We start from the raw sequence: 141184 nt of genomic DNA on the forward strand, positions 1-141184 counted from the left end.
TGCACTATAATTTCGTTCCCCCGGAGGAGGAGGTGTGGTCTTTGGACGAAGATGCTGACTCAGAATGTTCTTTACAAGATATCTCACAGTCTCCGGCGAAGGCTTTCATTGTCGAGTCGGAAACAGAGGACGGTGAAGGAAACGATTCGGTTACTAAAAAAAACGGCGTCTCGGAACTCGAGAGGAAGGTGGTGGAAACTAATGGCCCGTTCTTACATTACTCTGACACAGATAAAGGAAGCCAAGTCCACCGGGTTTCCTCCGAAGGGACTGATAAATCGCCTTTAAATGAGCCAGAGACTAGAGGTAGAGAGATCAATGAAGGGAGTAGAAACGAGAAAGAGAAGGAATTTCAAAATGAACTTGAGGGGGAGGAGTGCGAATCCTCGAGGGTACCAGATTCTCTCACTGCGGGGGTTGTTTCTAAGAAAGGAACGGCGAACAGACGAGGAGGAGTTTCGAGGAAGAAAATTCAGAAATCAAAAGCAACCGAAAATCAGCATCAAGTTTGGGGCAATTTCATTGCTGATATTGAATCAGAGGGTGAGATGGGCAAGAATGGAAGCGGCTCGCGATCTACTGAGGCGGATTGGGAGAATTCGGAGAGAGATGAAGATACAAGAACATGGCTCTTTGCCAAGAAGTTGGGTTTGTCGAGCAATCACCAAGACGCAGTCATGATCGAGCAATTGAAGGAGCAAAGAGCAAAGGCAGGACATCCAAAGGTCGTGGGTGATATGGAAACAGGTTTTTAATGAATATTTTATCTTACAACATTAGAGGCTTGGGGAGTTCCATTAAACAGAGTGATATCGGAGAATTGGTTAGGAAAAATGCTTTAGATTTTTGTTTTGTTCAGGAAACCAAAATGGAAATTTTCTGTTCCTCAATGTGTGATAAGTGGTGGGGGAGGAGTAATTTTGATTGGGCTGTGAGGGAGTCAGAAGGCAGATCGGGTGGAATACTATCGGTCTGGAGTAAGGATAAGTTTGTGGCAACTAGTAAATGGAACGTGACGGGGGCTGTTATTGTTAATGGGATTTGGCTACAAGGAGGCCTGCATTGTTGTTTTGTTAATGTGTATGCGCCCATGGGAACCACCGAAAAGGAATCTTTGTGGGATACATTACAGCTCATTGCTCTTCAAAACAAAGACTCTTGCCTGTGTTTTCTTGGCGATTTCAACGCAGTGCGTGATCCGGGAGAAAGGGTGGGGAAAGGTGCTGTCTTTAATCAAGCAGATGCAAGGTCTTTTGACACTTTTATTAGGCAAAGTAATCTGCTGGAAATCAGAACACAGGGGAGAAAGTTTACGTGGTATCAACCTGGTGGAGGATGTAAGAGCAAACTAGACAGATTTATGGTCAACGAGAAATGGATGCAGGAATGGCCGGACACAGTCGGAAGGGGGCTTCAGAGATCAGTGTCGGATCATTGTCCGATCTTCCTGACTACAAAAACCAAGAACTGGGGACCCAAACCTTTTAGGTTCCTCAATTCTTGGCTCTCCCACCCAGATTTTTACGCGTTGGTAAGAAAATCTTGGGATGAAGCTAAAATTGAAGGATGGAGCTGCTTTGTGTTCAAAGAGAAATTGAAATTGGTGAAGAGTGCGTTGAAAGAGTGGAATCTGAGGATTTATGGCAACATTGAGCACGGATTGACAGATCTTAAGGATGAACTTCAGGAGCTGGACATTTTTGATGACACCTTTGGTCTTGAGGAGAGTGAGACAATCAGGAGAAATGAATTACGAGCAAAGATTTTCCTTAAATCCAAAGAAAAATGTAGTCTTCTCCAACAAAAGGCGAAAGTCAAATGGGTCAAGGAGGGCGATCTGAATACTAGTTTTTATCACAAAGCAATTGTTGGGAGAAGAAAGAAGAATGAAATTGCAGGGCTTGATGTTGGGGGCTACTGGATCGAAGATCCAAAGAACATTAAGGAGAACGTCAAAACGTTCTTCGAGAATCACTTCAAGAAGACGCCGCGCGTCCTACCTATGATACCGGGAGATTTCACTGCTCGGCGAGTTTCTGCAGAGAATAATGCGGAGCTGATCAAAAATTTTTCAGAATCAGAAATTAAAGAGGCCATTTGGAGCTGTGACGGTGACAAGAGCCCAGGACCGGATGGTTTTAACCTCAAGTTCTGGAAAACGTCATGGGAGATTATCAAGAAAGATTTTTTAAAGGTGATGACTGAATTTCACACCAATGGCAAAATCCCTCGGGGATGTAACTCTTCATTCATCGTTCTCATTCCTAAAAAAGAAGGAGCTTGCTCACTTGAGGAGTTTAGGCCTATTTCACTTATTTGTAGCCTCTACAAAGTCATTGCGAAGGTTTTGGCGAATAGGATGAAACAGGTCATGGATTCAGTTATTTCGGATAATCAGAGTGCTTTCATTGGCGGCCGTTACATCCTTGATGGGGTCGTGGTTCTAAATGAAGCAATCGCGGAGGCTACTAAGAAGAGAAAAGGGAGGATTATCTTCAAGGTGGATTTCGCGAAAGCATATGACTCCGTCGAGTGGGATTTCTTGGATTTAATGCTTGAAAGAATGGATTTTGTACCATTATGGAGGAAATGGATCCGAGGTTGTATCTCCTCGGCGACGACGAATATTTTGGTGAATGGATCTCCATCTGGTGAGGTGTGTTTAAAAAGAGGATTACGGCAGGGGGATCCGCTTTCCCCATTTCTCTTTCTTATTGCAGCGGAGGGGCTCCACTCTTTGATCACGAGAGCTGTTGAGAAGGAGCTGATTAACCCGGTAAAGGTAGGAAATGATTTCATTTCAATTCCGCACCTCCAATACGCCGATGATACGGTCTTCTTAATGGAGGATGATGAAAGAAATGCAGTGGCAGTTAAAAGGATTCTCAGAGTGTTCCAGCTACTGTCAGGGCTTGCTGTGAATTTCAAAAAATGTTGTCTCTTCGGAGTTGGGGTCGAGGAGGATAAGATCGAGAGGATGGCGGCTGTTTTGGGTTGTGATGTAGGCTCCTTACCTTTCAATTACCTCGGTATTAAAGTGGGTAGCAAGGGCAAAAAGGTTGCTGATTGGAAATACTTGGTTGAAAAGGTGAGAAAGAAAATCGATTCGTGGAAAAATGGGAAGTTCTCTCTCGCGGGCCGAGTGACCTTGGTGAAGGCTGTGCTTCAATCTATACCGATTTACCAGCTCTCTTTTACCTGTTTACCAAAATCAATTGTGAGTTCTCTAAATGCTTTACTTGGTAATTTTCTGTGGGGAGGGGGTTCTAGTAAAAGTGCGATTGCTTGGGTGAAATGGAAGGTGCTTTGTGCTTCAAAAGATGAAGGAGGCTTGGGGCTTAAAAATATTGAGTGGTTTAATCAGGCACTTGTCGTTAAATGGTTGTGGCGGTACCTTACTGGAAGGGACATGCTTTGGGCTAAAATTGTTAGGTCCATTTATGGTGAGGTTGAGTGGGGAGAGACAGGTCTGGAAAACGCGGGGAAAGGTAGATTTAGAGATGGGTGGTGGCCGAAGATCGTTTCGGCGGCGGGTGGGGCGAGCAATTTTTGGTTTGTTCAAAATTTGAAGCCAAAGGTGGGGGATGGGAAGACCTTTAAATTCTGGAGTCAGTGGTGGGTTGGACAAAAGCCGTTGAAGTTTACTTTTCCTAGACTTTTTCAGTTGAGTGCGAATAAAGAAGCTGCAATCTGTGAAGTTGGGGAATGGACTGATAATGGATGGTGTTGGGATTTAAGGTGGAGAAGAGAGCTATTTGACAGAGAGAGGGAAGGAGTTTCGGAGTTGCTTAGCCTTGTTTCTGGTACTAATCTGTGTGCAGGTAACAAGGACGGATGGACATGGAGTGGCGACATTGAGAGAGGCTTTACAACCAAGTCCGCTTATGAAGCTATTAAAGATCAAGCAAATGAGACTACGGAGACGGTGGAGGAAACTGATATGAGTACGAAGGTGTGGAAGATCCCTATTCCAAACAAAGTCAAGCTTACCGCATGGAGAATTTTGAAGAACAGAATTCCGACGTGTGACAATCTCTCGAGAAGAAATGTGATGTTGTGTGAAGTTGAGGTGGGATGTAACGCCTGTTTTCATCGGCAGGAATCCACGAACCACTTGTTGATCCACTGTCCAAAGACCTCAAAGGTATGGGAAGCAATCTTTCAATGGCTCGGAGTTAGCATGGCGCAGCCATATGACGTGTCCTCGCACTTTCAGTTCTTTACTAGTTTGAGTGGCCGGAAAAGAAATAAGAAGCTCTTGATGGCTCTTTGGTGTTGTACTACTTGGCTTATTTGGAAAATGCGTAATGAGAGTAGATTTGAGAACAAAAGATGGGAGAGTGCAAACTTGTTTGGAGAAATCAAAGCTAGAGTGTGGAGTTGGGGTAGAATTTTTGGATTTGTTAACGATGGAGTTGGGATTCATAGGTGGATGTCGAATGATGAACCACCGATGATTTTGTAATCTTCTTGGTACTACTGGTGCCTTTTCGTTCTATAATATTTACTTTCCTTATCAAAAAAAAAAAGCTAAACCTCAAAATAATACCAAAGCCCAAGTATCCCAACACTTCATACCCAAACCTCAAAATAATACGCCAAAGATAGGCTGTAAACAAGCCACTTACAAATTATTCGGAGTTCGCCTCGAAAAAAGTTCGTATAAGTTCGTTTACAGAAGTTCGATAAATAAACAAACCAAATTTGAGCTTGGTAGTATTCTGCTTATTAGCTCGTGAACACGTTCGTTAAGTGATTCAAGTTGAAAAATATAAATTATTAGTAGGTACAATTTATATTTATCTGTTAAAATTAATAATAATTGTATTAAATCTCTAATTATCTCTGCTTGTTATAAGAAAATAATTAATATATTTATTATTTTTAATGAAATAATTTATTTTTAAAATAAAATAATTAATATTTTGAATATAAATATAAATTTAGAAAGTTCATATAGGCTCGATTAAGTTCGTGAGCCTCACAATATTCGATAAACAAAGTTCGAGATTCGACTCGATTCGGCGCGGTTCAATTACACCCCTAGCCAAAGGGACTTGAAAACAATACCTAACAAATCTTCATCATTAAACAATACCAAAGGCACGATATAACTCTGGAGGCGCTGAGAGAAACCCAATAATGCTTATAACTTTAAGAATACCGGAATTGCCCACTAACAGCCTAGGTAAATATTTTTATATGTCTAATACCAGATTTAATAAGACTTTATTTTCGTCAAGATTTAATAAGACTTCGAAAACAAAAATAACAAACATAAATTCAACAATAACACATGTATGGTTATTAACTGCATATGTTAGTGCAAGTTGAAATCTATAGAAATGCATGTACGAAAAAATTAAAATGCAATTCAATTGTCTTTCGAAGATAGAATTATATGTATGAAAAAGAAAGATTTAAATTTATAGAAGTGTATATATGAAAATATTGAAAAGATGAAATGCAATTCATTTTCCTTTTCAAGAATACAAGTGCATATACTTGAAAAAAAAAAACAATTGGTGCAAATTAAAATCTAAAACAATTGGTGCAAATTAAAATCTACAAAAGTGCATTTATGAAAAGATAAATACATTTTAATTGTCTTTCAAAAATAGAAGTGCATGTAATTAAAAAAATAAATTCAAGACAAATTAATTAAAATCTATAATAGTACATGTTGACCAACATTAAACAAAAATCTAGTATTCTTAATTTGAGGTCGTCATCGACCAGATGCTGCACATTTGTGATTTTTAAATACGTTTGGTACTTTTTCATTGTAGACATTTTTGATACACGTGATTTTTTCAAAATGTTTGATGCTTTTTTGCAATTATCCTTACACAGGTGAAAATCTAATATTTATCCTTGTGTCATACTCATATTAAACGGCAGGGAAGAGAATAGTTATACACGCACCAAAACTGGAATTGCTATACTATTTACTGCATGTTAGTATCTTGCCTTGGATTTTTACAGTATGCGATAACAATAACATGATTCTCTTTCCCCTTTCCCACATTTTTAAATCCACTTCTACTATGTGGATCAATGAATAAGCCTGTAAATGAAAAGAATGTCAACAATCAAATTGTCAAACAACACCATGTTGAATTGCCTTTCACTGCAATCTACATCCTTGCTCTTCCGCCTTCATAAAAAGAAGACATCTTGTAATCCTCTGCAACAACCCAACCAACGCAATTTAGATGAGACATTGGGAAGCAATAAATAAAGAAAATAATCGTCCTGGGTACCTCCCGAGTATCTCTAAGCCGAAGGAGCTCTAATCTCTCTGACGGCCTACGATTTGTCAATGTAGCAAGCTGCATAATCGGGCAGGCCAACAGTTATGATTCGACTAAGATGTGGATTAAGAAGCATAGCTTACCCAAAAACTGAAGCGCTCAGGATCACGTGTGAGGGGCATCAACCCTTCGGCTTTAAAAAGCTCTGCAAGCCTTATTCTATCTGGAGGGGAGGGGGGCATTTTTTCAGAAGTTGAAGAAAAACATTGGATTTAGGAAACACGACCAAACATCATATAAAAACTATCACACAATTACCCCCTTGTGCTGCTTCTTGTGCCTCCTTAATCCATTGGCGAGCAAAAACTGCTGCCTTATGTGTCATCTCCAGCAACTGTAAGATGAGACGAACTAACTTCTTTTGAGGAAATGCAGAAGCAGAGAAAACGACGACAATTGAAGCATAGTGTAGCACTCAATTTTCTACTCGAAGAATGAGGATAATAATGTTTGTTCTTCTGCGTGTGGTTGTATTTATTTTAGGTAATTATGAAAAATAGGAAATACAAATGTCAGTAAGTACTCACATCATTTCTCTCAGTTCCCTCTGGCGGATATATGTCATCTACCCATTCAACCTCGGCTATGCGGTACCTTCAGATCCAATGATAAATTAAAGAGTGAATCAGCAGCTATGCTGACGTACGAAATGATCGCTAGAAAGTAGTGAAAATTTTTACCCATCTTGATCCCAATTTCGAATGATGCGACATCTCCGCCGGCTTTCAACCTGCATCCATTAACTGTTTCTTATACCAAATTTATTTAGAAACAAATGCACATAATTAAGCTTACTCATAATTTTACCTCTAAAAAGAAACGCCCATCTGGAAGAGGCTCGCAGCTGCATTAATAATAGAACAAGTGATCATACGTATTAAGGAAGTTTAGTGTCAATGAAAGCAACCCATATTCCCCAGGAAAAAGTAAAAGGAAAGGGGGGAGGGGGGATCAAACAAAACAAAATACCCAAATAAAAGAATACAAAATTGTAGAAGCATGGTCCAACAATTAGCAATCACCTACTCCGTAATCTCCACCTCACATGCATAATCAACAACTGAACCAGTTGATGAGTCAATCACAACCTGCACCATATATCATAAACAACAGGCAGGAAAAAAAATGAGCATATACATTGGACCCTAACAGTTGTTATAACATAAGAATGAAGAAACAAATCAAATAACATCATACCATTCCCATCCGGCGATTTCCTTCCATTATCCTCCTCACCTGTTGTGACACAAAACGTGGGACTTAAAATCAGCCAGCAACAAGATAGTTATTAAACCTATACGCACTTAAATCAGACCAACTTGCTGCCCAAACTACCACAGACCGCCGTTATATTGAATTGACAAAAATTCTAGGATCAGATAATTATTCATTTATATTCTTTCAGATATAACCAGCAGAAGTCTCTTTTTTAGCTAGGCTAAGGATATCACATTTTCATATTAGGGTGGCAGAAGAAGCTGATCTGACAGTTAAATAGGATTTAAAGGTCAATTACAAACGACATCCATGTGGTTTGACCTATTTAAAAGGGTAAAAGCAATCATCTCTTGGATTGGAAAAACTCCCTAGATATACTATAAATATCCCCTTGAAACTTTTAGTTCTCTAACATCCTTAATCACTGCCTTTATAGATAGGACAAAATGTAAAGAGGGAGTTCAGATCTTCAGAGCTAAAAATCGTCTGAAATAATGGCATCCAGGGGCAATTTGATCAGCTCACCATAAGTCTATAACGCGGTTCAAAAATGTTAAGCTGTAATTTCTGGCACGGTAGGATAACATCCATAGCAAAAAGAGGCAACAAATCAGGACCAGGGTTTGTTAAACTGAGTTGCTCCAATTTCCTCTCTGCATATTCCTCTGGAAAGCTCTTCTCTATATGTTGTTCAATGTGACACTGCAAATGCCAAGCAACTGATAAGTTATATATGTCATATCGGTAATGTGCTTCTGTGTGCTTGCCGATAGTACGGATCTGTAAAAATCTAAAATCAAGATCCAAATAACACTTAACTCTAAGAACAGCCATGCCATGCATAAACCTCAATTTAATCTCTATATTAATATTCTAAATTCCTGGGGTTAACTGGGGATTTAAAAAAATGAAGTTCCTGATGAGCCATGCTAGTCGTAGATCAATTTTTTAGAAGTTTGTTCAAGCTCGTGTAGTAACTAGTAACATAAGAATATTTTTGGGGGTAGAATATATATCTAAAAGACTCAATTAAGCCTTAAATAAGCTTATTGATAATAAATGAGCCACATTCAAACTTTCTAATACTCAGCAGCAAGTATAACAGTAGAAAACTAACCTGATTGCACATGTCCTGGGACTAATAAACAAAACAGTACGACACAAAGGACATCTGTTACCTGAAAATAAGTATGCAAGATATGAATAAAAAGTGCATCATTGAAACAATAAACAGAATCATAGATGTTACTGAAACAATATCGATGTAGAAAATGGAGAAAGGTAAACAAAGAGGAGACAGGAAATAGCACCTCGGTCCATAGTCTGAAACATGCAAGACCGACAGAAAGAATGCCCACAAGGAGTTGTGATTGGTTCGTACAGTAACTTCAAACATAGAGTGCAATCATAATCATCTGTGTGCTGAGGATTTTCATGGCTTCTCCTTGAAAAAGTATTGGCTATTTTCTTCTCTAAATTTGAAAGTGCATTACTACAGACAGATACAATTAAGTGATTAATCACAAGTTTATAAATAGGAAAAATATAGCCAGTATGATATCAAATACAAGTTGAGAAGGACCCCTCTAATTACCTTTGAGGATCAATCTGAAGGCCCGAACGAATAACATCTTGAGCCAGCTCATACTTTTCCAACTGACAGAAAGAGAAATAAGGGATGACATTACACCACACAGCAAGATGCAGCACCAAGAAAACCCATAAATGCATATATGAGAATAACAATAAAAGGCAGTAGAAAGCAAATTGCCTATTCTATAAGATTGTACATACACAACTTTAGATGCAGAGATATATCAATTGTTAACTGTGGTAAACCTAATCATGAAAGAAATTTTCGTGAGTATGATGTCATTTTCCAGTTGCTACTAAGCTGATAAATGTCTGTCAATTGTGAATTGTTGAGGAATATGTGAACTTAAACATGAAAGAAATTTTCCTGAGTATCATGTATTTTTCAGTTAGTCTTAAGCTGATAAAAGTCGATACCAACCACAACTTGTCGGGTTGGAAGCAAACTAAAGCAAAAAGGCATTCTTACCAGGATAAGAGCATTAGCCTTAAGAATGTAGGAGGTTGCTAGGTTACTTTGCAGATTCATCACCTTCTCTGCATCATTCAGTGCAAGCTAAAACATTTTAAACGTGAAATTAATAGGACATCTCAGGAAAAGATGGAGAAAGAATAATTACAAGGAACACTAAGATATGAGAACACACCCCAGCATGAGTTGTTGGATCCAACCCATTCAATGGCCTGTATTCTGAAGCAGAAGGAGGCCTGCTTCTGAGGAACTGGCTAATCCTGGGGAATGATTCAGATGAAAAAACAAGAAAACAAAAACCTAATTGTACCAATCAAATTGATTAGACAGATAGCTCATAAACACTGTCATGATAAATTATTGTTAAGCACCACATACCGGAGATAGGCAGCACATCGGTTGCTCAGAATAATAGAATCACCAGGCTTAATGTGGTTAGCTCTTGAATATAACTCAATTGCCTGATAAAATTGAACATTAAGATGATAAGTTGACAGCAAGTTCGTGTGTACTATCCAGAAAGACATACCCATTTACTATGCCTAGCACTAAACAAATATATAAACTACAAGTGTTGATATGTGGTCCGACCATTTTCTGTAGACTAAATGCACAGCACTAAATAAATTTACTAGGCTAGCACCAACTAGCATTACTCACCTGATAGAGCTTAAACCTAAGAAATTCAATGTAAAAATGATTATGATGTTACTTAAGTTAACCTGCAATAACTTCACAAGTAACAACTACCAATGGATGTCATTTGACTCATTTCCAATACCCAGAATGTTCTGAGGACCCAATTACAAAAAAAAAAAAAAAATGAAACCTCAACAACTTATTTATGTATTACTCCTTTAAAAAATGTAGGGTAGATAGGTAAAGAAAATCAGAGACTTGGTGCAATTAGAGATGTTCTCTCACAACAATCCATACCAGTGTACCCTGAATCTCCAGAGTACATGAAAATAGCTTTATGTGTGATGAAAACTAGTGGATGATCAACATTTTCAGAGTGGGGAATTCTGTTGATCAAATGGCTGATAATATTTAAGCAAAACCTACTACTCTGGCGTTTAATATATGAAACCTATAATTGGATGAAATGAAAAAAAAAATAAAAAAAATTGCATGAATTGGAATTAGCGGTGCTTTCTCAGCATCATAAGAAACAATGATTATCAAGTGAACATGATTAGGCTCCTACTGTATCAACCATCATTCCCCAACTTATATTGTTCCAATCATCTTAATAAAAGTGCAATCTTGCAGCATCAAAATAGAATATAAAGCACCCATGTGATCCAAATACATCTTCAACAAGCAGCAAGAATTGAATAATATTTCTGAAGTCCTAAAGGACTACTTTGTTCATGTTTCACCAATACCAGACCATAGCCAATAAACAGATTTTGAGCCACCAATGTCAATGAACCTTCAAAGACATGCCAATGTCTTATGTTCCCAAGGCTAACACCTAATTCTCCAAATACAGTGTTGCTTATTCCCTAGGAGTGAAATGTTTATCATCTACTGCTTTATATATGTAACCTTTCTAAGGCTTTAGCTTGCCATGGAATGTTCTTCACATTAGCTTCTGATTGGAGTCAAACAGATTCAAGAAGTATGGAGCATCATCCCACAAAGATTTCCAGCATTACTTCAAAATACAAATCAATCAGTGTCTGAACAAAATTATGCTTCTTGCATTATTGAGATTATTCTGGCACTCGTCTTCCAAAATCTCAATAGACATGACTTGCATGATAACGGACAAGAGCGGGTAAATGCTTCGACTTCAACCAGTAATAAAAACACCATTTAAGAACTCCTCCATGGAAACACCGCAACAGCCTAAAGCATAAGGCCAAGCCCTCTGAATGCCAATGCAAGTGACCTCATAGGATAGAGAACAGAAAATCCAACTAAACCACCAACTAAGTAACACTTATCCAATTCCACACAATAAGACCGATGTGTTCCACAAAGAAGTCCAAATTTTCAAAGAAAACCATACATATAGACCTTACCCAATTAAAGAAAAAATTGGAATAAAATAAAGGGCTCAGCAAGAAGGACGGCAGATAACCTGATCCAATCGGTCTTCACGAAATGCCGTGTTTCCCCTGTGCATGAGGTCGTAGAGATGGCTATACCGCTCCCATGACATTGATGATCCTTCCCCATTCTGCTACACCAATGAATACCATCCAGTTATACATACAAACATCAAGTCACACACAGAGAGACAGAATAAAGAAGCAGCATATTCAGACCCATGGAAAATCCTGGACATGATCGATCCCTTCCAAGCTGAATCCGGTAGCTGGAGAAGTCGCCATTTTGGGAATAAGGGTGCGGCAGCAATTGTAAATCTCCAACAGAGCATGAATCAATTATAGAGTCCAATAATGAACAAAACTGGTCGTCTATCCAAATGAAAGAGGGCGACGTATAACCAATGGAAAACTAGTTTAATTGGCGAATGGGAAAGGAAACTGTGGCGGTGGTGGTGAGTGGAAGCGTCGTGTTCACCCCTGTATCCTTCGTTGTACGCTTGGACTGTATTCGTTTACGTGTTTCTCTCTCACTACACTATAATCTACTCTCTCTCTCTACGCCTACATATAAAAATGTAGGCTGGACTATGAATCAATTATGCATGTAAAACCTTGGAAAATTCTCACGCACTGTGTGGATTCGATCGAGAGCTTTCGTTCTCAATAAATAATTTGCCCTAATCTTTCACCGCCGTTTATAAATCGTTTTACAGTCTCTCGTTTAGGGTGTGCCGCGGCGCCGGTGAAAGTGACACGCGGCCAAATATTAGAGGCCCGATCTTGTGAGTGAGTATGCGCCACGTCATCGGTCCTGCCCACCATATGTAAATGGAAATTAACCAATCATACAAATCTATCCCCATTTAAGCAATACATACAATTAACCTACTATATATACTTTAAATTTTATATTCATGACCAATCTTCTAATATAATCTAATTAAAGTGAAGATTAGATTAAAACTTCTCTGTATGTTATGAATAATTTGAACCGTTAATCTTTATAATTTTTGTGGCTACCAATGCATTATCATAATCTATACATTATTGCAATACTATTATTTATGTAAGTATTTAGATAGTTCACTTGATTCCTAATAATTATACACGTGTAAGAGATAAGAATGGCATATTTATGTTTTAGACCTAGTTTGCTTTATGGTAATTCTTTTTCACTTACAAGAGAAGAGATACTAAAACTGTTTGCATTCAAATTAAAATTAACCTAAAAATAAACATTTTTATTTTACATGATCTGTCTCATTATTTCCTGAAATATATATATATGTATTAGTATTTGTTTGAGGAGCTTGATGAACTGGATCTAGTTAAGCCGACCAATTAACTCGATAGAGATTAAACAAATTGGAGGTCCGTTAATACTTAGGGCCTATAACTAACACATTCCAACAAAAACCATACGACAAAACATCAAGATTTGATCCAAAACAAGAGGCAAGTCTATGGGAACTTTACATGTTTGTTTTACATTAATACTTTCAACCAGGTATAAATGTTTTACCAACATTCCAAAATATTAAAAGACATCAAAACTCCTTGTAATTCTTGAGAAACTAATCGTGAATCATCAACACATTGAAATAATCTTAATAAATTCCTTATTAACCAGTTTGTTGGTTTTAGTAATAGTAGTTTTCGTATAACATGAATTCCAATATACTCGGCTTTTTTAGCCTCACAATGTTAGTTATAAATCTTAATTCTCTATTTACTCCAATGTTAACACATGTCGAGTATAGTAGTTTTATGATGTGGTAGATGATAGTACTTTAATTTCTTCTACTATTTTATCCTAAATGATGACAACTTATATTTGGTACATTTCTTGGCAAATTATAAAATAATTAGAAATTTCAAAGGGCATTTATAATACTTTAAGGAATGAGGAGGTACCGAATTCAAGGATAATAAAGAGGTAGGACTAAGTATAGAAAGTGACATATGGGATATGGGTCGTCTCGGCTGCCTAAAAATTGTGACTTGAGAAAATACAAACAAAAAGATGAAGGTATAAACAAATTTAGATGAATTTAGCCAATGAAACCTAGCTCAAGTGATAAAGTTGAGGCACTCAAAGACTCTCTTTTGTGAAAGGTCTTGAATTCAATTTCGTCTGCCTGCGATAAAAATTAGTAGATCTTTTGTGAGAGGCCTTAGGTTCAATCTCGTCTTTTTTTTTTTTTTTTTTTTTTTTTTTTTTTTTTGATCGGGCAAAGTCATGTTAGATGTTAGTAATTAGTTCCCCATCCACTCCAAGAACCACCTTATCTCTCCATTCACCAAATCCACCTTATATCTCCAATCTCCAATTCGCTCCCAAGAGGTTCAATCTCGTCTACCTGTGATAAAAATTAGATGAATTTAATTAATTAATCATATAATAATTTATTCGCGCGGTATAAGGTAATTCGAATTCGTTCAGTGAGACTCCTTATTAAGATAAATAAATAAAGTTTCAACTAACTTCGGGAATAAACTCGTTAATCATTAGTTAGAGCATCCGCATCGATTACACGATAGCAGCCTACTCGTGTAAGGCTGCTATCGTGTAAGTCGATGCAACCCTCACTTACACGAGGGCTACACGTTCTATCGTGTAGCCCGATCGACCGTTTATGATAGGCACGTGTTTTACACGCGCCTTTAAAAAAAATCGAATTTTGAAAATGATGACCTCGATTTGCGGGATTTTTGACCGTTTTTTCTTTTCTTTTCTTCTCTTTTTTTTTTCTTCTTCTTCCTCGTTTTTTTCCCTTCACCTTCTTCATCTTCCTTACTTCCTCTCTCTACACCCTTCATGGATCCACACAACCCAAATTACTATGACCTAAATTGGTGCCCCGATCTATCCGACGACTATCATCTCGATTTGTCGAGATTTAACTTAGGGGATGCTCCTCCATCCGGCGAGGGGATGCCTTCGGCAGCCTATAGTGCCGTCAAACCGAAGAAAGGCAGCCGGATGAATGAAGTCGCCCACAAGATCCGGCATGACAGGCAGGCGCCGGTGGCGGAGGAGGAGAAGGCGAAGGATGACGGAGGAAAGACTGTCCGTCATACCTACACCCTTGAGGAGACGGACATCATCGTCCAAATTTGGATGGAGGAGACAAACGACGCCACCTGTGGGATAAATCAAAAGGGGTACGAATACTGGAAGAGGATTGTCGCCCGTGTCAACCCCCTCATCGGCGCCAACCTCAAGCACCGCCAGATTCAAGGGCACTGGACCCGAATGGCCCAAGAGGTGCGGCTCTGGAAGAGTATTTGGGTGGAGACGCGCACCCGGTGGCCTTCCGGCCATTCTGACGATATGCTCCGGGACAAGGTCCAAATCCTCTTCAAAAGTCGGAGCGCAACTAACGCCTCCTTCAACTACTGGAACGCGTGAAAAATTCTCCGGCACAATCACAAGTTCAAGTCGATGTATCTCGAGGGAGACGTGCATTCCTCCTAGAGGACAAAGACTACAGAGGAGGGCGCCTTCACCACCTCGGCGTCGGGCAAGGAGATCTCGTCTGCCCGACCGATTGGGAATAAGGCGGCGAAGGCGGCGGCGAGGGCGGCGAAAGCGAAGGAGAAGGGGAAGGCGGCAAGCTCCGAGCAATCATCGGACTACAAAGAGGCATTGGAGCGGTCCGACCAGAACTTGAAAAAAATCACCGCCGAGTATGCCAAAAAGAACGAGCCCAAGGAGAGGGAGCTCGATATGCAACTCCTCAGTCTGGATACATCGCATATGAGCGATGCACAAAGGATGGCCCACGAGCACATGGTCCAAGAAATGCTCAAGCGTCGTGGGCTTATCTAGACTAGGATTTTAATTTATGTAATTTTAATTATGTTTTTAATTTTATTTTATGTAATTTTTAGGTTTTTTATTTTAATGGAATTTTAATTATTAGTAAAATGTGTTATTTAAATTTGAGCAATTAAATTTAAGTGAAAAGCATAAAAATCAAAACTAAAAAAATCATGTAGGTTATCATGTAACCTTAATGCAGCCTCTTTACACCATGTGGTCCCCCCTCATAAACTAAACTATCATGTAAGATCAATGCGGATGCTCTTATATGGTCAATACATATCAATTTTAGCAAACTTGGTAATTTACTACTAAAAGATCAATTCATGGGTGTTAGTAAAAACCTAAAATTTAAAACAAAAATCTGTGTCATTCAAGGGATTCTTAAAATATATTACTATTAAGTACAACTATATATGATTTCCGTATTATTCTTTTTTTACGAGGAGAAAATTCACAATTAGTACTATATGTGTTGTGAATAAATCATATTCCTATATACCCTACTAATTATACGAGGGGGCATTTTACTTTGACTTTTATGAGACATCAATAAATATCCGATTGACTATTTAAAGGATAATATGGTCAAAAGTTTAATATTAAATAATACATTAAAATAAAATGGTAAATTAACTAGTATATTAAAAAAATTACTTTTAGAAAAAATAATAAATTTTAATTTTTAAAATCTGAATCATATTATTTTTATTTATCTGATTATTTTTATTTATTCTTCCTATCACTCAAAAATAAATTACTTTGGCATGATTTTCAACTTTTTATTAGTGCCTTATGAGTCGATATATATATTTTCTTGTTCTTTTCTTTAGTTGTTGAAATATATATTCCCTCCATCCCATGAAGCATGACCTAGTTCTTTTGGACACGAAAATTAAGAAATTAGTATTTTATGTGTTAAGTGTGGTAGGTGAAAAAGTGAAAAGGTGAATAAAGAGTAAATTTTTTGCCATTTTTAGAAACAGATCAAATTTCGTGGGATAAACCAAAAAGGAAACTGAGTCATGCTTCGTGGGACGGAGGGAATATTTTATAAATTTTTAAAAACATCCAATGGAGATATAGGAAATTAAATTGTGGATGCAAATTGCAGAAAAACGAGTTTGCCCATAAACATTGAGATGCTTGTTATCGTGAGAATATAATTGTATCAGAAATTGTGGCTGCGACTGCGACACCCCTAATTTTCGATAACGTCAAATATGGCTGTATTTGTAGATTGTCTGTCTTGTCGCCTCAACTACCATTTGCCTCAAGTATGAACACGTCTAATAATTATCTTTCTTTTTTTTTTTTTTCCTCTTTTTACAAAATGTCTGCTTCCAAACTTTATAAATTGTGACATTGTATGTGCTTTGTAGAGTGTTTTACGTGATTGAATAGAACAATATAGTCATATAGATATATTTAAAATATATTGAGTCGATATTCTGATTTTTTTTCGCGGTCGTGATACACTCATGTGTATACAATAAGAAAATTTATTTAATAATTTATTATTAAAAAATTCACTTATTTTATACTCCTTATTGAGTTGTTTAGATACTTAATCATGTAATTCTGTGTTTATCGCATTGTGTGGCGCCGATATTCCATATATTTGTATTTGTGTTGGCTAAAGCATATTATCATGTTCATGATCTGAGTTATGGTCGTTGTGTAATAAGCATTATCAACTGATTATACAAATTGATATATCTACTTTAGCAATTAATTAGCATAGGAATATATAGCACATATCTATATTATGTGTACGTGTTTGCGGCTGATGCAGTTGGTTAATTTCACCAAATTCCTTGTAGGGCATATCGAAGTTTATCAAGTGTAACTTGTCTCTTTTGTGTGATTTGCAAGTTAGCTGTTATATTTAATTTAAATAATATTTAAATCTCATACAAATGATGATGTGACAAAACAAATAAGGTCCTAAGTAGTTCAAAATTTTGAATTATACCCTTTACAAAGTATATACATTTCAAATTCCCTCAAAAAAAAGTATATACATCCCAAATCAAACTTATTTCTAGTGGGATATTTATAAATTTTTAATGTATGATTTTTTTTTTGTTGCATCTTTTCCAATAGAGGTAATGTAACACAAGACTCCCTATATAAATATATTATTTACGAATTTTATAATATAAAATTTAAAAGTTCATTTATGATTGTAATCACTGTGTTGTAAATTTAGAATCCGAAAATTTTATATTAAAAGCTCCATTTTTTTATATTGATATAAACAATTAACATGTGACAACTAATATTTTTTAGACTCTCACACAATGACGAGGACTAAAATATATACCAGCGTTGTGCGTAACAGAGTTGGAATATTTCTCTCAATTATTATTATTAATGCTATTGTTATTAATGCTATTATTATTGTTATTTAAACAATTTGTGCGACGTTGACTTCTACAGGGCTGGTCTTATGTGGTGTGGGGATTCGAATATTATTTCGAATGAAAGGGAATTCAGCATTGGCTTCCAGCCTCGACAACTCAGCTATGCTTCGACTTTGATAGTCCGGCCTCCATGATTCAGCTCAAAGACAAAGACTAATGTAAAAGGGCTTAGGCCAACTTTGATGCTTATATATAGGAGTTTTATTATTAGTTTAGGATATACTTCTTTCATTATTAGTTTAGGATATACTTTGATGCTTGTAAATAGAAGCTTTAGGGTCAAATGGGTTAAGTTTACTTTGATGCTTATAAATAGGATTTTTATTATTAGTTTAGGATATACTTCTTTCATTTTGGCTCTCCATGTAAAATGTAAACTCTCCAAGTATAGTGAAAAACCTCGAAAACCTCCCGTGGATGTAGATCTTCATGATCGAACCACATAAATCCTCGTGTCTTTTATCGTTTTCATTTATGGTGTTATTTTTTGCTTCACCACATAGGATTATCCGATTATGTATACTGAAAAACATGTTTTAGTTGCTAGTATACTTGTACTAATCTTATTTATTTATAAACGAGAATAAACATTTTTGTCTCATTGTTTATATATTAGTATTTTTTTGTGATTATACTGCAATATGTCCAGATTTTATATAAAGATCATGTGGTGATCGACGATAAGGTCACATAGATAATCTAATATAGAATAAACTAAGTTTGCAATCTATATAGATTTAAGCAATCTATTAGTAACGATATATACTTGTGTGTGGTATAACACTGAAATTAGGGCTGGCAAATCGTGCAGGTCGGATCGTTATCGGATCGACCTGATATCGACCCGACCTGATAAGGTCAAACCTGAACATGACCTGTTAAGGAATTGCTCGACACGAACACGAATCCGACACGATTTACTCAAACCCGATCACGACACGAACCCGATAACAACACGATTTGAATCGTGTTGACACGACACGATTTGATTACAACCTGATAACAATACGAATTTGATTTTGTTTGTTCACGACAATTAAAAAAAATACAAGAGCCTGAAAGTGTGTGGCGCTGGGGGCTGGGAACGAAAGTGTCAAAGACTCAAAAGTCAAAACCCTAAAAGCTGAAAAATATTTAGAATAATTATTTAATAAAAATAATAATATTAAAATTATTAATTCTATCAGGTTACCTGAACTCGACCCGAACCCGACACGAAATTATCAGGTCCTTATCAAATCGATCCGATAAGAACATGAACCTTATCGTGCGGGTCACTAACCCATTAATTTCGTGCGATTTCGTATCGTGTCGTGTCGAAAATTACCAGCCCTAACTGAAATTGATTCACAATGAAATATGTTCTGAATGACTTACATGATTTTGAACGAGGTCTCATAAAATTGTTACGCTGATAATTATTGATAATCCAATATATATGTATCTTTGGCACTGATAATTTAATATTGAGAATTATTATTATATTATTATATAAAATTGTATCTTGATGCGTCGAGTTGATAATATCCCCTTGAGGTACTCATAAGGTTTATTGTATTGATAATATCCTCTTGAGGTGTTCATAAAGTTTATTGTACTATAAACTCGACCAGTTGAAATTTATTATAAGTGCAATAATAATGTTAGAGCATTTTAACTATTGGATAATATGTGAATTAATTAAAGCTGACGGAAAAGCTTAAATTAATTAATGAATATGGATTGTTTTACACACATTAAATAATTAAATGAAAATGAGTTATATTCGTAATATGGATGAACATAGACAATGCAATAATATTAATATTTTAATGAAATTAATGAATATTGATTGACTTTGAATTTAAGTTCCAATGAAGTTATAGTTATTCAAGTGAGGGGAGAACACAATTTCTGCACCATATATAACATAAGCAATTTTTGTTTCCCCTATTATAGGGTTCTCAAAAATTGTGCCATTCGATTTTGTGTTTTTTCTTCCAATTAATTAATCTTGTAAGATCGTTATCCATGCATCCAACGTTTAAACCATAGGAAAAAAAAATAAGTTGAATCAATGCTGCTAAAGTATTAAAAAGGCCATGAGTTATAAGATTCTCATGTCGAATTAATTGGTGCTAAAGTATTTAAAGGACATTAAATTACAATAATATAAAATTCAGATCTCTAGTATTTTGCTTTATCTAGCTGTAGATTTATTTTGAGAGATATGTAAATAATTTATATATATATATATATATAAGTATTTAATTTTATCATTTTATAAAATTATTGACAGAAAAATGAACTCATCCCGAATCCGATTACATCAATATGTAAAATTTAATATGTGGTCTCGTGCCATATATAAATTATAAGAATAAGATATTATATTAATATCTTAATTATAGGGTTTAAATAAATATTACTTGTTGGATAAGTTTGGTCAATTAGGGTTTCTGATAACTACCACGTTGATAGAACGTGTATAAATATATCTACATCAGAAACTGGTCCTCTCACCACCGATAAAAGAATTCACAGAATTATATTCTCTATCACCTCACGGACGGTTCTGTGCTAAGGAAACGGTCAGGGGAGAGAAACCAATTTCTTCATCATCGATTGCTATGGCTTATCAAGGTTAGTATTCCTATTCACATGAATGTGAAAATCATGAAGTTCTAGATCTGTGCTTAAGTTATGTTTACATGTGGTATCAGAGCATGGTTTAAGAAATTCATGATTTTTCATTCCTTTATGAACCGTGAATATTAAAAGCTCTCACAATACTCACGAACACACTCTTCAGATAATTCGAATACACACTCTTTAAGTGACTCGTATTGATTAATTTGAAAGAAAATATGTTATCATTGAAGTTGGTCTTCATAATTAACATAAAAAAGGGTTACACGGTTGGAAAGGCTCCAAAAATCAATCATATCTCCAATCACCCTTAATCTAAATTCAACTATTTCTGTCCCAAGTTGAGTAATATCACAGCCGCACTAGCCTATAATTTGTTCCGTGACAAACAGAAATCTACCGATTGACTGAGAAATTTTATGAAAATTAAAAAATTGTAATCTTCATCTAAAATAAAAATTAATTAATTGAAGTAGCCGGTTTACTTGGCCTAATCGACAGCGTGGTGACCATCTCGTATTTTAAGAATTTTAAAGCATTTGAATTATCATGTACCAACAAAAGGCCGAATTGGAATCTCTCCAATTTGATTAAAATATTCGTGGACAACACATATTTTAATTTTTAAGTAATAACTAACACAATCACACGTTTTATTTAAAAAATAAATAAAAGTATCACGCGTAGTAGCCGTATCCAAAAGTTGTACCCTCAAACGAAGAGGCGTAGTTTGGCCGTATTCTTAGTTTATTTAATGGAAAGTTGGTATTAGACTATTAGTTAGGTTTTTAGATGGTATGCAGATAATGTTAGGTTTTTAGTGCCATGACCAAACATGTATTATGTGCTGCCTAAAACTAAAATTATTACAACGATTTTAGACGGTTATTAAAAGAATATAATTACTTACATCAATTTCCAAGTGCTTTTTGAGTAGTTCATTTGTTATTGTATAAGTGAGACATAGTAATTCTTATGATGTTTCTTCGTTGTTTTTACTCCACGTGAAATTATAAATTTTGTTCGATTGAGTTGTTGGAAATATGGTTTTATGCCATATCTGAAAATTATTATTTAATTAAATATTTATTATTTAATTAAAATAATAATTGGATGTTAATCTACATCTCGAGTAGATCAACGTGATATACTTGAAGTCTCAAAACCGATTTCCGGTGAGTGAGATATTGTATGTCAAAGTTTGGATGTTGAAGAGGGAAAATCAGTTTCAACTTCTGCGTTCAACGATTGCGGCCACCTACCGCAGCCGCCGGAGTTGACTGCCTTCCGTTCACACCGGCCGTTCACACCGGCCGTTCACACTTGGTTTAACACCTATAAATATGGGTGTGTTGTGAGCTTCATAACTCACAACTTACGAATCATAATACACAACTCACAACTCACAACATATTCTGCATTCTGAATTCCACCTCATCCTAGAGGTTCTAGCTCAGTTCTTGATTCTTATTCAGTTCGCCGGAGCTCGCCGGATTGTGGTGCTACATCCGACGAGACGAAGTCGTTTTACCTTTGGGGGAGATACGCCAAACCGAAGAGCACTACCGGGGCGATAATCTTCTTGCGGGAAGAGATTCATCTCGACTCGACTTAGTTTATACGTATAATTTATTTATACAGTATATTTCAGTTGTATACATTTATTTGAGTTGTAATTTCTCAAATTATTTTCTTTGTAATATTTTCAATTATTTTGAATTGTAATATCTCAAAATATTTATTTTGTAATATCTCGATCGTGTACCCGGTTCTAACAATCGCAAGAAGATTATTTCTCTGCCGTTGATACACGTTCGAGAAATGGCTCACACCGACGTCAATATGGACGGCTCCACCACCTCTGCAACCATCGGTTCAACCACGTCGTCAATATTTTCCTCGTTTGCATCAACGGGGGCTTCATCGTCAACATCTAGAACTATTGGTCTTGCCGAGAAACCATCAACGTTCTCAGGCAAGAACTTCAAATATTGGCAAGAGAAGATGCTATTCTACCTCACAACCGTGGGGTTTGCCGGATTCTTAATGGAGGATAAACCTCCAACCCCGAGTGAAGGGGAAGGGGAGACAAGCCAAGAAATTCGTGCCGGATATTTGAATTGGTGTCGCGGCGACTACTTGTGCCGTAACACCGTTCTCATGTCTCTGGACGAACGGCTCTACCGTGTTTTCAAGGTTCATGAAACCGCGAAACAATTGTGGGAGGCCCTTGATCTAAAGTATCAAGTGGACAAGGCGAATACTACCAAGTATGTCGTTGCCAAATGGTTGGAATATAAAATGGTTGACTCCCGACCATTGATGGACCAAGTGGAAGAGTTCCAAAATCTTTCACATGAGGTTCAAGCCGAAGGGATGCCCTTGGCGGATGCATTGCTCGTTGCAATCATCATAGAGAAATTACCTCCTAGTTGGAGGAAATTTCAAAACCTTTTGAAGCATGAGCGCTCGGAGATGTCCGTGCCGATATTAATATCCAAGCTTCAAATGGAGGATCACGTGAGAAGTCGTGATCAAAAGGGAAAAGCTCCAATGGAGGCAAAGGCCAATCTCACCGAGAAAGGCGGTCCCTCCAACAAACGTGGTCGCCCTAACCCTAATAATAAGGGTAAAGGGAAGCAAGGCGGACATCAACCATCAAAGTTTGATGGTGTGTGTTTTAATTGTGACAAACAAGGTCACATGGCTAAGGATTGCCGCAAGCCAAAGCGGAAGAAGGCAAAGAGCAACGTGAACAACGTCGAGAAGGACTTCGACGATTGGAACCATGATGACTTTGCTGCCATGATCTTCGAGGTGAATCATGTGGATAATCCTAACGCTTGGTTCGTGGATACCGGCGCTACCGTCCATATATGCATAAATCGTGAGTTGTTCCACAACTACAATGAAGTGGAAAACAAAACGATAATGGAGGCTAGCGAGCGGACATCCCAAGTCCTTGGCATGGGAGATGTGATTCTTCAACTCACGTCGGGCGTGGAGATCACATTGAAAGACGTATTACACGTTCCAACTGTCCGAAAGAATTTAATTTCGGGCTTTAGGCTTACGAATAAGGATTTTGAATTGTTTTTCAAATCTGACTATGTTGTAATACGCAAGTGGGGAAAGTTCCTAGGGAAAAGGCTATGCCTCCGAAGGACTTTTCAAACTTGGAGTAAGAGCTTGTAAGCCTGCCAAGGCTAAAATCAATACAGATGCATCAACTTCTTCTGTTTACTTGATTGAGTGTTTTGATTTATGGCATTGTAGACTTGGACATGTTAATCTAAATGCTATAAAGAGATTAGTAAAAATGAATTTACTAAAAGTTGATGAATACAACTCACAAGAAAAATGTGAAGTTTGTGTTGAAGCCAAAATGGCTAAGTTACTGTTTAAATCGGTAGAAAGGAGCACTCAACCATTGGAACTTATTCACACAGATGTTTGTGATTTAAAGTTCGTGCAAACTAGAGGTGGCAAGAAGTACTTTATCACCTTTATAGACGATTGCACAAAGTATTGTTACCTTTACTTATTGAAAAGTAAAGATGAGGCTATTGAAGCTTTTAGAAACTTCAAAAATGAAGCCGAGAATCAACTTGGATGTCGAATTAAGATGGTTCGAAGTGATAGAGGTGGAGAATATGTAGCTCCGTTTGCTGAATTATGCAACGAAAGTGGTATAATACATCAAACTACGGCACCTTATTCACCACAATCTAACGGCGTTGCTGAACGCAAGAACCGAACTCTTAAGGAGATGATGAATGCCTTGTTGATTAGTTCAGGATTGACCCAGAACATGTGGGGGGGAAGCTGTCTTAACGGCCAACTATATCTTGAACAAGATTCCACTCAAAGGGAAAGATGTAACTTCCTATGAGCTATGGAAAGGAAGGAAACCTTCGTATAAATACCTCAAAGTGTGGGGGTGTTTAGCCAAGGTAGAAGTGCCTTTACCAAAGCAAGTTACAATAGGACCTAAAACGGTGGATTGTATCTTCATTGGTTATGCACTTAATAGCAGTGCTTATCGTTTTATAGTGCACAGGTCGGAGATACCTGATATACATGTTGGGACAACGATAGAATCAAGGAATGCTATATTCTTTGAAAATATATATCCTAACAAGGATATAGTTACATCGAACTCTAATGATGGAGTTGATGATGTTGCTACAGGTTCTAAACCTATGGAAGTAGCTAGTAATTCTACTCAAGTAGATGATGCCACGGGTTCTAATCTTGTACCACCTAATAGGAAAAGACCAAGGTCTAAACCTATGGATGTAGAATCGAGACGTGGGGAACGAGTTAGAAAAGCTAATGTCTATGGACCGGATTATGTTGTCTTGATGCTAGATGGCGAACCGGTGACGATTAAAGAAGCTATGTCTGGCTCAGATGCAGCTCTCTGGAAAGAAGCCATCGATATTGAGATTGATTCCATTACGCAGAATCATACTTGGGTGCTAGTAGATCTACCACCTGGTGCTAAAGCTTTAGGATGCAAATGGATCCTAAAGAAGAAGTACAAATCTGATGGTACTATAGATAAGTACAAAGCCCGACTTGTCGTTCAAGGTTTCAGGCAGAAAGAAGGGTACGATTTCTTCGATACCTATTCACCTGTGACTAGACTAACATCTATTCGGATGCTTCTCGCTATTGCTGCCTTGCATAATCTCGAGATTCACCAAATGGATGTGAAAACTGCGTTCTTGTATGGTGAGTTGGAAGATGAAATATATATGAAGCAACCTGTAGGGTTTGTAGTACCTGGGCAAGAGCACAAAGTATGCAAACTTCAAAGGTCTTTATATGGGTTGAAGCAAGCACCGCTTCAATGGCATTTAAAATTTGACAGTGTAATGTTGTCAAATGGATTCAGAATCAATGAGTGCGATAAATGTGTCTACATTAAGAATTCTAATAACGGATATGTTATTGTTTGTCTTTATGTAGATGACATGCTCATCATGGGAAGTAATTCCCGAGTGATTCAAGAAACCAAAGGCATGCTAAGTAAAAATTTTAGCATGAAAGATATGGGCTTAGCTGATGTTATCCTTGGAATTAAAATTCTAAGAAGACCTGATGGTATTACTATAACACAATCTCACTACGTTGAGAAAGCGTTAAAGAAATTCAACGCTTTTGACAAGCCAATAGCTAAGACACCATGGGAACCTAGTGTGCATTTGAGTGTACACAAGGGAGAACCTGTTGACGCGTTAGAATATGCGAAGATTATTGGGAGCCTGATGTATCTAACAAATTGCACTCGTCCCGATATAGCATGCTCGGTCAACAAGTTGAGCAGCTTTACAGCTAACCCTAGTAATGAACATTGGAAAGCTCTTGAAAGGGTTTTGAGATATTTGAAATATACTCAAAACTATGCGATTCATTATACTAGGGAACCCTCTGTACTTGAAGGGTACTGTGATGCAAATTGGATATCTGATGCCAAAGACTCGTTTTCAACGAGCGGTTATGTATTCACTGTGGGGGGTGGTGCTGTGTCTTGGAAATCCAAGAAGCAAACATGTATTGCTAGATCGACCATGGAATCAGAATTCATAGCTTTGGATAAAGCTGGTGAAGAAGCCGAGTGGCTTAAAAAATTTCCTCGAGGATATTCCATGTTGGTCGAAACCTGTGTCGTCCGTAATAATTCATTGTGATAGTCAAGCTGCTATCAGACGAGCACAAAATCATTTGTATAACGGTAAGTCGAGACATATTCGTCGACGTCATAATACCGTGAGACATTTGATCACTAGTAGAGTTATCTCAATTGATTATATAAGATCAATTGATAACATAGCGGATCCTTTGACAAAAAGTATCCATCGAGATCAGATGTATAAACTGTTAGGGGGAATGGGTTTGAAGTCCACAAATTAAGGATAATCATAGTGGAAACCCAACCATGATGACTGGAGGATCCCAAGAACTTGGTTCAATGGGACAACTAAGCTATGAAAATCCGTGTGTTGAACACTCGAATTGCCTATTCCTTGTAGAACAGTGAGCGTTCGGAAACCTGCACGTGGTGAGGTTAAGTCTTTGACTTTTAATGACTCTAGAACTCCTCGAAGAGGACAAGTATAGCAGGATACTTGAGTTAAGAGTCACCTATGTAAGTGTGAAGTGGGGCCGCTTCGATTGAAACACTTATGAATCCAAAGGGGTGTTCCAAGGCCTGTAATGGACACAAACGTGAGAACGAATAAGGATTGAAGCAATATTGTGTCAATATTGTTGACTCAGTATACACCGAGGAGGACTAGTTCAAGGAACACAATCCACTAGGCCGCCGGTATACTCGATAATATTGACTATGGCAGGTTCAAAGCCACAAGCTACCTTTCCAAATGCAATGTTGTTTCTTAAGAGAACTGAGCTAATTGTCTGCATACATTCGCATACTGATTTCTCACTCATGTGGGGGATTGTTGGAAATATGGTTTTATGCCATATCTGAAAATTATTATTTAATTAAATATTTATTATTTAATTAAAATAATAATTGGATGTTAATCTACATCTCGAGTAGATCAACGTGATATACTTGAAGTCTCAAAACCGATTTCCGGTGAGTGAGATATTGTATGTCAAAGTTTGGATGTTGAAGAGGGAAAATCAGTTTCAACTTCTGCGTTCAACGATTGCGGCCACCTACCGCAGCCGCCGGAGTTGACTGCCTTCCGTTCACACCGGCCGTTCACACCGGCCGTTCACACTTGGTTTAACACCTATAAATATGGGTGTGTTGTGAGCTTCATAACTCACAACTTACGAATCATAATACACAACTCACAACTCACAACATATTCTGCATTCTGAATTCCACCTCATCCTAGAGGTTCTAGCTCAGTTCTTGATTCTTATTCAGTTCGCCGGAGCTCGCCGGATTGTGGTGCTACATCCGACGAGACGAAGTCGTTTTACCTTTGGGGGAGATACGCCAAACCGAAGAGCACTACCGGGGCGATAATCTTCTTGCGGGAAGAGATTCATCTCGACTCGACTTAGTTTATACGTATAATTTATTTATACAGTATATTTCAGTTGTATACATTTATTTGAGTTGTAATTTCTCAAATTATTTTCTTTGTAATATTTTCAATTATTTTGAATTGTAATATCTCAAAATATTTATTTTGTAATATCTCGATCGTGTACCCGGTTCTAACATGAGTCGAATCAGATCATTAATATTGTACATAGTGGAACATATTTTTTTTATTAGTATTGATTTTAGGGTTAATTACGCCAAAACTCATGAACTATACCCTAATTTTTAAAATTTTCATGAACTTTTTTTTTATCAACAATTCCTTGAATTTATGAGGTTGAACAATTTTTCCATACTTTTTTCTCTGATGAATCTCCGAGTTGACATGTCGCCTACGTGGTAATACTAAGCTGACATGGCGCCTACTTGAACTGAAAAATTGACACTTAGAAAAAAAAAACAAAAAAATAGACAAAAAATCATTCCATTTCTCGCTGGCAGCCATGGCTCGCTCCAGCCATTACAGCCGCCACCACATGTGGCTGCTCCTCCACTGCCGCCTCTCTCCCCCCCCCCACCACACCTCTCTCTCTGCCGCCTCTGAAGAGCTTCCCCATGGTTGTTTTCCTTTCACAATTCTGCATTATATAACTACAACTCATGAAAATTCCTAAATGGCGTGCTTTCATACTAACACAGACTATATAGGCCCATTAAATCCTACTGGATATCATAAGCCCATATAATTAGTTAGGTCCAATACATGTTAGATTTAAGCCCATCAACGATCAATTAATGAAAATTGGTTTTGTACCGTAATTTATCATTCTATGAAATCCATGTTTGAATAGGAATTCCTCACCCGAATTCTATCAAATGTACTCCACGCTAAGTAAACAGTACGTATGTAGCGATGAATGAGTTTTGTTATAATGAGAGGCATATCCATTACTCCATCTCTCTCAATTCAATAGGCCAGTCTTGACAAGACATAGACACAAATATTAAAAATCAAATACTATATATGTCCCATCACAAATGTCCCACTTTTCATAATGGGACGTCTCATTACAAATGTCTTATTTATTTTTTGGCAATATATTCACTCTCTCTATCTAATACTCCCTCCGTCCCATTAATAAAGACATAGGTCTTTTGGGCACGGAGATTAAGGAGAGGTAGATTAGTTGTTAAAGTGTTGTGGCCCACCACTATTAGTGTAGTTGATTAGTTTTAATTTAGTGTATTTATTTATTTCTATTTAATGTTTTAGTTGAATTTTAAATTTTTTTAATTTCATTAATTTTGAAAATTTTAATTAATTTAAATGAATTAAATAAAAAATATTGTCCAACCACCACCTCCGACAACCACCACCGCCGCCTTCGACAACCACCACCGCCACCTCCGACACCACCGCCACCTCACAAATTCAACCCCCAATTCATACCCAAAATCGAAACCCAAATTCAACCCCCAAATCAAACCCAGAAATCAAACCCAGAAATTCAACCCCCAAATCCAACCACCACCTCCGACAACCACCACCGCCGCCTACGACAACCACCACCACCACCTCAGAAATTCAACCCCCAAATCAAACCCAAAATCGAACCTGCAAAATCGAATCGCGGCAAACCCTAGCCCCTAACCCAAAAATCGAATCGCGGTAGACACAGAGTCTAGGGAGAGAGAGATGAGCGAGAGAGATGAGGGAGAACCGAGAGGGGAAGAGAGAGGAGTCGGACAGAGAGAGATGCGAGGGGAAGAAGGAAGGCGGTCGCGGCGCGGCCCCAGAGCCACCGTCGGCTGGAGAAGAAGAAGCAGGCGGCGGCGGAGAAGGAGAAGAGAGAGGGATGGGCGCCGCGCTGCAAACCCTAGTCCACCGGCGAGGAGAGAGAAAACAAAGGAGAGGAGGCAAATGATTCCGTCGGAGGAAGCAAAGCCACCGCTGCTGTGCAGTCGAAAGGAAAAGAGAGGGGGGTGGGTGACGGCTGTTCGGCCGGAGAAGAAGCAGCAGGCGGCGGCTGCACCACTGAGGCGACGTCTTCGTCGGGCGAGAGAGAGAGAGAGAGAGAGAGGGCGAGATGGGGATGGATACCGCCGGCCTTCGTCGGGAGGTGTTGTGGTCAGGGCGGCGCCGGCGGCGAGAGAGCCGAGAGAGAGAGAGGGGGTCGATTCTGGGAGAGAGAGGCCGAGTTATAAAATTAGTTTAGGGTTTTTTTGTCTTATTTATACTTTAATTAAGGTGCAATTAATTAGTGTATATTAAAGCCTAATTCTTTCCTTATTTGGAAGTGTGTCTTTATTATTGGGACACCCCAATAAGGAAAGTGTGTCTTCAATAATGGGACGGATGGAGTATTTAAATAATTTTCATCAACCCACTTGATCTACTTTATACTCATTTTTTAATTTTCGTGTCCAAAAGTATTGGAACGGAGGGAGTAGTTATAAAATAGGAGTGATAAAGTAGCTTTTTTTAGGGTAAATTTGTGAAGAAAATAGGAGAGCGAAATGAATATTATTTTTTAATTGAAAAAAGAGATGATTTTGTGGGAGCAACAATGATATTTGGTGTAAATAATAAGTTGTATGAGGATGTTTGTTATGTACTATAATTTTTTTATTTTAGAAAATGACTTAATAAATTGGGACGTCTAAATAAAGAAACATGATCAATTAAATTGGAATGGGGGAAGTATGATTCTCGTGTGCTACCAATCCTAGCTAATGAAAATTTTAAAAAGAATTTCGAGAATAGTGGCAATAATTTTAATTTTTGATGACAAGTTGCGAAGACAAGTACGCAATAACAACAACAATAATATATAGTGAAATAATTTGGCAAATATGCGTTTCATTGACTACAGCGATTGCGAAATAATTTGGCAAAAAATGTGTTTCAATAACGCATCGATTTTTTAATTTTTTGAATTTATTCTTTTCATTTCATTTCATTTAATTTGACATGATCTATTTTCATTTTCGATAATCATTACATTAAATATGAACTGAAATAATTGTACCAAAAAGGAGGAGGTGAAGAGGGAGGTGGAACGTAGAGAGTATTATAATTGAAAATTTGATCTCAAAAAACAAGTAAAAGAAAAAGAAACTAATCTAAAAGATGAAGTGAAAAACAAAACTGATCTCAAAATAACTCTATTTTTGATATAGGAGTAAAAGATTTTAGATGTGTGAAAACAAATCAAAAGAGCACACTCAAAGCGGTCCAGTTCCGGCGTTCAGCTGAAATGGTAGTCGAAGGAGATGCAACGGAGCCGCTACCACTACTCGAGTGGGACGAATTCCGCCGCGTTGCCGCCGTATCACCGCAGCCACCATGGTCAATTGTCGCCATCAGAAACCTCCCAAAACACGAGCTCGACAATCCCCCAATCGTTTTCCCTCCCATCGACCATGAAAATCTTCACATTTCTCCCCAATCACCTCCTTCTCCATACCAGAGCTACAACATTCACGCCGGAAATCGCCAGATTTCGTTTTCGGATTCCGATTCGGACTCCGATTTGAACTCGTCGTCCACATTTTCACCGTCGGATTCGAGTCCGCCGCCGCGCTCCCCAATTTCTTCGGCGAGGCCGGCGGATGCGGCCGGATGGTTCGGTTTGTGGGCGGAGCTATTGAATTCCAAGGTGAATATCACGGTGCGGTTCCTCCGCAGTGCGTTGACCGCATCGAAAGGGGCGCTGTTGACTTATCGGTCCGTGGCGTTCGCGGCCGTTCTGGCGGCGGTTTTGTATTTCCGGCGACGGAGGAGACTACGCGGCGGAGAAGAGAGCAGGGACCGGCTCGTTGGCATGATCAGAAAAAGAGATGAGGTATGCGAACGCGTTAGGATTTGGGTAGTGAACCGCTTGCTCCTCCAACTGTTCGTGATAATGTCTTGTGTCAACAGAAATTTGCAATTTGGAAGATAATTTAATTTGAAAAATTTGTTTTGCAGAAAATCAATGAGCTGTTGGATCAAATATCGCGGATGAATCAGATGCTGATTGCAATTAAAAAAACTCCAACTTCTTAGGTGGTTGCAGAAATTTGAAGGAATGATTTAGTGGAAGTGCTATAAACATTGTACAAATTGTGTTCTTGCTTCTTATCCCTAGTTAATCTGGGGATTATATGTAACACGGTATATGGGAAGTTGCTTCTTTGCAACAATAGGAATAGGAAAGATCAATTGTGATGATATACTAATGTTTTTGGTCTTGGCATGAAAATTAGGGCCAAAGATTACTCTTTTGAAGGGTAATTGTAGCACTTGATATTTACCATCATTTTAGCCCTTTTCGTTACTTGGCAACATGTGAGAAGCTTTTAGTTTTATCCAACCCAAGAAAAACAAGGATGAAACTTTATTTTCAAGTCATTGTCATTCCCTTCGTCGCTGGTAATCAACTAATAAAATCTGCGAATAATGTAACAAACACGGCAGTCAAATGATATATGGAGTATTATCTTTGAATTTGTAGCACTAGCAACTTCTGCCAGTTAAATAAATGTTGTATCAAATAGGAGTATTTCATAATGTGTAATAGTACATTGTGCTCGCATTCGAAGCCAGTGAAAGCTAAGCGACCATCTTTCCCCCCTTTAACTTTTGACTTGCACTATACCTAAACGAATGAAAAAGGTTAAAACAACAGCTATTTTTAAAGAACCACCAAAAACAAAAAATTTCACAAACGGTTTTTCTCCATGTTTTATGGCTTTACAGAACAGACAATCCAGATGAGGTCCAACAACCCCTTCGTATGGTTATCAACTGACAAGTGACGATGTCTTTGATCCACCCCGTATTCATGGAAGCGGTAAACTACAACAAGACAATATGCAACTCAGTCGTTACGCAAGTTCATACACAACAAAAATCATCAAGAATTCAGCAGCGTAAAGTCATTCAATAAAATTTCCAGTTACAGACACATTTACCACAAGGCGGAGCATTAAGCAAATTTAAAACCATACACAAGCTCAATGGATCCTAGTATCATTTTCAAAAGGCATTATTTTCCTTGGCAATGAGAATGTGGATGCATTAACAGTAAGCGATGTTGACTTACATGATGAAAATAAATAGATATAATGAGGCTGAGACAAATAAATAAATATAATGAAGACTCGCACGAAAATAATAAATACATGATGAAAACACTAAATATAATATGGAGTTCTTTGTAATATTAGTAAAATCAGGTTTCAACAAGATATATAATTCCCACATATGTACTTTTTTGGGTCACCTTACTTTCTGTATGTTCCTTCAGTCTGACTTAAGTTAGGATGCAAAATATTACTGAATATGTTGAGGGTTTCAGTTAGTTTCCTGCTTTGGATAGAAAGAAAAAAAAAATAGAAGCAATCAATTTTATTTACTTTTTTTTAGAGAAATCTTATTTACTTTTTTTAAGTCAATGTATATTGAACATTAGTGACATTATTGTACTTTGTCTAATAGACTGTGATTGCAAAGGATGACTCTAGGTTTGAAACAAAAGCGAGTAGAGTTATGGAGTAGTTTAAATTGTAGGAAAGCTGAAAATCGGTAAGGAAAATGAAAGTCTTCCGTTTACATGTAAACAGTAAAAACAAAATCATGGGAATATATTGAAGCCAGAATATATAAGTTATTAGCAGCTAAACGAACCACTTGACTTCTCACTGTCATTGTGATCAATTAAATCATCTTAGGTTGGTGGAGCAAAGTTTATCAGTATAGCCTAAGCAAACGTATTAAGACAAAAGATCACAGTTGAAACTTGAAAGTGGACAGTAACTAATGCTTCGAACCAATTCACACTTGAGGAAAAAATGATTTTAACATTAAGGTAATGGATGGATAGAACTAAAGAGATATTGCAATCATTAGTAGTGAGCAACATATTCTTAAAATACCTTGATCTGGTAGCCATAAATAGCAGCACAAGAAGCAAGCAACAAACTCAGTATAAATTCAATATGAATAAATAGTTTGAATGAAATCCAGATCAAGTACCCCAAAACAACACTTCCAAGATCAGTAAATATAGCCAAATCAAGTAAGTAAACAATGATCTAAAGGAAAATTCAAAACAGAGACTGTCACAAACTCAAAAGCCAAGTAGATATTTACCTGCAAGATGTTCTCAAAGGTGACGGCAGGGTAGCTAGCTCTGAGGTTCAGTGGTGTGGTGAGCTGCATGCCGAATATCAAACTGATCTACATTCACCAAAGGAGCAACAGTTTCATTCCTGATCCTCTTAATGTTTGGGCTAACCAACCCCCTATGCCTAAACCCATACAAGTTCAAAACTTGATTATCTGCAAAGTTGAAAGCTCTCTCCATACTCTTCAAACACCTCTCCACTGGATAATCCCCATAGCTACCACAGGGCTTGCAGCCCACAAAATGCGTCACAAACGGCCACCTCTCATCGCCCAATCCCGGGTGGTACTTCTCAATCATCTCCTCGTACCGATCCACCAAACCTTCCCAAAACCCATGCAAGTAAAAGGAGTTCTCCACAAACACCTTGCTCATCCACTGCTCCTGCGAAAGCAGCAAGTATATCAAAGCAGACTGATCATCTGCCTCAAATGCCGGCCGGCCCTTCAGATTGGCCGTCAAGATCTTTCCAGCCTCCTCACGTAATGGACCCTTGGGCCCCATCGGGGACCAAGAATCCAACAAATCCAACGACCACTGGCAGTTCCGGAACAGGAAACTGCCCGTGTTCAACGCAATCCACGACTTCTGCTCGAACAACAAATCAGGATATCCATGGATCACCATGTTATGATCCTTATACTTAGAAACAGGAATCTCAAACACCATGTCTGTAAACAAAGCATCACTATCCATCCACCAAATCCACTCCACCTCCGGATGCGACAACATCAAGCGCCGGAGCAACGGCAGTTTGGCCCAATACCCTGCCAATTCCTTATCTAAATGAGCCATGTTATACACGATCTCAATCCCATGAAGCCTACAATAATCAATCTTGTTTTTCAGAGCCTTCAACAAATAATGATCACCAATTGCATTGTCACAAGGAGTCGGCTGCGAACCAGTCACTAGCAGAAACCTAGGTTTTCCATTAACATAACTCGGAAATTGAGGGTTTTTCTCAAGCCATACCTTACGATCTTGGTCCCACGTGCTGATTCTCGGTCCCAAACTGAAAGTATCATTCAGGCCGAGAAACTGCTCGGGCCCGTCGTCCGGGTCAGTCGGATCCTTGTCGGATCGGATCTCCGCGAGAATCCGATTCGTTTCTTCAATCAGATGCTGATTCTCCGCGTCAGCTTCCGAAGAAACGAGGTTCCCGAGCCCGATTGTGCCGCGAAGCACCAGAATCGTGACGAAGCCGCAAAGGATAGTGATCTTAATGTTGTTGAACGTCTTGTGGATCTGCCGCCCCCGCGGCAGCAGAGACGCGGCACGGCTGCGCGCTCCTCCGTTCACGGCGGCGTTGGCCGTCGGAAGCCCGCCGGAGCCCCGTTTCTGAGCGGAGAACGCTCCCTCCGATCCCATCTACTCGGATTCAAGCCCCCGAGTAAGAAAAAGGTAGGGTTTATGAACAGTACGAATGTGGGTTTAGTAAGTCTTCTTCGCTTCAGAAAATCAGCATGCACACACTCCACCCCAGTCTTCCTTTCACTCTATCTCTCCCCCCTCTCTCTCTAGGAAAAATGGGATGAATGTGGAGAAGAGGAAGTGGAGATGAAGAAGGAAGCAGCACCGACTGCGTTTCGGTTTTTCTTTCTTCTTTTCTTTTTCTAATGGCTTCTTAGATTAATTTAATTGGGGGATTTGAATTTTTTAATCAATTTTTGAGGGGGTCAGTTTGGAAATTGAATAATATAATACGACGACGGCGATGAATGGGGGCGACAAAGCCGCTGTTTATGGGCTGGATTTCACGCGTCTGTGTGAAGCATTTTTTTTTAGTTTGTTTCTTTTTTGACTCTTTGTCTCAATTTCTTGCTTGCTTCCGTGGATTTTCTTTTCCAACCATTTTTGGCAAAATAGTACTCGTAATTAATTAATTCCTAACATTTGATTCATTTATGTTTGGCAAAATAGCATCAAAATCTTTGTGGTTTTGCGAAATTCGCATATTTCCCTTGATTTTCAAAAGGTAGTGATAAAATCTTTAACCGTTGCTCCGATTCTCATTTTTTACGTTTTCCGGCCATTAATTGGATGACGTGTCACCAACGTGGCACACTAATGCTGAGTAGATTAATTAGAAGCTAAACGACGTCGTTTTGCATCTAACATAATAGCGTCAAAATCCCTGAAATTTGGCGCGATTCTCATTTTTCCCTATTAACACTTTTTCCCTTGACCTTAAAATGATGCTTTCTCGTCGTTTTGCTGAGCTTCTTGTCGAGGGCGTTGGTTTGGTTGAGGGAACAAGGCAGTCGGGGGTTGTGTGCCGTCGTTTGACTTAGGGGCAGAGTTGAGAGAGATGAGGGAGGCTGGGGTCGGCGGTGGCGGTGTCGCTGCACTGCCCAGCCAAGGGCGGATGGGAGAGGACAGAGAGGGAGATTCAGAGGGTGTTTCAGTTTGAGGGAGTACAGACGAAGGACGAGACCGACGCTCCTCGCCGGAGTTACAGCGGTGGCCGCCTCGTGCTTGTGTGTCCGCGGCTGCCGGAGGAGAAAAGAGGAGAGGTGATCTGTAAAGAGATGAGAGAGGGGTTAGCGGGAGAGAGACGACTGGTGGCCTGATCGCGGCGGCCGGAGGAGAAGAGAGGAGATGAGCAGATCATCTCTGAAGAACCCTAATTTTATTTAAAACGACGACGTTTAATGTTCTCACTTAAACACAGTCAGCGATTCGCCGGAAATTTAATCCTACATGGATTTCTGACAGCCATGTCAGCATAAGTTTAGGGGCCGATCAATTTTATGGGCAAAATAAAAATCGGATTTAAGTTCAAGGATTTAATCACTATCTTTTGAAGGTCAAGGGAAATATGCAAATTTCGCAAAACCACAAGGATTTTGGTGCTATTTCCCCTTTATGTTTTATACGTCACTTTTGGATATTATTTCCTTTGATTTTGTGATTTCGTAACTTGTAGAGTTAATGTCGAACAAATTAAGTACTACATAGTATTTATTAAGTGTCCACCCTAAATGATCATTGTAAATTTATTATTCATATGGTGTATAATACTAGTATTCTTTAAATTTGTTATTTAATCACGATGGTGATTTAGCAAAGAAACACTACATCATTTTGAAGAAAAAAACACAAATTTTGGCCACGTATTTAACAAAAACAAAATTTGGTCATTTTTTATATATATTTTAGGGCTATTTTGCTCTTAATTAGGAGCAGACCGGATTCGAGTTTGTGCGCATTATGTATATTTTGCACTATTAGTGCCAAAAATACCAATTGCCAACGATTACACCTGAATAGCACAATTGGCACTAATAGTGACAAGCATATGACACGACTGACACTATTAGTGCTATTTATACCAACTACCAGCGATCGCGGGAAAGTCAACGACCGCGCCTGAATGACACAATTGGCATTATTAGTGCCATTTGTACCAATTGCCAGTGATTGCGGAAAAGTTAGTGGTCGCGCCTGAATGACACAATTGATATTATCTGTGTTATTTGTATTATCCTAACCCGCGAGCCCAATTTGACCCTAAGCTCAATCCACGTGTGCATAACCCTAACTCAATCTATTTAATTAAGGGCAAAATAGTCTTACAACATAAAAAATGATTAAAATTTGTGTTTTTCAGATGAGTGATCAAATATTATGTTTGATTATTCAGTATGGCTTATCTCAAATAACCAATAATCAAGCATCTCGTGCGTTGCAAACTATGCGCAACATTGGACATTCTTAAATAACTCATCTTCTTCAAATGGCAATTGATATTTGAAGAAATTTTAAAAGAGTGGATTTGAAAGTCCTTGTTTGAATTTAGAGCGTTTTTTTTTTTTTTGCAATTCTTTGGATCTATAAAATTTAGATAAATATGGTACTAAACTCTAAACTAAACTATATCGATTTTATAAAAAAAAATATTCTAAATTATACTCCAAAATTATTAGATTTGTATCAAAAATATATTGCATTCATTTTCCGGTCTCCAAAATCATGATGTGGTTCGTCATATACTGCCGTATAATTTATATTTTATTTTTGTAAATGACATAGTACAAAATCACGTGTTTTACTGTCATATCATTTAAAAAAATTAAGTCGATATTGGATAAACTGACATTCAACGCGCATCAATTGACGTGATACAAAATAACATTATTTTTTAAATGATATTACAAAATAACATCGTTTTGTGTCATGTCATTTAAAATAATAAAATATAAATTATACGATGATATTTAGCGAGCTATGTCGTAATTTCGAAGATCAAAAAATGAATGCGAGATAATTTTAATACAAATCTAATAATTTGAAGTTTTTAAAACTATTTTTTATAATTCGAGATATTTTTAGTAAAGCGAATATAGTTTGAAAATTTATCCTAAAATTTATTTAGGTTGGAATATTGAAGGTAGAGAGCATAAAATTCAATTGACATTTGACATGTGATCGTGATTCGTGAAATGTATATATTAGTGTTGGGTGAGCGAATTGCGTGGGGATCCTCCCATGTGTTTCCATTTACTCTTCTCACGTTTGGTGCGCCACTCTCCAAATCTATATAAATATAAATAATTTATGTTTTTTCTTAACTAAATTATTAGTTCTTCCGTCGCACTATAAATAAGACCTTTTTTTAAACATGAAAATTTAAAAATTATATTTTATGTGTAGGTGAAAAAATGAAAAAATATTTAAAGGATAAAACTTTTATTCAAAAAGAAAAGAGTTTTACTTATAGTGAGACACCCAAAATATAAAGAATCTCACTTATAGTAGGACGAATGGAGTATTTCCAATACATATTTCATTAAAGCCCCTGTCCAAATCTATATATACACATTTTTTTAATATATATTTGACATTTCATTTGGAGTATATATTTTTCTGGAAAAAAATTATTATTTTGACACATTAAACAGGACAGGCATGCACGCATTGCTCGGTTTGCATGAATTCATAGTTTCTTCATTTATTCATTTTTCTATAGGTATCTGGCCGCCCAATTATTGCTGTACAATTCAATGTAAAATGTAAAATTGAGTAAACCATTAACAAATCAAACAAATTATTTAAGAAAGATTGGTGGTTGTGATTTGTGAATAGTTCCCTTTTTGACTTTTTCGGACGAAGACAAAGAATTTGGGTGCTTCAAACTTTAGTGTTGTATTACTATATAACATATCAAAATAAAAGTATTTTTTTTTAATTCTCTCTATTTTCTCTTCTTTTTTATCTATGTTTTGATTCTTTTCTAAAAATCTATCAACATAAATTTATAAAAAAAATAATATATGGAAATTAAATTAAAGATCATGACAATAAATTGTTCAATAAATTATCTTTTCTATAACGTTTTTCCCGAAATAACATAAAACACATTTGCTGGGAATTTAGGACGTGCTTCATAGTTCATACATGACACAACGCAAATTGATGTTGACCCCCCACCCCCTAATTTACTGAAGCAGTGTCAATGATAATTAACTTTAATTCTCGCCTAAAAAAAAGAAAAAAACTTTAATTCTCTTAAGCAGATTTACTAAACCTATCATTTATTTAGAGAGGTAAACATATCAAATTTTTGATTAAGTGAAAGAAATCCCGTGTCAAATATCAGTTGGTATGAATTCAGATTTAAATTCAAATGAGATTATTTTTGAATCTGCGATTGAAAATACAATCGAAAATTGCGTAATGCCAATTCTAGTTGAATCCGACAATGATACGAAAGTTGAATCAGTAATGGCGTGAATTCAAGAGTATTGTAGATTCCAAAATGATAGTCAAAGTCTGGTTTACTCATCGAACTTTTGTGTGTATTCGTCGTTTGTAGAGATTTATTGTAATCAATAATAAAAAAAATATTTACATCTTCACATGAAAAGTATTCCAATCATCTCTTCAAAGGACATTCCGACTACACCTAAAGGCCTTTTTAGCGCAGTGGTTGTTCGATCAAATCAGATCATTCTCGGCATCCCGATCAGCCTTTGGCTACTTTTCGGCGCCGATCCGCTCAATTTCAAGGTGCGTGGAATTGTTTCTCTGATCCTTTCAAAATTTCATCTATTGCATTCTGCTTTGTGGTTGTTTGTAAATTCCTTCGTGTAGTAGTACTTAATCGATCGAAGTTCTAACGAACTAGCGTTAATTCGATTGATCTTGATTTGAATTTGTCGTTATTTGGTGCGGAATCGCAGGTCTCATTTCCTTGCAGAATTGGGGGAAAAGATGAGTCAAGTGTTCGAAGGTTACGAACGGCAGTACTGCGAGCTGTCTGCTAACTTATCCAAAAAGATTACTTCAGCTAGTCTCCTTGATGGAGGTGAGGCGGATGCGCTATTTTACGCAATTTTTTTATGCAATGATGATTAACTTTATGATTAATTTTCTCGTATATTCGACTGCAGTAGCTGAAATAAGTTCAGTCAACAAATTATATGTGCTTGACATAAAGTTTCTGAATTATGCTTCCCCATTGTAAGAGAATTTGGGATGTGATTTTGACATTGGTGCTAAAATTTGATCACGAACAGAGACTTGGCTTCTTACTACCATTGCAGTAAACTGTAAACTGGTACTGCAAGCAAGTTTGATACTGTTATATGTTTTCAATAATTTTCCATTTCTAAATGAGGTTAAGTTTGTAGAAAAAGACTTATTTACCATGAATACCATAACTCTGGGCTTTTATGTACTTAAGCAGCAGATAGAATTTAACTGATAGCTCATGAGAGAATTCTATAAGCAGAGCTCTCCATATATATATGTAGTATATGCTTTTGTGCATTGCTGGTTTTGCTGAATACACAACCTGTTGTTGCTGCAGAACAGAAAAAACAGAAAGTATCTGAAGTACAAGGACGATTGGAGGATGCTGAGGCATTGGTATTCTATATTATATCAATGACATATAATATAATGAATTCTAAAAATGTAAACTTACACTTTTAGCTTAATATCTAGATACGTAAAATGGATCTTGAAGCTAGGAGCTTGCCACCAAGTGTGAAGGCCATGCTTCTTGCCAAACTGAGAGAATATAAAACTGATTTGAACAATTTGAAATCGGAAGTGAAGAGAATCACATCAGCTAATGCCAATCAAGCTGCAAGAGATGAGTTGTTGGAATCTGGACTGACAGATACAATGGCGGTATTATCTTTTTTCCCTTTCTTGTTGCAGAAATGATACTTTATGCGGGATGATTGTTGTTTCACTATTTGAAACATCTGGTTAAATAGAAATGATCAACAAAGCCTTTAGTTCAGTTCCTTTTATCACTTTGCACCCTTTCTATATGTTCCACATTTCGTACTTTGAATATGATATTTTTCTGTACTTCTACTGTACTACACCATGTCCTTAAAATGTTTCTGCACATATAAAATTGTCTGAATAATTGAAACAATTGTATTGGCAATAGGACACTGTTTTCGGTCAGTTGCATTTGCATTTGGCTTTCCAAGAGTAAAACCTAATAATTGGAAACTTAGATTTGAATTGAATTTGCATATTGGGAAGTTTCTTTTGATGCCCCTCATGGGGTAACTGAGTTGGTGGGGCAAGTGAAGGCGGCAGTTGTAGGACTCGAATTCTAGTCCCTTGCTAACACCGCTTTATTTAATCTTTGTAGTATACTTGCCTAATGCAGTTTGCTCTTCTCGTGTGGTTTGTGGACATGGGATGCACTCCTTCTTAGTGGCTGAGTTCTTGTCAATCCGGGATAAAAAAAAACATCAGGAAAATCAAGATTTTAAAATAAAATAAAAAAGGATAAGCAAGATCTGGTGAAATTTCAAATCCTTAAGATTGAGAACATAACGATTGGAACATCTGCTTTAAATTATTTGCTTATGCCGTTTATGTTAAACAACAGAAGAAAACTTTTGAATGTACCTCTATCTTGATCTTAGACTCGCCAGATCAATTCTCAGCACTTGAGCAAAATTCAGTACCCTTCAGAGAACTGTTGAATCTTACTTGTTCTTCAGCTTGAAGAGAGCTAGATGGACAATTGAGTACAGTTAGTCCAGTGTGCCTGTCATATGTTTTCGACTGTCAATCTATAATAGAGATCATAGAATGTTGCAGGTATTACTTTCAAATGTTGACGCATGTTACCACTTATTCGATTCTCTAGTATGGCGGTTTCAATGTGGTTTTGACAGACTGTTTTATGTTTCCCCAGTATTGTTCCCTTTTTTTCTGCAAGAGATGCTTATGTTATTATTGCATCACATATGATATGTTACTGCCGGCCAAATTTCGCAGAACATTATTTCTTGAAAAGATTTAAAGTATATCCTACTGTGCAGGTATCAGCTGATCAAAAAGCAAGGTTGTTGATGTCAACTGAAAGACTAAATAAGACGGGTGAAAGGGTCAGGGATAGTAGAAAAACAATGCTCGAAACTGAGGAGCTTGGGGTCTCAATTCTTCACGATCTGCATCAACAACGCCAATCGCTTCTGCATGCACATGGCACAGTGAGTCTCATTCTCTCTAGCTTCTATTGTTGTGGTTTAAATTCTTACGCTTTCCCATCATTTTGGTTTTGTTTTGCTGAACCAAAATCTTCACGGAAGGTTCGCTTGTGCTACTAACATGAATAGTTAGTATAAGAATCAATCTCGTTACATACCTTCAGCAGTAAGCAATGAAGCATGAGACTGCTTGAGTTCAAAAGATTGATTTATTGATGGAATTATGGTCTGCAGCTTCATGGGGTGGATGACAACATAGGTCGGAGCAAAAAGATTCTCACTAATATTTCGAGAAGGATGAGCAGAAATAAGTGGATGATTGGAACAGTTATTGCAGTCTTGGTTATTGCAATTATTCTAATTCTTTACTTCAAGCTGACCCATTAGATCATCAGCTTTGATGATTGAAAATCCTATTTTGTTTTTCCACCGCAAGTGTGGATGTCTTAAAATACATCGTCTATTTATGATGTTGTGTGATTGTCGCTTTCCTGATTTTGTTGGACTTGATTTTTGTTAGTATTTTGTACCCAAGATATTATGGTAACTGTAACATGTTAAGGGTACATATTTTTTGTTTGATTTCTTTTTCTCCTAGCTCTACAACTTATACTCAATCTATCCATGAATTAAAAAAAAGTAGAGAGTTACTGAGAGAAAGGGCCTTACAAATTAAAAAGTGATGGGCATGTTTTCATGAACACATAAAATGATAAATTATGACTTATTTTTGTGGATGGAGGGAGTAATATATATAATAACACAAGCGTGACTCGACGTAGTATTTACAGTGATGCAAGCTTGTGACTCGATACTGTGTTTCAAGATGCAAACTTTGTCACTTTTTTCTTTGAAAGCGACGCAAACTTTGTGTTGATATAAATTTATAGATACACAAAATTGTGTCTCAACTCTCAATAAAGCATATAGAGCCACAAACTTGTCTCTCAATGTAAAGTCTATAGAGACGCGAACTACGAACATGTCTCAAAAATAAAAAAGGCTGTTCTTGATATTGACATTATAGAGACACAAGCTTGTGTGTTGATATAAAATTTAACATTAGGTTCTGAGTGGAGAGTGAAACTTGTGTCTTTTTATTGAGACAACTGGTTGGGTGTGGGTTACTGTTTATAAAAGTCTTGGAGATTTGTGTCTCCATATAGGATGTTAAAGGCATAAGTTTGAGTCTCAATAATAGTCTAGGAGACGATGATTTCCTACAGCGTCACTAAACTATTTCTACAGAGACACTAATAATGTCTTGATACACAAGCTGTTCTCGATAATTACTTCATAGAGAGACAAACTTGTTTCTGTGATACATATGCTTATGTCTCGATATCACCCAAATAGTTTTGGAGACTTGTGATGCTCTATAGCCTTTGTAGGCACAATACTGTGTCTCCAAGACTAATTGAGACACTAGCCTTTTTCTATAAACTGTATATTGAGACACAATCTGATGTCTTTAGTCAGACATGTTATTGTTTATATCATATAGCGAGACAAGCAATACATAATTCCAAAAATCTCTTATAGTACATTGTTTTTATCCTATGGAAATGTCTCGCAAGACCATTTACTGACATAAATAAATCATCTTTGTACTAAAGATGGTTTACCCGGAACCCTTCTATGTTCATTGCTTCAATCATTTGTGAGACACAACACTCGAAATTCAAAATCACAAAGCATTGAAGGGAAGTCCTTTTATTCCTGATGGATAAACACAACAAAGGCTACTCCTCAGATCTACTTCTTTAACATCTATACAAAGTGTAAGCTGTAATCTTGATTTCCAATAAACAATTTGTAAGAGAAGTTCATAAATATCAAATGTCTTGATTTCAGCATCAGTACTGAATTCCTACATGACTATCCGAAGGGTTAGCCTATCCAACAGTTGGGGTGACATTATCATCAGTTTGGATGAACAATCAGTTTCTTTGCCACTAAGCGGATGCCGGCATTTTGCTGAAAATCATAGGCAACCAAAGAGAAATAGGCATCAATAACATTCCCCGGAGTGAACAACGAATCCAGTTCAGCAACATCGAATCTACTAAACATAAGCTTCTGCATGGTTGAACTCTCCTTCTGGTATATCTCTGTTGTCCATCGGTTGATTCCACCGTCTGCTAAAGTTGGTAGGCTGTGTATTTACATAAAATAAATGTAAATATTCAATTATATCCAGCATCAATCACAAGCAACAACATTCAGCTATTTCTTGTTTGACAGTATCATATCATTCTTTTCTTGGTCCAGAAAGAAAGCAAATAGCAGTGCAATTAAAGTATAACCAAAAAAAAGGTTGCCAAAGGGCTTCACGTTTTTCATTCAGATTGTAGAACAAGTTAAAACAAAGAATAAAGGTAAAGAAGTTATATAAATGCCGATTAAATAAAGAAGAACTTACTGCAATCGGACAGTGGGAGAGTTGAAGAAGCCTTGCTTCCTGGTTACTACATGATGCCACTCAGAGGAGCTACCAGAATCAGTGGACAGCTTCTGGGCTAGCCTATCAGCTCCATCCAAAATATTGCACAAATTTGGTGATGCATCCACAACGAAATTCAAACGTGGCCGACCAGCATGATCTACAAACTTCGTGCTGATTCCAAAACGAACTTTCAGGCTTGCACATTTAAGTTGCAATGGGAAATTTTGGTGTAATATTTGTATTCTTTGAGTTCCACCGTAAAAGGGTGCAAGAGTAACAGATATTAAAGGTATTGAAACACCATCAGGCTCCAAGAAGTCATTACAGCTATAGGAACATCCATCCCCTACTGAAGTTGAAGACTCTTGAGATATTAAGGCATTTTTCTCTTCTTCCATACTGTCTTCAGGGAGAGGCTCCTCCATTCCAGCACGCATCCCACCCAAGTCAAATGGGCCAACACTTGCTGCATTGGGGTCAAGCGGCACATTCGCTTCACCAGCAGTACGTTCCACAAGCATATTCACTGAAGATGGAGATAATGTTGATGGAAATTCAATCTTCATTGGAGATGGCAACGGCGTTGATGGACATGCAAACTTGTCTCTAGATAATTGGATAATTTCATCCTTCCCAATTTGTTCAGTGGAATTTTTTCCATTAGTTCGACTTCTTGTGATTGCATTGGGAGAAACCCAGCTGTTATCAGTAAATATGTCTGGAAGGCTGGATTCCTGCAGTAAAGAAGAACCAATATATAGTTGATTCAACACTTCAATTGAACATTTGATAAGACTCAATTCACTGAGCTCGTGAATCCCATAAAAGCTACTCCTACAAGTTTGAGAAATTACCAAAAAAAGAACTGTTGCACAGTACTTAAGGACTTCAAGATTCATGCGTACATCATCCAGACTCCTGGAGAATAGCATCAAATAGTCAGTAAAGTAAAATTCCATATGCAGAAAGACAAAATCACAAGTCTCTTGGATCTTGAAATTTCAACAAACAATGTCTTCAAAGTTTGGAAAATAAACTCCAACTAGTTGGCTTCCTTAATAAAAATGTATTTATTCATACTCAAATGAGTAGGTAGTTATCAAATATCAAGCATGCCACAAGTTTTAGTTAGGCAAATAAAAAGCATTTGTGACTCAGGACATCCAGATTAGATAAAACTATAGATCTTTAAATCAAAAGATAGGACCTGACAGCGAAAATAAAGAGATCGCACTCACCTGTGTGTTTGCTTCCCAAGCCCAAAATAAGTTGCAAGAGTTGCCATCTGAAAGAAAATCTCAGCATCATTACTTAAAAACATATCAAGCATGCTCATAAATTAATTTTAATTAGTTATGTATGATGTACGAGGTCAACTTGTTCAGAATCAAAATCAATATGGGATTCTTGCTAAAATATTGACTAACAATCCTTGCCTTTCCTCTCTTCATCAAGCAGAGCAATGGAAAAGGGAAAAATGAATTTGATAAGCATCAATGCTTGATTTTTTGATAAATAAAAATTGCTCTGATGTGTATTTTAGAACTAGAGTTGAATCTTAAAAAATACAAACAGTTCTGACTACAGAAAAACTCTACCTTCATATCACCAGCTCTTCTTCCAAACTTTTGTGTTAACAGTGCTAGCGAATCAATAGTTCCTTTAGGCTCTGGAGCTGGCCTGTTAATCTCGGCAAATGCCTCTCGTATGCGAGCACAATCAAAACGCAATATGTTATGGCCAGCCCATATTCTTCCTGGTGTGTAAAACATGGAATAGTAATATCATATTAGAACTCAAAAATCTGAAACAACCGTACGAGGAAATCGAAAGAGTGGAGAAAAAACAATCTATAGTAAATCAACTTAAACACTGAAACTTTCTCTAGACTCGGTCACAACCCTAAATCATCACGAACCAAACATGAATTCCAAGCAAATGAATTAAGACACGGTGTTTCCTGTTTGAGATTATTTCATCTAATATCCAACACCCAATTATACCTAAATCACGTACTCGAAAACGTATGCTCCAAATGAATAAACGTAAACCCTACTTCTCAAATAGAGCTACAACTACAACAAACGACAATAGCAAATGCAATAAACACGCGAAAAACTGAATGACCAGCTCGTGGAATACAACTTGTCATTCTCAAAACACATGAACACACAGCTCAATCCCTAATTCACTATAAAACGAGAGATTACCGTGCAGCAGATCGTATACGAGATCTGCAATATCAGCAAAAGCCGGAGCAGAAACGACGGCGTCCTTGGTAATCCCGTTGCAGCGGACGGAGAGAGAAGTAATATGCGAGAGGTCAGCGGGGCGGATGAGGGTGGAGTAGCTCCGAAGCTCCACCAGCTTCCTGGGGCAAACCAGAATGGCTCCGAATTCCAGAATGGCGAAGCCCTGGCCGGTTCGGGTGGGAACAGTTGTCTCCACGTCGAAGAAGGCTATCTCGGATCTTTCTTCGGCCATTGTTTTGCAGTAATATTAGTTCGTTGGGAAAATTGGGCGCGAAATTGAAGATGATATATCTACGAGTACGGGCTATATATACTGTAGCTGTAGGTTTATAAAATACGGAGTGATGGAAATGGTAGCTTAGAGATGAAGAAGGATTGTGAGAATACGTGTGAAATGGGCACACGAAAAAAGGATGCGTGCGGTGTTACTGTTTTGCCCCTACACAACGAATTATCCTTTACTTGTACCCATATGGATGGGAGTTTCTATGTTCAAATTCATTTTATTCATCTATTAATCACTTCGACCTTCAATTTTAAATTTTTTATTTTATAAAGGAAACGAGGTGTAATTGGAGTTGATACGATATTATTGGGAGATACCGAGATTGGCTCTCACAAAAATTATCTTGAAATAGTCTTTTTATCTTTGTCGGTCAAAGTTTATATGAACATTTGATTTGGCATTTGAGTTCGAATCAAATATAAAATACTAATAGTTTGATTATCGCCTCAATGGTATGTATCCAAATTTAACAATTTTTTAGCTGCAAACAATTTAACATTATTTATTATTGTGTATATATTTGAGCATTGTCTTTATTATTTAAGGATAAAATAATAATTCTATCATGAAATAATATACAATATAAATTAACCCATAAAATACTGAACTTTCATCCATTTCTGGTTTTGCACACAAACTTTGAATTGTGGCGTGATAATTACTAAACTTTTGATTTTATCTGATTTTGCTACTAATCCAAATTCCGGCCAAATACCAAGCTAATATATAATATGGTGTGCCAATTTTGACGTGACGTATTTATTCTTGCGTGACAATTAGTTGGCAAAATAATATTTTTTATTTAATTTCTTATCAATAGAAAAAGAACGCAAAGCAAATAACTTAAATTGTCAATAATTTAATATATCAAATCAAATAATAGTATTTTTTTCAGTTGAATTAATTAATTGAATAAATTCAATAATAGTAAGGGGATTCTTAGAATTTAGGTATGTCAACTAAAGAACATTTTAATTATCAATAACTTAATATATAAAAAAAATTATTTAGCTAAGTAATAAAGTTTATTAAATTTTCATTATCTAAGGATTATTTTTTTATAAACTATATATATTTATACTATTTGAATGACTTCTATTTTATATATTGGAGAAATCAGTTGTGTAATAGTGAACTAGAAAAAAATTGATTTAAACTTGAGAATTAAAAAATATTATTATTTGATTTTATATATTAGTATTCTTTAAAAAAAAAGAAATTAACAATAAATACGTCTCGTCAAATATTGGCACGTCATATTAGCATGATATTTGACCGGAATTTCGATTAGTTGCAAAATCATATAAAATCTAAAGTTTAGTAATTTTCACGCTACAATTCAAAGTTTGTGTGCAAAACTAGAATTAGACGAAAATTCAGTATTTTATTGGCAATTAACCCTATAAATTATAGCTCATAAAATTTAGTAATTTACAAGACATAAAAAGTAATAAAGAGAAAACATAGAAAATATTCCTCTCCTCGCCCATCGTTCAAGGACATAGAATGGGGCAAAATGGAAGAATTTAGATCATTATTATTAACTATCATTGTCTCTATTATTATTATCTTATCATGCAGGTCACATGCATGATAATATTATCTTTATTTACTATCGATTAAAAAAGTAAATTATATTGTCTATCATCACTAATTAATTAAAAAACAAATACTCATATATATAACAAATACTCATATAATATTATATGACATTATTATTGTTGTCCGTCATTAATTAAAAAACAAATACTCATATATATAACATAACCTTAAATTTATGTAGATATGAATTAAAAAAAGGGCAAATTGCATGAAAATACCCCACTTTATACCAAAATCTGGTTTTTTGACAATTTTTTCAATTGTAGCAAAAATTTGAACTACCTTTCAATTTGTTGCAATTGACTTCCAGAGTAATTTTCCGGCCAACTTAATGCTGATGTGGATTCCCGTAAAGTTGATGTGGCACGTCTCGCCGGCTAATCAAACGACAAATTGCATGAAAATACCCCACTTTATACCAAAATCTGGTTTTTTGACTATCTTTTCAATTGTAGCAAAAATTTGAACTACCTTACAATTTGTTGCAATTGACTTCCGGAGTAATTTTTCGGCCAACTTAATGCTGATGTAGATTCTCGTAAAGTTGATGTGGCATGCCTCGCCGGCTAATTACAATTTTCTCATATCAGTTGAAATTCTTGTTCCATATGTTTAAGCAAATTACAATTTCTAGTTTTATATATTTGTCGATTAGGGCTTCAAATGTCCTCATTTCTTCTCCCAAATTTTCTCATATCAGTTGAAATTCTTGTTCCATAAATTTTCTAAAGAAAAAAAAAACATATGAATTAAATAAAAGTATATTTTAAAGAGTACAAGATACTTGATGTGGGTGTTTTTGTACATGATGAGAAGTAGCGCCTCTCCGGATTAGTCACACTATTTGAAGCCTGCAAGATGCACGGCTCTGGTTCTTCGCATCTGCAGAATTTTGGAGGTAAGGGGAAATTGTATGAGCTCAGTCGTCCCGCTTGAGAAGAAGAATCCATCGGTTCAAAGATTTTTGCTGCAAATGAGAATTTTTGGAACAAGAATTTCAACTGAGATGAGAAAATTTGGGAGAAGAAATGAGGACATTTGAAGCCCTAATCGACAAATATATAAAACTAGAAATTGTAATTTGCTTAAAATCGTGGAAAACGACATCGTTTAAGGTAATTAGAGACGTTGTCGTTTGATTAGCCGGCGAGGCGTGCCACATCAACTTTACGGCAATCCACATCAGCATTAAGTTGGCCGGAAAATTACTCTAGAAGTCAATTGCAACAAATTGAAAGGTAGTTCAAATTTTTGCTACAATTAAAAAGATTGTCAAAAAATCAGATTTTGGTATAAAGTGGGGTATTTTCATGCAATTTGTCGTCCGACGAGGCATGCCACATCAACTTTACGGGAATCCACATCAGCATTTTGTTGGCCGGAAAATTACTCCGGAAGTCAATTGCAACAAATTGAAAGGTAGTTCAAATTTTTGCTACAATTGAAAAGATTGTCAAAAAACCAAATTTTGGTATAAAGTGAGGTATTTTCATGCAATTTGACCTTAAAAAAACATGTCATATGCATATAGACATATTAGGCTCATAGCTAATAATAATGAAATTACAGAATATGTTAGTAGTAAATAGTACTCTAAGATATGATAAGAATTTTATAGTCTAGAATCCCGAAAATTGCCACGTATTATAAATATATACTTTAATATATTTCTTTTTTCTAATTTAAAATTATTGTTTGTTTGATTCGCTCAATTAAAAACGTAATTATGCTAAGCAGCCCCCTTTTTAGTCTTTAAGCGATTTATGACTTGCTCGAGGTCGAGGCTAGTCTTTTTTTTTTTTTTTTTTTTTTTGATCGGGAAAAAGGCGAAATTTTATTACTCAAGGTACCAGAGGTACCCAAAAGCGAGAGGAAACAAAAGTACAAACCGATACAAGAAAGAGGAGAAGGAGACACCATGGTCGTCCATCAGCCGTGAAGCAAGGCTGAATGGAGCCATCTTCTAAAATCAGGCAGGACAGTCGGCGTGCCAAACACCTGCAACCAACCCCAAACTCTCGTCTTGATCTCACCGGTCATTTTATCTTTATTCCAGATGCCGTTGTTGAATTTGCATTCATTCCGCCCTTTCCATATGCACCAGATCGTGCACATCCAGCTTCCAAGAAGAAAACGCAAATCTTCTTTGCTCCCAAGGTTGATGAAGGCAAGAAAATGGTCTTTCATCTTGATGCTGAGTGCTGTCTGCTTACCAATCCAAAGCAGTAAGAACTTCCAGATTTCTTCGGTTTTTGAGCAGGAGAAAAAGATGTGCTCTGAAGTTTCGATCTCCGTCTTGCAGAAAGCACACTTAGCCTCAGAATTTTGCGTGATCACAAGTCTTTTCATCAGATTTTCGCAGGTCGCCAATCTTCCTCGAAGTGCTTTCCAAGCTGTGGTTATGACTTTGGGAGGAGTTGGAGCTTTCCAGATCATTTGCCAGATGAGTTTGTCGTCGAGGTCCACCGGAGGGCCAGACTGTGAGCTCAGTTCTTTATAGGCTGAATTTACTGTGAAACATCCGTAAGGGGTGGATTTCCATCTCCACCCATCCATTTTGCCTGCCTCCGGTCTGATGTTATTGATAGTCATGGCGAGGTTATGATTCAAAGTCTCTTCTCTTTCTCTTAGCGGCCGTTTCCACTCCAGATTCCACACCCATTCGCCGTCCTCCCACTCGCCCATACTGTTGATGGTACCGTCTTGATTATTGCTCAGGCGAAAAAGTCTCGGAAATTGATCCTTAAGAGGTTTTTCTCCCACCCACAGTTGATGCCAGAAAAGGATGGAGTTTCCTTCCCCCACATGAGCTTCAAGATTATCTCTAATCCACCTACCTCTTTCCCCCCAACTCAGACCAATGACGTTTTTCCACCATCCCGGGGAAATAACTCTCCTCCCCACAGGACGTAAGCCACTGCCATCCCACCAGGCTTCTCCATGTCTTTCTTTAATAACCCGTGTCCATAAGGCTTCTTTTTTCGTGAGGAATCGCCAAATCCACTTAGACAAAAGAGCGATATTAAACCATTCCAAATTTTTCAGACCAAGACCCCCTTCGCTTCGATCTGCACACAAATCCTCCCATTTAACCCAATGAATCTTTCTCGTCTCTCCTTCTCCACCCCACAAGAAATTACTCAAAAAAGATCGAATTTCGGTGAGCACACATTTGGGGATTTTAGAGTAGGAAAAATGGTAGATTGGTAAAGACAAAAGAACAGAACGCAGCAAGACTAACCTTCCTGCAAAAGAGAGCTTACTGGTCTTCCATCCCTTAATCTTTTTCTTCACTCTCTCCAGCAGGTAATTCCAGTCCGATGCACGAGAGAGGCGCATCCCAATCTTAATACCAAGGTATTTTGTTGGGAGATCTCCCAGACTACAATTGAGAACAGTCGCCATATTCTCCAATATGAGTCTCTCAATGCCAACACCCATAATGCAGCTTTTGTCAAAATTCACCGAAAGACCGGATAGCAATTCGAAAAGTTTAAGAACACACTTGAAAGCCCACGCGTTGCCTGGTTTGTTAGAGGCCACAAACATAGTGTCGTCCGCGTATTGTAAATGGGAGACACCAATCTCACCTTTCCCAAGTTTGAAAGGTTCCAGAAGATCCCTTTGTACAGCCCTCCGAATAAGTAAATTGAGACCTTCCGCTACAATCAAAAAAAGGAAGGGTGAGAGCGGGTCTCCTTGTCTAAGACCTCTTTCTAACTGAAATTCACCCGACGGACTCCCATTGACTAAAACATTAGTTGTAGCGGATCTAAGACAGCCGGAGATCCATTTTCTCCAATTCGGACCAAAGTTCATTCTCTCAAGCATTTCCTCAAGGAAATCCCATTCCACCGTAGGTCGAGGCTAGTCTAAATGTAGTTATCACTGAATGTTGAGCTTAATCAGTGGACCTCTACGACATTAATGGAGATGAATTCCCACTCCCCTCACACATTTCTGTAAAATTCGACCCACATTTATTCAAATTCATTCCGTAGCTGCTCGGAATTGTTTGACCTCTCACTCTTCTCGTTAATGGGAAACAACAACTCACAGCTACCGCCGGAGCAATGTTGAAAATTTTCCCTCCAAAAATCAAGCCTTTCTTCAACCAGAAGCCGTCAGCAGCGCTCCTATCCTCTTCCGCAACGCCGTCTTTAGCCGCAGAATCATCACCACCATCACCATATCTCGCAAATTTGGTCGCTACGATTCTCAGTTCCTCGACCCCAGAACAGGCGCTGAGGATCTTCAACTCGGCTTCGCGAAGCATAAACCCCGCGAAGACTCTGAAACTGCATTCGGCCATCGTGCATTTCCTAACCAGGAAGAGATTGTACGTGAAGGCAAGGTGTTTGACAGAAGGCCTCATCGAAACCTTGAGAAAAACTCGAAAACCCCACAAGGTGTGTTGGTCGATTTTCAACGCGCTGAGTCAGATTGAGCCTGCGGGATGCGACGGCAATGTGTTTGGGGTGTTGATCAACGCTCTATGCGAGAAGGGTCTCCCCGATGAGGGGCATTGGGTGTACCGGAAGATGGGGAGATTGCCGCCGGTGCAGCCCTGCAATGCGCTTCTCAACGGCATTTTGAAGACGGGCCGCATTGAGTTTATGTGGGAAGTTTTTGATGACATGGTTTCCAATGGTTTATCGCCTAGTGAGGTCACTTATGGGATACTCATCGATGCTTGCTGTCATAGCGGAGATACAGAGAAAGCAAGATTGTTATTTGAAGAGATGGTTAAAAGGGGATTGAAACCGACGGTTGTGATTTACACGACCCTCATACGGGGCTTATGCGCGGAGAGTAAGATGCCGGAAGCTGAGACCATTTTTATGAGAATGGTGGAGTGTGATGTGGCCCCTAACCTCTACACATACAATGTGCTAATGGATGGATATGCTAAGATGGTATGTGTTGAGAAAGTGAGGAAGTTGTACTATGCAATGTTGGATAGTGGACTGTTGCCAAATGTTGTTACCTATAGTATTTTGATATATTTGCTTTGCAAGATTGGGGAGCTTGTAGCTTTTAGGAGCTATTTTGTGCATATGGTGAAGTTTAATGTTATTCCCAATATCTATATTTATAATTGTTTAATGGATGGTTTTTGTGATGCTGGTGACTTAACTGCTGCTATGGCTATGCATGTGGAGATGGAGAAGTTTGGTATTTCTCCGGATGTTGTCACATATGGCATCCTTATGAAAGGGTATTCTAGAATCGGTAGAGTTGAAGATGCAGAGATTTTGTTCTGTAAGATGAATGAAGCAGGATTAGCGGTGAACTCAGTGGTGTGTAATACTCTGATTGATGGATACTGCAAGAAAGGAAACATGGAGAAGGCTGTGGGGATTTGTTCACAGATGATGGAGATGGGCTTACAGCCCAATATAGTTACTTTCTGCACACTGATAAACGGCTACTGCAAAGCAGGGAAGCTGGAGGCTGCCATGGGGCTTTACTATGAAATGGCAATCAAAGGCTACAGGCCTGATGTGGTTGCTTATACTTGTTTGATCGATGGGCACTTCAAGAATGGCTATACCGATGCAGCTCTTCAGCTGCACAAAGAAATGATGGATGCTGGCATTGCACCCAACGCTTTCACTCTTAGTTGTGTGGTTGATGGGCTGTGCAAGGATGGAAGGATCAATAATGCAACTAATTTTTTCTTGGAACAAACTAAAGCGTCTCGAGCTGAAGAAGATGGGCAGTGTTGCCCTTCTAGGGTTACATATTCGATCCTGATCAGCAGTTTGTGCAGAAATGGTCGGGCGTTTCAAGCCAGCAAGTTTTTGTTGGACATGAGGAAGAGTGGATTGCAACCAGAAGTTGTTGATTATGCTGCGGTTGTGGAAGGGCATTTTCAAGCCAAGCGGGTCTTTCCGGTGATGATGCTGCAAGCAGATATGCTAAAGATGGGCATATTACCTAATGAGTTCATGTATGACATATTGGAAAGAGGTTATCAGGAGACTGCATACTTGGCCTCTGCTCGAAAGTGTCGTCTTGATTTCAGGATTTGAGGGCCGTTTCTTCGACTCATTGCAGTTTGATTCGTATAAAGAAAGTGTATACTTAAGATCAGAATCGTATTTATCATCATCACCAAGCTCAGGTTCAAGTGTTTCTCAAGAAACTTGTGAAGTATTTGAATTTGTTTTGAGCCTTTGAAAGAATGTGATGTATTTGAGAAGGAATTTGTTACTTGTTAGAGAATATGTGTATTTGGTTTTTATCTCAAGAGAATAAACTGAAGCAAATATTTGAAACCTCCACTTAGAAACTACTAAAATCTTGTCTGAAATCATCCAATGGCAGAATGAAGCTATTCTTGATTGTGCTTACTGTAATTTAAGGGATCAAATCCAACTACACACACATACATATCTTTCCATTTCAGCAACTCAAACTGAGACAAAGCTTGATGGATGATTATGAAACACTAGAGCTCATTTTTAATCAATGGCGTCATATACATTTTGTGAAGAAAAAAACACAGTAGGTGTTGTAGCATGTTTTTCTATAAGTCCAAATAATATGAGGAATTGAAATTCCCATGAAAGTTATACTACAAACAACACTCCCAGGACAGTTGTAGATCGCTCTTCTTGTTGCACTTATTTTGTTCTGTAACAAGGTTTTGAATGTCTCAACCCTCCAACTGCTTCCGCATGTCATCTGCAAATGATTAACTAGTGTAATTAAGAGTAACTAAAGCAAATTACCCAAGTTTATCATTAGTAAGGGAACTAGCTCCAAATATGACTAATGGTCTAATACAATCTCGAGATATATAAAGCAAAAAATATAACAAGATCCTACATTCAGCATTAGTAAGGAGACTACTCAGAAATAGAGAGTGTGGAACCTAAAATAAAAATCCGGAATGCAAAGTTTATGCTGCAACTGCTACAGGCCTTTTGCTGGTTTTGATCCCTTTGATAGCTGCGAAAACAAAATTACAAAAGACAAAAATTAGATGAATCAACATGTGCCGATACTTTCTATAAACCCCGAATGAAGCAGTTTTAATCCTTGCCTTCAGCATAATCAGGAGCTCCGAAAACAGCAGAGCCAGCAACCAATGCATTGGCTCCGGCCTCAATTACCTGTGCAAGTATATTATAAAACTGACTTTTAGCACAGACAAATATGGAAGAACTCCAATAAAAGTTAAAAGAAATGAATAAAAATGAAAAGATAGGCGAAGACAGTGATTCTGGGATAATCAAAGAGCAGGATTTCCTCATAAGAATCTATGCTTCATTTCTCTCAGTAGACCGACATTTCTGGTCGAAGAATTGCACACTTATTCATTCTTACTTTTGTAATATGACCTCAAGCAAAAACATAGCTTCAATTGGAAGGCCAAATTGGGAAAAACCAGAAGCAGATCACTTCTCTTCCAATTTCTATCCACCCTTAGGCCCAATACCAAAGAATAATATGGCATAAGATACACCATAGGCACGACAGAATTTACTCAAACTAACATCCCAAAGCAAACTTACATAACCGATTTCCCTAAATCGTCCGCACACATGCAGCAAGTTTTACTGGTTTATACAACCCTACCTTAAAGATCATTAAACCCTTTAAGATAGTCTATCAAGGATCAACGAGCCACAGGGAGAAACAATTGTAAACTGAAATCTTCAAAAGCAAGGTTTCAAGATTGTATGCTTTTTATTCTTATCCTCCTCAAAGATGAGAAGATTAAGTGAGGATGTTTATGGAAGTTGGGTTTAAGTGAGATTCTAATATGTCTGAACCATAAGTCATGCAGAATTAGTCACTATTCTTTAGTAATTGATAAAGATTAAAGAGAAGAGGGACTAGGTAGTGGACCTTGTATGCATTACTCGGACCAACTCCACCATCTACCTCAATCCATGGGTTCACTCCCTGTACGAATTTTTTTCAAACAGTAAGGGAAATCTACAAGCAGTCAAGTGTTGCATGCAAGAAAGCAAGCGACAAAGCAGAAAGACATATTCACGCTACCTTCTCGGCGCACAATCTTCTCAACTCCACTATTTTCTTTACTTGGCTTTCTATGAAGCTTTGCCCACCAAACCCGGGATTTACAGACATAATCAATACCAAATCAACCACTGTAAATAAGAAAAAGAGAATGCGCTAGGAAATGTTAATTAACTGAACCAAACACACTGTGGGAGACAGAAACATGAGTTTGAGAGACATAACCCCCCCCCCCCCCCCCTCCAAAATATAAATCAGAAAAAAGGCATAAGCATTTGGTTTAGTGGCCCCAGAAACTCTGCTTCAAATTCACTAACTCAAATATTTGTCCTTTGGCTTGGCAATTATGCAATAATATATTATCATAATTCGTGATCAAATATTTCGTTCTTTCTACTCTAAGTTAGCTCTTGTCTGGTGGTCGTTTAAGCTGCTACGCCTTCTATACTATGAGAAGCAGGCCTCAGCCCGTTAAGAAAGAAATCACTGACATCATCTCCTCTTTGAATCTTGCCATAATACATTCTCAATTTAAGATCATACCGAACCTTACCATCAAGAACATACTCTATGGTACTCAATGGAGTCCCGGGGTTCAGGACAACTCCGGCTTTAGCGCCCAAGCTCTTAATCTAGAAAAAGACGCCAAGAGAGTGAGAATTATTAGTTTATCTGGAATAAAATATACAGGTTATAAACAGAAGCGTACAAACTTCATTAACACAATAGACAAACAACTACTAGTAAACATATCAAAAATCTTACTTGATTCACTGTACGGTGCAAATGAATGGTTGAAGCTAGTTCGCAATGAACACTAACTATGTCAGCTCCAGCCTTTATGAAGTCCGGGACTCGTTGCTCAGGCTCCACAATCATCTGCCGTGCTTTAATAGTGTTAAGAAAAGGTTGATTCAAGGCATTGACTAGTTTAAGGACTAGAAGTATCGGTTTACCAAATGCACATCCAATGGGAGATCAGTGACAGGGCGCAAAGCATCTACTATGAGGGGGCCGATTGTAATGTTTGGCACAAACCGGCCGTCCATCACATCAACGTGAATCCAATCACAACCTGCCACCTCCACTGCTTTGACCTAGTTGTATGATAAAAAGAGTAAGAGGAAGCAGTACCTCTATATAAAGAGCCAAAGCGGTGCTTACATTGTTTGGAACAGATGCCATTTGAATAGTCTGTAAGATCTAATAACAGTTTATTAAAATTCAGGCTTCAGAAATGAAGATATACCTGCTCTCCTAATTTGGCGAAATTAGCAGAAAGAATTGATGGAGACACAATGATGTCGCTTTTGGAGAACTTATCAACTCGAGCAGTTGCCTTAACTACAGCTCTAGATCTTCTCCTGTATCAAAATGTAAGAAAAACATGAAGGCACCTAAACATTTCAGTCCTAATAGCTCATAATTGGAATTACCCCCCACCCCACAAAAAAAAAGACAGATAAATACAAACAAAACGTCCACTGTCTTGCAAAACTTAGAAATAAGTGGAACAGATTGTTGATGAGTATCAAGTGACAGACTTATTAGAACTCAAAAGTACTTTGGTGACGAATGAGTATATGTCTCATCTCCGAGCAAAAAAACGCAAACGCTGATAACAGCATTTACCCACCTCCCAACATCACATAGTAACTATGATATGCAAAATTGCCATGATCTGAAGCAATATGAGCAAATATGACTTTGGACATAATAATAAGATAAACGGATTCTGAACACATACAAAATTGTTCATTTGTCATAGGAAGAAAGTCATACTCCAAAACAAAGATACCAACATATTTCTTTTTTCCTAACAAGATGTTACACTATAAATTTCTCCACAAAAAAAATAAGAAAAGGAAAAAGAAAAAGAAAAAGGGTCAAAGAAGCATATTCACAAACAGATTATGCTAACACGGGAGCAACCAATTGAGTTACTACAAAGCAGCAACTAATGCTTAGTAAACTTCCTTGAAACAGACTTCATAATGTAAGCAAAGAGGAACAGATAATCATGGCTATGGATTCCCAAAATTCAAGTTCTTCAACAAATGGTTTTTATTACTTTTCAAAATCATAAGCATATAATGAGGTAAATGAGCCATTCTGATTTATACATACCCCCGACCACATTAATCATCAATCCAGTCGAAACATCGGAAAGCAAGTCAACTACCACTTGTAAGAATTCAAGAAATTTAACCAATAAACCATCAAAATTGAGTAGTAAAACTCGAGATTCGCGGACAACAAAATGGTGCTCAATCAGAATCTAATGGAATATCAGGTACCTTGTAGAAGTGAGAGAAGTGGGGATTGCAAGAGAGAGCTTTTGACCTGTAAGCCCACCAGAAACTGACTGAATTAAAGCTGAAGAACCCAAAGAAGCAGCTGCTGACGCCATATTCTTCAACACTAATCTTCTTTCTTTGTTTCAAGATTCTTCCTTTTTGGGCAATCAGTCAGAATTCTTGAAAAGGAAAAGGGGAAAACAGTTGATTTTTCCCTCCTTGGTTTGGGTTTTGGAGAAATAAGCAAGAATTTGGAAGGGGTTGTTGAGGACGGGAGATTGGGGCGACACGTGGCGGGAGGGATTTTGGGCAGAAGGGGAGGTGGGGTATTTTGTTATCGGCAATGGTTGGCCACTCTTGGCTGCTGAGTTTTGCGGAGGAGTTGGTGTGTGTAACACACACACACACACACTGCTTTGGCCTTTGGGTTTGGATTGTTTGTTGTGGTCCATCATTGCTTCAGTGGTAGATACAAAAGGAAGTCTTACACGCTGGAATTGGATGAAGCAAGCACCCCAACAATCCAATCGGATCATTCATATATTTATAAATTATAATCATTTGTATTCATGTTGAGTCGATATTTTCATCGTAATATGGAATACTACTATATTGTGAATTTTTTAGTTGTCGATTATCTAGATATTAATAGACCTTAAAAGCTGAATTCCAAAAAAATAAATAAAAAATAAGCGCTTAAAAACTACTTGCAAAGTGAATGAACTTGGAGTTTAAAGTCCTAATCAAATCTATATCGTATATTCCCTCCCTCCCAAGTTCCAATTACGATTTACATGATTAACTTCTTCGTGTATAATAATAAAATGATTAACTTCTTTTTGACACAAAATTTAAGGAATGAAGTGTTTAGTGTTTTAAGTATGTATAATAATAAAATGAAGGGTTAAGTAACAATTACACTCATAATATAGACATCTTTATAACTCTCTATAGTGAATGTGGGATATTGGCCCAATGTTCTTTATTTTTTGTGTCTGGGCCAACTTTAGGGCCCAGACCATCCCTAAGCCCATTAACCCCATACCCTAGCCCCCTTCCCTACCCACTGATATACTCCCTCCTTCTCTCGGTCTCTCCTCCATTTCAACCCCCACCGCTCTCACCCATTCTCCTCCCAAACCCTAACTCTCCCCCGACCTCTGGTTTCCCTCTCCCTCGAGCTCCTCCACCATTAATGGCTTCCTCCTTCTTCTCGATGATACTTACTCCTCTAAACCCCCTATATTATCTGGCCATAAAGCATATCGATAGGGGGAAGTTCTGTAAAAAATAAGCACCATCGTGAAGCTCTGCTATTCCTTCTAGGTTTCGTTGTGATTCCTGTCTTGTGCCTGTTAGTGAGAGCTTCCTCCTGTCGAGAGCCTTATCACCAGATTCCTGACCCTTGGTTTCCTGATTGGTGATAAGAGTGAGTGTTGTTGAGCCGCCGAAATCCTGATCACCGGATTCCTGACTTTGGTGGCTGTGCATGTGAGATCTGAGCGTCGATCTACCCTTTCCACCTCCCCCAAGCCTTGGTCTTTGAGCTGCCGGAAGTGCTGCGCCGCCGTGGGAAAATCTGAGCCAACCGTGTCCCGAGGACACATTTTCCCACCATCTTCTTCTCTTGCCTTTCTTTCCTTCTGGTTTGCTTTTCTTGGTTCTTTTTACTTGCTTTTGTCTTGTGTTTGTGCAGGTAATAAGAGGAGAAGAAGGAGAAGGACATAACGGGGCTGCACTTGAGGAGTCTGAGTTGCTTGAGCAACTGTGAAGGCGGCAGGACGGTCGGGAAACAAGAGGTGAACCTCCGGCTAGGCGAAGATACCCAACACTCAATATTGGATCAATCAATTCTGTTCCAAATTCGATGCAATTAAACCCTTCAAACGATTGTTTGACGCCCTTAGTTTTTTTTTTTATTATTTTGTAAGCGATGGGACACACCATATTTAATATGAAAATTTCATCATTTCTTCTTCATCAAGGTAATGTTTTTAACACATTCTTTTTATCACATGTTTTCTAACTCTTCAACTTCACACACATAGTGTGTAACCGTGTGAGGCACCCACAAATATCTAAACCCTCTTTGACAAAGTTCGTGGAAAAAAACACAATAAGTAAAAGTTTATGTATTTTTTGATAACTTTGAAATTTCGTGGAAAAAATAAAAATGGACCCAAAGTTTATGTATTTAATCACCAATAACTCTATATTTAAAATACATAAGTTTTGAAGGGAAATGAAAATGATGAATTAGATTTATCTAGATAAATAGAGGAAAAGAAAAAGGACCACGATCGAAAGCTATAATAAAATTTGAAATTTAATTTAATTGTAAAAATAAATCATCCTTAATTTGGAGTTTATATGATATTTTTTATTATAATAAAAAAAAATGAAAGCTACGAATAAAATCAATTCCCATGGAAAGCTCTTTTCATCTCGATTGTGGGCTGCCATAATTAATGGTAAATATAACGGGCCAACTGCCGACGTCCCAATATAGTAACATCACAAAATTCGGTTCAATTTTAATATTCTTTATATATGATTACTAGTACGTTCATCCGTGCGATGCACGACGAGCATCGAAATCGAGTAATATTTTAAATAAATAAATATGAATATTAAATATAATTAAATTATAAATAAATGCAAGTTATTTTAAAAAAAATAAAATAATTGATATCGATTACTCAATAAAGAACCTAAATTTAAAAACATACTCCTTTCGTCCTTCAAACAACTTCATAATTTTCATTTTTGTATTCTTCAATTTTTTTTTTCTATTTTTGTACTATACACCACTAATAATATCCACTTACATTACTTTTGGAATTTTCACCACTCTCAATATCTCATTTGTCCTTACTTTTCATATTTTCACATATTCGTCTTAAAACTCATACCTTTCCCTCTGAAGTTATTCAGAGAACGAAGAAAGTATAAAATTTTTATTTTTTATTTTTAATAGTTGAAATACTAATAAAAAAATTAGATACATTAATTGATTTTAATTGATAATGGATATAGATATATAATTTTTTCAAAAAAACAAAAGGAAGTATACATATATAGTATAATTCATTCAAGCTACACATTAATTTTTTTTGAAAGCATTCCAGCCATTATTATTATTATTATTATTATTATTATCATCATCTTCAAAATAAAATTTTAATCATTATCACGTTTGATAAAACCTTTGTTTTCCTTTTTAGATAAGTAAAAATGGATAGTTTTTAAATACTTGATTTATCTAAGATCATCATATCTCATGGGCCATGACCCAAACAAATAGCCCAATAATAATAATATAAAAATATGTTAACAACTTTTATTTTCTTTATCACCTAAGCGGCCGCAGCCCTTTGCAGAGAACAAATCAAATGTGTATCACTTTTCTTCTTCTTCCAAGAATCAATGGAAATGGAGTAGTTCTTTATTTTCCTTTCCAAAACTCAATGCCTTCTTCGTTAGTTTTCTGCTTCTCCTAATTACTTACATATTTTAATCATATTCCTGTAATTTCTAGGCTTCACTTTGAATCTGCTCTGTTTTTTCACTCTACTACTTCTTCTTCCAATTTCTTCTTCTGATTACTCTACATTGTGTAATATAATTTCTATAATATTTAGGGCTTCATTTTGAAGATAGAAATTTAAATAGAAGATAACTCCAACGAAATAAGAGAAGAAGAATAAGTGACGCTATGCTTCTAAAATGATTCTTCTCATCTCGCTTCAACTTCAAGCATATTCAAGAAAAAGTCTTTAGGTAATATATCTATATAGACAGTATTTTTCAAAAAAAAAATGTTTTTTTACATAGCTTTTCTTTGGTTGGAGATTTCAACCTTCTCGTGTACCCCATATGAATTTCCAATGTTGGACACATTATGAGAAGTGACAAAAACAGGATAATATTTGGAGTAAACCCTTTCAAAAAATTTGCCTACTGTTTTTATTCAATTGTTTAAAAAAATTCGAAATTCTGATGAACATTGACCGCCTCTTTTTTTGTTGTTGTCGTTGTTCATGTTAGAAGAGTCTAAACTCAGCAATTAAGTGAAAACTAAACTGCACACATGTTTATTTAAACTCCTTAAATTTTGGAAAAAAAAAACTGTCAAAAATTTCTGGGGAAAATATTACTGTCATTAGAAAACTATTACCATTAATTACACCAAATATCATCAACCTTGCCCGAATTTCATTTTTCCCATAATTTTAAAAAATTTTATTTTTTTATTACAGATTGAATTAGTTGTTCATTTTTTTCACGATTTTTTGTTCCCCTCAGATCGGAGATGACGTGGCGCTGATGTGGCTCGCCAGCACACGCCACACACGTCTCACTCCGGCAATTGAAAAAGTTGCATTTTTTTATTACACCAAATATCACGAACTTTGTCTGAATTCCACTTTTTCCATAATTTTTTTTTTTATTCTTCCCAGAATTTCTTTCTACCTTACTAAGTGTATTTTTTATTCTTCAACCACCCACACACCCAAAATCCCATAAATTCATTCTTCAAAGTAAAATTATAAAGGAGCAATCATCCATAAGCAATAAAATATAAGCTCAATCACAGAAAATAGCTCAACCGATAAATAGCTCAAGATTTGAGTTGTCTTTTTCATCACGTTTTGCTTTCTTCCATTTCATGATAGAATTCGGCATACACGAAATTATAAAAATTTAAAATTTAAAAAAAATCAAATGTTTCTGTTCAATGTGGACAATTACACTTTGTTTGTTACTTATTTTTGGGCAAATATTGGTTGACGAATGACTAAAAACTGTTAATCGGACCAGAAAAAATCAGGCCTTGGAAGGATCACTCATGTTGGGAAGCAATTATAATCTAAGAATCTAGCAAAAGTTGGGATAAAGATTCTGTGATATGAAATAAAGCTTCAGAATTACGCTCCTATAGGATTTGGTCCGTCCACTATGGGGGGTGGCAGCGCTCCGGCAATGGCGGACTGGAGGTCTCAGGTGGCGGAGTTCGCGAGGGGAGCCGCGGAGAAGAGGGGTGGCGTGGAGAAGAGGGGTGCCGATTTTTGGTGTAGAAGGAACACAACAATTTTTTTCTAATTCAAGTGAAATTAGGGTTTTTTTGTCTGATTTTGCTATTTGAGTAATTTTAAATTAATATATATTCCACATCAACGCCACATCAACTTTTCGATCACCGAAGCAAAAAATCGTGGGAAAAATGAACTACTAATTCAATCTATGATAAAAAAATAATTTTTTTAAAATTTATGAGAAAAATAGAATTTGGGTAAAATTTGTGATATTAATTTGGTGCAATTAAACCTATATAATTACTATATTCATACCTTTTAGGAACTAGTTAATGTGATCAATTTGTGAATTTCGCCACAATCAAGCAACTATGTTCAGTCGTATTTACACTGTTATACATAATCAACATACAGCCCACTTTTATTTTTTGGCAGTAATATATAGCACACCTTAATTAGTACTATCATGAGTAACTTTCTCATTTATCTAACAGAGAGGAAAATATATCTCTCATTCGTCCACGATATCATTTTTATTTTTATCATTTTAATCCGTTCATGATATCATTTGCACTTTATTTATAATAATAAGATTCATAAATTTTCACTCACAACAATATGGGAGATTCAAACTTCATTCACAATAATATCACTATTATCAATTATTATTTACCATTTTCTTAAAATCTGTGCAGTCCACAAAGCGAAAACGGTATCATGAACGAAAGGAGTATTAAGTTTTTTTTTTTTTTTTTAATCTTTTGGTACATTTGAAAAATATGTTTATTAATGTTTGTTCCAAGCATTTGGATTTTACATCTTTAAATTCTTATAAAATATGAAAATTCAGAGGGAGTTCGATTTTTGACATCTATTCTTTATTTCGGAAGTACACCATAGTGTCACCTATCAATTGAGATGTACATCTATTGGATATTTTTATTTTGGGTTAAGTATGAAATAAGCCCCTAACATAGAGGCCCTTATCACGTATATATCCCTATAGTCGATGTTGGTCCAACTAAACCCCTGAAGTCCTTAATTTCGTACAATTAGCCCCTTCTGCACTAACGGCCATTTAACACCGTTAACTATTTTTTTTTTCGCCAAGGTAGCCGGAAACAAGCTCGGTGGAGACTTCGACACCACCACCACTGGCATCGTCGAGTACGCCAAAAACTACACCCCTCCGGCCACGCCGGCCCTGCCTTCCTTCCTGTCGAGTTCACCGAAAAAAATATTCATTAATTGTAGCTCCTCAACACCGGGCAGGACGACTTGAAGGGAGTGTTGAGGAAACTGGTGAGGATTTCGGCGGCGACTTCCGGCGCCATTGTCATGCCGGAGACGGCGAGGACGTCGTAGTTGTTGATGGATAGAGCGTTTTGGGCTTCGGTGGGGGTAAGGCAAGTGGCGGCTTAGACTCTAGGAAATTTGTTGGCGAATATGGCGACGCCGGTGCCGCACGCCACCAGGCCCCGGGTTTCGATGGGGAAGTTGGTCTTGGCGGTTTCGCTGACGCGGCGGCGATGATTTTCATAGGGCCGTTGGTAGCAATCGGATCGATCTACGACATGGTTGGAGCTTTAGTCACTAGTCACTAAATTGTGAGATGCGGTCGTGCTGTTGAACGGCGGGAAGAAAGGCAGGGCCAGCGTGGCCGGAGGGGTGTAGTTTCCAGCATACTCGACGATGCCAGTGGTGGTGGTGTTGTCGAAGTCGCTGCCGAGCTTGTTTCCGGCGACCTTGGCAATTTTTTTTTTAATAATTAACAGTGTTAAATGGCCGTTAGGGCAAATGAGCTAATTGCACGATATTAAAGACTTCAGGGGTTTAGTTGGACCAACCTCGACTATATGGATCTATACGTGATAAGTACCTCTATGTTAGGGGCTTATTTGATACTTAATCCTTTTATTTTTAAGACTTCTTTTATCTTGTTTTGTTACCATTTTGCCATATTTGCAAATTAATATTTTCCCCTAAGGAGAATTTTTATACGTTATTTTATTATCGATAAAGTGGAAGGACATAAGTAGATGTATTATAGGTGCTTTCCATATATTCCAATTCCATTGTGGCAGTTGTAGTAAAAAATTAATTTTTATATAAAAATATAAAATTTAACATTTAATTTCTAAAATAATGATAAATAATCTATAAAGTAAATTGTATCATTCATAAAATTCAAACTCAGAACTATGAGTCCAGTGCAACTAATTCATGAATTAAGTGAAGTTACTTTATATATTAAATACAAATAATTCGTAGCTTTTACGTTAAATGAGATTTTTTTGATCCAATTCTATAGGAGATGGTTCAAAAGATAACTAATTCGGCGCAACATCTATATTTGCATTTTTACATTTTCCACATTGTTAGAACTTCATTCACAGTCTACAGTTTTAAATTGTATACTATGTGCATTCCACATCGTAGTAGAGAAATCATAGTGTATATGATGGGAAATATAAGAATGGAAATGCACCTGTTATAAAATACAACAAGAATTATGCTAATGTGCATTTACAAAATTTGCCGATAAGGCCTTGCTCTAATGGCAAAGCTGAGGCCCCCAAATACTCTCCATTGTGAGAGGTCTTGGGTTCGATCCCACTTGACGGCGATGTTTTCCCACTTTAAGGTGGTGATGTATTATTGTTTGTTTGATTGTTTGTTGGTCCTACACGCAGGGCGGTCTCGTCTGCGTGCAGTGATGTTTTCTCACCGTTGTGTGGTGTTGAGGTCCCGTCTGCGTATGAGTTGCATAAATGATTGTATTCAGATACTTCTTGTAACTTAAAAAAAAATGTGCATTTACAAAATTTGGTTCTCATTTCTTTTAACAATTTTGATTTTTATTAGAACTCCCCTATATGTGTGTATATAACATTCTCTATTATCTCAATAGATAATATTCTCAATTGAACCTTTTTCTCTCACATATATTTCAAACGTTTAATGGGAGATTCTAAACACAACCTCTATTTTTTTTCATCATAGCCCTTACACAAAGAAAATAAAAATGATGTTTGTACTATTTTTATCCCTATAGCTCCATTTTAAATTTCTACTATATATAACTCTGCATCGTAAGTTCCCTTGGGCACAAACTTTTAAAAATGCAAGCCCATATCCGATATGTCTTCAAATCCCACAGCTACATTCGAAAAATAATTAACAACCATTTTATCGATCTTATATATGTCTATTTTCTTGACAAAGGCATGATGCAATACTTCACACATGACGCCAAAAACCTTAATTTGTGGAGTTTGGGAGGTGAGTAAGCACATTTATCCCTCTATGTAAGACAATAAATTTCCCATACATGGATGACGGGTAAACAATGAATTTCGAGTAATAAGAATTTCCTTGAAAGAATATAGTATTTTCTACTTAAGGGCTATAAGGGTAGATTAGTACAATATTATTAATTAATGAGAAAATTAAGAGTTGTATTTAAAAGGGTTAATAGCCAGAAAATACACGAACTATCACCAGATTTACATATTGCACATCACCTTTAAAATTAGCTCCAGAATACATCACCTTTTAATTTGGTTGTAAATTGCACACACGTTGACCATCACCTTGATCGGTGTTGACGTGGCGTTCGGAATTTTCAGACATAGACTCACCGGCATTCAAAACGGCGTCGTTTTGAGTGAGTATAAATTTAAAAAAAAAGTGAAAAATATGCAAATCTCTCTCTCTCTCTCTCTCCCACCCACGACACACCTCACCTCTCTCTCTACTTTGACGCCGCCGCTGTTTCCTTAATTTCCGGCGATGTTGCTCTCTCTCCCCATAATCCTATCTTCCTCCATCACTGATACACGCACGACAGACACACACACACACACACACGACTGTGTAGAGGATCTCCAATAGAGAAGAATTGAAGTCCAAAATCATTTTGGATGTACGCCATTGAAGACATCTTCGACGGTGCCGCCCCGTTCTTCCTCACCGGCGCTGATGCCGAGCACCACCGCCATCGAGCACCACCGCCACCTTTTTCAGACAAACCACCGGCACCTTCTTTCCACACAACATCAACGTCTCCTCCCCAAAAAAAAACCTAATTATTTGGAAATCTGCAAAACTAAAAAAAAAACCTAGATCTGTGTGCTTGTTAGGGAAGGCGTTGGATTGCTACTATCACCGCGGACCCAATCGATTTGATAAGTTTTGGTCTTTGATTTTCTTTGGCAAAACGATGGTGGTGGAGATTTTTGTGGTGGTGGTTATGATGGAGGTGAGGGAAAACGGTGGTTAAAAGGGGAAACCCCCAGATCTGCTCCGACGACTAGTGCGCTAGATTTTTACTTGCAAATTCGGTTGGTTTGGTTGGTGGAGGCGGCGCGAACTGGGTGGTGAGGTCGGCGTCGGAGAGGGGCAGTTGGTGGAGGCGGCGCGAACTGGGTGGTGAGGACGGCCCCGTCCTTGGAAGTGCATTGCCTACCACCGGCGCGAGGAGGTGACGCCTTGGTGTTTCGACTGAAAGGGAAGGCTAAAGCTCAGCCTTTGAATCGGAAGAGGAAGCCGGTGATGGCTTGCCGGATTCTGGAAATGGTGACGGCGGCACGACTGACCGCCTAGAGCAGGAAGAAGGCAGTAGAATGCTCGCCGGATTTCAGGTTTTTTTTTTTTTTAATTTCAAAATATCAAAACGACGTCGTTTTGCCCACATGGCTTGCCAGCGTGTAAAAAAAACCACGTGGTTGTCCATGTCATCGCCGGTCAAACTTAAGAGTTGTCAGAATCTTCGCCGTGTGCAATTTACAATCAAATTAAAAGGTAATGTATTTTGAAGCTAATTTTAAAGGTGATGTGCAATATACAAATCTCGTGTTCGTTCGTGTATTTTCTGACTATTAACCCTATTTAAAATTATCCTTTCAAAATATATCGAGAAGTAGTTGGTCTTTGATGAGATTGGGGGCCCATTTATTGGTGAGCTTATATTGGTAGATGGAACCACAAATAAATAGCTAAGACAGCGACAACAATAGTTATGAGCCCAACCCCACTCCTTAATTCATATTGCATGCTATGTTATAGTGAATCTTTCAAAATTGACTTCCATTCAATGCATGTTTGTTAACGTATTTATGGGCTGTACTGTATCTACGTAACATCACATAGTATTTAATAGCATTAAGAAAAAAAAATCCTTTTTACTTGTACAAGTATATATGACCACTCATGGATAGGAGAATTTAGATAGGTAATGAAGTGTAAAATGGTAAAAAAATAAATACTCGAAAGCTTCCACGTTTTGAATAATCCCTTTGGAGATTAACTGAACAAATGATTTTATAGTATTAAACTTAACGAATAATTGTCTATGCTAGTGTCGTGAGATTAACATTATATTATATCGAATTCCGTGTAGATTAGCATTTGCCATACCATTTAATGTTCATCGAACTGCACAACTTAATAAGATTTGTTTAAACACGAAAAATGTGAAAACAGAAAAAGATGATTAAACTACGGAACTGGCTAACTGCTGTTTTTGTTCTTTTCGTTTTGTTTCACAATTTAAAAATCTAAAACTAAAAAAATACAACCCTTTTTTCTTTTTTTCTAAATATAAAAGCCTAACCGACAGCAGACGTTTAAATACAGCAGCAAAGCAGAGTCAAAACCTAAAAACCCCCCACACACACTCACACACACCAATACATGAAGTGCAGCAAAACTCATTCAAGATCATCGTACAAACTATGGTGATTGGTCTCCATACCAACATCCCTGAAATTTCTATGTGACAAAATACCTCATTTTTCGTATTAAACTGCGGAAATGAAGAGGCTGAACGGCAAAGCCATGGCCGCTAACTTCGGCGGCCAACCCGAGCCGGGCAGCGATCACGGCGCCGACGCAGTCAGCTGGGGCCCAGAGCGGAAATGTGGGTTGAATCTCATGAAATTGATGGGTGTATTTCTCGTTTTGGTGATGGGTTTCTCCGTTTTGTTCTCGGTCTCCGTCGTGCTGAGGGACCCGCCGTCGGATGCGTTTTGGACCGTGGTTGAAGCCCGGAATCTTGATTTTAACCTTCAAAAAGGTATCTTTTTTTGTGGGATCCTTTGCTCCCGGTGTGATCTTTGAGTGTGTACTGTTCTTGTTTTGTTTCTCTCTTTTTTTTTTAAAGCCGTTTCTTTTTTTGGATGTTGGTTGCTTTGAGCAGTGAAGATTATGCAAATTTGTTCTTGATGGTGTTTGCTTTAGTGTGTAAGAGTTGGAGATAGTCAAATTGTTTGATTTTGGTGATGTTGAGGAAGTAGAATCGAGTGTACGAGGTATTTAAGATTTTAGGATATATGGTTGATGGATTGTTTAATGTTGTTAGAAATCGAGTTGTTTTATTTTCCAACTATGTGGTCCTTGCAATGTGATTTGGCTGCTTTAGCGTTCAAGTTCCTTCCCTTATTCAAATGTGTGGGCAGTGGGCCACATCACTTTTTTTTCTTTTTTTCTTTTCTTTTTTGTCATGTGTTGTTTTTTAATTCAGCATCACAGTCAAAGGGAAAGAACGATGAACTGGATTCTGTAAATTTATATATTTCGAATTAATTTCACACAATACCTAATTGCTCAGATGAGTTAATGGCAGAGCAGTGAAGGTTCAAGTTTCAAGACTTTTTTTTGGAATTGGGATGGATTTTCAACAAAATCATAGAACAAATTTGTTTGTTTTAGATTTTATTTTATTTCTTGAGTTACCTTAATAACGGTGAACTTTGAGGATTTGATCAACTAGTTCTAGTTGCATTGAAACATCTTATGCTCTTCACTGATTAGGAGATCTCTAGAAGGTCATAACCTGACATATTATTAGAAAAAAATGGAGAAACTGAAACTAAAGCTGCAAAGTTGCTACATAGAATTGCAACGATTGTTTTAGTTATGACCTTGTGTGATCATGATTTTAGTGTAGTATGAAACAATTTGATTACAAGGATAACTTTTTTCTGAGATTATTTTGAGAAGCAGTCGAAATTTGGATTATGCTATATAATATCCCTTTCCGAGTTGAATGATGAATTTAGTTCATTACTTAGTTTGCAAGAACTGTTTTACAGCAAGAGTTGAGCTTGGCTTGATTTTTTTTTAAGACTAGAGGTTTTAGGATTTTTTTTGAAAATATTTATATTAACTGAAGCTAGGCTGCTTAAAGGTAAGTTTGAGCATCAAGTAGAAGGTGGCTTAATTGTGTTTTTTCCTTGTTGATTAAGAATTAAGAAAAATGGCATTGAGATTTCATCTTTACAAAAGTTGCTATTAGACAAGATATTCATCAAATGAAAAAAAGTAAACATATCATATTCAAGTTATGAATTTTATTACAACATCATTGATTCATTATAAATCAGTACGTTTGGGGTTGTGAATCATATAAATTATTTATCCTTTTATTTTTATCTTGGAGAGTGAATGTTCTAAACAAGAAGTGTTTTGCTGTAATCTAGCTTGTAATTCTGAGTTCCTCTTTTTGGCAGCCATAATAGAGGAAAACAATCATGCTCAGCCTGTTGAGGTGCCCAAGGATAAGCTTCTCGGCGACCTTCTCCCCGCCGGATTTGATGAAAAATCTTGCCTGAGTCAGTATCAGTCCCTCCTGTATCGTCGGGGAGTGCCTCAGAAAGCGTCTTCTTACCTCATATCCAAGCTACGAAGCTATGAAGCCCGACACAAGAAATGCGGACCCTACACGAACTCATACAACAAAACAGTTGAGGATCTCAAATCTGGCAGACACTCGAGCACACCGGAATGCAGCTACCTCGTCTGGATATCCTTCAGTGGTTTGGGGAACAGGATGTTGACGCTCACCTCTGCTTTCCTCTACGCTCTCCTGACCGACAGAGTCCTCCTCGTTGACAGGGGAGTCGACATTCACGATCTCTTCTGCGAGCCGTTCCCAGAGGCTTCCTGGCTACTTCCCCTGGACTTCCCCTTGACCAATGAGTTCAGTAGCTTCAACCAGAGCTCGCATCAGAGTTACGGGAACGTGGTGAAGAGCAACTCCACTGCATCAGTGCCACAGCCGTATATGTATCTCCATCTGGTTCATGACTACGACGACCAAGACAAGCTTTTCTTCTGCGATCAAGATCAAGCACATCTACAGAAGATCCCGTGGTTGGTAATGAAGTCCGATAACTACTTTGTTCCATCCCTTTTCTTGATGCCCTCGTTCGAGCAGGAGCTCCACAGCCTCTTCCCGGACAAGGAGACCGTGTTCCACTTATTGGGCCGGTATCTCTTCCACCCAACAAACTCGGTGTGGGGGCTTATAAGCCGATACCACGAAGCTTATCTATCAAACGCTGATGTGACAGTAGGAATTCAGATAAGGGTGTTTGATATTTCACCTGGTCCATTCAAGTACATATTAGATCAGATTCTGTCTTGCACGACGAGGGAGAATATACTCCCGGGAATCAGCCAGCAGGAAGGAGGCGTCGTCGGCTCATCCACGAAGCAGAAGAGGGTATCCGTGCTGATCACCTCTCTGAGCTCCGGCTACTTTGAGCAAGTAAGAGACCTGTACTGGGAGAATTCAACTGCGACGGGGGAGGTGGTTGCGGTCTTCCAACCGAGCCACGAAGGGTATCAGCAGTCGGAGAAGCAGAATCACAACCGGAAGGCGTGGGCGGAGATGTATTTGCTCAGCCTAACAGACAAACTGGTGACCAGTTCTTGGTCAACTTTTGGTTATGTGGCTCAAGGGCTTGGAGGGATGAAGCCATGGATACTTTACAAGCCTGAAAACCAGACGGCGCCGGATCCACCGTGTCAACGAGCCATGTCGATGGAGCCGTGCTTCCATGCTCCGCCCTTCTACGACTGCAAAGCCAGAAGAGGAATCGATACGGGCGCTCTTGTGCCTCATGTTAGGCATTGTGAGGATATGAGCTGGGGTTTGAAGCTGGTTCAACATAACAGATGATTCATTTATTGTAAATTGATAATGCATTTGTGTTTTGGTGATGATGGTGTATATTTTGTGGAAGGGAGAAGGCTGTTTTTGTCAACTTGATAGGTTTGTTTCATTGTTGAGGAACTTGAAAGTTTTGTAAACCTTTTCATTGGCAAGAGGTCTTTTCTCAGAGGAAAAAAATGTCCTTGTCTTCTTGATGAAGAGGAAGGAGACGAGTAGAGTATGATATTATGTATTATTGAGAAGTGGGTGCTGATTGATGAAATTGGCGGGTCCACTTATAAATGAATTTGTATTGGTAGATATAGAGTCACGAGTAAATATTTAATCTTGCATGCATGATCAATATTTCACTTGAGATTTTCTACTCCAATTTTTTTTACATCCCACTCATCCAAAATTGCTAAATTTTTAAATTTTTGAATTTTAATTTATTACTCCAGTAAATATTAGGATTCATTATAGTATAATTATTTTAAACTAATAATAAATATAATTATAAAACAAAAATTGTCGGGATGCAGGGGACAGATCTAAAGGCCAGGCACCCTCGACCGTCGCCCGGTCATTTTTTTTAATTACCTATAGATATATATGATTTTTTTTAATCTATATATGGTAATCTCGTCCGGTCATAATTGTGTAATTTCAAATAATTATTTTAAGATTCAACTCGTTTTCTTTACTAAAATTTTATTAGAATCATCCGGTGAAATCTTTCCCGATGATTATTAAATTCCTGAATCCGTCGCTGTTCGGGATGCATCACCTAAATAATCTTTTCCATATGTACTACAGTACTAGTAAATGTACATATGGAAATGCAAAGGGTATGAATTAATGATGACTAGTGAGATGGGCAAACGAACTAGTTTAAGAAAAGGGGCACACCCATCTTTCAGTTAAACTTTAATTGTGGTTAATAAATTTTAATTATAAAATAATACTTGAATAAAAAAAATTAGTACTCCCTCCGTTTCACGAATCTTGGGTCAATTTTCTTTTTCGACTGTCCCACAAATCTTGAGTCATTTCTATATATAGTAAGAATTAGGAAAAAAAATAAGGAGTTTTAATTAAACTTATCTTAATTAATTGTGTATTTTTCTATTTTATCACTTTTTTACTTTATTACCTACACACTTAAAACACAATCTTCAACTTCTTAATTTCCGTGCCGAAAAGAAGTGACTCAAAATTCATTGGACGGGGGAGTATATTGTATAAATTTTTTGGCTAAAAAGATTGTTTGGGACCAAGAGGATAATAAAAATATCTAAGCGAGCCAAATTTGTTCGTGCATGCAAGGGAAAAATCATTAAAAGTACCACTTTCTATATATATTTTGGGATTAAGTGAACCAAATATCTGAAAATAAGATTTACAATCCCATTTCTTTTTATTTTCTTTTTTGAGTTTGAAGGTCTCAACGACAGCAGATCTTTAATAAGAGAGAATGAAACATCGAACCCCACGAGGCTACACAAAAACTCAAACCGGTTTCATAGTGAAATCGACTTCACAATGACACTACTTTAACATACAAATGATACTGCCGGTTTCACCATAAAATCGGTTTTATAGGAGACCACCTGGCAAGGCAAACACAAATACCTATGAGCTATTCATATTTCTGGTGAATAAAAATTCATTCGAGCTCATTCAGTAAAGCTCGTTTGTTAAGCGAGTCAAACTTGATTAGCGTTACAGTACTCGCATTCGTTAGCTCGTTAACAATTTTTCGTTAAGCAAAAAATACATAATGGAGTATTATGTATTTGATTACAATTTATTTAATTGGGACCGATGGAGTAAATAATTGTATCAAGTCTCCAATTGATTTTATATGTATTTAGAAAGTGGCGTTTATACTCAAATAAATTCAAAGTATTCCATAAACAATGCTCGAATTGGACAAATAATAGACGAGCCAAGCTTGAAAAAGACATAAAAAGTGCAGCAAAGTCAGTAAATATGATCGTTCAAAGTAGCAGTGTAACAACATCCCTGCGGAGTCGTTTTTGATTGAGGAGGTGAAGAAAGGCAAGAGAATCCAAACTGCCTTCTGCTATTAGGAGTTTCTAATAAGGATCTTAATGAGGATGAATTTGGGCAAACTAGAAGCTGGTAAGAAAACCATCTAACCATAGCGTGAAAGAATCCTAAATTATTAGCACATTTCTTACAAAAATGCAGGTTTTTTTTGTTTGGTTTAAGGAAGAGAGATGTTCAAACTTCTAATGGTAGATGTCGTGGGCACCAAAACCTTGGATGATTTTACCAAAAAGGCAACTCACAAACCAGAAGAGTGTTTATTAAATCTTGCACAGTTTGTCATAAAGTGTACAAATTATACTTGACAGAAACAGCCACAGTTCACTAGTTTGTGCCTCAAATGCCTATAGTTTGATGGTCAACATATGATTCAGCTGCAAACACAAGACTCTGCACCTCAGTTCTTCCTCCCTTCAGACAAGATGATGTGGTAGCCATGCCTGAATTTGCCAAAAGTGAAATAAATTAGCAAGTGCGGCTAAAGATTATAGAGTAGAGTGGCTGAGGTAATTTCATGATAAACAGAGATGCTATGAAACCCACGTCGATTTAAATGGTGCACTGGTCACTCCAACAGGTGTGTTGAACGCAACCTCCTGAAACGGACCAGCCATCTTACCACGTGGGAACCATCCTAGATCCCCACCCTTCTTCCCCGATGGGCATTCCGAATATTCTGCAGCTATCTGAAGAAGAGAAATAAAGAAAGAAAGTTGAATGTGAACGTCGCCTCAGTCTTTCATGCTAACAAATCGCCTCATCAATTCATTTCTTTTTAAAGATAAGAAGAGATTCATCAAGGTTCAAAGTTTAATGTTCGTCAGTCGTCACTTGAAGTGGGGATTGCTTGATTATCAACCAAAAGCACATCTTGCTCCTCAGACACTTGCAAATACGAAATTACTATCATGTAGTTGTTCTTAAGCATTGAAAACAAGACATAACATCAGAACTCAATACCTTAGCAAACTCAGCGGGTGGAACTTTGTCTCCGTTACTGAGCCAGCCATCCTGTAGCTTCTTATAGGCTTCGTTGATCTTTCCTTGCTTCTCACACAAGATATGTCTAGCTAATAAAAGTCAACAATAGATGCAACTAAATGATCATTAACAACACAATAAATCTACTACACTACTAAAATTACAGTAGGGGTTCCACAAGTAGGAAATGTAAAGGAGGAACCTTTGACATATGTGCAAGTTCCTAAACCATCTCCTTTCCCTCCTTTTGCTTTGCCCTTCGATGCAGCATCGTCACTACCCCCGGCTGCTTGCTTTCCCTTGCCTTTTCCTGCTGACTTGGAATCCTTCCCCATCACTGCACACACGGCACGGCGAGACGCCCAAAAAGAAGACAGAATAATTTAAGGATACAGAAAATCCAAACCCCTTTTAATAGAGGGATAGCATAATTGAAAAAAGAAGACAGAATAATTTAAGGATACAGAAAATCCAAACCCCTTTTAATAGAGGGATAGCATAATTGACAATTTTCTCTCATATACAATGTAAAATACAAGTGGAGTCATTCTACAACTAATAGGAAGTAAAAATTAGATGATTCTGGTGAGAATTATTTGACCGAAATAATTGACAAATACCACTACAATCTACATTCCAATCACTATTCAAATGCAGATTTCATAAAGTAGTCAAGTACTTATCCAATCTATAAGAGATTCCGGCACTACGCATATCAATCTCATATAAAAATCATGCATCTCCTAAACTAAAAAACTTAGCTTTTTATTCTCCACAGAGTCCCCAACCCCAAAACATGAAAATTAATGCTTCTTATCCCCTCTAAAACCTCATTTGAAAACTCTAATGATAAAAACATAATGAAACTCGATTTAGGCAAAAATCAATCTACAGAAAACGAATTCCGGCCATCTCATCCACTGAATATAAATTCCAAACGGAAAGTAAAATCTTTCTTCTTCAAGCTAAATCAAAACAAGGATGAGCAATGGATTAACGGACCACGAATATCAACAGGAATCAATAAGAAATAGAAATTGAGTAGGACGAATAGTACCTCGGAAGTGAATAATTTAGAGTTGCTGAGAGATGAAGCACAAAAATCTAATGCAAATTATACATGTTCGTCGTCTCATTCCTACTAGTGGATTTCGCGACTCTGATTTGACGATTTTACCCCGTAAAACCCTGGTCTCATTTGCACCCCCAATTCTTTGATTATTTGGTTTTTATATTTTACTTACGTAGCATATTCCAAAATAAAAAATCTTATGTAGCATAGTGTTATTATACATGTTAACTTGATTTATTCTGATAAATGCAATATCTAAATAAATATCTAGTGAATGATGTGGATAATACACATGATATATTTATTAGAGTAAAATTTTGGAATAGCCAAAATGGGTCATAAAACACAAATTATGGCCACTCATTGAAAAAACATAAATTTTGGTCATTTTTATAGCTTTGGGACGTTTTTGCCCTTAATTGGGCGGACTGGGTAAGGTCAGGAGCGCGGGTCGCGTGCCGGGTAGGATCAGGCACGCGGGTCGGGTTAGGCACTTATGGCACTATTAGTGCCATTAGTGCCATAAGTGCCAACGAATTTTTTTTTTTACTCCCCCTACCCTGTCTACCCCCTCAGACCCCGACCCCACCCACCCCCAAGCCAAAAACAAAAAAAAAATTTACTCCCCCTAGATAAAAATAAATCAAATTTTACTTTTGTTATTTTATTTTATGGCACTAATAGTGCCATAAGTGCCAACGAAAATCCAAAATAAAATAAAGTAAAATGGTCTTTTTAGCACTTATGGCACTATTAGTGCCATAAGTGCCAAACATGCAGAACAAATATAGAAACAACAGCATCATCTAAACCCTAAATGGATAATCTAAACCCTAAATGGAATATCTAAACCCTAAGGGAAGTGTTTAAAAAGTTCCTTTTGGCTTGGGGGTGGGTGGGGTCGGGGGTCTGGGGGTAGACATGGAAGGGGGAGTAAAAAAAAATTTTCGTTGGCACTTATGGCACTAATAGTGCCATAAGTGCCTAACCCGACCCGCGTGCCTGATCCTACCCGGCACGCGACCCGCGCTCCTGACCCTACCCAGTCCGCCCAATTAGGGGTATATTAGGCATATTGCCTAATTAATGACCATAATTTGTGTTTTTTCAATTAGTGGCCAAATATTGTGTTTGCATGTTCAATGTGGCCATTTGACACCATTGTTTCTATTTATTATTTATATGTACACAGACAATATCATCATTATATAATACGGTTTGAGATTCATGCGCTCTCCTTAATCCGGGGTCCTACGTGGCATATCTAAGAATTCAAGATTTAAAATTCCTGCAATTCTAGAGCCTTTGGCTTAATATTATTCATCCTATGTGGCAAAATACCTCTTACATGGCATATCTTATTTTAATTAATTCTTAAAACACAAAATGAAGTATTTCTCCTCCCCAAATTCAATTTCCCTAACCCCCGTCTCCACAGTCCACACTACTCTCCCCTCCCCCGTCCGAAACCCAATTCCTCTTTTCCCCCTCCCGTCTCTCACACGGTCACGACTCACACCAGACTTTCCCCTCCCTCCGTCGGCCATTCGCCGCGATTCGCCTCACTCCGGCCACCGCTCCTCCCTGTCTCTAACGCCCCTTTTCTCCTTCCCTGTCTCTCACACGGTGCCAGAGCCGCTGATGCCGCCGCGCCTCCGCCGACCATTCGCCTCACTCCGATCGCCGCTCCTCCCTGTCTCTCATGCCCCTTTTCTCCCTCTCTTCTGCCGCGATTCGCGTCACCGCCGCTGCCGAAATCGCCAGCCATGGTAAGTTTTTTTTTTTTTATCTGGTTTTTTTAGTCTACCGATTTAACAAAAATAATTAATCATATGCTGACTAATTTTCGATTGCTGATACACCAAATTATAGAATGATTCGATTGCTGGTAAATATAGAATGATTGTGAATTTTAGAAAGAACAAATTTTGGAAATAATTTTAACAAAGGAAACTTAAAACCTAGATTTTTATCTATAAATCCGAGTGTATGTCCTGGGGATGGGGGGCGGAATTTGTTTGTTTGCGCCTCAATGAATAAGAAGATGATGTATTTTGTCAAAAATACTGGTGTTTATTTATTCATTTATATGTTTTGGAGTTTGTGTATTAATTTCTGATATTTTTCCCTCACTGTTGAAGCTGATCTCAATTTTTATGGAGCAATAATGGATTTTTAATTATATTCCTCTGCATCACCGTCTCATCAATTTTGTAGCGTTAAAAGCAAGAAAAATTTGCAGATTTTCGGTTAGTTCGAATGCAAGTTGGAGTAGTTTCAGCATAATAAAGCCAAACCCCACATGAAATATTAAACTTGTAATTTTCACTCTTAATTTCTTATTTTGCAGTTATTTTTTTTACCTTCATTATTTCTGTCTGTTTCTTAATCCGGATAATGTAGTGCAATCCATGTTTCATTATCCCCAATTTCTTTAATTATCAACAATTCAAATTGATTTTCTCAAATCTGTTTTTATTTGATTCTGCTCTATCTTAGTACATAATTTGTACTGTTTTATTCACAGAATTTGCTCATCTTAGTGGAGAATTGCTCAACTTTTCGTTTTTTGCCCTAATTTGCTTGTGCATCCATGTTTCTGCTATCTAATTTCTTAAGTTTTTCCTATTTTGTCAGAGTAATTGCTCTTTTGAATCTCTATTTAATTGAAAATTCTTTTTTCTTTTCTGTTGTGTGTGTGATTGTTCTTGAAATGTGTGGAACTCGTCTTGTGTATCGCTTTCACACTGTTGTGCTGTCATGTTTCCAGGTTATCTCTATGATATAGCCCCTCCCTCAATCCACTTTATAAATCATGGATGTCAATGAAGAGGAGGTGTTGATTTCTCTTAGAGGAATGGGGGGATACCGATGAAGTGCTCCTCCACGAAAACGAAGTAGCTGAAAACAGCTTCTTCTTCTTCTTCTTTTGCTGTGTTTCTTTTGCATTGATTTTTTTTTTTTTTTGTGCTTTTGAGTTATGATTTTCTTCGAATTGATTCCAATGTCTAAGGTTTTTACTTTGGCTGAGGTCTCCGAGCACAGCACCAACAAGGATTGTTGGCTCTAGATCGTGGGGAAGGTAATTGATTGGTCATCGTTTGTATCGATAACATAGACGATTATACGATCAATTGATTTGTTTGTTAGTTTTTGTTATATTGTGATATAGTATTTTGTAATAGAGGTAATCTTGCGGTTATGCCGCTCTGTTTTTTTGTTTTTTTCCAGTTTTTTTGGAACAATATGTGGGCGTGTTGTGTGACTTGAATTATTTGGTTCTGATGTGAACAATTGATTTGTTTGTTAGTTTTTGTTATATTGTGATATAGTATGTTGCAATAGAGGTCTATGTTTATAATAGTTTTGAGTTATATAGGACATGGACCAAATCAAATTCTTGACCGTTATACTATATGTTCTCCGTTTTCACATTTGACTGCATATTGAACTGATGCAGTTTTTGGATCTTTGGTTGCCCCTTTTCCGTTGTAGTAGCTTGCTTTGAATCTTGAAATCTTATGGTGAGAATCAAATGGTAATAGCGTAGGAAATGTGAATTTATTTGAATCCCTTAAATTGATACTCATAAGACCTTTTATGGTGATTGCTGCATTAAATATATAGCTATGGAATTGTAATTTTTGTTTAAGAAAATTACATTCACACAACATCTGCACTCTATATGAATTATAGTAGTATTGTGATTGTATTAGAAAATCATAAGATTTGCATTGTTATTCATTATATATTCATGTTACAATGTTTCAATTATGATTATTTTGCCCAGGTAATAGAGACTTGGGATTTGTGTAAACGTATTCTGGCTATTTTGACCCCTATTTATTTGGCAGGCTGAAGCAGAGGTTGGTACATATGAAAATCAATGATACATTTTTGTTGCTATGCCTGGTTGGAGTGCAAGGCTCATACAATTTTTACAGTTGCAGCATAATTAAATTTGTCATATGTATGTGTATGAAATAAAAAGAAATGAATATTCGGTATGATGTTAGGAAACTTCTATGTGAAAGACAAGCAACAAGAGCTAGGTTGATTTTTCCAAATTTTATAGAATTGACTCCAACTAAGATGTCATTGTTGCTGCATGTGCATTTTTTGCTCATTTGGTCTTTGTTCATTTCAAAACTTCTCATTGCAAGGGAGCGAGCAATGGAGCAACCAAGGTTGTTGGTTCCTGTGTCTTGGTGACGGTATTTAATCGATGGAACGGGATGGACAAGCTAAAACGAGGAGAGTTGTGAAAGAAAAAGTGTGAAACTTAGAATTTGATTGGTGGAGAAGTTGTGAATATTGGCATGTGAATTTTTGAAATTTGAGAAGAACGAAAATAACTAAAATACGTTTTCTTTTCTTTTTTTATTTTATTTTTTGGCATGTGAATTAGCGTTTACTTTATTTACTATACTATGTTTAATTTTTCTGGCGAAATAAATCCCTCAATGTGTGCTACAAGTCTACAACTATTTTGTAGCTCCTACTTCTCAATCATTCAAATTTAAGACAAAAATAAAAAATATCATTTTCTTTCTTTCCATGATAGTTGTAATATAATGATCGAGCTTTGACATGAGTGCAATATTTTTAATTTATATAAAATATTTTTTTTTCTGCTATATTATTCCATCATTTAATATGTGCAGTATTTATATATATTCTTTTTAAGTTTGCGGGTGGCAGGTATCCGACGAGTAGCGGGTTAGCGGATATCCGACGGATGGCGGGTATGTGCAGGTGACGGGTGTGGGTGGCAGAGAGTACCCGTCGTGGGTCACGGGTCAGGTGGCGGATACGAAGTGGGTACCGAACGGGTGGCAGGTATCTGCGGCTGACGGGTGAGGGTGGTAGAGAGTACCCGTCGCGGATCACGGCCTTCGCTCGCGGGTACGGGAATGGATGGTCACTATCTGTGCCCGCCGTACCCGATTGTCATTCCTAATTATAACGTACTATTATTTTTCAAGTTCATTTGACAACTTTTTGAATATATGTATTACTAAGTCATGTTAGGGTGAATATAAGTCCTCTTTAATATACTTTTTCATGTATATTTGACATGTTACGTGGACTTATGTCATGTTAATACTTATTTTATTGAATAATATTAATTAATTATAAATATATTATTTATGTTAATTTCTACATTTTTTTTATAAATTATAACATCAATTAATACCCGTCGAAATTCGACGGGTTACACACTAGTTAACTTAGTTCATCTTAGGGTTGTAAACGAATCGAATAGTATCAAATATCGTGATTTTATATTCGTATTTGAATACTAACCGAATCGAATTGAATATGTATTTCTTGAATCGAATACGAATATCAAAATTTAAATATCGAATCAAAAACGAATTATTTGATTAATTTGCAATCGCAATGAAGAAGCGTGACTTGTCATGAAATAATGACTTCAATTTAAAATTTTGATATTATAAATTTTGAAGTTTTACTTTTTAAATTGTGAGGAATGACCTTAATGCATGTATATTATGATTTTTTGCAATCTTCCTTTTTAAAATTGTCAATTATTGTATGATATCATAATTATTTTATTATATTTCTTTTATAATACTGTAATTCTTAACACACACACACACACACACACACACACATATATATATATATATATAGATATACATATGTATAGTTAAATATTTGTGAATATAAAATTAAATTCATCCAACAAAGTGATGAATCCACCGTAAATTTTACAATTTAAGGATGAAAATTAGTTCATAATTTATTTTAGCCATCCACTCAAACATATATATACTAGTATTTAAATATTTAATTAGCTATCTACGAATGTCAAATCGAATATCATAATTTCATATTTGTATTTGAATACTAATCGAATCGCCCCTCATCCACAAGGTTGTGAGTTCAAAACCCACTTATCCCATTTTTTTTGGTTTCTTACGGGTGCTTTCGCCTGATTTTGTTTTGCCTTTGGACGGCTCTCTTTTTTTTTTTAATAAAATTTTTATTTCAGCAGTTCAATTTGAATACTAATCGAATCGAATATTTAAATTCGAATTCGAATCGAATATTTTCGAATATGAATATCAAAGTTTCGAATCGAACAAAACTATTTAATTCATTTACAACTCTATCATTATATTTACGTAAGGATATGACCAGAACAGAAGAAGCACGATAATACATACACATGCTTCAAATAATCTAAATTGATCAATATTTGCATAATTTTTTCCTTATTAATAGTTGCTTGCGGTTTACCATGAGATTTTAGAAATAGTTTAAGGTTCCATACAAAACCTAGCCACAGATTTCAAATTTATGCTAACGAATGACACAAATCCATCGAACTCGTTCACAATATAGCTTCAAATCACCAAGTTTGGGCCACCTATTTTCAGATTATTTTGATAAATTTCACTCAATACTAGTCCATTAAAACTCATTTCTAAAATCCAAATAATTCCTCCTCCAGAATTAAAATACTACTATGTTATACCTAATCTAACATTGCAATATAACTACCCAAAAAAAGTGAGGCCAGTTAGCGTGTCCTTGAACAGCGTTTCTTGTGTAAAATATGCATGAAGGTGATTGTTGGATCCTACTATTCAGAATCAGAGTCAGTGAATGGCAGTTGCTGTGCATTTTTGGGTTCGAGATCGGTGATGGAGGGAGGGAAAAGCTGATTCGATCCACTTCCTCTTTTAACCCTCCTTCGCCTTGGTTTGTCCTCATCCTGCAACCAGTTACAGCAGCACGTCTCTCAGAAGCAGAGGAACAACATATGCGAGTTTCAAGAATGCTAAGAAATTCTAACATACAGCCTCTACATTGAAGCTATCGTACCTTTGTTTGATTGGACTCATTCTGGCTGCTGGATTGAGTTGATCGGTTTTTATTTAGCCAAATGAAACCAGACGACATCAAAGCTAGCAAAAGCAGACATGGTCCGATTCTTGGATCACCAAGGTGATCAGAGAAACGGGTTATGAAGCCACTGGTCCAGTGTTTGATGCTGCCTCCTGAAGGGACGAACCTTTTGGAGTTTTGTGACCAGCTCTGATCAGCCTCCTCGGGTACCAGCTCCGGAGCTTTTGTTCTCTGCAGAAAGAAATGCACATTTTGAGCACCACAAAACACGATTTCATCCTTTCATACAATACTCTAGTTTGAGGGAGGAACCAACTTACAAAAGGAGGGATCTCTCTGGAGTCGCCATCTTTAATTGTTTGAGAAATCCAGCTTATGATCTGGTTTCAAGTACATTTTTAAAGCACGGTAAGCATTGTTCACAACAATTGCTCCAAAAGAAAGAAGGAAAAATATGCTTAATATGGTTATGAAGTTAAAGAGGCCTCATGAATGTGCTTAAACTTTGAAAGGAATTCTAACCTCAGAAGTTTCGCTTGAGCCATTGTACTTGGCAACTAGTGTCGACACCGGATCAGCTTCAGTCTGATACCAAGAATGTAAGATGTTTTCTTGTTTCTTTGTATCTAAATTTTCAACCCTAGGGAACCTCTCAAAACGCACTATAAACAGACGTGCTGCATCTACTATGCCCCGTCTAGGCCCACAAGTCTCAAAGCTATCTTCCGAGTGGAGATTGAAGAAACAATACCTCTGCAAGAAATAATCATTCTCTTTAAACTCACAGCACATGGTGCAAACGGCAATAGCGTATTACTGACTATAACATGCAACAGATCATCATAGAATACAAAATAATCAAATGAAAATAGAAGGTTCGGAGCTCACATGCTGGGCCTCCCCGTCTAGCCAGGCAAATGTTAGTCGCTTTTGTTTGATTGCTGATGCAGCTGGAGCAGATATGGGTTCTTGATCAACTGTGTCTGTCGTATCCGAAAGTTTCTCTTGCACTTTGCGCACGGTCTTTAAAAAAATGTAAGTTACTTCGCTGTCCAAATTGTTCATTACTATAAAACGTAATAATGCTATAGATTAATATCATGATATTAATGAATCCCTTATTTCATGTTTTGTCCTTCTGTTCACTCTACGTCATAGTCTCCTGATAACGGAAAAGGGGAAAAAAGAAATAGACTCAAATCATAAAGTTTTCTCACTTCGCGCATTTTACTGAGTTCTGGACTTGGTCGTCCAGCAACAAGGGCACAATACCATATCTTGGTATCTTTTCCGGCACGTGAATAGCCATTAACGTCACAACCCAACTCCATCGAGGTCACACTTCTCAACTGGGGAAGCACTGCAAGCAAGCAATACAAGATTCAGAAACGTACCCACTATAACTGATTATATTGATTTAGAAAGTATCTCAATTAAAGAAGCAAAACATGTACCGTGATATTTGTTCTTCTCCATGAGATCTATAAATGTCGAACTGTTGACATATCCTGAAAATAATAGATCTGTTAGCTTGCAGTAAATCAAATTAAGATAGAACTGTCCATCAAACCCATCTAACTAGACAAGGAAGAAAGAGGAGCTCATACTTACCTTCATACACCACAGGTTCGACTCCTGGATCTTTCACAAATACAATTGCAGGAGCAGACTCCACACCAAACCTGTTTTATGAGAAATATGAAACAAAACAACTACAATCTTTACAGAACAGGGGAAGGACCTTCGTTGACATGGAGGAGAGGGAAAAACAAAAGATAAGAGAAGAGTAGCGCATACATATTCCACCAGAAAGCAGATTCCTCTGGTCTCCACATGGCAAAGGCGAAAGTGGCATATGATGAGTAAGTTCTAGCAGCTTGACGAATGAATGGAGTAGCACGCTCACCCGTTTTTGAGATCAGAATCACTTTAACCTACATGGCAAAAGTCCTCATGACGAATTACAATGCTATCTTTTATGGTGAACTCCATGAAGTGTTATTGTGACTAAAAAACAAAGTGATTTAAGTATCAAGGTATGAAAATACTCTTTCTTTAAAAGAATCTTATGAATAACAGTTCTCTCTCTTGTTGAGAAATAGTCAATAATCATGGAAATCTTATATCAAGTTGGATAAGTTTTTCATTAAAACTAAAAAAAAAAAAAAAATCTAGCACCTAACAGAAACACCAAATACACGTTTCTCATGATGACACACATGTTCTGATGTTCATAAAAGCAAGTAATGATCCTGAAATAAGTGACATAACGATACCTGATGAGGTTTACTCTTAACCAGAAAATTCTGCACCTGAAAATTCAATATTCATATTAAAGCTGATAATCAGAAGAAGAACATCTTTCAAGTGAATTTAAACTTGAAGATCACAAACATTATCTTGCAATTATAGTTTGAAGTACAGTGCAGACCTTACCCTAGATTTGACATAACAAAAATTACAAATTAGAAGATTAAAGGGGCGTTTACTTTTAAGGTTTAGCCTAGATAGATTAAAAAAAATAGTATAGGCTAATCCATTGTTTACTAAGATGGATTGGATCTTTGGAACATCCCAAGGCCCTTGATAATTTTTGTCATTTGAGCTAATTTTGCTTGATTCATATCCCATTGAAAGGGTGGGATTGGAGATATCCTAGTAATGAGGATAAAAATACTCAATCATGTATCTTAATCAATCATGGAAAGTAAACGTCCCCTAAATAAATAGGCAAACTAAATCCGCGAAATGTTTACTGGTTCTTAGGTTGGGACATCAATGGATTTCATCATAGTAATAGAGCTTATAGAGAGAATTACTTAACTATCATATTTAACTTCGATAATAAGAAAATGAGAATGATTCAGTTCATCAAAATTACCTACTTCGATCAAGTGCTGTTTGCTTAATCTTTAGGAAGATATTACTGAACAACATTAAAGTACAAATCATGTGCCAGACACTTAAACTTAAGCAATAGAACATGCACACAGAATTTAGGTTTAGATTAACTTAACACATAAAAGATGAAACAAAAATTGGTGGAAACAAATGAAAATCTTAAAAACTCAATTAAACAACATAATAAAAGTGGAAATGCCACATAAGTAAAAAAAGATATACAAACTTAGAAGCTATTGCCTCACAGTATGGCCAATCAAATAATTTTTACCTCAGCTAGATATTTATCACCAAACAAAGAGAAATCAGATGGAGGAGAAAAACCAAATTGAAATGAGGAATTTCAAATTTACGCTACTATTCTATGCATGTAAATCTGATGTATTACCAGTGACTCCTTTGAGTGATAAGGAATTCGAGGTAAATTTAGGATGCTTGTCGCCAACCAATTTGTTATTGCATCAACAGAGAGCTCATCCTCATACCTAAGCAAGAAATACCAATTCAGGCAACAGAACGCCAAAAAGTTTTCAAATTACTTTTAATTTTCTGTAAGCATAAGGAAATCATTTAAAGAGGACAAACACCTGTAAAGGCAGCTGGCACTTTTACACCCAGGTGCAAAACCCAAAATTGCTGGAAATCCTGCAAAATGTTGGACAAGAAATCAAAATACTACGGATTATAATCAAATATACTAAATTCAACTTCTTTCATACCAAAATGTCATTTGGAGGTTTCAAACAGAGCCATATTAATATGATGTCCTTCAGTTACAATTTTAAGTATACATATGCATAAACAAACAACAACAATGAATCTGTCCAGAAAAGTTGATACTTTCCTAATTCTATCTCTGATTCTCTAATGTGCACATAATTCAACCTTCACCAATGATAAAGTAACAAAATAAGTACCAGCCAACTACTATTACCATTTCTAAAGAAAGGTTGACCACTGGATTTTTTGTCAGCTAGATATGCAGCGAGCTTAACATCACCAAGTTCAACCACTCCAGTATTTGCAACTCCATCCAGCAAATTAACTAAATTATTAAACCAAAAAAAAAGGTGAGAAAGGAAATAAAAAAAACATGCAGCTTAAAAGAAAATTGAGGTATAAATGAAGCTTAAACATTAACGAGGGAAACTTACCAATTCGCTTCCAAGCAGCAGAAAACTCCAGGGAGCGCTTGCTTCCAGTAGAAATTATCTGACCCAGATCAAATGACAGAGCACACAAATAATGTCAGTAGAAATGTTAGAATAACAGACATGCACAGATCTGCAAATAGAGATAAAAAATATATATATAAAAGTAAAAGTCTAACAATAATATTTCAATAATCTGATGGTTATAACTTATAAGGAGATGAATGGAAGCACAAACAAATATGGGAAAGCCGTAGTCAGATTAAAGTAAAAAATTAGACCAACATCCAGCTTCAAAATAGAAATGGGAGAAGGGAAAGCACAATTGAAATCAAGAAACATTGTGTGCCAGGATAAACAAATATACCACTAATGTCATTGAGAAGCTAACTATAAAATGTGTCAGATGGAGATCGTGAAATTAAGACAAATCTACTGCAAGATAGGCAAGTCATACCTGCAGGAGGAGCGGCTTGTCATCTTCAAATATGGATAAGAAGTTCTCGGAATTGATGACCTCCAGATCTTGATCGACAGGATCTAAGATTATTAATAGAAATATAAGAAATGGCATTGTTATCACTATATAACATACAAAAATATGAAAAGCAAGGTAAAACTATATGTACTTTGAGGCGGCATTTACTTTTTATGATTGATAAGATGCATGATTGAGTATTTTTATCCCCAATACTAGGATTTCTACAATCCCACCCTTTCAACATTAGCTCAAATGATAGAAATTATCAAGGGCCTTGCGATATCCCAAAGTTCTAATCCATCTTAGTAAACAAGGGATTAGCCTCGCTATTTTTATCTATCAAGGCCAATCCTTCAAAGTAAATGCCCCCTGAAGGAGAGAAGAAGAAAGCAATAGATCATATAGTAAAGAAGATTTTAACCAACCAAAGGAAGCAGCCTCTATCAGTGGAAGGTCGATTTCAGATATATGTTTCCCAGAATTATGTTCCTTGACTTTTTGAATAACATCCTACAAAGCAGAAAAAATAAATAGTATCAAACTGGCATTCTGTCAAAGTATGATATATATGAAGAATAGCTTAAGCAGAAAAGGAGAAGGTACAATCTTCAAATGTAGTAATATACAACAAAGAAGATCCAATAATAGGACAACAAAGAATGAAACCATACAATATATTCATCGATATTAAATATGTCGTAGTCTCTCTTCAACAACTGATTTGTAAGTAGCTCATAAGCATATTGAACCTGCAAAACCAGCCACATTGAGAAGAATTGTCAACTATTGTTTATCTCGTTTGATAGCAAAAAGAGATTTTTCTTCAGTTGTTGGTTTTGGCTGAAAATAATACTAGTACTAAACGAGCAGAAAGAAAGAATACATCCAAGAAAAATGCAAGTGCACTCATGTAAAGCATGAAAGATTATGATAGATGCTACACTTGAACTGAAGCACCATTATTGCTACATACCTTGATAAGATCGACTTCTGGAGGAACTGTTACGCTTGAGTTCCTGAAATAATGATGAAGTAAGTTCTAACAGATGAAAATAATAACACTTGTCTCCTTTTCTTTTAACAACATAATTCCAGTCCAACTACATTACACAATAATGTTGTAAATTTGCTTCAAAACATAGTGTGATAAACATTCATATATCTTATGTCTAGCATACATGACTACTTCAATTTACCTAAGATGCATGATTACTTCTTATAATCACCAACGCCAAGAATTTCAGCACTTCTACTTCACCATATAACTGAACAAATCTACTTCATTATACGGGATAACTTTCTGTAATTATGTACACAATTGTAATGAACCACACAAACAGAACTTGCTTCCAAATCAAGCAACAACTAGAGGGTTAGCGCACTAAAGGATGCATATTTGGGAAAAGAAGAAGAGAAATATATAGGTGAAAAATGTGAAGTTGCAATAAAAAATTTACCATCTAGAGGTGATCTTCTCGTAGGCCCGAGTGACTTCTTCAATGGAGCTATACTTGGGAATCCCCAAAACTGAAAATTCACAACAAAAAAGGCGAATTTAAAGAAAGCCCTGGATTTTAGAACCAAAAATTAAACTTAAAAAGGGCAGAATTGAAGGGTTGTGTACCATCGTAGTGAGATGGAGGAAAACTGCGGGGCAAGACAACGAGCTGAAAGAAAATAGAGGTGGCGAGGAGTAGAAGGGGAATATAATAGGCTTTGATGAAAGATATTGTGGGTAGATTGTTGGGCCGGCCTGGGGTAGCCATGAATGCCAGAATCTTGATCTCAGAAATGAGAGACTGTTTTTGTAGTTGCTGTACTAGTCTGACTCTATACTAACAGTAGAGCACAAATTGAAACCTCCATGATTTTGTGGAGATCCCTCATCCCATCCCTACATAATTTACAGAATCTTTCATTACCAGATTCCCTTCCATTCAATTAATCGGTTTAATTTGGGGAATAAATTCGGTATTATTATTATTATTATTATTATTATTATTATTATTATTATTATTATTATTAGGGTTAATGGCCTGTAAAACCATGAACTTTGAGCGAATTCTGGATTTAACCTCTAACAAAAGATTCTGTTTGTAAAACTACGAACTTTGAAAATTTTATGATTTTGACTATGGGATAAATTTTCGGCGGCTTATGTGGCATTTTAATCTTAGGTGGCTTATAATAGTTGATATTGCTAATAAATATTAAAAAATAAATAAATTAACTAGCTGATGTGATAGAATCTATTCTAATTAAATGCCCTAATTCTCAAAATCTATTTCCTTTAGTCATTTCCCCCAAAATCTCTCCAGAGTCGGAGGAAGCATTCAAGTAAGAAATCATCAACTATTCGGTGGAATCATTGGACAATTGCTTAAATTATTAGTAAGAATCATTTCGGCCATTTCCTCTAATTTTTTTCTTATCTTTCATCTTATTATTATAATTATAATAGCTCTATTTATTTCTAAATTATTTTGGCATTCGGTGGAATCAAGTGGATTGAAGAAAATATAAATATATAGCTTCTAAGTAATATCTATGTAAAATTCTTTTAATATGATGCTAATAAATTGCCGTATTTTTGGTCAAAAATTTATCCCGTAGTCAAAATCAGAAAGATTTCAAAGTTCGTGATTTTATACACAGAATCTTTTATTAGAGGTTAAAATCAGAATTCGCTCAAAGTTCGTGATTTTGCATGCCATTAACCCTTATTATTATTATTTGCAAGGTACAGTAGTACTATATTACTTCATCAAGAATATCAAAATTTTCCAGACTTGCCAACTTGCTACCTCAACAATTTCGACAATTTTCAAATAAAATGGCTAAACAAATTCTCGGGGTATTTTCGTTTCGTTGTGTTTCATTTTTTGTTTCTACAACAAATGCTAAACAAATATTATTCGTGTCCCTTCTTGATAATTTATTTTTGTGGAACTTTATTAAGTCATAGTATTTCTCGATTTACAATAACTTTTTATGCGATTATCATCATGCGTCGTTCTTTTTTTTGTTGTTTTCACGATTGTTAATTGAAAACCTTGTTATTATTTCAACCTCGTCACTTAATTCTATACACAACAAATATATAACCATATGACAAGAGTATTCATTTTTAAATTAGCAACGCTTGGATACTTTTGTAATAAGTAATCCGGCTGAGATAGATTCACTCGTGGACTCCGATGCCCACGCATGCACGACAATATAAAGTATTTTTTTTCTTCTTCACTCAAATAATAACCAATACTCTCTCTTCCTCCTATAAAAATTATTATAATTTTTCATGTTGAAATATTCATAAAAAATAATTATATTTTATTTATATATTTTAACTCACAACAAATTAATACTCATTCACATTTTTTTTGAATTGTCTCATTTATAATATCTCAACCCAAATATGAAAATAAATTATTTTATCTACTCTCTATCTTTATCATCATTTATTTTATTTTTATTCTTTTTCACTAATCTCTCTATCTATCTCCTCATTTACTTTATTTATATTTTTTTAATTTATGTGTCCCAATATTTTGGGATGGACGGAGTGCATATTATCCTTAATTTATCAATTTGTTTATCTATTCTACCACATATAGCCCACTAAAGTGAGTCTCTTTCTTTATTCATAATATAATTAATTAATCATTGATAACAATACTCTTAGTGTTATAATTTGTATTATTTTCTTGAGTAGTGATTTTTAGACACCAAGGTGTCTAGACACCTAGGTTTTAACCGGTTTTTATGTGGATTTTTGATTGAACCGGTTTTTGCTAATTTATGGTTTTACTAAAATATCCTTCCCTTATATTTCTCAAATATTTATAATCTACTCTAATTTTTTTTTGTATTTTTGTTTTTTTCAGTATTGTTTGCCGTTTTTTTTTGCCAAATTTTTTTTCTTGAAAAATATATATTATTTTAATTGTTTTTTTTCGAATTTTGTTATTTTTATATTAAAATATCATTTTTTAAATTCCTCAACTACTTCTAATCTTATCCTATTTATTTAGTATTTTAGTTTTTTTCCCTATTTTTTTGTTTATTCGAAAATTGTTTTTTTCTGAAAAATGAAAATTTTATTATTTTTTTCAAATTATTATTTATTTATTTATTTCTGAGATTTATTTTTTTCGATGAAATTATGAATTGTTGTAAACATAATCCTATAGTAATTATTTTTGCATATATTATTTTTTATTGTTCAGAAAATAAAAATTTTTTCGAAAATATTTTTTTTTTAATTTATATCATTTGTTTTTCGAATTTTATTTTATTTTTTTCGAAAATTTATGAATTGACTATGTTTTCTTTTAAATTTGTTCGATTGTTGAGGGTTCTATTTTCAGCCAATTTTTTTTTCTTCCGAAAATTGTTTTAATCTTTTTGATTTGTTTCCATTAGAATATCCTTTCCAAAATGATCTTATCCGTTTTTTAGTATTATATTCGATTTTAATTCTTTCTGTTATTTTTTCTTCTGTAATTTTATTTTATTTTTTCGAAAATTGTATTACTTCTTCCGTCTCACAAAAACATGAACAAATGAAAGTGGCACGGGTCTTAAGAAATGTTAGTTAAATATTATTGTGAATGGAAAATGGGTCCTACTTTATAAAGTGTTTTGAGAGTAATAAGTTAATTGAGGAAAAGTAGTGGTGGGCCATGATGGTTTTTTTGTGAATAAGTATGAAAATGAGGGATAAAAAATAAGGAAATAATGTATAAAAATGAAAATGTTCATGTTTTTGTGAGACACCCCAAAATAACAAAATGTTCATGTTTTTGTGAGACGGAGGGAGTATTATTATTTTTTTTCCTTTAATATGAGGATTCTCCTACAAAACAATTAAATTTGTTTCCACACATATTATATGTTCCAAAATTTATATTATTTATATTTTTCGACTATATTTTATTCATTTTTTTACATTTATTTTAGGATTCTCTTAAAAATAATTGTAGATTGTTTTCCATATGTATTATTTTTCTTGAAAATTCTATTATTTATTTTTTTCAAAAATGGTGATTTTTTAATTTTTCTCCACTAATAATTAAGTACGATTAATACTTGTAAATAATAAAGGAATTATTAACACACGACTAACTAATCATCTAGGTTTAATTAAGTAAATAGTAAAAGACAAATATAACCTTTGTATGATTCAGTTTATAATTATTATATCACGTTTAGTAAATTATATGTTATTTATTCTTTCGAACAATGCCCCTTTGTATGATTTAGTTTATTATTATTTCTGACGGTTGAGTAATGCTGTTGCCGCTATCGGAGAAGGTGGCAAAGTATCACTCACATATTATTGAGGTCTCAGGTTCAAATCCCCCCAAGCACCCTTTTTCTTGTTATTTCTATTTTTTTTTAATTCGAAAAAATTATATAAATGAAAACGATTTAAAAAAAAATTGAAACAAATTTATAAATGAAACACCTTTTTCTTGTTATTTTGGTTCTTTGTTTTTTAAATCATTTTCAATTTTTTTTAAATATTCGAAAAAATTATACAAATGAAAGTGAATTTTTTTAAATATTGGAAAAAATTATATAAATGAAAACGATTTTTTTTTAAATATTCGAAAAAAATTTATAAATGAAACACCTTTTTCTTGTTATTTTGGTTCTTTGTTTTTTAAATCATTTTCGAAATGTTTTTTTTTAATATTCGAAAAAAAATATATAAATGAAAACAAATCTAGGATTATTTTAGGAGAATCCCTAAATTAGTGGAATCAAATCTGAGATTATTATTTGGAGAAATTAAAATCTCTAAATTAGTGGAATCAAATCTAGGATTATTTTAGGATAATCTCTAAATTAGTGAAAATAAATAAAAATAACATAATTTTCGAAAAATAATAATAAATATTAATTTCAAAAAAATATCAATTGCAAAAAAAACAAATCCGAAAAATAAATAATACTAAAAATTTGAAACAAATAAATATTAATTTCGAAAAACAAAATTAATTTCGAAAACTAAATAATAAAATCTTGAAACAAATAAATAAAAAAAATCTGCAATTAAAACTCATAAATTCGAATTATTATATGATTTATAAAATTTTTGAAAATAAATAATAGATAAATAAGGTAACAACAAAACCTATAATTAAGGAAACAATTAAAAACGAAAAAGCTGGAAAACAACCGAAAAAAAATAGAGTAAAATTAGGTTGGATACTTTAGTAAAATCATCAATTAACAAAAAATCGGTTCAATTAAAAAATCACAAAAAACCCGGTTAACATCTAGGTGTCTAGACACTTAGGTGTCTCAAAATCATTATTGTATTTTCTTTTATAATTATTTTTATAAGACGAGGGAATATTAATAGATCAACTAATTTTTACTTAGTGCTCTTAAACATCTTATCAAGGATGTTTGGAATTGAATTCACAGCCTTGTGTGTTATTGTAAAATCTGAAATTTACCATATGATCCGACTCATTGTGAATGGGACCCATGATGTGGAAATACAAAATGAAGGAATTATTGATTGATAGAGTGAAGAAACAAACAAGAGAAGTAATCGGGCACAGCCGGAGTTATGGCACGTGAGGGAAGCCCCCCCTGTGGCTGTGACGCTAGCAACGAAAGCGCCAAAATTCCGTCGCGTGGGGCCCCCCTGCTTACGTGTTGACCGTTAGCGGACACCTAACTCTCTCTTTCTCTTGCATCACCCACACGCTTACACACACACCAACTCACACGGACCAAATATAACCTTCCCACAAATTACATAATTGCCCCTCCACCCCGGCCCTTTTACTAAATTCATCATCTTTTACAAAGTTTTTTTTTATTATTATCGTTTTCATTAATCTTTAAAAAAAAAAAAAAAGGAGTTTTGACTTCTCAATCAAAACTTTAAAATTTCTTTTATATAAACGGTTTGCAAACTCAACGTTGAATATGTGGATTTTACGGCGGCACTTTCACATTTCAGCTGAATTGAGCCCATTTTTCTAAATGTGTATTTAAACGGTTTTTTAATCCCGACGGCTCAAATTGATAATTGATAATATTAAGAAGTAGTGACTCAACCAACTACTGTGGTATTGACTATTACTCTGATTGAGATATATTATTTTAGTAATATACATAAATAGCATATTGATATATAAATTTTATAATAAGGGTAAATTAAAGGATCGTCTACCTCATCAGATCAACTAAAGGAGACAAGAATCCCATTGAAAGTGGGAATTTATGATATCCAGTTCGAACTTTTTCAATATATAGAATCCAATTCTTACTAAACAGAGTTGAATATTTAGGCTATGTTTTTTAAGACAAATATTTATTTTGCTACACTTTTCTCGCATGAGCTCTTAATTTCATCCAAAATGAGGGCGAATATGGTCTTTGAGAAGCTCCTTATTAGTATAAGGTTATACTATTTCTATACATCTTCTACTTCTTACCTATCTTCTTTTTAATGGACCTATAATTATAAATTTATAATGAAGCAAGGACTAAATAAAAGTCTCATTATCGACAAGTTATCTTTAAAACAAAATTATTACTTTACTCTATTAAATAAATTCCCTATTACATATATATTTATATATATACCCACTTAATTTGTATCTAATATAAAGTAAAATACATAGAGAAAACCTATATAATCAACTCCACGAAAATAAGAATTTTATTTTCAATCAATAATAATCATGTACAATATGCTTCCTGTTTTAGAAACGTAGTACATATATAAATGTGTGTGTGTGTGTGTTGCGAGTTATTTTATAATCCTGTAATATTCCCCAAAGCATTCACTGCTGAAATAATATATCGAATATACAAAAAACATATATAATAAATACATTATTAAAAACAAAACAAAGAAACTCCAAAAAAAAAACACATAATTATCTCTCACTACAATAAAATGTTCCCGTAAGAATTGCTACCATAAAAAGTGTCACTAAATAAAATTGTGAATGCTTCACAAAAATAATAATATGTCATAAAATATACTAATAACATTTGAGAAAATATAAATTTTTATAATTTTCAAATTTTACTTACATTTTTTATCTGTAACAAAAATATATAGAAGCATGTGTGAATAACACTAACTTTTGTTAAATAGTAAAAGATATAAAAAAAATTGTGACATAAACTCTTATGTCACAGTCACCACACTCGTGTCAATACTCAATACTAATCAATTTTATTGTAGTCTCCTTTTTTAACCCCCACCTTGTATGTAGTATAATGTCGATTGAGATAATTAATCATGTACTTAATTACAAAAGGAAGGTTTTATTGGTGGCCAAACTCTCCAATGGGAGAAAGTAGATTAGGGATCATATAGACATGCATCAATTAATTATGTCATTAATTTAAGGGTTAATTACGCCAAAAAATTATGAACTCTCCATTTCCAACTTTTCCATGAACTTTTTTTTTTTTATAAAAAATTCCCTGAATTTAAAGGATTGAATAATTTTTCCATGACTTTCAAGAATCCCCAAATTGAATGATAACATGGTGTCGCCGAAAGTGAATCAAAACGACGTCGTTAAGTTTGGGGGGTAAAACGACGTCGTTAAGTTTGGGGGGTAAAACGACGTCGTTTTGAGCCCCAACCATGCCTCCTAGCCGGAAAATTCACTAGACGTCGCTGGAATCAGATTTCCACCAGGTCGCACAGCACGACCTCTTCTTTTTTCCACCAGGTCGCGCGCCATCGCCTTCACGGTCCTAGAGTTTCGATTTCGGTGTGGGATGCAGAGGGAGGAGGGAGGGAGGCGGCGATGGCGCCGGAGTTCGAAGGCCAAGGTGGCTACGACGTCTTTGGTGAAGAAGCTAGGCCACGAGGTCTGTGGGAGAAGAAGACCTTAGGCGGCGCAAACCCTAGAGAAGGGAGGCACGACGGCGGCCGGATAAAGGCGGTGGTGCGAGGGGGATGAAGACCCTAGGCGGCGCAAACCCTAGGTCGGTGGCTCGAGGGGGAAGATGAAGGTGGCAGATCTGGTGTGGTGGTGGGGCAAGGCAGCGGCGGCGGATCTGGTGTGGTGGTGGGAAAAGGCAGCGGAGGGGACGGCAGCTGGTGGCGGATCTGGTGATGGTGGTGGAGAAGGGCGACAGGGTGGCGGCAGAGGCGGGAATCAGAGGGCAGCGCCATGTCAACTCGTAATTGTCATCAGCTCAGAGCTTCACCGGAGCAAAAAAGCATGGAAAAATTGTTCAACCCTTTAAATTCAGAGAATTTTTTATAAAAAAAAAAAAAAAAAGTTCACTGAAAAGTTGAAAATGGAGGTATAGTTCATGGTTTTTGGCATAATTAACCCTTAATTTAATTGATATATAATATAATATATTATAATTAGAGCAAAGAGACAAAACATAGATATATTAGGGGATATTAACAGTGGGACTAGAGCTATTAATGACATTAATTTTAATTTAATTCAGGTAAAGACATGACCATTACGTAAGAAAGGTATGTAAGTATATATTTAGGCCCCAAATTCGTACAATCCCATGTGTCATTGAGGTCTATCCACTTGAACTAAATTTAAAAAAGAGTTATGTCGTGGGGCATCCAAATTTTCTTGAATTTTCAAAATTACTATAGAAAAGGGGGAAATATAGGAGTTTTAATCCTTGCGGCCAATATTCAACGGTTTTTGGACATGAACAAAAGTGTTAGAATATTTGTTGGTGGCGGAAATGAATGAATGAGTGAAAGAGGTGTGTTACCTAAAACTCACTGTTGCACAAATATTCAATTCACACCCCTTAGATTTTGGATGGTTTTATGTATAAATCGATTATACATATATATAATGTATTTATTTTTGACATATCATATTATCATATAGTATCATATTAAATGTCATTTTATGATCTTCCATTCAAAATATATATTACATATTTTATTCAAAACATAATTTATGTGTATTCATTTGAGGGCGAAGAAAGTATAATATTGATTCGTTTTACAACTTTAAATGGTTTTATTGTTGAGCATGTTTTTTTATCACAAAAAAGTTTAAAATAAATATTATAGACAAAATAGAAGAGGAATCTGGCACGGAATCCGAACGTCTAATACCTTCATCGTTGATCGCTCGTGATTTATAGCATTTTCCGAGTAAGGAATAGGGAATGAAATCCGGAATAATGGAGAGAGACGAAGTTAATTGAGTAAAAAAATGCAGTAATTTAAAGATTTAGAGTGGTTAAGAATTAAAATGCCAAAATTTCCATTTACAACGGTTCTGCCATTATTATAGCTAGATATTTTAAGACAATGGCATAATGGTCTTTTCAGCTCTACGTGCGGAGAGGTAAAAATTGCCGAGCTCTATTTGAAGAGGGATAAAATTGTTCATTCATGTTTGCTACTATTTATGCCAAGGGCAATTTTGTCACTTCAGGTCTTCAACTGTATTTCGTTGGATGGCGACAGCGTTTGATATTAGAGCATCCACTATGTTACTTCACTATAGTGATGCCGCATGTGTACCAATAACTATCTACTTTTTGAACAACCTCATATTTTTCTCCACTATAGCACTACCTCATATTTAACTATGTGACAATACATAGTAGTAGCATTTTTGATAAAATAAATAAGTTTTGTATCACACCCCATAAATAAATAAGTTTTGTAGCACATTTGACCTAAAGTACATAAGTACAAGTCAATAAAGTGAATGATAGTGACATATTACTTATTTTTGATTTAAAAATAACCAAATAAAATAAAAATCTGATTCCCTCTCTCTCTATCACGTTAAAATTAAAACTGAGTAAGCAAACCATATCTTATGGCATTATGGCGTGAATTTATGTGATCAAAATCTGATTCTCTCTCTTTGATTTAAAAATAACCGAAATCACGTTAAAATGTGATTTAAAAATAAGCAAAATCTGATTCTCTCTCTCTATTCACGTTTATGGCGTGATTTTATGTGATATTATGGTTGTTGGGTGCATTTACACCAACTCAAACACTTGTTAAGGAAACAACCTTAAATTCACGAAATTAAATGCTCCGTACACGGCTGCTGTGGGTAGTTAATGAAGGATACCAACCAAATGTTCATTCATCAGACATTTGAACAAGAAAGAAGAAGAAAATCCTCTCAATACACATACACGACTCATACACGGTTGCTCAAAAATTCAAAAAAAAATCATCTAAAGGCTTGTATTACATAAGGTATGTGAAATACATATTTTTTTTTAATTTTCGGCTGTACACGGTTGGTGTTCTAGAGTACACGGTTGTACACGGTTGTACACGGTTTGAGTTTTAGTGATTTTTTGTTGTTTATTTCAATAATTATGTTATATATATGACTTATTACATGTTTTGGACTAAAAAACGACATAAAAAAACACTCTGTACGCAAATTACCTTATTTTTGAACCCTTAGTGTTCTGCTGTACACGGTTAGGGTTTCTGTGTACACGGTTGTGTACACGGTTGTACACGGTGGTCGAATTTGCTGTACACGGTTGGGTTGAATATGATTTTGAGGTTATTTTTAGCATGTTTGTATATTCAGTTGATGTATTGGGGTACACGGTTTCCTGTTTGTGTATTTAAATGTTGTATTTTTGTCGTTTTGAAGCAGATGTCGTTTCAAGCAATCGTTATACGGCACAGTGGTCAGTGGAAATTAACCGAGTATGAAGGAGGCGATGAGGTTGTCGTGTACATGTCTAAGGAAGACCTTTGTCATGCGAAATTGATGCAAGAGGTGCACGATCAATTAAACGAGGATGGTCGATCCACTTATATGCTTTTCTACACATCGACCACGGACGAAGGGCGAAGAATAAAAGTGGCTTTGAAGACTGATTCGGATTTGAACCGACTGATTTCCGAGCATAAGAAATATCCCGTTGTTTACGTGATCGAGAAGGGCAAACAATCTGCGGCTCCGATTCCTCATACTCAAGAGCGGGTATATTATGAGGGACATCGGTCTACTGTGTTTCCTATCGAGACGGACGTTGGAAGAAGTATCCCTACACACGATGATAGTAGGGACGATTCATCGTCGCAGGAGGAGGAAGACGAGTCCGAGTCTTCGGATGAGGAAGAAGAGGCGATACGACGCAGAGAGATATTGGATTCAGTGTCGACTGAACAGGAAGCGTGGAGACAGACAGGGCCTCAGAATTTCACATCGGATGATCAGCCCGATGTCGAGCCTCGTGTTGGAGTTCAGCAGCTTGAGGCACATCAGTGGGGGCTCTATTCCGGTCGAAGGATGATTTGGCAATCGCTGTTGGCCTGTACCATATGGAGAATCACGTGGAGTACGCCGTGCATCGTTCCAGTACGACCCGTTTGTGGTTTGTTTGCAAGCATGGCAACGGTTGTCCGTTCATGCTGCGAGCCGTTCAGAGTGCATCGATCTGGAGAGTGATCAAGGTGGTGATGGATCATACCTGCCACACGGATTTGAATCGCACTGCCCCGAGACAGATTCCGGCGAGGGTTGTTGGAAGATATTTTGCACGGAAATTGGTAGGCGAGGGGGTCGTTTTGAAGCCGAAGGAGATGATGTCAGAGATGCAGCGCTTATTCGGTATTGAGATCAATTACAGCTTCGCTCTCCGCGCAAGAAACATCGCGATTGAGATGACGTATGGTGATTTTGGGAACTCGTATCAGATGCTCCCATCGTATTTGTATATGCTGAGAATGAGTAATCCCGGCACATTATACGACCTTGAGATGAAGGATGATGGCAAGTTCCATCATATGTTTGTTGCACTTGGACAGAGCGTGGCTGCCTTTGAGAAGGGTTACTTGAGGCCGGTCATCGTCGTAGACGGGACCCATCTGAAGGGAAGGAACGGCGGCATTTTGTTCGTCGCTGTTACAAAGGATGGGAACGAAGCAATATTTCCTCTCGCAGTTGGGCTTGGTCCTATCGAGAACGACGAGTCTTGGACTTGGTTCTTCCACCGACTGCGGACTTGCTTTGGTCAGCCGGATGATCTCTTGATTGTGTCTGATCAGCACAAGAGCATCAGAAATGCTGTGGAGTGTATCTACCCGAACGTCCCTCACGGGTTGTGCTATTACCATATCCAGAAGAATCTCGCGCATTATGGGCAGCATGTAGCTGCAGTCTTCAAAGCAGCGGCATATTCCTATCGATCAGACGATTTTCAAAGGAATTTTTCTGCGCTTCAAGTACTGAAAGTCAACGCGTACACACGCCTCGACACTATTGGTGTGGAGAGATGGGCCAGGTCCAAGTGCCCTGTACGACGCACGAGCTTCATGACGTCGAATGCTGCCGAGACGATGAACAGTAGACTGTTGTGGGCACGACGCCTCCCGGTTGCTTCATTGATCGAGACCTATCGAGCCATTATGGAGAAATGGTTCGATAGGCGACGCATCTCGGCTGCATCGAGGTCACATGAGTTGACTGAGGTAGTAGAGGGAAAGTTGCATGTGGCTGTCGAAGCGGGTCGGCAATTGGCTGTTCGAGGGACGACGACGCACATGTTTAGTGTTGAGGATGATCATGCATTCTACATTGTCGATCTCGAAAATCGGACTTGTAGTTGTGCTCAGTTCGACCTGGATGACATTCCGTGTCGTCATGCTTGTGCCGCTATTAGGTACCTCATTTATTACAAATTTTGCATATTGAATTATTTTTTTGCAAATTTATCTTTTTATCTTTGCATTTTATTAGGCGTGCAGGACTGCAAGTCACGGATTTTGTTGGAGGATATTTCAAACAATCCGTGCTGTTGGCCACATATATGGAGCGTATTGTTCCCGTTCCACATCCTACGTATTGGAATGTGCCCGATGAGATATCAGCCTATGTTGTGAAACCCCCGGATATCACGGTCCATGCGGGACGGCCGAAGTTGAGTAGGGCTCGTTCAGCAGTTGAGGGTCCTCCTAATTCGGGTCCTCCTAATTCGGGTACTCCTAATTCTCGACCTCAAGTATGCTCACGTTGCAAGGGTGGAGGTCACAATGCCCGGAGATGCAAAGCGCAAGTGGGACCATTGGACTTGAACGTGCCGGTGGAAGGTGTCGAGCAACCACCCGATGCACGAAGGCGGCGAAAGAAGAAATGCGGCATTTGTAGGAGTGGAACACACACTAGGAATGCATGTCCTCAAAATGTTGGGTCGTGAGTGATTTTGAATCTTTGATCTTCAAAATGTTGTTGGAATGTTGTTGGATGTTTACTTGTTGTTTGGGGTCTGATTTTGTTGTTGGTATTTGTTGAACTTGCTTTAAAATTCGAAAAACAGGGGTTTTGGGGGTGAACAAGGGCTGAATGAGCTCTGTACACGGTTAGACCCTAACCGTGTACAGTTTCACGAAACCGTGCACGCAACCGTGCAAGGAAGAACTCGCAACCGTGTACGGTTACACGGTTAGGGTCGGTCCGTGTGCTGTACACGGTTTCGAGTTCTTCCGTGCACGGTTGCGTACACGGTTTCGAGAAACTGTACACGGTTAGGGTCTAACCGTGTACAAAGTCCATTTAGCCTTTGTTCACCCCAAAAACACCAACAAGTCATAAAATCAACCGTATTTTAACAACCAACAACCATGCCAAACACAAAAACAGCAAACCACCAAACATAAGCTAAAATCAAACCACAAAACAACAGCAAATCAAGTGTATTTTAACACAAAAAAAATGTTCATCAACTGAAATGAATAGGGGGAGGATCCGTACACAACTCCCATATCCTAATAGCTATAATTTGTCGAAACTTTTGTATCTGTGCGGGTGTCCTCAGCTGCTCACGTGTTGGTGCGCCACAAATCAAACGATCCAGATAGGCACATGCAAACACACCACAACTTACACTATCTTCTTGGATGAATTGCTCTCTGATTGGCATAATGACGACTTTCATAGGCCTATCTGGAGCGGCAACATACCTCACCGCGGTATTGTGTGCATAATAACCCACAGTGTGCAGCAATTTAGGCATCAGGCGAGTGATTGGCTTCATTGCATTTTCTCGACGCTTTCGTGCACCTTGCACATGTATCAGTGAGTCATACACTCTCACCTCCCATGCGGAGATAGATATAACCACAGTACACCAATGACTCTTATCGAGATTGCACATAGCAAAAATCTGCAACACAATATGAAAAATATTTAGAAACGTTACGTATTTCAGTTAAAAAATTCCAAAATATGTTTATATTATACTTACCTCTTTCGCTTCCAACCAAGGCCATGTATGGCCTGAATCAGTTCCATGAAACATGGCGATCAGCTTTTCGGGCACCACCCACTCCTCGTATCCGTGTCGATCCCGAATGTTGTCCCAATCTTGCTCATCCGGATGCAACGACCTGAACTCTCTGAAAAGGGTCTCCTACAATCACAGATTCATGATTAATTTATAGGTAGTTGTATATACATAAACATAAATTATTCTGTCAAAAACTTACATAAAAATCCAGAAAAGCTATCGGCGTTCTCTCCCGTGTCACGCCTGCAACGAGCCTCGTCTCTCCCCGAGCTATCCACTGCTGATTTTGACGGAGCCGTCGGAGAGCCTTCAGATTCCAGAGGTCTAATATCTGCTTAAAAAAATCATGATTAGTTATGTACAATGCAAATCTTAAGAAACACAGTAAAATCAAATTATTATACCTCCCCGTCGAACTCCACGCGAGGATTCAGATACTCCTCTGCACAGGGGGAGGCCTAACAGGAGGAGGCGGCTCCGGTACAACTGGCTCTGTCAAGCCAGCGTATTTCCCTCCGGGATGGTATCGTACAGAAAAGGGCTCTGGATGCCTCAGGGTCTGCAAATAAAATGAATCATTCTCCTCCTCGACCGGTTCGAGTGTCCGGTGACACTCAGCCTGCACAAAGATGAATCGATCATTTCTCATTATTCGTTAATCATAACATAATAAAAGGATTGAAACTGTAAAAAACAACAATAATTACCTCATGAGCATCAAAAAAGTGGGTGAAGTCAGAAGCCGACTTCCAAGTCGTCCAGTTCACCAATCGTGGCATCTGCAACCTCGTGTCACGCATCCCACACGCGCGGCCCAACCTCGGAATGGCCTCGTACGACCAAATCTGTAATGCCCATATGGGCCCATAGAAGTGGTACGTCTTCCTATTACCGGTAATCTCGTTGGGATGCTTCTTCAACACACTCATCCCATGACACAAAATCTGGAATGAGTAAGAGCCCCACGGGAAGTCGGACCATGCCTGATCTTCCTCTACCAGTGCCCACACCCACTCGTGCACGTATTTATAATCCCGACAGAAGATGAGATCATACGCCACGAGAATATTGGCCGCCTTCAAATAATCCTGGGCACTGTTGCCCAGACTGCGGCTCACGAACCGCTTCCGCAGATCCTTCACTTCCACCTTCTTGCCTTTCAAAACTCGGTGCCATAGACTCTGCTTCCCAACACGGTGATCCACATCAGGATCAAAACGCTGCGGGGATGGCCCGAAACACAACCCCGTCACCAGACAATACTCCACTGCACCGAATCGAATGTCGTGTCCACCAACGTGGAACCACTTCTCCCACGGACCGAATGCTTCGTCATACAACTCCCGTGCAAGAAGATGGTGCAGTGCGGCATTCGCACTATCCTGCCTCTTCAACTGAAGTAAATGCCCAAACGGACCTTGATTAAATTGTTCCAATCGCTGGTAGTGCGTCAGACAGGTCTCCACTTCCTTCAGTGTCGTGTCCTTTACATAGTGATTGATTCGTCCGGCATAACCTTGCATGCACGGACGTAACCAAACATGCCTCGGAGGCTGCAATTAATTCAAAAAAGATGATCAGTATCAAAAAATATCAACCGTGTACAGATTCTAGACCAACCGTGTACAACCGTGTACGATTATAGACCAACCGTGTACAACCGTTTCAGATTATAGACCAACCGTGTACAACCGTGTACAACCGTGTACGGATGAACAAACCGTGTACGGTTGTACACGGTTTGTTCATACACGAAAAATACATCTATACGTTGAAAATACATAATTAGGGCATATTAAATCAATTAATACTAATCGTGTAACATAAATACCTAATCGTGTACAACCGTGTACTGAAGAACCATACACGGTTGTACACGGTTGTTCAAATTACTTTCCAGAATCAAAATTTCGCAAATTACCAACATTATGCCATACATAAACACCTAATAATCAACTATTGTGCACAATTTAACAATACAAAACACATAAATTCAAATTTTAACAAATATAGTTCACGGTTACTTACCGGATTCGGCGTCGGGTATTTTTCCCTCCTCGATGTACTCGGGCGATGGCCTCGTTCTACAGGCTGTTCTTCCCCATCGTAATCTGATTCCGTTGAACTCATAGTGGCTTGAGTTTATGGAGTGCACGGTGGGCTTGAGTTTATGGAGTGCACGGTGGGCTTGAGTTTCTTAGAGAGAGAGAGAGGCGTGTATGGAGTTTTTGGAGTGCACGGTCCTTAAGGTTTTTGTCTCTTTTTTTTTTGAATTTGGAAGCTGAATAATAGAAGAGAGAGAGAGAGAGAGAGCCGTGTATAGTGCACGGTCTTCTCAATATTTGCATAAGATTCTTTTTTTGGGGAATGATTTGAAACAAGATTCTTGTTTGACCACTTTTCAGCCGATCCTCACGATTCATGCTTCCAAATCGTGTACATGCAAGAAAAGAAACCCTAAACCCTAAAAGATATACTATCAGATCACGATTTTGGAAGAGAGAGAGAGAGACATAATAAGACAAATCGTGATAATGATAGAAGATTCTATCAGCCACGTTTTTTATTGTTTAAAGAAAACAAATTTTTTAAATAAATCAAAGATTTGGTGGGACCATTAAGAATGTGCTACAAAACTTATTTATTTATGGAGTGTGATACAAAACTTATTTATTTTATTCAAAGGGCTAGATAAAAATCTCACCCTTTAACTATTCATGAACCTCATTATTATTATTACTACTTTTACCACAATACATATCATATATATTATTTATGTATTTTAATTTTTATATTATAGTTTACTTCAATAAGATTAATATAATTACACAAATAAATTAATTTTTTAATTAATAGTATAATTTTCATTACAAAAAATTAATATAACAAATAAAAGAGCCGCACATTTTGCAAAAGAAAATAAAGAAATTGAAACAAGTAAAAAAGGAACAAAGAGAAATCATATTTTGCAAAAAAGACGAAGAAATTAAATAGAAAAAGAAAAAATAGAAAAAGGAAAAAACATTTTAGAAAAAAAAATGAAAAAAAAGGAAAAAGATAAAAATATATATTTGAAAAATGAAATAAAAACTGAAACAAATTCTTTGCATGAATTGAAAACGAAAACAAAAACAATAAAAAAAGAAATAATTGAAAAGCAATTGGTGGAAAATTTCTCGAATCCCCAAATTCAACTCAGAAGCAAATGGCACCGGAAAACGAGGCACGAGCATAGGTACTGGCGGCACTAACACGGACACGGGCACTGGCACGGGCAACCGCGGAAGCGAAAGAGCCAAACGCAGCGGAAAATTCAATATGGTTTCATCCAAGGGCCGGTCTTGCATGCGGCGGTCGCACTCCAGTGCGACGGGTCCGCCCTGACCTGCGTCCGACCCGATCCGTGCCCAGACCTGAAATCCTGAATCCTAAATTATTACATTTGTTTATAATAATTATTACTTTTAATAAGCATGAAATATATATACATTTGTTCGCACAAATGTATACTTATATAAATATAGGTATTTACCTTCATTTAATATAAAGTATTATATTTTCTAAACCCTAAATTCTATAAACTAAACCCTAAACCCTGTAAACTAAAGCCTAAGCCTGAACGCTAAACCCTAAACCCTATAAACTAAACCCTAAGCCTGAACACTAAACCCTAATAGGAGTATTTACTTTTAATAAGCATAAGATATACATTTGGTCGCACAAATATATATTTATATAAATATAAATATTTACCTTCATTCAATATAAAACATTATACATATCAATATACATTTATATGAACAAATGTATATATTATGTTTATTAAAAGTAACAATTATTATAAACAAATGTAATAATTAGGAGTATGGGTCAAACCCACGCAAATCAGGGTTTCGGATCAAGAGGACGGGTTTGGGGCCGGATCGACCCACAGGTGTGTGACGGTCGCACCCAATAATTGGCGTTCATCCAATATACTTCACTATGATATTGTATGGATCATTTGTGTTGCCACCTCACCTGCATTTTTTATTCAAATAATTATGATTGGGTCGTATGTTAGCAACAACAAGATGGATCACTGTGTGTTGATGCGTCCAAACTAAGCGCATGAAAGGCGTCGGTTCCACATGAGCGTGCGAAGAATTAAAAGAATTGACATATATTTTACCATAATCAAGACTTACACCTTTTCTTCTTCAAATAATTTGATGCACACATCCGATCCAAGATATATATAATAGTTTACGAAGAACGGTCAGAATCATTTTTTTAATCAAATAGTTTGCCCTTATAGGTTCTAGATCATACTTTCGATATTGACATAATACTATATTTTAGATTTTGATGTCATTTTTCAATACAGATCGACCAATTTTTTAAAAGAATAATTGAATTAATTACCAGCCATCTACGTCAAATAAAACTAAACAAAATAATTTATAATTATCACGGTAAATTAAAAACTCTATATATACGCCATCATTTAATATGATCGAGTATGTCAATTAATTTCAGGTAGTTTTTGGCTGCCAATGTGATTATGATCTATCAGATAGGTGGATCCGGACTATATTTGAAAAATAACACAATTTGCCGAGTGCTATTCTATTGATAAAAAAAAATGAGCTCCATTTCTAAAAAAATGAACAAACTTTGATATAGAAATTGATATTACCCTTAACATAATATATAAAAAAATATTAAAGCTGAGAGAGAATTGATATATGTATAGAGATATATAAATATATATATATATATATATATATATATATATATATATATAAATGATTTTCAGCCCTTAGATCATCAAGTTCTAGCGTTGATTCGCAACCCTGTTGGATGAATTCGTGGTCCTGAGTTCGAATCCCAAAGGTAACAAAAATTTATTTTTCACAATTCGTAACTCTGTTGGATAAATTCATACGTGTTCTACATAAAATTCGTACATTAAGAAACGTTTATATTTTATACACTTAAAAGTGTTTTTATTCTAGCTCATCCCTATATATATATATATATATATATGACTGTGTTGGGCCAATTTAGCACCAATAAATCTATGCAGCCACATTGTGGCCACCCACACACTAATATAATAAGGATAATTTTGATTTATTTAATTTATTTTTTTAAATAAAAATAGGATTTAGTTATTTTATTATATTCTCTATATTGTACTTATTTTTTTAATTTTTTTTGCATTTTTTATTTTTAATTTATTTTTTAATAAAAATAAAAAAGTTACCAAAAAATTGCAAAAAAATTACTATAATGTAGAGAATATGATAAAATGACTAAATTTTATTTTTATTTTAAAAAATAAGTTAAATAAATTAAATTATTTTCTACTTAAGTAAATTGTGGCCAGCCACAATGTGGCTGTTTAGCATTACTCATTTAGCACTTGATTTTTATTAGTTTGCGCGCAATAAAGGTGTATTATACCTAGGTTTGAGGGGAGTTGTTCAAACGAGTACTCCAAGAATATATGAAATAATATGAATTTGTTATGTAATATTATGATTTTATTGTGAAATATGATGAATTCAAAATAATAAAATTTTCGCCAATTATAAATTCAAATTCTAGACCACAAATTCATTTATTAAAGTAATAAATCTATCGTTGATTTTCATGATCTAAAAACCGAAAATTATAGTATGTGATATATACTTAATTTGACTCGCTTAAATAACTCACCAATCGTTGAATTTCATGATCTAGAAACTTTAAATATATCAGTAAAATTCGAAACTATCATCATTTAGTTATAAGGTTGTCGTTCAACCAATCAACCCATTCCAAAATTTTGATTTTTATGTTTTAGGATGTATTTATAATCGTAGATCGTATGCTTATCAAATATAGTTATATATGTAGATACAAAATGTGTTCTCTGTGTGTGTGTGTGTGGAGGTATTGTGACTTAAAAAGTCTTGCTGAAATTCGAATCATGTGCTTATCATATATGTATCTTATTTTTTTCTTCACGGCATAACTACATGGCTGCATTCAAGAGAAAATTCAATGGTGCATTAAATCACTAAATTTAGTGCAGTTTGTGGACTAAATCATACAACGATAACTAATTATACACTATTCTAGCTAGTGCAAGTGAACAGTGTAGTGTAGTGCAATACATTACATTTAATGTGGGTGGATCGCGTATATTACTCTATTCTATCATTCAAATACATCTTCAACCATTTACATTAATCATAATTTATGTTTTTTGATCTATTTATTAATACATAGTATAAGAATTGGCCTTTCATTAGATAATACGTCAAAATGTTTATAATAAACATTAGTTTAGTAAAATATTAGCACAAATTAAATCATTGAAATTGGAAATACTTTTTGTGCAAAAAATGCATATCTTTTTATACGAAAATAGTAGTAATAACACCCATATGGGTTAGCGTGTGAAAGAGTAGTTATAGGTATTGTAGATTAAGCCACACTTGACTTGAATTAGATAATTAAGTCAGGTTTTAACCTCGTAGGAGTGAATAAAAAAGAAAAAAAAAATAGTTATTGCATCTGCACCGGCAGAATAGGCTTTAACAAAATTTAAATTTGTTCATATTAATCATCGAGGCTAATTCAATTATTTATGCAATATGTCAATGAAAATATATCCGACGGTCAAATCACGACTTTTTTTCTACATATTATATTCCATTCGTCATCCTCATTATTAATTAATCATACCCTGGAAAATTGGCTTTGATTGTGTGAGCAATAAACTTAACATCTCCAAAATTTACAAAGATATGTACGTATAATTCTTTATATACTAATTAAGACACGCTTATGTGTTCATCAGTGTGAAAATACAGCATAATTATAAACTGACTAGGTTGTTTAATTTAATTTATATATAACAGACATGTAACAACTTATGTATGTCGTACTATCACATCTTTTGTGTGCATATCAATATTTCCGTAATTGATTTCACTCAAATAAAACCAAAAATAATACTAGTATGGTTTTCCGGTAAGGGGCAAACACTAAAAGATCCTCTATTTCCTAGTGTTGATTTTGTGATTATTTATATCAAAGCTATGGATATAGGGATGTAGTTCATGATATATAAATAATTGCACACGGAAGAAAATAAACAACAAATATTAACTAGTAATTACCGAATCAAATAGAAAATTTGACCTAAGTGAGGTAGAGCCCCACAGAGGGTTTAAGAAATTGACTTAAGCCCCCACAGTATATTTTTTTAATCCAAAATCATATTTGAATCAATTAAAATAGGCAGATATGATAGGGATCATATTTTCAATGATGTAACTCAGGAATCCATTCCCACTGAAGTGAAGATTCAATAAAAACAAGAGAAATACGCAAATTTAATTACTACAAAATCAAGATTATACTACTAAACTGCGACATATTGCTTCTTTTCTCTATCTTCATAAAAAATTTAATAAGGTTCAAGTATTACATTAAAACAGAAAGCAGATCACAAAATAAAAAGAAGAGAAATTACCAATCATAAGCCCCAAGAAATGATAAGCCCCCAAATAATACACTTACTGCACCATTTTCTACTGGGATTCGTTGTTAAATTTGCAGTGATCAGTAACTCCAAATGCAGTCTAAATCCTGGGGCTCAACTGCATTCTCCTGCTCCTGAAACGGCCTCTTTCCGGTCTCGAGATTGGACACGACAGAAGAGTTGTCAGTGCTCAACACAGTCTCCTGCGACATGCTAACAATTTCCTTCTTGTTCTTGAATCCGTAGCTCATGTTGTGTCCGTAGCTGGCGAGAAATTGCCTGAGAATGGCCGGATCCTGCAGGGGAACCGACGCCGGATACTGGAATCCGACTCCGTTTCCCCACGGAAATGCAGGGGAGAAAGAATCCGAGGAAGATGGCGGAATCGGAAAACTGGCGTTCATAAAGTTTTCCTGGATTTTGATTGGATCGGTGTTGGAGAAGCAGTGCACGTGGCCCGATTCCGGCTCGCCGTTGTGGTAAGGGGAGGGGTCCATGAGAGGGGGCAGCGCCGCTGCGGCGGAGCCCATCCTCACGAGACCGGATATGTGGACCTTTTTCCCTCCAGAGGTCTTTTGAAACACCCTGCTGATCACCCAATCGTTCTGCACGCAAATCCAGAAAACTGTTTTTTTTCAAATTTTTGGGAGAAATTTATTAAGCTAGCTTGTTACCTTTGCTGCTTTATCCTGAGAGAATTTGCCTTCCAATCTGTATTCATGGCACACCCAATTGGATTTCTCGCCCTTGGGAGCTCTTCCACGGTAGAAGACGAGGGTTTTCTTCATCCCGACCAGGATTTTCCCGCGGAAAATCTCTTTGTCTTTTCCGGTGGCTTTCCAGTAGCCGGCGGCGGTGGCCCTGTTCGTCCTCAGCCCCGTCGGGTATTTCTTATCCCTAACACAGAAAAAATACCACTCCTTTTCCCCCAATTTCGCTCTCCCTAATCATCAATTAACCACCAGAAATTCAATAACAAGTAACGCATAAATGTCAAAAAAAGGCAACAAATCGAGAAACCTCACATGGCAATTCCCAGGGCTCAACCTTGTTCATATCCACCTCACCAATAGCTATGGCGGAAAAGCTGCTGTCGATAACCTTTCTGCACAGATAATGAGTGATCAGCTCTTCATCGGTGGGGTGAAATCGAAATCCGGGAGGAAGTTCCATTAATTCATCCCTCTTCATAATTCCACAATTGTTTTCCATCAAAAAAAAAGGAAACAGGGGGTTTGGCTCTGTAACAGGTTTGATGAGCTCAACCAAAACTTTGTGATGATGAAAAAAAAGGTTGAGAAGAGAAAAGGAAGGAAAACCGTTAATCTTTGAGAATTGTGAAGGAGAGAGAGAGAGTATACGGAAGAAGCAAGCAAGCGGAGAAAGCAAACCAAAAAGAGAAATGAGAGAAACAGAATTCTGGTGGAAAGCTAAGGGGAAGTGAGAGGTGCCATGGAAGGTGAAGTGAGAGAAATTTAGAAAGGAAACAGCATGAGAAGCCTAAGGGCAATAAATAGGTGGTGGCATTAGCATAGCATTGGCTTAAGCCTTATGGGGGAATGAAAGAAAATAAAAGAAACGTGATTTCTAAGCAACTAGACGAGGTTGTTTTTACCCTTCTTTTTTATGCCCAAACAAATCCATCATTTCTTTTAATTTGACCAAATACACCTCACCTTTTGCCATGGAAATTTACATTTATATCTAATCGTTTTACAATTTTAACCGCTATTTCTACAAAATATATTCGAAAAAAAATAATTAATACTTAAAAAATCTATTTATTTAATTTTTTTATTCAAAATAAAAGAAATAGTCATTTTGTTGTTTTCTCTATATTATAGGTGTTTTGTAATTTTTTAATAATTATTATTTTTTAAGTACAGAAATTACAAAAATAGTAAAAATTAAAATAATTATTAAAAAAATCACAGAAAAATCCATAGTGTGGAGAAAATAATAAAACTAACTAAATCCTTTTTCAATTTGAAACCAAATTTTTTAAAGTATATACTAACTAACATTTTTTTGTCCGGACAAATTTTTGGTCAAATAGCACTACTCATTTTAACCACAATATATGGATAATTACAATAAATTACTTATCTTCTTTTCTTTTTTTTTTCAACTTTACGCTACGATCGCCTGGTTTCAAAAATTGGATCTTAATTACTATGGAGGTTGTATGGTAGATTTGAGAAAAAAAAAATATCAGTAGTATAGATACTTTACTGTAATTATTCGCACGTTAAGGTATATATGCTAACAAAGTCAAATAACGGGGTGTTAAATGGTATTTTTCATACTTTTTATATTAACATTCAACCCTCTGAATGTTGGTAACGGAATTTCTTTTTTTAGTTTTGATTGTTCTGTAAAAGTGTACTTTAATCTTTCATTTTCCCTTTTCTTTAAAAGAAGAACTTTTGATCGTGTCAATACTTTGATAAGGAGCTTAAAGCTTTTACGAAATAATGAGTGCATTATAATTATTCGATTGAGATTTTTGACAATAATAAAACGTTTCAAGAATTCACAAACCGGGTCGCAAAAATCGACTCCAGGAATGCAGAATACAGCTTGAATTACCTGAATTAGTTATAGTTCAAAAGCAATGTATGTCTAGATAGGTAAAAACTAAAAAATAGCAATATGAAGTAATTGTATGTGCAGATTAATGAGTCAAATCGTGTTGAAGAAAACTACAAAATCTAATACTTTTTCCTTTTTGCTAAACGACAACACCTTGCCTTGTATTAATTATGAAAATATGTTTCTCAAGATTTCAATAATTTGATCCTAGCATTTTAATATCGACTCACGTCACTCCGAGTTGGATTACATGAATAATAATGCGATTCATCAGGATAACAATGAATGGCGTTGTGGATTATATAAATTATGTAATTTAGTGCTAAGTTGACAAAATTAAATGTGTGTCCATCAATTTACCATGTGGTACCTACCTTTCAATTTTTTTAAAATCATAAATGTTTATAAAAAAATTTGACGAAATTCGTCCGATGTGTACAGGTAAATAATGTTATTTTACCAACGAAACCATACATTTTTTTGGCTTTTGTAAAAAAGTAAAAGATGACGTCATAATTGTTACGTTCTTAAAACTCGTGTGGAAATTAAAAATTTAGGTAAATTTAGTGTCATTCCAAAACTCAATTGAGCTACGTCTCACATAGATTGTGTTGTGTGTGCATGCATTATATAGTAGCTCTGCAAGCCCACAGATTAGTAGACTTTTGAGTTTGGTGTGATAGTTGTCTATTGTGGTTGTTTCTGCCCCAAAATAGATTTTTTAGCATAAATCTCGATTGAATTCATCAAGTTTATAAAACTATACCCCAGTTCCTATTTTGGTATATTTTCATTAATTTAACTTAGCTCAAACTTAAGTCGAGTATTAGATCTTTAAAACCTGATATTCTTGTATTTAATGTATATCGATCTGAACTGAGTCTTAGCAAATTTTTCCTTTGAAAGGGTATACTGATACTGATCAGTGTTTCTTTTTTGGGTTTGTATCTTTATTACAAAACTAATATTTTCAAGATTTCAATAGTTTGATAGTTATGCCATCTAGCGATACAATTCAAGATAAGATAATATGAATTATATGTACGGTTAAAAAAATGAATTATAAGTAGGAAAAAGAATTAAATACATTCTTAATGTTGTCCATGAATATCAAAATAAGTGCAAGTATTTTTAAATATCAAGAAGTCCTTAATGTTATGTCCCTCTCTACTATTACCACTTCATATATTTATTTTATTTCATATTTTCATATATTTATTTTAATTTTTTTACATTAACAATAAAAACTATCTATATTTGGATGAACTAAAATTAAATCTCATTTTAACACTATTAGAAAATCACTCGGAAGCCGACTGACATATCAACGACGAGATGGCCGTCGGTATATGCCGACGCAAAGCCGTCAGTGAATATTTAATCAAATCATTGACACCGTTAACGATATTATTGACGGTTCATGGTGGGAAATTCTCCTGCCGGATTACCGACGGGATCATTGACGCCATTGTCGGTGGAGTTCTCACCGACTGACGTTTCACCATTGACAGTTTTTTTAAAATTATTTTAAATGAAATTACTTTTCATGATCTTTCAAATGCATATTTATTTAAGACGGATTTATATGAAAAATAGAAAGAAAAAAAAGTGTGTTGTGTTCTAAGAGCATCCACAATTGAGAGCTCCTTAGAATCTCTAGAGAGCCACCCCCTCCACAGTATAGTAGGGGATTCTATAGATTTTTCATCATGTTTTTATAAATCAAATTTAAAATAAAAAAATTCATTAAATTTGAAAATTACAATAATCCTAAAAAGGTACATAATAAATAAAATATAATTTCATTATAGGAGAAATTAGGTAAAAGAAAATGATGAGGACTAAAATATGCACCAGCGTTGTGCATAATACGGCTGAAATATTTCTCTCGATTATTATTATTATTATTATTATTATTATTTTGAATATTTGGTGCAACCCTGACTTGACAGGGCTGACTTTATTAATCGAGAATCGTCTTAGCAGCTTAACCATGTTCTCAACTTGGCAACCCAGCCTTGGCTCCCAGTCTCGATAATTCGGCTCTACTTCGACTCAGATAGTCCAGCTTTGGCTCCCATCGCCGACTATTCAGCTCAGAGACAAAGACTAATGTAATAGTCTAATAGGGGCTTAGGCCCAACTATTCGAATTAATAGGCCGAAAGACCTTAGGTTTACTTTGATGCTTATAAATAGGAGTTTGATTATTAGCTTAGGAACCTCTCCATGATTCATCTCTCAATGTAAATGTAAACACACAAAGTATAGTAAAAAAACTCCCAAAAATCCACCCGTAGATGTAGATCTTCATGATCAAACCACATAAATTCTCGTGTTCTTCATTGTTTTACTTACCCCATTAATTTTTGTTTCATCAGAAATATAAAAAAATAAATAAAAGAAAAGTGACATTCAACGGCTCGATTTTAGAATTTGATTTCAATTTCTATTTTTTTTAAAAAAGGTTATGCGTGCAATGACATGCCTGTTATATAACTCAACGAGCCAAACTCATCATATCGAGCCATTCAATTGAGCCTAGGGCTTGACAGCGGATTGGAATTCAAGCCCATTGCAGCTGCTCTAAGAACGAGAGAAAGGAAATAAATTGAAAATTAAAGGTACCGTATGTATTGGATTATATAGTGGTGTATTAGTCATTAATAAAATTTATTGTGACTTTTGAGAGATGTGTACATTTACAAGTTTTGCTTAGTAGTCTGAGAAAAAAAAAAGATTTTGCTTAGAAGATTGGTGGTTGTGTAGCAGTTTCATTTTCGGCTGTTTTCTAGATGTTTTATTGTAATGGACAAATTTACACTCATCTGTCTATTTAATTAGAGATTATTACGTTTTAATATAGACAAAACTCCATAGTAGTCGATGCCAATACAACACAGGGCCTAAGGCCGAATCAAATATTTGGGCCTTTATTTACAAGAAACAAGTGATTATTATTTTTATTATAAATTTATCTATTAATTCATTTATTGAAGTCAAATTTTGCTGAAATATTTAAATAAAAATAATTAATTCATTAAATTCTTCTTTTGATACCGTTGAATGTGAATAAGATTGATTATTTTTATTTTTTCCTTCCGAATAAGTCCTTTATCTTCCTCATTTGATTTTAGTTTTTCTTTATTTGGAAGATAAAGAGTAAATAAACGTTAATGTTTTCCTTGCAAACTTTCTTGTACAATATGCACAACTATTTATTAACAACAAATATTATTGAGAGATTTTATATATGGACTATGCAAAATAGTAATCTACCATATTACCAACTAAATTCAAATGCATGTAATACAGGGCAATTTGTGTTAAATTATCAAAAAAAAAAAAACTTTAGAATCCGGTTGATTAGACCAACCACTCTAGTCAAGTTCCAGTAATCTTTACTTTATTTAATCTCTTTTGACTTGTCTTACTCGAACATTTAATTGTTTTTTAACCCAGAACTTTTAAGATATTAAAAATATCTTTCCCCCAAAAGTTTAAATAAAATAAATATGAATCAATCTCCTTTTTATTCGAAAACAGCTGTCTGCGTGAAAGCAAAAGTAGATATGCAAAGAGAAGAGGTATTAACATCAATTACCTGAAATTAGCTTGCATCCCATTTTGTTTTGTTTTGTTTTGCCCAAAAGTCAAAAAGACTAATTTAACCTTTTGTGGGTTGTGGAAGTGAAGTGGAGATAGTATGCATGTTGGGATTGGACAGCCACACCACCAAAATCTGCGTGCTGTTGAGTTCGAATTCTTACACGTGGATCTCACACACGCTTGATTTCGACCCCTAATAATCTTCATTTCTCAACTTCATTAGGTGACATTTCAGATTTGGGATCCACAAAAATTTAATCCCATTCATCCGTCGCACTCATCATGTATAAATTGTTGAAATACATTGAACTTAAATTAGTCTACAATGTGTGACTCCATGGTATGCCAACTTTCTAGAGAATGTTTGATTTCATTTTGAGAACCACAACCCCAAGATATTAAGGCTAGGTGTTGAAGTTGAGTAAAATTTTTGAATTGACGGAGTTAGAAAGTAGTTTTCAGGAATAGTTTTCAAAGAGTATTTCTCGTCACATTTTGTAATCTCTCGCGCGGTACCACTGGTACCAATTATAATTATTAGTATTGTTTTCTGATAAAAAAACAAAAAAAAAACCATAACTCTAATTTTTTGATTTCATTTCCAATTAGGTATAACGTTTCAATGCACACACGTTTTAGATATGTTAAATGTCCAATTGTCCATCTAATGATAATTTTTGGGCACTTTGAATGTGATTAACTATAGTTTTTAATGATTTATATATATATATATACACACCCTATATATATATATAACCGTGTAAAATTATATTTATATGAACATATATTTGTATTTTATATAAGTGGTATCGACAATAACATACTGCATCGAGTATAGTGATAACAAATCAATTTTTAGGTATATCATTGAAGATGCATGTATATTGCTACAATTCTATTAATCGATCTTATTGAAGTGGGACTTATCTTTTTATAGGTTAGGCGTAGGAAATTTTGACTGGTCTCACTTGCTACATTGAAGAGGAAACCAAAAAATGTGCAGTAGATTCTCTGCATAAGTATAGTGACTAAATTTATTCGCTAATATGTGCATGCACAATACACATAAATGATAAACTAAGTTAACTAACTCTGTGAATTAAATCCAATTAATATTATACAAACGAACACATGAAATATAGATATAATTTTAACTCAATCGCTATGAACTCAAGATAAAAACTTCATTAACATAAACAGATCTTTCACAAAATAAGGACTTACATTTTTAGCTAAATATATTCAATGAGTAAGCGTGTGACATATGCTAGGTACGATCATATCAATTATATTAACATATAAATGGGGTTTTCATTTTGCTAAGTCAAAAATCCAAATCAGCAACTTATCGGAAAAATTGACACTGCCGCCAGGTTTAATCAAAAAAATAAATCTTTCACAGCCTAATGCGTGTAATAATTGGCCACTACTCACACTTAACCTAACCACAGAATTAAAGCCAATTAACCAAAGGGTTGACCATAAATTATTGGATTAAGCCAAACAAAGTGGGCCCTGTTTCTTTTGTTCCAGCATGTACCACGAAAAGCGACACCTCCACGTGGCGTCGTGCGATTCGCTGAGAAGCCGGAAACTATGGTGAATTCATGCTAGAATTAGGCATTGGTCAACATGTAAGAAATTCTTCGGCGTTCGATTCGGTTTGGGAGTATCATATCTTTTTTTTTAACTCAATTTTGATTAGTATATTGCATTATTGACTATTTTATATTTATGCCTAACTTTGGGTAACAAACTTTGTAATAATCTTTTCATTCTTTCATGTATGTTGTCAATTTATGTGACCAATAATTATAGGGCATAGGTATATATAGTACTATACGTGGCTTATTGATCGAGTATATTAGATTAGAACAAGGCCCCCCCTTTTTTTGTTTTTATTTAATCTGTGTGGATGATACAAAACCACCTTTTGTAGCAAATACGTATATTCCTTTAACAAAAAATTTGACCTAACCTGGGCAGGGGCGGAGCCAGACTTTCGTTCCAGGGGGTCCAATTTTTTTTTTAATAAAAATAATAATTAAATTTAAAAAATAATAAATTAATTAAAATAAATTAAAAATAAATAATAATCATTAACACAATTATAAATATCTTTTAAATTACAAAAATACATTTCGTTCATACAAAACAACTTCAAAAAATCAAGATGGATAAAACTTGGGATTTTGGCAAATAAAATCATGAACTATTTCGAATTACCAATTTTAATGTGACGAATTAAATAATCATCTTTTCAATTTTTGCAATTTTGTCCCTTGCAATTTTTTCTGATCATCGGATTGTTGTCTTGGAATTTTTGTGGATTAATTCTCCACGTAATATTCATGTTACGAAGATAATTTGCAATAAAATTACTAAATATTGAAAATTACGGTGCAAATACAGGATACATCCCTTGCTTATTTAAAGAATTTTTTAATTAAATTGTCTGAAACAGCGTCGTTTAGACCTCACAAAAATTGTAAGAAGATAAAATCATATTTTATTTTTTTTAATACTAAAATTACTAAAATATACCTACTATTTTTTAAAATTCCAAGGGGGCCCAGTGACCCCCCTGCCCCACCCCTAGCTCCGCCCCTGAACCTGGGTATAAATAAATTAAGATTTATGCCATTGTCATTTGCCTACTATCAATTTAAGGAATTTTATAATTGTCGTAGTATCCATATCCAGGTGTCGGGTTTGTATATGGATTATATGCTTTATATTATTTTGTTTGTGGTTATACGCAAGATAATATGTTGAAGGCACTTTAGTACATAACATATGTAATAATTGCATTATATTACATTTTAAATATATTAGAAGAATATTAGAACACACTGATGCTTTATGCATGTGCTACATACATTCACAGATTTCTGAGGTAATTAAACTCGATTATATTTTTCTAATATATTGAAATATTTTCTCTCATAAATTGCCGATGCATGAGATTTTTAAAATTGATTATCGTTATTATAGATATATATAGTCCTTATAAATGTAATACATAGAAAACTCTATTTAGGATTAATAATTTTGAAAAAAATAAAAGGACAGATTATCATATGGTTAAAAATTGCACACGTTTGTACACCACTTCTTCAAGCGCGCATTCATTTTTCATTGATTTGATTTTATAATAGGTGTTTCCGGGGTACTTGGCTTTTAGGCTGGCTCCTGATGCGTCTGGCGTTTTTCTGTTTCAGATTCTCTGGCTGTTGGCTTCTCTGTGGTTTTTGTTCTTCTTGTTTGGATTTTCTGTTTAGGGGTCTGGGGCCGGTTTTCCTAGAGGCGATGGTTCGGTTGGAGCCTCTGAGGTTTACCTTTTCGCCGCCGCCCGTCTTGTTCTTTGATGTTTTTCGTTTGTTTTTGTTTGTTCGTTTGAGTTTTCTTTTCTGAGGCTCTTCTCTTAGTTTGCGCCTGTGCTCTCAAGGGTTTCGAATTATTTTTTTCAATAAAATTTTTATTTCACCAGATTTTATAATAGGTGTGATGCTATAATATATACACGACTTTCATCAAAATTGAATTATTAATACAATTGTACGTGGTGGAGATTTACTATATATAATATATTAATAGTTAATTATTAAACTTTAAACCTTTTTTGTTTGATAATATATACAAATATAGATATAAATTATTAAGGTTAATACCATATGACTCATAATTCTAAATTTAAATTAATATTTTCTTAAATTGTATGAATTGTTGAGATAATAATAATAATAACAATAATAATAATAATAATAATAATAATAATAATAATAATAATAATAATAATAATAATAATAATAATAATAGTTGTATAACATAAATTAAAATTATAGTCTAAATTTCAATTAACGAAATAATAAAAATAATATTAAATACGCAAGTAGGTAAGAATGTTAAGAATAAGAGATGAGTACCTAGGAAAACTTGAGGAATAAGAATATTGGAAAGCAAAATGCATTAATTTTTTTTTGAAAGATTGCACTATTTTCAAGATTTTTATTACTTTATGTGAGTGGTGTTATTTAGTCACATTATGGCCAACCATAAATTAACCAAATTGAATTTTCAGAAGAAAAAAAAATTTAACCAAATTGAAAAATAATTGATTCATTATTTTTTTTATCAAAATAAAAAAGGGTTGAACTAGTTAATTTTTAGTGTTATGTACACATTGTAGTTTTTTGTTTTTGTTTTTGTTTTTATAATTTTTTTATTTATAATAATGAAAAAATAAAAATAAATTATAAAAATAAAAAATAGCTATAATGTGTACTACAAAATAATAAAACTAGCTAAATCCTTTTTCATTTTCAACCAAAATCTTTAAATGAAGAATCTAGTTTTTTATAATTTTATTAGTTTATAGCCGGCTACAATATCATGCATATCTTTATTGCTTTCTCTATTTCATAAAAATTCAACTACACACAATAATACTAGATTTTAGAATCAGATTAATCTCTTATGCCGGAATCCGTAGACACAAATAGGGCCGAAGATGTGATGACAATTGACAACACTATTGGAAGCAATTTGGAGGGATAATATTATCTCTCCTTTGAAGTGAAAATAAGGAAAGAAAAATGATAAACATTTGTTTTGTATAAAATGTGGAAAAAGAAATATTATTCTTCATTTTCTCATAATAAATTTATTCATCAAAATAAACGCACCCTAATAGTTAATTAAATGTTCACATAGGCTGCTGCCCAGCTTCTCACCGCACTCTACGTACTCCATTTATATTAATTTCCCATTATAGCAAGGTAAATAATGAAAATGATTACTATTATTTTTTGTCTAATTCTCTCTCTCCCTCTCTCTCTCTCTCTCTCTGAGGCGCACGCACGCACACTAACGTGGTTGAAATTAATTGTCGACTTTTTGGGACGAAGCACAATAAATTAAACTTCTTTCTCTCAAAAAAAAAAAAAAATACAATAAATTAAGCCTTGGTATTTCAAGTTTTATTATGATGTTGACAAATCTCAATTGCCAATAGTTTTCACGAATACGTTTGAAAGCTCTTGTTACAACCCTAGCTAGCCTAGTATCCTATCAACCCTATATATATATATATGCGTGAGTGTAGTTATATGTTGCTTTCATTTGTACCCACTTCTTTTGAACTTGGATTCAGAAAAATGGTGGTGGAAAATTTTCAAGATTTCAGATTGAATTTAAGTTTGTGCTTGATTTTGGAGTAAGTCGGTTTTAATATTCGACTTATGCAAAATTTTACGTTAAAATGTAATTGAACGTACACGTACACATTGGATAAAGTCTCATTGAAAATTATTCGACTTGTTGTAATTATAAACAAAAGGCTAAAAATTGTGCTGGAATTGTCAAGTCTTATAGGATGTGTTAGGATTGCAAAACAATGCAAGTTGTTTGCTAGCTTTGGTTAGTATTAGCCTATTAGGTATAATTACTAGTAAAAGACTATAATACATATGCAGGTGTAGTAATAGCCTACTAATAGATTCGCCATGCTACAACTATTAAACTTTGAAATCAACGCTTCACGCTATATATTTATCGGTCAGGGTTAAATTTATTTAACAATGAATTACCAGCGTCGAGGAGCTTAGCTCAAACGGCAAAATCGAAACACTAAAGAATGTCTTTTTCAATTGATCATTGGTTCAAGCTAATTGAAATTGTAAACACATCAGTGTATCTTAGCTGATATCATACTTTCACATAATTAACTATAGTATATCGTATATGAGTTTGAGTTTAAATTTAATTACAAAAATTTGTCTAACAAATTTTAACACATCAACAATCTGAGTTGAAACTAGCTCATGCAATGGGAGTGATTCTACCTCTCAAAATTACCCAAGATAGTTGGACATTTGATAGTGAAAACTAGCTAGCTATCACCATAGCATTTATGGAATAACTATAAATATAAAGTACAGAACTGTTCTATTTTTTATTGCGATTTTTAAACATACTATACACATATGGCTATGGTTTTGGCATCATGTTAAAGAATTCAATGTGGCGATAAAATATTTAGATAGAATTTTAAAGTTTTTAGTTGACTAATTGGTCAGGTAACTGTTGCATGATGTCATGACTAAACAACCACTTTATTTAATTTATACACGCATCATTAAGGCCAAACTTCTAAATTGATTCAATCGTTTCTTCAGAATTTTCAGTCGCAATGTCTAATTTCAAAAGCCGCATAAAATGGATAAAATATTATCAACTTTGTTTCATTTTTCCGTTTTTTGAAGCTTTCTTCATTCTTAATTTGGTGAGTTTATATTAAATTAGAAAATCTGTTAGAACCCTCGAAATAGACATAAATGAGTTTATTTTAGTCGTAGCAAATCAGATTTCCCCACGACGTACAGTTTTTCATTTTAAAAATCTTTGATCATAAATAATTACTTTAGTATTGAGTATCAGTCTTCAACTGCTACAAAGATAGAAAATGGGAAGTTGACTGATCGAATAATACTGTCAAACGAAAAAAATAGTCAAATTTTAACTATTGAGTACATGCTGCAATTAATAATTTCAATTTCATATTTTCCATACTTACGGCTAGATTCTTGATTTTTATTTTATTTTTCTCTTCAAAGTGAGTTATTGGTGGGAAATTGAAGTTTGGAATTAAGAAATCATGACATTGGGGAACTCGTTTAACGATAATTTTGAAGTTATTAAGCCAATATGCAGTTAGTGCTGGGATCAATGTGACCAATTCAATTCTCTTTAAATCTTCTGTGAGATCGATTCTGTATTTCAAAGGAGGACAAAAGGAACCCTTGAACGAGTTTTATTGTTGATTTTGTTATTTTGGAACCATTGTATGTAATTATACTAGTAATTTAATTAACTCGATGAAAATTATAAACATATAATGATTATATTATTTTTCTTATAGAAGTATTACTAAAAGCAAGCATGTTAATTAATTAGTAAAAAATAGATACAGGTGGTTAAATCATTGCTGAAAATATTTCCTTCTTGTCCAAATGTGTAGTACTCTGGTTCATCCTATATACTCCCTCTGTCCCACTTCAATAGGCTCATTTTTATTTTTAGATAAAAAAGTTGTACTACTTAATTGGTGTGGACCACACTACCACTTTCCTACTGAAAAGTAAATTTTCTTAATCTTCGTGCCCAAAAGAAGTGAGCCTATTGGAGTGGGACGGAGGGAGTATTTCTGAATAACAATCAAATTTTTGAACATTGATTTTTGAACTTGAATGACCAAATGTAATAGAGGTACAACAGATCAAATTATTGGGCGTGTCTGACATACATAGTTTGATCACATTTTCAGTAAGTGAGCATATAAATATAAATAAGGTTGGAGCAAGTAAATCAAAATTAAGAAATTTTCTTATTTTTCGATTCCTTCCAAGCCTTGATTTCGGCATCAACTTTGGCTTGGACTCTGAAGTGAAAACCTGGGGTAGGCTCGTAGTCGAATGCATACTGCAAAGCCTATAACCATTCAAACGATAAACCGTCATAAAAATTATTTTTAAAAAAATGAAAATTGAAAGGTTTAGGCAAATGAGAGATTGTTGGGTGGTGATAGATATTGATATATACCTCTAGCAGTACAAAGAATGGTGCCATGAGGAATGCTTGAGCGAGGTTGTCCAACAGCGCAGGTGCTCGTTTCTGCAAAGCGCGTGCCATATTACTATCTCAACTCAAGACACTAAAGCACGACAATTCATCTCAACTCACCTCAAACACGCCATGCCCTATGAACTGTCCAGTCCAGCAGATTAACTGAGATGCCAGAACCACCTGCTCAAATGATGCAAGATTCAGCAAGAAACTCCACCCCCATACACATTATGAGCATCTCCAATTCCACAAGAGTCGTTACTCTACCAAATTCTATATATTTTAGTATCTCTTGTTTCTAAACCCTAATATAGCTCGGCATTTCCTAAACCTCTTATAACATGCAGTCAGCATATGCAGCATCTGGGAAAGAAAATAGCGCGATTAAGGGAAGAAATCACCGGAAAAGGCAAGGCATGAGTGAATTGCCGGAGCTGGTTTTATAGAAGCACAAATATAGAAACACTTTAATTTAGCAAGACGAGAGCAAGGAAGAGGTGGAGGAGATGGATAAGACTCAGAAGACATCTCCAGCAATTGCACGATTTTTTTTGCTACGGACTTAAAAACAGTTAGGTCTAAGGTAAAATGTGCTACCTTGGGTTCCTACAGTTGTAATATCTTTAAACAACTGAGCGAACATCTTGAAGAGTTTTCATAAAACCAACGAGACAGGTCCCATTAGTAAAGTAGTTTGCATGGGACCAAGAAAGGGGAGCTGGAAAAATCCATGAAAGAAACATAAAAAACATTGATGAAAGATATTTACAGTCAAGATCATGACACTGAACCTGCCGATTTCTGTTTGTACCACTCATTATTCTTTTCCTACTGAATATATGATAGCCAGAAACAGCAGTAATGTGTTTGAGAATCACTCTTGATATTTCACATCTAGAGGCACATCAGTTGGTAAGTAGTGCTAACGAGTAAAAAAAGAAAAACAGTTGTGCAGGACACACTTCGATAAACTAGAAAAGGTAAAATTATGGATAAAAGGATTTTTAAACTAAAATTTTCACCCCTAGCTATATGACTAAAAACGCTACCAATCTGGCCCCCACAATCACGCGACCAAAAATGCCTATTGCACGCCATCTTCCACAGGTATCATTGCTATGAAACCCCTTCAACAAACTTAGGAAATGATCAGGGAGATGAACTCAGGTAATATACTTGTTTATAAAATGCAATAATGACAAGTCAACAAACTGACTAACTAAATCATTCAGATTCATGACATGAAAACCAGAGAAGTAATAGTGATTGCAGATCCTATTTGGTTCAGCATCATACTTAGGACTCTGCATACAGAAGTACATAAACACAACTGGATGAAATGCTATTATAGCTATAAAAAACTCGGGTCTCTTACGGGGCGTTTACTTTGAATGATAGGATGGATAGATAAAAATAATCCAAGCTTATCTACCATTAACTTTGATGGATTGATTAATTTTGGACTTGTTTGACCATCTTATCCTTCAAATACTTAATTCTATGTTTATCAATCTATCCTATCACTAAAAGTAAATGCCCCCTTAGAGGTGTCACTTAACACTAAACACTGCCAGATACGGACATTAGTAATCTTTTGTTTAAGCAGATTAAGTACTAGACCTAAAGAAGTCATCAAAACTTGTCCAAAATGGCTCATATTGAAAAGCCAATAATGATACTTACCGAGCTTGCACAATGAATTAACCAGAGTATATTATCAAGAAGAAACTGACAAAGTTTGAAAGCACGAATTTAGACCAATAGCACAAAAGACCAAATTAAGAGCCAATTAGCAACACCAATTGAGATAACTCAAGTCTGCATTTTTCTCTTTCAACTATCTTGAATCAAACTCCATATATCATCTCCATTCAAAGAAAATCCCTAATCCCTTTCTCAATAACTTCCACATGCATAACTCTAACTCTAACATAAATCAATTCGAACAAATAACACCATCCAAGAAACAAGACACCAAATTGGAGGAAATTACCTTCCAACCCAAAGAGAAGCCGAGGCGAAGACCGAGAGCACTGCTTCCAGCCCAACACAAGAAGCACAACAAGGCAGCTAAAGAACCTGCTTTTTTGTCCAAACTCAAATAATACAGAGCATAAATCACAGTGAGCAAGAAGCCGTAATTGAGGACCAAGAAACTCTGACCCAACAAATGAATCGGCGACTGAGTGAATAAAGGCGGGGAGAAATTCAAAAGAAGCAGTGCTGTAAACAAGATTGGCCAAACAAAGACCATGTGGAAAGCTATGTTTATGGGGTTGTTGTGATAAGCTCCATAGAAAGCAAACTGCTCCTCCAAATCAAACATGCCCATCTCCAAAGTTTGCTTCTTTCTCTCCTTTCTTGATTGTTCCTGCAATTAAGGAATTCTGATAAAAATTGAATACTGTGATGAATTTGGTAGGGAGTTGGGGAAGGGGAAATAAATCAGCAGAATTACACGAAAGTCTAAACAAGCGTCAAGCGGCTCTATAAATAGATTATCATTATCTGCTAATTTTTCATCTTTCCATTGTGCAATTTTAGATTTGTAACTCTTATGTCCTATTTTTTCGAAAAATCTTCTCTTTTTTTGTTGCAGAAAACTTGTGTTGGTTCGACGGCGTTGGCAGCAAATCGGTCGAGATGATGAAGTGAAGAGGAATAAACGCTGAAAAGGAAGAAGCTACTGTGAAGAAGAAACAACGTTTTTTTTTTATTTTTAGCTATATATATATTATTACCTGTTGCAGACGCAGGCGCCAAGGATTGAGAAGGGGGGACGAATCGGGGCCACAGGGGGCTGAGCGAAGGCGGCGACACGTGATGAGGGAGATTGGGAGATGAGGGGGTTGGGCAAGCCGACGACGACGGCAACACAGAGTGGCCGGAAACGTGAGAGAGAGAGAGAGGCGTTAATACTAGTTTGATTGGAATGCCGAATTGCCGATGTTATCTATGCTCTCTCTGCGTTATGCTATTTGATTTATTTTCAATTTTCCTTGGGAAATGCAGCTATCCAAGATGTTGAAGCTCTATGGTTCTGGTCAAACATTGCTTAAAGCTATCTATTACTGCGGTGCCTAGTTTTTCTGCAATTGAGATTTTATATTAATTTCGATAAATCTATTTAAATTAAATTGATCCAGATCAATGAGAATATAATAGTCACAATATTAAAAATCAAAATATATTTTACCTTAAATACCTCTAGTAAAAGTTTAACAATTTTTATACTATAATTTAAATTAAGTTCAAATTTTGAATTATATATATATATATATATCTATATTATAATTTTAAATAAATATTTTAATATATTTCTAAAAATAGAATGAAAAATATAGTATATTTTAATTCAAATGAATTATCATTAAAAAAAATAATATCCACTGAATGATTATTTTTAAAACAAATTTAATGATGAGTTATTATTCAATTAATATATATAAATATAAATAAAACAAGTTATGAAATGAAAAATATATAAAAGATAAGAATGTCGTTTTATATTGAAAATTAAATATTTATTGCATTTGATCAAATATCAAATTAATCCAAATAGCGTCACCCTGTTAATTTTTAGTGTTTCTGTTTATTGAAAATATCGGAGTAGAACTATCGTGACAGTTTGATACTTATTAAAGAGAGATGACAAGTTATGACTTCCACTTGAATATTTTGGACGTAAGGAATTATGAAAATGATGATGTATATAATTGCAAAATACACTAAATTTCATAAATTAATTTGCGAATGAAGACCTCATGCCGTGCGTAGCAAAGAAACTTCCCGCAAAAATTAACTAAGAGTATATGACTTTCCAAACAACAGTCGGAATTTAGCCATGAAATTGCAAATTCCTAAATGGGCTTCTTTGATGCCGAAAATTGAGTGGGCCGAGTAGCAGTAGTAGTAGTCCAATATTTACGCCCAATCCAAAATCAACTAAATCAAAAGCATTTCCTAAAATTCAATTTAAAGATGAAATTGCAAATTCCTAAATGGGCTTCTTAGATGCCAAAAATTGAGTGGGCCGAGTAGTAGTAGTAGTCCAATATTTACGCCCAATCCAAAATCGACTAAATCAAAAGCATTTCCTAAAATTCAATTTAAAGCTAAAAAGTTTTAAAAAAATGGCCCATGCAGGTTTCGAACCTGCGACCTTCGCGTTATTAGCACGACGCTCTAACCAACTGAGCTAATAGGCCAATTGATATATTTTTCCTATTTTTTATATTTGACTAGACAAATACTGATTTTAACAAAATAGTAAGAATATTCATTAATTAAATGTATTGTTTTTCTTCTGTTTCTTTTTAATTTAATGACACCATTTTCAGAAATTTTAGTCCGTGCTACACTACGTGCATCGCATTATTTATTCACATTATATTTCTACACATTTGAGCAAATTTTTATTCATTGTTGGTTGTAAAAGACTCAACAACACATTATATATATGTACTTTTATACAAATCTATGATTAATTAATAATCAAGCAGTGTAATTTATTTAGTTTAGTGTCTATGGGACCCTCTCCATATTTGAGATGCTGCAAATGAAATAATGAACGAAATCCAACTACACCAAACTCAAATACAAAATCTAAAAATGGCAATAGCAATGATTATAGATGATGCAGACAATTTTTTGCATTATCAATATTTGGCTCAGTACAGCGCACCAAAGAATGTCATGTTGCGGTGTTTCAATAAATGTTGTATGTGCATTGATTTATAAAATCAGCTGTTGTAATTCAAAATATAAAATGATTTGTTTAATTTTAAATTCTCTACTATTCAGCTACTATATATCTGAAAATTCATTCATTCTAATTTGTTCAAATATCTATTTTCAGGGAATACAAAGGGAAATAAACCATCTCAAAATGGAATTCAATTAACTGCTGAAAATGAAATTTTTAAAAATATATATATATATACATATATATATTTCCCCTCTAGTCATTAATTTGTCTTGTATTTTCTACCAACTCCTCATTATTCCACCTATGGTCAACAAAGAAATCACCAACTATAAAATAACCTCATCTAAACAATACTTCATACCCACTTATATAGAAGGGAAAAAAAAAAAATTACTGTGAAACTTGGTGCTATCATTTGCAACAGATGACTGAGATGAGCACTTCTTCAAGTGAAGTTATGCCACAAGTATGTACATATAAACTTTCTAATATCTAAATAATGTTTACTCTAACTCTTGTTTTTATTTTGCACGTGAAATGCTTGCCCGACATGAATCTACATGTCGTTTTAGATGAGTACATCCTAAATATTATATGTACTCATCTAAAACGACAGACATCGATTCATTTTCCTTGTCGATATCCCTTTATAATTTTCGTATAAGAATAATTAACATTAGTATATTTTATCCTATGTCTCCTTATCTGTGTTTTCCTGCAATCATGGAAATTGTTGAATTGTGAGTAAGAAATTTGAGTTTATTTGGACATAACATTGAATAATAGTAGCATTGTTTATTTTGTAGGGCGAGGGAGGCAGCTTTCCAAATTGGGTGGATTCGTTCTTAGGAAAAACATTTTTTGAGAAATGTGTGTGCCATGAGATGCAGAAGAATGAATTGAATAGGTATTGCATAAATTGTGATGCATCAATTTGCAGGTACTGTATCATAAGTGGGCATCACTACGACCACAATATTCTCACAATTTACAGACATGTGTACCAAAATGTTGTGCCTCTTAGCGAGATGGAGAATCATATTGACTGCGATAAAATTCAGGTAATAAAATTAGCTAATTTAATTAATTGTAAAAGGCAATATAATAATGTATATATATTGAAAGTAATTTCTTGTTGTGGTTCATAAAACAGACGCAAATGATTCAAAATATGTGTTTAATTACTGATATTTTTGTGACAAATAGTATCAAGTAAATGGCATCTTTTTTGATTAATTATATATTTGCAGCCTTATAAATGCAACAAGAAGTGGGTTGTGTCTCTGACTCCGCTGCCGCACAATGGGTCGGGTTCACTGATCGAAGGCGATGGAGCTTGTCATGTTTGCAAAAGAAAGCTCACTGATTCTGATCGATTTCGTTTTTGTTCTATTGCATGCAAGGTTCCAATTTCGTTTTATTAATTAATTAATTAATTTGCAAATAAGTGGGTTGTAATTAATTTTAATTGTGTAGGTTCAATCGGATTTAGGAAGGAGCAGTATGAATGTGATTGATTTAGGCCCAAGGGAAGAGGTTCACCGCAACCCCCGCAAGCGCTCTCGGAAAGGAGTGCCTCACAGAGCACCCGCTCTCTAAATTCAATCTGCTTCCAATATTATATGGTGACTGCAATGTCGCGTTTCTAAGCGAATTAAATATTTTTATTTGTGTCCCCTTCGTGTTATGTTACTTCTCTTTTGATAAAACTTGTTGAAATTAATAGACTTATATGACTTATCCTTTAATGTTTTACTCATCAAGTTGGTGTTGATTATTTCCATTGCTACTGCGAGTGTAGAGAGAATATTTTTCAAATTGACACATATTAAGAATAAATTGTGAAATATTATGAGAGATGATCTATTTTTAAATGATCATTTGGTCATTTGATTGAGAGAGATATTTTTTCAATTTTAATATTAAATATAATTCACATTTATGTTTATGTAATTATTTGTCGCACCCCCAACTATAAATTCCTAGATCCGCCGTTGTATGAATTTAAGTTTATATATTTAATTATATATAATAAGAATTATAATATTATAAAAGAATTATGATATTATATAATAATTGACAATTTTAAAAAGGGGAAATGCAAAGAATCATAATTTTTTTTTTTTTTTTTTGATCAATAAAAAATTCATTAAAAAACTGGGGTGGTACTAGGAGTACCAAAAACATCAAACAAGTGGTGCAAACTCGTTGGAGCAAAGAATCATAATATACATGCATTAAAGTCATTTTTCACAATTTATAAAATAAAATAATTCGTATTCGTTCAATATTCGAATTTTGATATTCATATTCGGTAAATATTTGATTCAATTCGATTAATATTTAAATACAAATACAAAATCACGATATTCGACTCGATTCGATTCGTTTGCAACCCTATGAACATATATTTTGATACATCATCATGTTTAAAATGTCGTTAATCATATTCCTTTAGGTCGTATGTTGATGGTTGAATTTTAGAAAGCTCTACAATAAAATGTTCTAATAATGACATAATTTTTTATACATAGTAAAAATTATAAATGCCACCAAATAAAATTGTGATATGCTGAGTTGGGTAGCTATTGTGTGTTACATAAATAAAGACATGTCACTAAATTTAATGACATTTGAAGGTGTAACTATTTTTGTGACATAAAAGTGTAGTTATTGTTGTGATATGAAAGTGTAATTATTTTTTATGACTTTATATGCTATAATTAATTCTTTAAAAAATATAATTTTATTAATAATATAGTAATATAATTGTATTTATATATATGTGTGTGTTAATTTGTGTGACACACCCTCTCACACACACACACACGGAGAAAGTAAGAGAGAATATATTATGACGCTTATGTGTAATAAAGATATTTTGTGATAGCTTTAGATGTCACAAAATTTGCTACATGAATAGATGTCACAAAATTTGTTACACTTTTAAATGTAACAAAATTTATTTACATTTTTTTGTGTAACTATAAAGCATATATATAGATACATTATTTTCAAAAAAAATATTATATAGGTATACATATGTGGATGTAGCAAAACTTTGTTACACTTAAAGATATATCAAAATTTTGTGACATGTCTCTTGATGTCACTAGCTAAAATTATGTCATTACTAAACAATTTTGTTGTATTGAATATTATCGATTGATTCTCTATTATACTAAAATAAGATAAATTTTTCATTTTAATGGAAATAACCTTCTTGATTACTAAAAATAAGATAAATATTTCATTTTAATGGAAATAACTTTTTTTTTTGAAAACGATGGAAATAACCTTCTTGATTATATATCATCACGATTATTTTGTAATTATTCTGCTTGTCTCTCTCTTTTTAAAAAAAATAATCCTTTTTATGGTTTCAATAACAAATAAAATCCTTTTATCATTCATTATTATCTTCTTTTTTTAAAATGATCATTCATTATTATCTTATAATTCTTCGATATTATTCATTTATTTCAGGCCATTGAACACGCACATAACAAATCAACACACCAAATCTAGAAAAAATAATAAAATTGGATGTGTAACATCAGTTTATAAGACACAATTTCAGTACAATTTTTCTTTCGTGTGCTAATTTTACTCTTTACTTCTCTTGTACGATCAATTTCATGGTGTGTTCTCTTTGGTTGATAAATTTATCATAAAAAAATAAAGCATAATAAAAAAATTTCATTGAAATATCTCATTAATTTCTTTGTCCTCATTTCCTATAAAAAAAGAATTTCATCCTTTCTCATTCAACATTTTCACTTCAAAATAATATTATCGTATGAAAAAGGGAGGGATAACAGGGTTGTTGACGCATAAATACACCAATTTTAGACCAATTTTGATTTTTTTTTAACATGAACCTTAAAGAGTGTCAAAAAATACACAAACTTATTGATTGTAGTAATTTTAATAACAATTCTATTTCGGCCAAATTAAAACTTACCAGGCATGCCAGAATAGTGATGTGGACAAATCAAAGTAATTTTAAGTTTAATTAATTTCCACGCACTTTTGCTAGCTATCTGCGTCTGGCCTCTTCTCAAAGACCTGGAATTCTTCATCATCTATCAATATATATTTTCAGACGTTTCATCACAACGACAAACCAACCCAGCTTGCTTTCTTTGGCTTTTAAGCTATACCCCACTTTAATTTACACATGCCAACAATGTGTGCCTACAAACCGCAATGTTTAATTTTTTGTACAAGTGTTTTTTCTTCTTCTTCTTTCAAGGCACGAGGTTTCAGAGCCAAGATGCATGTATCTTCATTTTTAATATATCTATTCGAATTTTGCTTGAAATTACTACAATTTGATTTGTCACATCGTCGTGTAGCGGCATATATAATAGGGTTAATAGGGTTATTGGCGCATAAATATACCAACTTTAGATCAATTTTGTTTTTTTTTTAAACATGAACTTTAAAAAGTGTCAAAAAAAAAATAATACACCAACTTATTGACTAGTAATTTTAACAAAAATTCTATTTTCGGCCAAAATAAAACTTACCTGGCAGAATGCTGATGTGGAAAAATCAAATTATTATAGTAATTATAATTAACACAATCGTCGTGTAGCGGCATATATAATGTGCACAAGAGTTTTTGGTGTTATGAATATCATTTATATTGGAAGATGGTCTTCTCATGGACTTTATATGAGACACACCGGATGCTATAATAGAAACGATTGAAAAATTATTTTACAATTTCAAATTTAGTGAAAGTTTATTTTAATATTTACAGTTAATCAAAAAATAATTGAATCCACATATACACTACAGTACTACACTAACCTCGTCATAATGAGCAGTGGAAAATATTGGGATGAATCGGATCACATGTGGAAGATTGTACAGAAATTTCACAGAAACTGGCTTCCAGTTGGCACACTTGGTTATGAATATTATTCTTTTTTAAAGCCAATATGTCCCAATTATCAATTATATATCAATAATTATGTCAGCGCTCGATTTGGGGTGAGTTTGACAGATCGGATTATCATATGCATGTACCTCATTCAAATGCTTTGGGTCTCAAATATAATGTACGGTATTAATGATAGCGCATCCACAGCAGATCTCTCAAAATTTTACTTCAAAAAATACTTCTAAAGTCTTTCCTAAATTATTTTTAACCCCTATTTTACAATTGCACACAACAGTTCTCCTATTTTTTATTATCTATTTTATAAATTTAGGATTATATTTAAGGGGGTGTAAATTTAGGATTAAATTTGAGGGGGTGTAAATTTTTTTGTGTGTCCAACTTAATATAAGTGATCTGTTGAATGATCATTTTATCTCACTTTTTATTATTTTAGCTCAAATTTAAAGTTAAGATTACTTTTGAGAGATCTGTTGTGGATGCTCTAAGTATTTTAGAATTTTAGATGTTAGCAGGAGTATATACTATGATAAAATATTTAACAAGTGAATAGATATTAATTGAAATTACCTCAAACAAGCCTTTGATAGGGTGGAATGGGGGGTTTTTGAGAGCGATGATGTTGGCCATGCGCTTCCCTATTGCGACAGTGGATCTCATCATGCAGTGTGTGACTTCTGTACACTTCTCTTTTGTGGTTAACGGGAAGGTTTTCGGATCTTTGGTTCCAACTCGGGGCCTTAGACAAGGCTATCCGCTCTCCCCCTTCCTGTTCGTCATTTGTGCTCAGGGTTTCTCCTCGCTCCTTAGAAGTTATGAAAGACAAGGCTTGTTTTGTGGCATCAACATTGCGAGGAATTGTCCTTCCATTACTAATTTATTTTTTGCAGACGACAGCTTAATTTTTTTCAAGACTGATCCCAGAGTGGTTGCCAATTTCAAGAGCATTCTCATCAAGTATGAAAGGGCTTCCGGACAACAGATTAACTTTGACAAATCTGCCATCTCCTTCAGTCCAAGTTCGACTCGCCGCAACATCGATGAAGTTATTGGCGTCTTGGCCATTAAAGAGACTCAGGGGCATGCCATGTATCTTGGGCTGCCCACCTTCATTGTGCGACAGAAACGAGTCCAATTTGAATATATTCGGGATCGCATTTGCAAGAAAGTCAGCAGCTGGAAACACAAGCTCTTCTCGGCGGGCGGTAAAGAGACTCTTATTAAATCTATTCTTCAATCTATCCCCACTTACGCCATGTCTTGTTTCAAAATCCCGTACGGCATATGTGATGATATTGAACGGATTTGTGGAAAATTCTAGTGGGGTGAGAATGAGGAACGAAACTGCATGCATTGGTCTGGATGGAAGAAACTTTGTGGACCGAAGTCTGTTGGAGGTTTGGGCTTTAGAAAAATTTCTGATTTCAATCAGGCTCTTTTGGCGAAACAAATATGGAGGATTATCAAGCATCCTGATTCTTTCGTGGCCCGTATTCTTAAGCAAAGATATTTCAGGAATTCCGATGTTATGGAAGCCAAAATCACATCGAACTGCTCCTATTTGTGGCGTTCCTTATGCTGGGGTCGTGACCTTTTGCGACAAGGAATTAGGTGGAAGGTTGGCGATGGGAATCACATCCGTTCCTTTCAAGATATTTGGATCCCGGGGACCTTCGCAGCTGCACCAAACCTGATCTCTGCGTCTATGAACGACTCTAAGGTTGCTGACTTTATTGATGCTAGGAACGTTTGGAACGTGAGTTTGATTCGGGAAACTTTTTTTCCACACCATGCTAATGGTATCTTGTCTATTAAACTCAATGAAGGAAGAGGCGTGGACGACAGATTCTGGGGGTTCGACGAGAAAGGCAGGTACACCGTGAAGTCGGGATATTTATGCGCTGTTGGATTCTACTCACAGCATGAATCCACATCATCGCTTTCTTCACGTGCCTGGTGGAAAACTTTATGGGCTCTCAACCTCCCACCTAAAGTGAAACATTTTGCTTGGCGAGCTGTAAAGAACTTAATTGCTACTAACGCAAATTTGTTTCGCCACCATGTTCCAACAGATGGAATCTGCTCCTGGTGTCGTATGGCTTGGGGTTCCACGACACACTGCTTGATTTTTTGTAACGAAGTCAGAGATCTTTGGAAAAGCACTGAGTTCTGGTTCGTGATTCGGCATCTGAGGAAGCTTTCTTTGGTTGATTTGTGTCATGCTATTCATGAGAATGGTGGAGTGGAGCTTTTGGAGCGCTGGTTTATTCGGCTTTGGGAGGTTTGGCGTATCCTTTGTGAAGCTAAACATGGCTCCAAAGTTAAGGATGCCAAGGCCAGGGTTCATGGGACTGATCTTTTGTTGTTAAACTACCAAGAAGCTCGTAAAAAACTCGCCATTGTGCAACGCATCCTCCCTCCTGAGGGAGAAAGTTTCTGGACTGCGCCCCACATGGGTTTTTTGAGGGTTGATGTTGATGTCGCGTGGCGTGATGAAGGGCAGCGCGTGGGAGTTGGTTTTGTGGTGCGTAATTCTTTGGGATCGATTGTCGCTGCTGTGAGCCGCCCCGCAGGGTATACCACTTCTGTTCTCATGGGCGAGTTACATGCCATGATGCTTGCCATTGGTTTTTGTTTTGAGAGCGACTTGGGACCGATTGTCATCTTCTCTGATTCCATTCTTGCTATCCACGTGCTTCACGATACATACAATGGATCTGAGTCCCTTAGTGATGAGCTTTGGGAAGTTTTTGAGCACGCCAAGAACTCTCTTGTCGTTGATTTCTTTCACATGAGGCGTTCCGCTAACACGGTCGCCCATGAATTAGCTTGTTTAGCTATTTCCTCTCAGAATGTAATGATCTGGAGAAATGACTTCCCGTCATGGCTCCTAGATATTGCTCATTTCGATATATAATATATGAGTTTACCTCTAAAAAAAAAAAAGATATTAATTGAAATGAATATATTAAATGAATAATATAGCAGCCGTTGTAAATAGTTACTTGCGTATATAGTTAATTATAAAGGTATTAAAAAAGTTAATTGATAAAAATTAGTATTCACCTCCCCCCCCCAAATCCAAAATCGAATAACAAATCGATTCAAACCGAAATTTTACAGTATGGTTCAGTTTTTTTCAATTTTTCGATTCGGTTTTAATTTTAAAAAATTCGGTTAATTCGCTTCGGTTCGATTTTTCTTTTAAATCGAACATAAATTTGATTTGGTTTGAGCAAAAATCGAACCGAATAATTGAATGTATACCCCTAAAAATAGGAGTATTTATTCATTAAAATATACACTTTAATTATTATTATGATTATTAATTATTTTAGTTATTTTAGTAAACAACTTATGGATAATATTTTTCCAAGTTGGTGGCCGACTATTCCGAGAGTATTATATCTATTTTGTATGTAGCATACAGATGAAATCCAATTATAGGGAAGACTTAAAATAGAAAGTAAAGCAAAAGAAAGATTTGAGGGCGCGGAATTGCTCAGCTGAAACAAATTACTGAAATCACGAAGAGATTCCTACAAAGAAGGCTCAAAAATCTCAGCACCACCTACATCATCCCATTTTATTACCCCATTATCTGAATTAATCGTCATTTTCCCCTTATCCATACCTTAGTTATAGGAAACGTTTATTTCCTTAAATGAACCAAAAAGCACAGCTTGCAGAAATAATCTGGATAAGGGCAAATCTTTTGACCCCACACTTCTCCCTTTTGCTTAACCTTTTGGATTATTTTTTTAAGCTCCTCTCTCAGAAATTTCAACAAACACGAAACCACAAACACCTATTTCTACTGAACAAAGAACCCTAATTTCTTCCCCTTGTTTCCTAGTACCTTTTTCTTGATTATTGATTCTTGATTTTGGTGGGCTTTCTTGTTTTGCTGATTAGGACAAAGGGGTTCTTATATATTCGTTTGTTGGTTTTGTTTGGTTTTTGATGCGATTAGGTTGAAAAAAGTTGAAATCTTGGAGATATGTCTTGTTGTTTGAAGGCTGGATTCTCTTTTTATGGGTCCAATGACCTTGCTTCCAAGAACAGAGCAAAAGGGTCATTTAGGGTTTGCTCTTCAATTCAGACTCTTCAATATAAGGAGTCATCAAATCCCAGAGAATGCTTAGGCAAAACTCTTCATTTGTCAGATCAGAAACATGTTACCAATTTTGTCACTAAATCCCCTAAATCAGACCCTCCCAATGTAAGGATCCATCTCCTTATGTATGTATGTATGTATATATGCATTTAGCTTTGATTTATTTATTTTTGATGTTAATTGATGATTTAGGCACAGACATCATTGAGATGGTGGGAAAAATCCCTTCATCAAAACATGATAGAGATTCAATCAGCACAAGAACTTGTGGATTCATTGTTGAATGCTGGTGAGAGATTGGTTGTACTAGATTTCTACTCCCCTAACTGTGGAGGTTGCAGAACTTTGCATCCAAAGGTATTATCTTTAATCTCCCATTTTTTATTTTTTATTTTTAATTGGCATTCTTGTTATGTATCTTTGATTCTGGTGATTAACCATTGCCTAATCTTGAACAGATATGCCAACTTGCTGAAATGAACCCTAATTCCCTTTTCCTCCAAATTAACTATGAAAATCACAAGGAGATGTGTGATTCCCTCAATATCAAAGTGTTGCCCTTCTTTAGATTCTACAGAGGTGCAGAGGGTAGAGCTTGCAGCTTCAGCTGCACCAATGCAACAGTAAGAGACCTGTGCTTTATTTATTTATTTTTTTCCTGCATAAATCCGTCTGATTCTGCTGCTGTTTCATGTTGTGCAACAATACAATGTCTCAGATCAAGAAATTTAAAGATGCATTGGCCAAACATGGCACTAGCTCGCGCCGTCTCGGGTCAGCAAAGGGGTTGGATGAATCGGAGCTGTCTGCATTGGCCTCACGTGGTCTGATTTCAAGAAATTTGGTGACAAATTCATCCAAGGATTATGAAGCTGATGTCTTTAGCATAAGATGACAGTTTGGTAGGTGTGAATGGTGTTGGCTTAGAGTAAGACCATTAGTTCTGGAATTGCTAATTTCATATTCTTTATCTCCTTTTTATTTTCTTTTTTTCGTTTCTCAGATGTAAATAATTATTCATCAATGGGGTTCTCCTCTCTTCCATCCTTCATCACTTTTGCTCTTTTTTTTGTTTCGATTTTATATTCCCCTGTTGTATTTCCATAAGCAAGGCTCTGGGTTTTTTAAGTGTAAGCCTTGCATTTGTGGAGGATCTCATATTTATGATGTAATGGAAATTAGCCGACTAAGATACATGACCCAATTGATTTAGGTTAGGTCGAGATCATCTATGTGAATCTGCAAATTACCACATTATAATAATGCTCTAGTATTCAAGTTATATGAAATTTTGGTTAATAACAAGATAAAATCTTGGGATATTTATGATGAGATAGTATTAGTAAGCTCTAATATTTCGATGGAGTAGAAATACACTAATTACTAAATTAAGCGTGTGATCAGAATATAGACAGAAGTCAGAACATAAGTGAAATTAAGTAGTGCCTAAATAGCGTCCAGATAAAAAGATATTTGCAACCCAGTTCACTTTTACTTTCTTATTTTAATCATAAAATGAATTTTAATACCAAAAGGCAGCGCCGCCAATACATTCTTTCTAATTTTAATCTTTCTTAATCGGAAAATATAAATCATAACTCTAATAAATATACATTATAAGTTTAGGTGTACTTGGGGATTAAAAAAGTAAGTTGGTAATCTATATGGTGGTACACTGCTAATCGAAATAAGATGCAATTGTAATATTTAAAAATTTACCAACAGACTTTCGATTATAGAAACTACATTCGAAGGCTTACAAAGTTCTTACATAATGACCGAAAAAAAGGTCAGAAAATAGACTCAAATTTGGGCAATAATTATGTTGGGTCAGAAATGGTGGAGAGCCCCACCATCGATTAAAAACGTGTAATAATTAAGGGGATGTCGTGGTGCTGACGAGGATGTCTCAATTATTGTAGCTCTAAACTGCAAAAAAAAAATTCGAGTTAACTGCAATTTAAATCTTGACTAATTCAATTATTTTGGTGATACAATAGCGTCTCAATTATTGTAGCTCTAAACTGCAATTTTTTTTTTCCGAGTTAACTGCAATTTAAATCTTGACTAATTCAATTATTTTGGTGATACAATAGCTGTCGCACTGGCCTTATAAATCCACACAGTCAACACGCAATGCTGATGTGGAAAATTGCAATTATAAACTCAACTCTCACCCACAATAAAGCATTAAAATGCTTTTTATTGAATAAAGGAAATTTCCGAGAATGCAAACA

The 141184-nt window shown here is 35.7% G+C and overlaps 17 protein-coding genes, 2 long non-coding RNA genes and 1 other non-coding gene across 27 annotated transcripts; 8 read left to right on the forward strand and 12 right to left on the reverse strand.

The window, feature by feature from the left end:
- The first annotated feature begins 889 nt into the window (after positions 1 to 889).
- LOC131023581 (uncharacterized) lies at positions 890 to 3944 on the forward strand. Its single transcript, XM_057953126.1, has 4 exons — positions 890 to 1787; positions 1899 to 2194; positions 2345 to 2500; positions 3822 to 3944. The coding sequence occupies exons 1-4, from the start codon at positions 890 to 892 to the stop codon at positions 3942 to 3944; spliced, it is 1473 nt and encodes a 490-aa protein (XP_057809109.1).
- A 1969-nt stretch (positions 3945 to 5913) lies between these two features.
- Positions 5914 to 12354, reverse strand: LOC131020378 (uncharacterized). Its single transcript, XM_057949147.1, is given in 19 exon segments — positions 5914 to 6187; positions 6264 to 6332; positions 6398 to 6477; positions 6573 to 6648; positions 6842 to 6908; positions 6995 to 7044; positions 7122 to 7158; positions 7341 to 7402; positions 7512 to 7550; positions 8058 to 8218; positions 8221 to 8234; positions 8650 to 8710; positions 8843 to 9024; positions 9127 to 9188; positions 9595 to 9681; positions 9773 to 9857; positions 9976 to 10058; positions 11687 to 11788; positions 11874 to 12354. Coding segments are annotated over 19 exon segments (1443 nt in total). The 5' UTR covers positions 11940 to 12354; the 3' UTR covers positions 5914 to 6127.
- An 8066-nt stretch (positions 12355 to 20420) lies between these two features.
- LOC131020380 (uncharacterized) lies at positions 20421 to 31814 on the forward strand. The gene is made up of 3 exons (XM_057949149.1): positions 20421 to 20531; positions 30751 to 31415; positions 31541 to 31814. The coding sequence occupies exons 1-3, from the start codon at positions 20519 to 20521 to the stop codon at positions 31616 to 31618; spliced, it is 756 nt and encodes a 251-aa protein (XP_057805132.1). The 5' UTR covers positions 20421 to 20518; the 3' UTR covers positions 31619 to 31814.
- A 239-nt stretch (positions 31815 to 32053) lies between these two features.
- On the reverse strand, positions 32054 to 35525 carry LOC131020379 (probable xyloglucan 6-xylosyltransferase 5). The gene is made up of 2 exons (XM_057949148.1): positions 33707 to 35525; positions 32054 to 32410 (listed from the first exon to the last, which is right to left on the reverse strand). Exon 1 carries the CDS (start codon positions 35109 to 35111, stop codon positions 33741 to 33743), a length of 1371 nt encoding a protein of 456 aa, XP_057805131.1. The 5' UTR covers positions 35112 to 35525; the 3' UTR covers positions 32054 to 32410; positions 33707 to 33740.
- Positions 35526 to 39135: 3610 nt separating this feature from the next.
- Positions 39136 to 42793, forward strand: LOC131020381 (vesicle transport v-SNARE 13-like). Its single transcript, XM_057949150.1, has 6 exons — positions 39136 to 39752; positions 39926 to 40050; positions 40555 to 40613; positions 40692 to 40880; positions 42044 to 42214; positions 42446 to 42793. Exons 2-6 carry the CDS (start codon positions 39957 to 39959, stop codon positions 42596 to 42598), a joined length of 666 nt encoding a protein of 221 aa, XP_057805133.1. The 5' UTR covers positions 39136 to 39752; positions 39926 to 39956; the 3' UTR covers positions 42599 to 42793.
- On the reverse strand, positions 40334 to 40813 carry LOC131020382 (uncharacterized). Its single transcript, XR_009100682.1, has 2 exons — positions 40672 to 40813; positions 40334 to 40548 (listed from the first exon to the last, which is right to left on the reverse strand). It is a non-coding gene; the product is annotated as an uncharacterized LOC131020382 (long non-coding RNA).
- A 1115-nt stretch (positions 42794 to 43908) lies between the features above and the next one.
- On the reverse strand, positions 43909 to 47374 carry LOC131020383 (protein NEN1-like). Its single transcript, XM_057949151.1, has 6 exons — positions 46868 to 47374; positions 46256 to 46413; positions 45896 to 45942; positions 45512 to 45575; positions 44634 to 45391; positions 43909 to 44366 (listed from the first exon to the last, which is right to left on the reverse strand). Exons 1-6 carry the CDS (start codon positions 47139 to 47141, stop codon positions 44135 to 44137), a joined length of 1533 nt encoding a protein of 510 aa, XP_057805134.1. The 5' UTR covers positions 47142 to 47374; the 3' UTR covers positions 43909 to 44134.
- Positions 47375 to 52592: 5218 nt separating this feature from the next.
- Positions 52593 to 55082, forward strand: LOC131020384 (pentatricopeptide repeat-containing protein At5g61400). Its single transcript, XM_057949152.1, has one exon. The coding sequence runs from the start codon at positions 52871 to 52873 to the stop codon at positions 54830 to 54832; it is 1962 nt and encodes a 653-aa protein (XP_057805135.1). The 5' UTR covers positions 52593 to 52870; the 3' UTR covers positions 54833 to 55082.
- A 156-nt stretch (positions 55083 to 55238) lies between these two features.
- LOC131020386 (ribulose-phosphate 3-epimerase, chloroplastic) lies at positions 55239 to 59607 on the reverse strand. The gene is made up of 10 exons (XM_057949153.1): positions 59090 to 59607; positions 58042 to 58156; positions 57749 to 57889; positions 57558 to 57671; positions 57346 to 57424; positions 56814 to 56923; positions 56658 to 56714; positions 55849 to 55918; positions 55678 to 55754; positions 55239 to 55487 (listed from the first exon to the last, which is right to left on the reverse strand). Exons 1-9 carry the CDS (start codon positions 59200 to 59202, stop codon positions 55705 to 55707), a joined length of 849 nt encoding a protein of 282 aa, XP_057805136.1. The 5' UTR covers positions 59203 to 59607; the 3' UTR covers positions 55239 to 55487; positions 55678 to 55704.
- Positions 59608 to 69749: 10142 nt separating this feature from the next.
- Positions 69750 to 73382, forward strand: LOC131020387 (galactoside 2-alpha-L-fucosyltransferase-like). The gene is made up of 2 exons (XM_057949154.1): positions 69750 to 70201; positions 71637 to 73382. Exons 1-2 carry the CDS (start codon positions 69940 to 69942, stop codon positions 73088 to 73090), a joined length of 1716 nt encoding a protein of 571 aa, XP_057805137.1. The 5' UTR covers positions 69750 to 69939; the 3' UTR covers positions 73091 to 73382.
- A 1971-nt stretch (positions 73383 to 75353) lies between these two features.
- Positions 75354 to 77386, reverse strand: LOC131020388 (uncharacterized). 2 transcript variants are annotated; one of them, XM_057949155.1, is made up of 5 exons: positions 77175 to 77386; positions 76320 to 76454; positions 76097 to 76206; positions 75680 to 75822; positions 75354 to 75576 (listed from the first exon to the last, which is right to left on the reverse strand). In XM_057949155.1, exons 2-5 carry the CDS (start codon positions 76450 to 76452, stop codon positions 75534 to 75536), a joined length of 429 nt encoding a protein of 142 aa, XP_057805138.1. In that variant the 5' UTR covers positions 76453 to 76454; positions 77175 to 77386; the 3' UTR covers positions 75354 to 75533. The 2 variants fall into 2 exon arrangements, with proteins under 2 accessions (XP_057805138.1, XP_057805140.1); XM_057949157.1 differs by lacking the exon at positions 77175 to 77386 and adding an exon at positions 77120 to 77171.
- A 1199-nt stretch (positions 77387 to 78585) lies between these two features.
- On the forward strand, positions 78586 to 81315 carry LOC131020389 (uncharacterized). The gene is made up of 3 exons (XR_009100683.1): positions 78586 to 78958; positions 79960 to 80271; positions 81044 to 81315. It is a non-coding gene; the product is annotated as an uncharacterized LOC131020389 (long non-coding RNA).
- Positions 81316 to 83558: 2243 nt separating this feature from the next.
- LOC131020390 (uncharacterized) lies at positions 83559 to 90544 on the reverse strand. Its single transcript, XM_057949158.1, has 20 exons — positions 90226 to 90544; positions 90059 to 90128; positions 89575 to 89617; positions 89273 to 89350; positions 89027 to 89111; positions 88578 to 88660; positions 88124 to 88181; positions 87904 to 88014; positions 87557 to 87614; positions 87358 to 87454; positions 86345 to 86380; positions 85866 to 86002; positions 85680 to 85750; positions 85523 to 85576; positions 85286 to 85428; positions 84957 to 85091; positions 84591 to 84821; positions 84389 to 84448; positions 84045 to 84299; positions 83559 to 83934 (listed from the first exon to the last, which is right to left on the reverse strand). Exons 1-20 carry the CDS (start codon positions 90365 to 90367, stop codon positions 83803 to 83805), a joined length of 2079 nt encoding a protein of 692 aa, XP_057805141.1. The 5' UTR covers positions 90368 to 90544; the 3' UTR covers positions 83559 to 83802.
- Positions 90545 to 100837: 10293 nt separating this feature from the next.
- Positions 100838 to 102887, forward strand: LOC131020391 (uncharacterized). Its single transcript, XM_057949159.1, has 2 exons — positions 100838 to 102248; positions 102326 to 102887. The coding sequence occupies exons 1-2, from the start codon at positions 100909 to 100911 to the stop codon at positions 102780 to 102782; spliced, it is 1797 nt and encodes a 598-aa protein (XP_057805142.1). The 5' UTR covers positions 100838 to 100908; the 3' UTR covers positions 102783 to 102887.
- Positions 102888 to 103218: 331 nt separating this feature from the next.
- On the reverse strand, positions 103219 to 104300 carry LOC131020392 (uncharacterized). The gene is made up of 4 exons (XM_057949160.1): positions 104276 to 104300; positions 104071 to 104202; positions 103830 to 103994; positions 103219 to 103748 (listed from the first exon to the last, which is right to left on the reverse strand). The coding sequence occupies exons 3-4, from the start codon at positions 103881 to 103883 to the stop codon at positions 103305 to 103307; spliced, it is 498 nt and encodes a 165-aa protein (XP_057805143.1). The 5' UTR covers positions 103884 to 103994; positions 104071 to 104202; positions 104276 to 104300; the 3' UTR covers positions 103219 to 103304.
- Position 104301: 1 nt separating this feature from the next.
- On the reverse strand, positions 104302 to 106547 carry LOC131023583 (uncharacterized). The gene is made up of 3 exons (XM_057953127.1): positions 105900 to 106547; positions 104579 to 105424; positions 104302 to 104490 (listed from the first exon to the last, which is right to left on the reverse strand). The coding sequence occupies exons 1-3, from the start codon at positions 105999 to 106001 to the stop codon at positions 104302 to 104304; spliced, it is 1137 nt and encodes a 378-aa protein (XP_057809110.1). The 5' UTR covers positions 106002 to 106547.
- Positions 106548 to 111262: 4715 nt separating this feature from the next.
- Positions 111263 to 113022, reverse strand: LOC131020393 (NAC domain-containing protein 100-like). 2 transcript variants are annotated; one of them, XM_057949161.1, is made up of 3 exons: positions 112416 to 113022; positions 112065 to 112333; positions 111263 to 111995 (listed from the first exon to the last, which is right to left on the reverse strand). In XM_057949161.1, the coding sequence occupies exons 1-3, from the start codon at positions 112600 to 112602 to the stop codon at positions 111471 to 111473; spliced, it is 981 nt and encodes a 326-aa protein (XP_057805144.1). In that variant the 5' UTR covers positions 112603 to 113022; the 3' UTR covers positions 111263 to 111470. The 2 variants fall into 2 exon arrangements, with proteins under 2 accessions (XP_057805144.1, XP_057805145.1); XM_057949162.1 differs by having other exon boundaries at positions 111263 to 111975; positions 112416 to 112974.
- An 11788-nt stretch (positions 113023 to 124810) lies between these two features.
- On the reverse strand, positions 124811 to 128290 carry LOC131020394 (2-hydroxy-palmitic acid dioxygenase MPO1). 3 transcript variants are annotated; one of them, XM_057949166.1, is made up of 6 exons: positions 127955 to 128275; positions 127672 to 127881; positions 127207 to 127584; positions 125331 to 125393; positions 125190 to 125261; positions 124811 to 125078 (listed from the first exon to the last, which is right to left on the reverse strand). In XM_057949166.1, the coding sequence occupies exons 3-6, from the start codon at positions 127543 to 127545 to the stop codon at positions 124962 to 124964; spliced, it is 591 nt and encodes a 196-aa protein (XP_057805149.1). In that variant the 5' UTR covers positions 127546 to 127584; positions 127672 to 127881; positions 127955 to 128275; the 3' UTR covers positions 124811 to 124961. The 3 variants fall into 3 exon arrangements, with proteins under 3 accessions (XP_057805149.1, XP_057805147.1, XP_057805148.1); XM_057949164.1 differs by lacking the exon at positions 127672 to 127881 and having other exon boundaries at positions 127955 to 128290; XM_057949165.1 differs by lacking the exon at positions 127672 to 127881 and having other exon boundaries at positions 127207 to 127600; positions 127955 to 128286.
- Positions 128291 to 129347: 1057 nt separating this feature from the next.
- Positions 129348 to 129421, reverse strand: TRNAI-AAU (transfer RNA isoleucine (anticodon AAU)). The gene has a single exon. It is a non-coding gene; the product is annotated as a tRNA-Ile (tRNA).
- Positions 129422 to 138262: 8841 nt separating this feature from the next.
- On the forward strand, positions 138263 to 139998 carry LOC131020395 (thioredoxin-like 1-2, chloroplastic). 4 transcript variants are annotated; one of them, XM_057949169.1, is made up of 4 exons: positions 138263 to 139052; positions 139140 to 139304; positions 139406 to 139570; positions 139666 to 139998. In XM_057949169.1, exons 1-4 carry the CDS (start codon positions 138831 to 138833, stop codon positions 139840 to 139842), a joined length of 729 nt encoding a protein of 242 aa, XP_057805152.1. In that variant the 5' UTR covers positions 138263 to 138830; the 3' UTR covers positions 139843 to 139998. The 4 variants fall into 4 exon arrangements, with proteins under 4 accessions (XP_057805152.1, XP_057805150.1, XP_057805153.1 ...); XM_057949170.1 differs by having other exon boundaries at positions 138278 to 139052; positions 139146 to 139304; XM_057949167.1 differs by having other exon boundaries at positions 139406 to 139998.
- Positions 139999 to 141184: the final 1186 nt, after the last annotated feature.

The sequence above is a fragment of the Salvia miltiorrhiza genome, chromosome 4, assembly GCF_028751815.1.
Source record: "Salvia miltiorrhiza cultivar Shanhuang (shh) chromosome 4, IMPLAD_Smil_shh, whole genome shotgun sequence".
In the NCBI taxonomy this organism is placed as follows: Eukaryota; Viridiplantae; Streptophyta; class Magnoliopsida; order Lamiales; family Lamiaceae; genus Salvia; species Salvia miltiorrhiza.

Bases quoted from the DNA above. Each gene is read 5' to 3' on its own strand.
- LOC131023581 (XM_057953126.1), top strand. From the start codon at position 890: ATGTGTGATAAGTGGTGGGGGAGGAGTAATTTTGATTGGGCTGTGAGG. The intron at 2,195-2,344 runs GTGATGACTGAA...GTCATTGCGAAG, and splicing joins TCAAGAAAGATTTTTTAAAG to GTTTTGGCGAATAGGATGAA. The intron at 2,501-3,821 runs GTGGATTTCGCG...ATCTGTGTGCAG, and splicing joins AAGGGAGGATTATCTTCAAG to GTAACAAGGACGGATGGACA.
- LOC131020394 (XM_057949164.1), bottom strand. From the start codon at position 127,545: ATGGGCATGTTTGATTTGGAGGAGCAGTTTGCTTTCTATGGAGCTTAT. The intron at 125,262-125,330 runs GTGAGTTGAGAT...CGCGCTTTGCAG, and splicing joins TAGGGCATGGCGTGTTTGAG to AAACGAGCACCTGCGCTGTT. The intron at 125,079-125,189 runs GTATATATCAAT...GAATGGTTATAG, and splicing joins CATTCTTTGTACTGCTAGAG to GCTTTGCAGTATGCATTCGA.
- LOC131020383 (XM_057949151.1), bottom strand. From the start codon at position 47,141: ATGGCCGAAGAAAGATCCGAGATAGCCTTCTTCGACGTGGAGACAACT. The intron at 45,392-45,511 runs GTAATTTCTCAA...TCTTTACTGCAG, and splicing joins GTGCAACAGTTCTTTTTTTG to GAATCCAGCCTTCCAGACAT. The intron at 44,367-44,633 runs GTAAGTTCTTCT...GTAAATACACAG, and splicing joins TCTCCCACTGTCCGATTGCA to CCTACCAACTTTAGCAGACG.
- LOC131020392 (XM_057949160.1), bottom strand. From the start codon at position 103,883: ATGTTTCATGGAACTGATTCAGGCCATACATGGCCTTGGTTGGAAGCG. The intron at 103,749-103,829 runs GTAAGTATAATA...ATTGTGTTGCAG, and splicing joins CTTGGTTGGAAGCGAAAGAG to ATTTTTGCTATGTGCAATCT.
- LOC131020381 (XM_057949150.1), top strand. From the start codon at position 39,957: ATGAGTCAAGTGTTCGAAGGTTACGAACGGCAGTACTGCGAGCTGTCT. The intron at 40,614-40,691 runs GTATTCTATATT...CTTAATATCTAG, and splicing joins TGGAGGATGCTGAGGCATTG to ATACGTAAAATGGATCTTGA. The intron at 40,881-42,043 runs GTATTATCTTTT...CCTACTGTGCAG, and splicing joins GACTGACAGATACAATGGCG to GTATCAGCTGATCAAAAAGC.
- LOC131020386 (XM_057949153.1), bottom strand. From the start codon at position 59,202: ATGGCGTCAGCAGCTGCTTCTTTGGGTTCTTCAGCTTTAATTCAGTCA. The intron at 57,890-58,041 runs GTATATCTTCAT...TCATACAACTAG, and splicing joins TCGCCAAATTAGGAGAGCAG to GTCAAAGCAGTGGAGGTGGC. The intron at 56,715-56,813 runs GTAGCGTGAATA...AAATTCGTACAG, and splicing joins GAAGATTGTGCGCCGAGAAG to GGAGTGAACCCATGGATTGA.
- LOC131020384 (XM_057949152.1), top strand. From the start codon at position 52,871: ATGTTGAAAATTTTCCCTCCAAAAATCAAGCCTTTCTTCAACCAGAAG.
- LOC131020391 (XM_057949159.1), top strand. From the start codon at position 100,909: ATGGAGAATCACGTGGAGTACGCCGTGCATCGTTCCAGTACGACCCGT. The intron at 102,249-102,325 runs GTACCTCATTTA...GCATTTTATTAG, and splicing joins CATGCTTGTGCCGCTATTAG to GCGTGCAGGACTGCAAGTCA.
- LOC131020387 (XM_057949154.1), top strand. From the start codon at position 69,940: ATGAAGAGGCTGAACGGCAAAGCCATGGCCGCTAACTTCGGCGGCCAA. The intron at 70,202-71,636 runs GTATCTTTTTTT...TCTTTTTGGCAG, and splicing joins TGATTTTAACCTTCAAAAAG to CCATAATAGAGGAAAACAAT.
- LOC131020379 (XM_057949148.1), bottom strand. From the start codon at position 35,111: ATGGGATCGGAGGGAGCGTTCTCCGCTCAGAAACGGGGCTCCGGCGGG.
- LOC131020393 (XM_057949161.1), bottom strand. From the start codon at position 112,602: ATGGAAAACAATTGTGGAATTATGAAGAGGGATGAATTAATGGAACTT. The intron at 112,334-112,415 runs GTGAGGTTTCTC...ATTGATGATTAG, and splicing joins TGAGCCCTGGGAATTGCCAT to GGAGAGCGAAATTGGGGGAA. The intron at 111,996-112,064 runs GTAACAAGCTAG...ATTTGCGTGCAG, and splicing joins CTCAGGATAAAGCAGCAAAG to AACGATTGGGTGATCAGCAG.
- LOC131020390 (XM_057949158.1), bottom strand. From the start codon at position 90,367: ATGGCTACCCCAGGCCGGCCCAACAATCTACCCACAATATCTTTCATC. The intron at 85,429-85,522 runs GTACATGTTTTG...GCTTGCTTGCAG, and splicing joins GGAGAAGAACAAATATCACG to TGCTTCCCCAGTTGAGAAGT. The intron at 84,449-84,590 runs GTTAGAATTCCT...ACTTGAAACCAG, and splicing joins GCTCAAGCGAAACTTCTGAG to ATCATAAGCTGGATTTCTCA.
- LOC131020395 (XM_057949167.1), top strand. From the start codon at position 138,831: ATGTCTTGTTGTTTGAAGGCTGGATTCTCTTTTTATGGGTCCAATGAC. The intron at 139,053-139,139 runs GTAAGGATCCAT...TTGATGATTTAG, and splicing joins CTAAATCAGACCCTCCCAAT to GCACAGACATCATTGAGATG. The intron at 139,305-139,405 runs GTATTATCTTTA...AATCTTGAACAG, and splicing joins GCAGAACTTTGCATCCAAAG to ATATGCCAACTTGCTGAAAT.
- LOC131020388 (XM_057949155.1), bottom strand. From the start codon at position 76,452: ATGGGGAAGGATTCCAAGTCAGCAGGAAAAGGCAAGGGAAAGCAAGCA. The intron at 75,823-76,096 runs GTATTGAGTTCT...TCTCTTCTTCAG, and splicing joins CACCCGCTGAGTTTGCTAAG to ATAGCTGCAGAATATTCGGA. The intron at 75,577-75,679 runs GTGGGTTTCATA...TGGCAAATTCAG, and splicing joins AGTGCACCATTTAAATCGAC to GCATGGCTACCACATCATCT.
- LOC131023583 (XM_057953127.1), bottom strand. From the start codon at position 106,001: ATGAGTTCAACGGAATCAGATTACGATGGGGAAGAACAGCCTGTAGAA. The intron at 105,425-105,899 runs GTAAGTAACCGT...AATTAATTGCAG, and splicing joins AATACCCGACGCCGAATCCG to CCTCCGAGGCATGTTTGGTT. The intron at 104,491-104,578 runs GTAATTATTGTT...ATCTTTGTGCAG, and splicing joins ACTTTTTTGATGCTCATGAG to GCTGAGTGTCACCGGACACT.
- LOC131020380 (XM_057949149.1), top strand. The intron at 31,416-31,540 runs GTATGCGAACGC...TTTGTTTTGCAG, and splicing joins TGATCAGAAAAAGAGATGAG to AAAATCAATGAGCTGTTGGA.